At 39.8% G+C, this 136327-nt stretch overlaps 5 protein-coding genes across 6 annotated transcripts; 2 read left to right on the top strand and 3 right to left on the bottom strand.

Annotated features, from left to right (window-relative positions):
• The first annotated feature begins 17736 nt into the window (after positions 1–17736).
• On the top strand, positions 17737–27515 carry LOC135118610 (calcium-independent phospholipase A2-gamma-like). Its single transcript, XM_064041058.1, has 7 exons — positions 17737–17949; positions 18502–18716; positions 19654–19940; positions 23908–24045; positions 25041–25130; positions 25295–26268; positions 26348–27515. Exons 2-7 carry the CDS (start codon positions 18596–18598, stop codon positions 26463–26465), a joined length of 1728 nt encoding a protein of 575 aa, XP_063897128.1. The 5' UTR covers positions 17737–17949; positions 18502–18595; the 3' UTR covers positions 26466–27515.
• A 474-nt stretch (positions 27516–27989) lies between these two features.
• LOC135118613 (uncharacterized) lies at positions 27990–34971 on the top strand. The gene is made up of 3 exons (XM_064041062.1): positions 27990–28229; positions 33200–33282; positions 34769–34971. The coding sequence occupies exons 1-3, from the start codon at positions 28200–28202 to the stop codon at positions 34884–34886; spliced, it is 231 nt and encodes a 76-aa protein (XP_063897132.1). The 5' UTR covers positions 27990–28199; the 3' UTR covers positions 34887–34971.
• A 1168-nt stretch (positions 34972–36139) lies between these two features.
• Positions 36140–37179, bottom strand: LOC135118612 (U6 snRNA-associated Sm-like protein LSm6). The gene is made up of 2 exons (XM_064041061.1): positions 36957–37179; positions 36140–36353 (listed from the first exon to the last, which is right to left on the bottom strand). The coding sequence occupies exons 1-2, from the start codon at positions 37045–37047 to the stop codon at positions 36205–36207; spliced, it is 240 nt and encodes a 79-aa protein (XP_063897131.1). The 5' UTR covers positions 37048–37179; the 3' UTR covers positions 36140–36204.
• A 2282-nt stretch (positions 37180–39461) lies between these two features.
• On the bottom strand, positions 39462–40759 carry LOC110382333 (GATA zinc finger domain-containing protein 1). Its single transcript, XM_021342933.3, has 2 exons — positions 40018–40759; positions 39462–39676 (listed from the first exon to the last, which is right to left on the bottom strand). The coding sequence occupies exons 1-2, from the start codon at positions 40610–40612 to the stop codon at positions 39510–39512; spliced, it is 762 nt and encodes a 253-aa protein (XP_021198608.1). The 5' UTR covers positions 40613–40759; the 3' UTR covers positions 39462–39509.
• A 1252-nt stretch (positions 40760–42011) lies between these two features.
• Positions 42012–116422, bottom strand: LOC110382331 (protein Wnt-2). Of its 2 annotated transcripts, none has more exons than XM_064041059.1 (7): positions 116180–116422; positions 73862–74176; positions 55309–55437; positions 53471–53568; positions 46993–47270; positions 44141–44322; positions 42012–43545 (listed from the first exon to the last, which is right to left on the bottom strand). In XM_064041059.1, exons 2-7 carry the CDS (start codon positions 73969–73971, stop codon positions 43251–43253), a joined length of 1092 nt encoding a protein of 363 aa, XP_063897129.1. In that variant the 5' UTR covers positions 73972–74176; positions 116180–116422; the 3' UTR covers positions 42012–43250. The 2 variants fall into 2 exon arrangements, with proteins under 2 accessions (XP_063897129.1, XP_063897130.1); XM_064041060.1 differs by having other exon boundaries at positions 42013–43545; positions 47002–47270.
• Between the last annotated feature and the right edge of the window lie 19905 nt (positions 116423–136327).

Genomic DNA, 136327 nt, shown 5'->3' on the forward strand with positions numbered 1-136327 from the left:
GTACGAACTTGCGGTTTCTTTCGTTGACGTTCTGCCATCCTTCTGTAGCCCCCTACCCCTTCCCCATTGGCCACAACACATGTGGTCTTGATCCTAATTCCTGTCCCAGATTCACATAGAGAAGTCGGAGGGAAGAACGGCGAGCCCTCACACGCTCCTGAGAGACGTTTTGATCCGGAGATATTGAAGTCCAAAACCTGGCAGCCATTTTGACGGCCATCTTGTTTTTATAAACACGTCATCTCCGGAACCAGAAGTCGCAGAGCGTTGCGGTTTCTTTGCTGACCTTCCCCAGTAGTCTCCATCCCCCACTACCTTTCGAAAATAATTAAACATAAAATTTTGGTACCATTAAAAATATTTATAGAGACAGTATACCACCACATAGTAAGACAGTTTTTCTGGATTTCGCGACACCCGGAAGCTTATAAATTGACTTTTGTGCTGATGGTCCGCCATCTGATAAACTAATTCTAGGATAACTTGGCAACCGTTGGTCGTAGAAAGACGCAGTTTCCGGCACTTGACTATGCCTGTGGTGTTCTTTACTTTAATTAAGTAAGTGTCTCTACAGTGTATTATAAATAGAGCCATATTCTATATTGTAGCGTCGTCTCTTGATGCTTATATTTATTTTTCTTTTCCTGTTTTTTGACCCAGGCAGTGTTTTGCTTATTCAGGACGCCGTACACCGTGTTTTTTGACCGGTGCACTTAGAGTAAATTGATACTGTAAGGCATCGTTCACACCAAACGTATTGTCGGCCGCTGACTGTGAGCGCGCGTTACGCAGTTTATTGCTTTTCCATATATTGAAATTGTTCACACCGAACCGACTATACGCTGTTACGTCGTCTGTTGTAGCTGACTCTCAGTAGCCGATTATTTTACTACGACTATGCACGGCGGACGCGGATTGGCTACGGACGCAGTTGCCGAATAGCGCCGCCCGCCGCGTACGCACCGCCGCTCCGCCGCGTCCGCACCGCCGCGCAGTGATGCTACGAGCAACTTCAAATACTGAGCTCTTTTATGTGTAGAATAGTCGGCCGCTCAGCGTACGCATCTAGTGTGAACCTACACGAGCGTATTCTTTTGTTCACACATGTAGCGCATCGTACGCTATAGCCTATTGTCGGCTTGGTGAGTACGCGTACTGCAGATTGAGTCGACGTTCACACTGAGGCCGACTGTGAGTATACTCACAGTCAGCGGCGGACAATACGTTTGGTGTGAACAATCCCTAAGTCCAAGGGACTTATAACCTTTACTAATTAAGACTTTTATTATTTATACACATTATTTACATTCAACGCAGTAGACTGAGACAAACCTTTTAGAAATGTCTCTACAGTCAGGACACCCGCCAAAAGCCCGCAACAACCCCCAAACCTCCACAATGGACACAGAGAAGGCTGGACCTTCCACACAAAACGGACACAAGCTCCAACGTGAGGCGTAGTATTGAGAATGGGAAGCGGTGACAGACACACACTCACAACAACTATGTCCCTCACAAACACACCCTCATTCACCGAAAGCGACAGACAAATTGCTGGTACCGGTGTCGCCAAGAAAAACAAAACAGAAAATTCCACCACCTTCTGTTAAAAGAGCTTGGTGATGCTTCTGGTGACTTTTCCGGAACGTCACCGGTTTCAAGACAGGCACCTGCTAACAACACCAACCGAGTATCTCAAGCACGAAGCTGGCTCCAGAAAGTCAAATACTGCGTTGGCGAATCTCGCAATCTAAGGACAGACCTTAAGGCTGGGATTATTGCGGGAGTGGATAACCTGTATCAACTTGTTAAGGATGCCACGGCAGAGGCAACGGCAGCAGCAAAGACAGGAACAGCAACAGCCAAACCGAAGGTACCTGAAACAAAAGAAATGGGTGTTAATACAATAGAAGTAGAAAGGGATATAGAGTCAGGGACGGTGAAAGTAGACCAGATGCAAGAAAATATTGAAGGCAAAGAATTAATAAAATTGATTAAAGAACAAAGTGAAAAAATTGACATTACATTTAGGGAAATGGAAAAGATAAAAGACAAACTTTCAGACATTCCTAAGGCCCTCCCCAGGACCACAACCATTAGCGAAAAACTCCCACACACACGGAGCGCATTGCACTCAATTGTCGTGGCATCGAAAGACGGAAATGAAACCGGAGACGAAGTTCTGGACCGGGTGAGGAAAGCCGTCGATGCAAAGGAAGGATGGGTTAAGGTAGAGCGAGTGAGGAAGGCAAAAGATAGGAAGATCATAATGGGCTTCGAAACAACAGAAGATAGAAGCAAAATTAAGGAAAGACTAGAAAAAGAAGGAATCAACCTTGCAGTCGAGGAAGTGAAGAATAGGGACCCGTTATTGATTCTAAAAGACGTACTCCTGATACACACTGACGAGGAAGTATTAAAAGCGGTTAAAAATCAAAATCGGGAGATTTTCCATGACCTCGGTAGTGAGGATCAGAGGATGAATATTAGATACCGAAGGAGGACGCGCAACCCACATTTGACTCACATTGTACTCAGTGTGTCCCCTACAATTTGGAGGAGAGCCTGATGCAGAGAAGATCCGAATAGACCTCCAGAGAGTGCGTGGAAGACCAGACGCCGTTGGTACAGTGTACCCGGTGTCTAGGATATGGCCACGGTAAACGCCTATGTAAAGAGCCAGAAGACCTTTGTAGCCATTGCGGTGGACCGCACTTGAGAGCAAAATGTGCCGACTGGCTTGCAGCTGAGCAGCCTTCGTGTCGAAACTGCCAGAGGGCCAAGTTGGACGTGGTCAACCACAACGCATTCAGTGTTGAGTGCCCTGTCCGTAAAAAATGGGATAACTTAGCGAGATCCACTGTAGCGTACTGCTAAGGTGGCCCCAGTTGAAAATACAGACAAAGGTAATCAGTATAGCGCAATACAGGCCAACTTGCAAAGATGTCGTCAAGCAACAGAGGAACTCGTGATGGAAGCAACAAAACGCAGAATTGCTTTTGCAATGCTCCAAGAACCCTACACAGGATCCTCAAAGAAGCTGAAGTGTTTTCGAGGTACACGAACTATACAGTGCGAAAAGAGCACAGATAAGACCAATAAGTCTGCCATTATGCTGTTTGATAGCGATATTGATGTGACCCAATGCCCAACGCTAACAACAGAAAATATTGTAGTAGCACGACTTAAAACGAAGGCTTGGGAAATCACTGCTATCTCAGCGTACCTCGAAGGAGATGGAAACATAGAGGCCGACATTGAGCATATCCACAACATTATCAACTCAGTAGGAGGGAAGCGCGCGATACTGGGTGGAGACGTTAACGCCTGGAACATCTGGTGGGGAAGCAGGGAAACAAACCAAAGAGGTAAAGAGTTAGGAGGTGCACTAGACCAAATGGGACTTCATATCCTGAATATCGGAATCGAACCAACATTCGACTACCACAGAGGAGGCAGACGGTTTGCAAGCTGCGTAGACATAACAGTCTGCACTGAAGACATGTTGACCAAGATAGTCAAATGGAGACTTGACGGAGATGTTACGATTTCTGACCACAAGGCAATTCTGTTCGAAGTGAAACTCAAAAAGTCAGTAGGAATAGAAATAAAAAGAACAACTAGGAAGTATAATACAAGAAAAGCTAACTGGGCTGAGTTCCGCCAAGAACTCAACCAGTTATGGACAAATAAGGGCTTAAATGAAGAAGAAATACACAAAGTAAAAACACAGGAAAATCTAGACCGGATAATAGAGGAATACACGAATGCAATCGAAGAAGCAAGTGAAAAACATATCCCAAAAATTAAAGATAAGAACCGAGCAGAGTTGCCTTGGTGGACAGAGGAATTAACAACAAAGAAACAGGAAGTCAAGAGACATAAAAGACGACTGAAAAATGCAGCACCAGTGCGCCGGGATGCAGTCCTACAAAAATACCTCTCTGTTAAAGAAGAATACCAACACCTCATGAACAACACAATAACTGACAGCTGGAAGACCTTCTGCCAAAAGCAGGACAGAGAAAGTATGTGGGAAGGAATTTATAGGGTAATAGGCCGCACAACATCAAGGCAGGAAGATATTCCATTGGTCCTGAACGACAAAGTTCTGGAAGGAGAAAAATCTGCCAAGGCATTGGCAGAAACCTTCTATCCGGAAGATGAAGCTCAAGAAGACAGTGCAGCCCATAAGATGACTAGAGAAAAAGCAAACCGTGTGAATGAGGGTGAAGATGTTGAATCATCCGATCCCCCATTCACGTTAGAAGAACTCAAATGGGCTGCAGACAGCTTCAATCCAAAAAAAGCTCCCGGGAAGGATGGACTCACAGCGGAAATATGCAGAATAGCTATTGCTAGTACCCCGGAGCTATTCTTGGCTCTCTTAAATAAGTGCTTGAGTCTCTCCCACTTCCCCACAATATGGAAGGAGGCAGTCGTGGTAATCCTGCGTAAACCAGGTAAGGAGGACTACACCCAACCTAAATCATACCGACCGATTGGCCTTTTGCCGGTGCTAGGAAAGGTTTGGGAGAAAATGCTGATAAGAAGAGTTAGGTGGCACACACTAGCGGAAGCGAATCAAAACAATATGGGTTTACACCACAGCGCGGCACCGAGGACTCCTCTATGATCTCGTGAGGCACATTAGACACAAGCTGTCACAAAAAAATTGGTTGTTGTTGTATCGTGGATATAGAGGGGGCCTTTGATAGCGCTTGGTGGCCGGCAATTCGATGCAGACTTGCGGATACAAAATGCCCAAAGAACATCCGAAAGGTCTTCGACAGCTACTTAACACATCGTAAAGTCCAAGTAAGATACGCAGGGTCAATGTTCGAGAAGGCAAAAAGGATGCGTCCAGGGTTCTATAGGGGTCCCACCTTCTGGAACTTGCTGTTGATCCTCTGTTGAATAGTCTGAAGAGAGAGGAGACTATTGTCAGGCGTTTGCAGATGATATCGTTTTGGTCTTCCGGCGAAACAGCACTTGAAATCCAGAGACAGGCAAACTCGGCACTGAGTCATGTCCAGGAGGGGGTGGAGCTAAATTCGCACCTCATAAAACCAAAGCGATGCTCATTACAAAGAAGCTTAAGCACGACACGCCACCCTGAGCATGGGGTGTGGAGATTGCCATGTCAAAGGACATTAAAATACTAGGGCTGACAATAGATAATAAACTGACGTTCAACGAGCATGTATCAAAGCCGCAAAAGAACATTTATAAACAGTTAGCGAGGGCAGCTAAAGTAGAATGGGGAATCTCGCCGGAGATAACCAAAACGATATATGTATCAGTGATAGAGCCCATAATTATGTACGCTGCAAGTGCTTGGCACCGGCGGCGGACAAAGTAATGACCCAAAAATACCTTAACGAAGTCCAAAGAGGGTTCGCACAAAAATCGTAAAGCACAGGACCACGTCCTTAAACTCTGCCCTTATACTCCGGACTGCTTCCACTGGATATGAGGATCAGAGAAGCAGCCTCTTTGAAATAAAGAAAGGTCATTCCCGAAGAGTAATAGGGATAGGACGTCGAGACACCGGTACCCTACACCACAACACCTCACCCACACACACAAAACACCATCGAATTCGGCCAAATTGAAACGATGCAGAACTGGCTCAATTGGAAGACAATGGTTACGCACTTCACAGATGGAAGCAAAATAGAAGGGAAGGTAGGTGCGGCACTATCCGTATGGAGAGGTGGCGCTGAAATCAAGACCCACAAGTACAAACTTGAACAGTTCTGCACCGTGTTTCAGGCCGAGTTACTAGCTTCCAAGCATCTGAAATTAGCCGAAGTCATAAGTCTGGAAATTTTTCACAATTTATAGTGACTCCAGATCTGCTTTGAAGCGGTCACTCGAGGCGTTTCTTCCATCCTCTGGGTAGAAACCAGGACAAACATTCAAGCGTCAAAGCGTGGGAAAACCATGCTTTGGATTAAGGCCCACGCAGGAATGGAGGGAAACGAGCGAGCAGATAGCTTAGCAAAAGAGGCAGCACTATATAAAAGACCAAACCAGACTACGACCGATGTCCCATTTCATTTGTTGTCAAATTCGAGAGGAAACGCTCGGCGAGTGGGACACGCAGTGTGGACAACTGGGTCAACCACTAAAGTGTTCCTACCAAGTGCTAGACAAGCGTATCATACCGTAAGGAAGATAAAATTAGAACCGTTGCTAGTGCAAGTTGACGGGCCACGGCGGATTCTCTGATACCTGAACCGGTTCAAGTAAGGAGAGTCCGGAGTGCCCTGCGGCACAGGAGACTCTGAAAGCGTAATGCACGTTCTGACAGATTGTCAAATCTACGCAAAAGAACGCGATCTGGAACAGGAAATCGAATATAAAATAACAGAAAATATGGCTGAAATTTTATCAAATAAAGAGTACGTAGCACATTTATAAAATACTGCATAGCTATAACAAAGATTGTAAATAAAATAATAAGACCCGATAAAATTGTATAACTATGTTATATAGTAAGTATATAATCTATAGTTTACAAAATATAATGTTGAGGAAATCATTGTATAAAATATAGGTATAGGTAGTATTATAAAGATGAAGCAAGTCGATTTCAAAATATAGCCATTAAATATACAGATAGTACCAAAAGTTGGATAAGGAAATTAGGGTTGTAAGTCGCTAGAGATAATAAATGGTAATGGAAAACCAATTATTGCACTGTTAATATAGAATAAGTGTATGAGAAATAAATGAAACAATGTAACCATAGCATAATAGAAAATAAATAGCAAGTAATGTAAAAGCAAATGTAACAATAAGTAATGTTAACTTTATGATTGTATTAATAAAGGCACTGGTCTATATTCGCCAGTGGAAAATCCGTAATGCCCTGTGATGGCGGGTGCATCCAATAAAACCAACCTAACCTAACCTTTTTCTCAACCTCATGGATCTCCTCCGCCTGGGAGAGGCGGAGGGTGTGCCGGACTCTACCGGCTAAACCCCCTGTGTCCTTCCAGTGGGCGCGGGGCCGCGGGAATCCAAATTCTTCCGCAGCCCCGCACTGGTGCTGCTGGCCCGCCTTGCGGGCTCGCCCGCACGGTGTTAAACTCCCCGTGCAACGCCTCAGAGGCGCGCGTCGACACCCGCGCGCGCCTCCGCCTCGGGTCCGCTGGAATAGGGGCGGGACTTCCCAAGTCCTTCGCCCTGGACCCGTTCATGGGGGCGGAAGAGGGCGTTGTCGCCCTCCTCCGGCGCCCGGAGCGCCTGCTGCGGGCGGGATCGGCAGTTGAAATCTCCCTCTCCCGTTCCGCAGCTTCCTTCTGCGACATCACGTCCTCGCAGAAGGACACCACTGCGTCCCACGACTCTGCGCTGCCGACCATCTTCCGTACCACGGCCGGCAGCGACAGATCGCCTCCTACTTCATTTGTGAGGACACGGCGCTGCTCCTCCCAAGCAACACACTGAACGAACGTGTGTTGCGCCGTGTCCTCCCCGCCATGGACGCAGTGGTGGCACCGAGCGTCCGGCTCCGCCTATGCGACACAGGTACTTGCCGAAGCAGCCGTGCCCCGACAGCACCTGCGTCACCCTGAACGACAGGGAGCCGTGCCTTCTCCCGAGCCAGTCGTCGAGCACTGGCCGGATCGCCTCGACGGTGGCGAGGCCGGCGGTAGGGCGCAGAAGCCTCTGCCGCCATTCCGCCACCAAGACCTGACGGAGTCTGCTCGGCGCTGCGCTATCTGCCGCTGCACCGGCCTCGAGTCCCGTGCCCGCTCTTCCTCGCGCCACCGATACAGCGACGCGAGTACTTTAGCCTCTAGGTCCCAGGGCGGGATCCAGGACGCAAGCCGCCTCGTAGGAAATCGTGCGATACCCGCGGACGACTCTGACGGCCATCGCCCTCTGCGGTCTGCGCAGAATGGCTAGAGTGCTGGCCGCCAGGTCCATCGCCCACACAGGGGCCCCATATAGGGCCATGGACCGCACGATTCCCACGTACAACCGCCTACAGGCGGCGCTCGGGCCCCCATGTTAGAAGCAACGTTGACAGCGCGCCCGCTGCACCCATCAGCTTGGGCACCAGCCGCCGGAAGTGGGGGCCGACATCGGCTGTCGAGCACCAATCCCAGATACTTCATGGTGGACTCGACAGCTATCCGGGCTCCACCGACCACGATGTGTGATCCCGACGGCGGCAACCTAACCTAACCTTTTTTTCCTCGGGGAAATCCTCATGGACTTCCTCCGCCTGGGAGAGGCGGAGGGGTGTGCCGGACTCTTACCGGCTAAAACCCCCTGTGTCCTCCTTACCGGGGCGCGGGGCCGCGGGAATCCAAATTCTTCCGCAGCCCCGCACTGGTGCTGGCCCGCCTTGCGGGCCTCGCCTCGGGCACGGGGGTGAGGTGTTAAACTCCCCGTGCAACGCCTCAGAGCGCGCGTCGACACCCGCGCGCGCCTCCGCCTCGGGTCCGTTGAATAGGGCGGGGACTTTCCCCTCGCCCCTGGACCCGTTCATGGGGGCGGAAGAGGGCGTTGTCTGCCCTCCTCCGGCGCCCGGAGCGCCTGCTGCGGGCGGGATCGGCAGTTGAAATCTCCCTCCCGTTCCGCAGCTTCCTTCTGCGACATCACATCCTCGCAGAAGGACACCACTGCGTCCCACGACCTGCGCTGCCGACCATCTTCCGTACCACGGCCGGCAGCGACAGATCGCCTCCTACTTCATTTGTGAGGACACGGCGCTGCTCCTCCCAAGCAACACACTGAACGAACGTGTTGCGCCGTGTCCTCCCCGCCATGGACGCAGTGGTGGCACTGAGCGTCCGGCTCCTGCCTATGCGACACAGGTACTTGCCGAAGCAGCCGTGCCCCGACAGCACCTGCGTCACCCTGAACGACAGGGAGCCGTGCCTTCCCGAGCCAGTCGTCGAGCACTGGCCGGATCGCCTCGACGGTGGCGAGGCCGGCGGTAGGCGCAGAAGCCTCTGCCGCCATTCCGCCACCAAGACCTGACGGAGCTCTGCTCGGCGCTGCGCTATCTGCCGCTGCACCGGCCTCGAGTCCCGTGCCCGCTCTTCCTCGCGCCACCGATACAGCGACGCGAGTACTTTAGCCTCTAGGTCCCAGGGCGGGGATCCGGCCAGGACGCAAGCCGCCCGTAGGAAATCGTGCGATACCCGCGGACGACTCTGACGGCCATCGCCCCTGCGGTCTGCGCAGAATGGCTAGAGTGCTGGCCGCCAGGTCCATCGCCCATACAGGGCCCCATATAGGCCATGGACCGCACGATTCCCACGTACAACCGCCTACAGGCGGCGCTCGGGCCCCCCATGTTAGGAAGCAACGTTGACAGCGCGCCCGCTGCACCCATCAGCTTGGGCACCAGCCGCCGGAAGTGGGGGCCGAATTCCCATCGGCTGTCGAGCACCAATCCCAGATACTTCATGGTGGACTCGACAGCTATCCGGGCTCCACCGACCACGATGTGTGATCCCGACGGCGGCGCGCGTCGGGGGCCATGAAACACCATGGCCTCCGACTTGTTGAGGGCCACCTCCAGGCCCAGGCGCCGGATGCGGTTCACCACCTGTGACACCGCAGCCGTGGCTATCAACGCTGCTTCCCTGTGCGAGCTCCCCCGGGCAGTGACAAGCGTGTCGTCCGCATAACACGTCAAGTCGGCGCCCGACGGGAGTTCGCCTCAGCACCCAATCGTAACCGATGTTCCACAGGAGCGGCCCCAGCACCGATCCCTGTGGAACACCGCACGTCATGAGGTGCCGACCGGCACCGTCATGTCCCCGATATGTGACGCATCTACCTTCTAGGTAGGCCCCTACTGTGCGACGGAGGTAGGGAGGCACGCGGTGATATCTCAGTGCCTCCCGAATACAGCTCCAGGGCAGGTGTTGAACGCGTTGGAGATGTCTAAAGACACCGCCAACACCACCCCACCCTGGGACACCGTCTCCTCCGCCAGGGCTCTCACGCGCATTATGGCGTCTACGGTGGAGCGCCCGCGACGAAAACCAAACTGGGTCGTCCAGGTCCGGCCCTCTCTGCACAAGTGGCTGACGAGGCGATCTGCGATGACACGCTCAAAGAGTTTGCCCGCCTCGTCGAGCAGCACTATGGGCCGGTACGCGGACGGCGAGTCCGCGGGCGCCCTCCTTCCTGAGCAGGACCAGCCTCCCTCCTTCCACACACTGGGAAACTGACCCTGCTCGAGACATGCCGTGAAGAGCCCTCTCAGCTGGGGCTCTAGCTCCTTCAGAGCCAGGACGAGAGCTCGGCCAGGAACTCCGTCGGGTCCGGGCGCCGTGTTCTTAGCCCGGAGCCGCGACACGGCCGCTCTCGTCTCTGCTTGCGTCACCTCGGGGACATCGGTCTCCCTCTTCGGGAGAGTCTGTGGCCGAGGGTGAAGCCATCGTCGGGGGAACGTGTCCCGCTCGCTCAGGGAAGAGCGCCAATACGACCGCCCCTAGCAGCTGGGGCTGCATGCTCTGCACCAGTGGAGGCGCCCATGCAAACCTAACCTAACCTAACCTAACCTGGCGACAGATGTGTGCGACTAAGGTATGCCGGAGTCGAACACTTTAGAAACACATATAAGGGTTGCGTCCAAGGCTCGATTAGCGGGCCGATGCTCTGGAATGTCCTCCTGGATCCTCTCCTCAAGAGCTTGCAGGACCGCGGGGTTGTGTGCCAGGCGTTCGCCGATGACGTGGTTCTGCTGTTTGCCGGACATACTGCGCTGGAGGTGCAGCGACATGCCAATGCCGCCCTCGAATTTGTTCAGGAGTGGGGAGTCAGAAATAAACTCAAGTTTGCGCCACATAAGACCTGCGCAATGCTGCTGACCAACAAACTTAGGTATGACACCCCACCCTGCGCATGGCGCAGGGTCGACATTGGCATGTCTCGATATAAAAATCTTGGGCCTGACTATAGACGACAAGCTGACTTTTAACACCCACGTCGCCAACGTCTGTGGAAGGCCCTAAACATAGCGAAGCAGCTGCAACGAGCTGCAAAATCAGCTGGGGACTGCACCCCGATGTCATCCGTACTATATACACGGGCAGTGGAACCCGTCATCTTATACGCCGCGGCCGCATGGTCGCCCGCAGCCGAAAAGATCTGTGTCCGCAAGCTCCTCAATACCGTCCAGAGGGGCTTCGCACAAAAAATCTGCAAGTCCTACCGCACCGTCTCCCTAAACTCGGCCCTACTACTGGCCGGGTTACTACCCTTGGATCTGCGTGTAAAGGAAGCAGCCGGGCTATACGAGGCTCGCAAGGTCGACCCGGCTAGTGCTAGGAGACCGGGAGGTCGAGCGGTGGTAGGATTTGCGGAGCTGCCACATCCCGCCTTGCGTATGGCCTGACCTTCAGATGTCTAGACGACCGAAGCCTGGTAGACCAACACAACGTGCAGTCGCTCAGAATATTTACAGACGGCAGCAAGCTCCAGGGCAAAGTCGGTGCTGCGCTGTCCATATGGGACGACCAGACCGAACTGCGGAGCCAAAAATTGAGCTTGCCAGCGTACTGCACAGTCTACCAGGCTGAACTCCTGGCCATATGCAAGGCCACTAGCGAAGCCCTGAACAGCGGAGCAGAGAGCTGCGGAATATACAGTGACTCACGGGCTGCTTTGCAGACAGTGACCAATCCCGGGTCTATGCACTCCCTCGCAATCGAGGCGCGCCGAAACCTCAGCGTGGCCTTGACCCGTGGCAAAGCTGTGACCTTGTTCTGGATCAAGGCCCACGCCGGCATCGATGGCAACGAGCGCGCCGACGAGCTTGCAAAAGAAGCAGCACTTTCGAGTCGGAGGACGCCTGACTATGACCGGTGCCCGATCTCATTCGTCAAGGGGGATCTTCGAAGCGACTCTCTTGACGAATGGAACAGGAGGTATAAAACGGGCGTGACGGCCTCCGTCACGAAAGTGTTCTTCCCGGATGCGAGGGAGGCATATCGCTTGGTGCGCAAAATACAGCCGCAGGGCATCGTTACTTGCATCTTTACGGGCCATGGGGGGTTCTCCCAATACCTGCACCGCTTCAAGTGCCGGGAGAGCCCGTCATGCGTCTGCGACCCTGCGGTTGAAGAGTCTGTCCAGCACATTTTATTTGAGTGTCCAGTGTTTGGGGCTAAACGCTTCAACCTCGCCCAAAAAATAGGAAACAATGTGACGATCGGCGAAGCCTACGGGCTCGTCGCAAGCAAAAGAACAAGAGCCGAATTTATGGAATATGCGGAAGCTATATGTAGGACTGTAGTGGAAAGGAACGCATCGGACTAAATCCGAGCGTTTCCCTCCCCAAAACTATAAAAGAGACACAAATCGATAAGACATAAAATGTCTCTGATCATGTCAGAGGTACACCTGACGGCAGGTGGGTTTTAGCCGGTAAGAGTCCGGCACTCCCCTCGGGGTGTCCATGAGGATTTCCCACTCCTGCCACACAAAAAACCTAACCTAACCTAACCTAACTTTGTACAACCTAACATTGCAAACCTAACTTTGTCACAGAATGTATTCAAATGAGCAGGCAATGTCTATTGTGGAGCCTTAATTTGGGTATAAGTAGAACAGAGGATCAAATTCCTACTTAAGCCTGCACAATAGAACAAATCACTTCTGCAATGAAACCTTTAGTGGCAGAAAAGTGATAAATATATCTTTTATACAGTTCCGTTAAAAAGTCTACAATTAGAGTCTTTTTGACAAAGTTAGGTTTGACAAAAGTTAGGATTGCAATGTTAGGTTGTACAAAGTTAGGTTTGAGAAAGTTAGGTTTGCAATGTTAGGTTCGGTTAGGTTTGACAAAGTTAGGTTTGACAAAAGTTAGGATTGCAATGTTAGGTTGTACAAAGTTAGGTTTAACAAAGTTAGGTTTGAGAAAGTTAGGTTTGCAATGTTAGGTTCGGTTAGGTTTGACAAAGTTAGGTTTGACAAAAGTTAGGTTTGCAATGTTAGGTTGTACAAAGTTAGGTCGTACAAAGTTAGGTTGCACAAGTTTAGGTTACCATTTGAAAGGATCATGCCCATATTAGTATTGAGTCAAAAGTCAGCAACGCCATGCAATGCCCAAATTCCAGTTCTATGTTCGATAGCTTTATAGCCATATTTGTAAGATATCTAGATTTAATATTATATAAAGCACCGATTCAAAAGATATTGGACATTAACCATGATAACTTCCCACTGGTTTTTTATACATTTTATCGTTTGTAGACAGCATTGCTATTAGTTTTTCACTAGGAACTTCATGATCATCATGAATTCATGACTTAATTGTATGTTATTAGATAAACATGTCAGTTATTTGAATATATTGTATACAGTAAATGAATATATACATGGGCCAATGGAAGAGATTCCAGACCGTAATAAATAAAGCATGATTGAAACGATGTCATGTACTGCAATATCAACAAGAATGTCTTATTTTTTTTATTTTTTAACCGGTGCTTTTTAAGACGTCAATTAATTATCATTATAATTCTAGTTTTTATTTAATAAGGCTATCTTGTGATAGACTTTCTCTGGGCGTTACTGGGGCACAGATGGGCATGGTCCTTTGTTTTGAGGTAAGACTTCTGCATATTTTAGCATGTTATTATTTATTAAAAGTTATAATGCCTTACGTCTGTCTTTTGAAAGTTAAAGTTTTAATAAAACTTCCATTTTCATTATGATTATTGATTTGAGATAGTTGCCACTAATTTATTTAGTGCTTCCTGCTCGGGAGTTCGGAGTGTAGGAAGTTTTGTTATCTACTTTATGAAAAAAACTGTTTTTCGACCAAAACTTTAAAATTTTGCTCTATACTTAGCTATTATTATATACCATTGGATAGCTCTCGCGGAGACGCTTCTTTTGACACTACTCTTGTTTCGATATCTTTTACGAAACGTCAAAAATTGCCCCGCCCACCCACCCGGTGTGTACAGGGCAGGTAAACTTTGCCTCAAGGTCATATTGTGATTACTGCATTTTGAATGAAATTTGTTTCGAAATGGCTTGTAGTTGACTGCCCAAACATCTTTTGTTCTAACAAAACCCTCATAGTCGTACCAGGGAGTGTCACTGTGAGTGTTTTGCTATTAACTTTTCGATATGTCACCCGACAAACAGTAAATGTTAGTTTTATGAAAGAAGTTGTTCAACAGTAGACATTTATAAATAATAATTTTTATTTTATACTAGTGTAAGACTAATTGGATGCTTTTCCCTTTTCAAAAATATAGCAAAATAAACCATTTGTTCCTTCTCCACAAAAAAAAATATATTTAGGTTCTTGTTTCCTAATTTTCAAATAAATGAATCTTCCGTAGTATTGTATGCTTGTTACTCAATCAATTGACTGCCTTGTTGGTAGGGCTGCCATCTCGAATTTCGCCAAACCCGGACAAAGATTTAAAAACCCGGACATTTGACGTAAATCGCATTTTTTCCCCGGACGGGTCCGAAAATAATATTAAAAAAAAGACCTTTAATTTTCTTTTTTTTTTAATTTCACTCAATGTGTAATTTTAGCCATAAACAATTACAAAACCGTACGATTATCTGTCTAGCTGGTCCATTGCATTAATATGAAAATATTCGTTCATTCATATGTATTCTTTCAAATTCGGTACCCATTCTCGTTTTAAAAATTCACCCTTGAGTCGTCTATATTAATGTTTCTTTCTATCAGAAATAGAACAGTTTTTTCTACTTCAGGACTCGATGAATCTACTGAAATGTGTTTCAACATCATCCAATCGAAGTGGTTGATTGAACTCGCGAGGGTGTGGAGACGAAGGGCAGTCTGTTGTTATTTTATCGTGTTACTCTTACACCGAATGAAGTTAGCGTTTTGTATAATAATGCCGATAAATACGTAAATACAGTAAGGTGCTTTTTTACATGAAAAGTGTCCGCCTCTTGAAAACCCGCCCGGACGTCCCCCGGACGGGGTCAAAACGAGGACAAATCCGGGGAAACCCGGACGGATGGCAGCCCTACTTGTTGGTCTAGTGGTCGCAAGCGCGGCTGCTGTGCTCGAGGGCCGAAATCGCTTTGTGGGTTTTCTTAAACTTTCACAAAGCAGCCCGTAGTCTTGAAGTTGGTGATTGATTCACCCGTGCATCGGAGAGCACGTAAATGTAGGTCCTGCGACTGATCTCTCTCTGGTCGTGTCGGACTGCCGTCCCATCGGGATAAGAGAGTAAAGGAATAGTGAGTGCACTTGTGTCTGCGCAAATGCTCGTGCACTCCTGCACAGATGGCTAATCTCCTTAAAAATGAGAACAGCCACCGTGGCCGCTCTCGAGTCTTTTCCTATCTATGTTAGGGTCGGCTTTCAGCCTAACCGGATTCAGCTGAGTGCCAATATTTTACAAGGAGCTACAGCTTATCTAACCTCCTTAACCGAGTTACCCGGCCAAACTGATACCCCTTGGTTAGACTGGCGTCTCGACGAACGACTGCCAAGGATGTTCAATGGCAGCCGGGACCATTTCGTGCCATCTGAAACAAAGTCATTGGCGTCCAAAATATACTTAAAAGTTGTATTGGTACTTGCCTGACCTGTAATCGAACCCACGCACTCATACTTGAGAGGTTGGCTCTTTACCCACTAGGCCACCACGACTTTTTGACGATGCGGCGCTAGTGTCATACTATGGTTATATTTTCATTTAATGTATATATATGTTACAGCCAAAGTAATAAGTCCGCATATTATACATATTATCTAGCTATTATTTATAATATCTACTCAATTTGGATAAAGTGATAATTGACACAGAATTAATCACATTAACTAGCAACTTTATATAATATCTCCATAGACTTAGATAATGTAATAAAACAAGTAGGTAAAGATTATTATTTCATGTTAACTAACTAAAGTGCCTGGTAGCTGACCTTAATATAATTCGAAAAAGGCTAGTTAGCAGAGTGCACCCCATAATAGTAGCGAAAAGTCGCCTCTTTGAAGTGTGGCTCGGGCCACTGTACGGACGGCCCGGAGTGTGCCCTGCCCGGGAAGGGCACCGCCTTGTCCTCGTCGAGGCAGTCGGCAGCGGCGACCTCTCGCGCCCGGCCCTGGTTCAAGCCAAGGTCCGGTGCGAGAGGTACTGGGATGCCATCGTCTCCTTCTGTGTAGTCGAGAGACGACTCCCAGCCACCGTAGACGTGGGCCTGTGCGATGAGTTCGGGTGCCTTATTGGCCTTCCGTCTCCTGGGAGACACGGACCCGTCTCGGCGGTGCGCGTTGTTCAACGCGTGGGTTTAAGCCACTAACAGACCTCACGCTGCACGCTCTCTGAGTCCCTCACGCTGCTCTCTCACAGTGGGAGGAATCATTTGACGATTTATCATAAAAAGAGTCGATAATAACTTGAGCCGTTTCTAAGAATTAGTAAGTAGTCAGACGATTATACCATATTTATTACTTTGGCTAACTTTGACCAGCTATTATGAATTAGATCCAGATAAAGTGATTAATCTATCACACTGTCTAGTCAATTTGGGTATTATATACAATGACCAGTCGTTATGTATAATATATATTTAATCACTTTGGCTGTAACATATATATATATATTCAAATAACTGACATGTTTATCTGATAACATACAAATAAATCATAAATTCATGATGATCATGAAGTTCCTAGTGAAAAACTAATAGCAATACTGTCTATAAACGATAAAATGTATAAAAACCAGTAGGAAGTTATCATGTTTAATGTCCAATATCTTTTGAATCAGTGCAAATCTAGATATCAAAACAAAGGACCATGCCCATCTGTGCCCCAGTAACGCCAAGAGAAACTCTATCACAAGATAGCCTTATTAAATAAAAACTAGAATTATAATGATAATTTGAAGTCTTAAAAAGCACCGGTTAAAAAATAAAAAAAAATAAGACATTCTTGTTGATATTGCAGTACATGACATCGTTTCAATCATACTTTATTTATTACGGTCTGGAATCTCTTCCATTGGCCCATGTATATATTCATTTACTGTATACAATATATTCAAATAACTGACATGTTTATCTAATAACATACAATTAAGTCATGAATTCATGATGATCATGAAGTTCCTAGTGAAAAACTAATAGCAATGCTGTCTATAAACGATAAAATGTATAAAAACCAGTAGGAAGTTATCATGTTTAATGTCCAATATCTTTTGAATCAGTGCAAATCTAGATATCTTACAAATATGGCTATAAAGCTATCGTATGACATAGAACTGGAATTTGGGCATTGCATGGCGTTGCTGACTTTTGACTCCACACTAATATGGGCATGATCCTTTACAGATTCGCGCCCCAGGTACCTATCCAAGTTCAAAAGCTTGCTGAGTACACCTGCCTATTGCACGCAAGCAATTTTCTTCGTTAGGTAAGTAAATACATGATTCATTTTCTAAGTTAAAAAGTTGTCTAGTCTAGAGGAATATGAGGAAAAATCTTATCAGATTTATATTCATAAATAGTGTAGCCTTGTCTTAGGGTTAATAATTTTATTTTTGAAGTATTCATTGTTTTGACACGGAAATTCTTGGACCGGTTACAAAACGCGATCATACGATGTTTGTTTACATCAGTTTACGATGCAAAAATGTGCCTCGTCTCGCCTCTCGCTGAGTGGGTCGCGTGAGAGGTGTGGCGGCCGCGGCGAATAGCAGCGCTCGAGTCGAGCGCGCCGCCCGCGCCAACGTCGCACCACACAGACCCAGGCGCGTAATTACTAATCTAAACAATGTCAAAACATGTTTTGATATTACACTGCTATATAATTCAGAGCACTGTTTACGAGAGCGCAGTATACAGGGAAGTCAGTCACTCACGAGTACTCTGCAACGATAATTGAATTGATAAACTTTAGTGGAACTGTGTTTTGGACAGATCTACGTTACGAAAACATTTGTGTAAAACTCTGAGGTAAAACTATTAATAAAACAGGAAGACTAGTGAAAGTGATAGTGAACATAGTGATCGTACCACCTCGCACCGTGTTGCGGAGTTTATTTTTGTCTACGTTTCGTTTGGGCCAATATTTTATACTGTTTTCAAAAATACTGTGAGTTCACTTCGTAAATATTATTCAGGTAGAACAGTCTGACACTAATTTATACAATTAAGTGCGTCATATTTACTTGAAGAACAGTAATAGCCAAAAATTTAAAAATAATAATTTGAAAAGTTTATCTTTTCATCCCATTTTGTTCCGTGTAACGAAACGGTTTGCGATTTGTTTTGATTTGCTGATGTTGGTAGCGCTTAGATCGTCTGATTTTACGTCATGTTAACCTGTCATTGATTTATTTATATTTATTTGCGAATTTTACTCAAAACGTACGGGTTTAGCACGAATTGTATAATTTATCTTGCTGTCGCGCGGCGCTAAAATACGAAAACTGCAAGAAAAAACATATCGAACAGTGGCATTCCTTTTTGAGTAACAAGACTAATACAAAGGATTGTTTGTGTCAGACATTGGTGTGGAACATATTTATAAAGTGCAGTGGAGAGTGCGCGAGACTTCTAGAAGGCGCCAGTGCTCGTGTGTAGTGTGGTGAGAGGGAAGATGTCGTCGCTGGGCGGGCAGTGGCGCGTGATCCGGCACTACCTGTCGCTCAGCAACCTCAACGCGGAGGTGGAGAAGCTGGTGCAGAAGCTGAAGCCCGCCACGCCGGACCAGTGGGACAGTACGTACCTCACACACACACTCACGCACAACGCCCGCGTCAGGTTCACGTCAGGACGTTGACACACTGACACATATCATTAAACAGATGATATTAGACTCTTTGCAAGAAAACGGGCACCTGTCTTGGTTTTAACAACTTTCTGTATAGATATTTCAAAAGGTTTTAATGACTGGAATATGTTTCTAGCATTAAAAGGGTAGAAAAGCATATTTCTAGCTTCCAAATTAGTATTAATGGTGAATTTCTTGGAAAGTTATTAAACCTTGTGTAAATTCTGTCTGACTGAGACTAATTCCTGGTTGAAAGTTTAAAAAAAATGCAAAGTTAGCGATAAATGACTCAGTGGGTCATTTTATGATGGGTAAAAACACAACTAAATAAAATAGGAGTGTTAAATAACAGGGTTAAACCACTCTCGTAGCAATTCTCATACATTTTACATATTCCAGTCATCAAAACCTTTTAAAACATAAAGCGGTCACAAGCAACACTCATAAAGAGCCTATGTTTTAGCAAAAGAGTTTAGATAAACCTTATATACTAGTGGCCCGTCCTCACTTCGCTTCCGTAACAGAGTTATATTATAGCTGATTTATAACATCCCATCAGACACCTCTAAAATTATTAGTGTATCTCTTCTATATTATGCATGTTTTATACCCATAAACCTTACTCTTGAAACAGCTTATTAAAAAAACTGCATGAAAATTGGTTGCATAGTATCGAAGATTTAAGCATATAAAGGGATAAAGGGACAGAAAAAGCGACTTTGTCTTATTCTATGTAGTGATATGTTCTCAATCGGTGAACTTATGTTAAATAATTTTAATGAAGCTGGCTATTGCGGCCATAAACTTCTGAGAATTCAGAGCTAGATATGAAATAGTGGCAAGTGATAGTAATGTATTCTCAATTGTGATTCCATCTGTTACAGATCTAATACAGAAGTTTGAGAAGGCAGTGTCGGCGCGGCTGTCCGGGCAGGTGGCCGCGGGCGCGGACACTGACAAGACAGAAGCAGATGCCAAACCCAACAATGCTGCTGCTGAGGACACTAACAGTAAGGCTGTAAAGCCGGCGAGCGAGCCCAAGCCCAGGGAGTCGACCGGCAGCGAGCTCAGCGTGGAGGGGCTGCTGCAGGGCCTGCGCCTCAAGAAGGACACGCAGCTCGGCAAGATCTCGCAGCCCACCTGGAAGGAGCAGAAGAGTTCAGTCTCTAAGGTCAGCCATGACACTACTACGTAAACTATCAATCTAGTCAGTAACAGTGTAAAGTGTAGAGGATGTAAGAGAGAGCTGTTTGAGTTTCCCCTGTTTCTAGGAAATGTTTACATCGTTTTGGTAACAAACCAGTCACCTGCGTGCGTATTAGTGAGCGCACAAATACGCCGGTAAGTGCATTAGACATGATCACGCGCATAAGGCGGGTTCCGCGCTGTGCGGCTGCTGATGTGCAGTGATAGCGCGGTGACAGCGCTGTGATAGTGCTGTGATAGCGCGACATTAACTAGCGACAACATGCATGGCGCCGGGATGATATGCCATACACTGCATGTACACTGCCGCAGCCCAGATAGGGACAGGAGGTTAAGACATGTTTCTGTTTCTATATATGATCAGCTGTTATCTATGAGGCACAGAATCAGCGAAGTGATTTGACGATATGTATGTAACGCACGTCGCACTATGGAGCCGAGGTTATCTCATTCACTTGTATAAATAGAGCAGAGAAATGGCGGCGTGCGTCACCATGTGTCATCAGCCGCGATCTCTTCCCGCACCACCGAGCTGGGAATATAATAAAAACTGGCATCCGCACACAGCTTCATCCGTGTCTACTTCCTGCTCCTGCGTAAGAAGTAGCCTATAAGGATTATTATTATGTTACATATGTAAGCTATCTAGACACACGGCAGTGTGTCCGCCAAGTTCGAGCAAAAAAAGCGACACACCGGCCGTGGGTTATATTACACGAACCATTTCGGGCCAAATTCGACCCCCCTGTAACTCAAAATCTATTCTATTTACGCATATCAAATTTCTAGTATCTGTTGAGACCCCCTCACTTATCTAAAATACAAAATTTCATTAATATACCTATTGTAGGTCTTGAGATATTGACGTCAGAAAATCGCTATTTTTACTATACACTCACTGACTGACTGACTGACTGACTGACTGACTGACTGACTGACTGACTCACTCATCAAAAACCTAGACCACTTCCAATGGTCGTATTGACTTGAAATTTGGCATGGAGGTAGGTCTTTATGTCAAGGTAAAGGGAAAAATCTGAAAATGGCCAAGTGTGAGTCGGTTTCAAAATAATGAAGGTGTTTTATACCCGGTGTAAATTTATACCCCTAAGGAACTAATGGTCGTATTGACTTGAAATTTGGCATGGAGGTAGGTCTTTATGTCAAGGTAAAGGGAAAAATCTGAAAATGGCCAAGTGTGAGTCGGTTTCAAAATAACGAAGGTGTTTTATACCCGGTGTAAATTTATACCCCTAAGGAACTAAAACGAACTAAATTTATTTATATTTATATAATATATCTTCGAATGGTACAAAGGTTTGTATTTAGTCAAAGTAAAGTAAAAATCTGAAAACGGCCAAGTATGAATCACTTTCGAAAATAACGAATGTGTAACTTTGATCCACGAACATAATATATGATAACATGTCATGTCAGTCAGTTGGTAAATCTAGTCCATTTAGTAAATCTAGATCATTTCTTTGTAAGAAACATAGTGCATATTAAAAAATCTAAAAAATAGTATAAATGAGACATTTCTTTAACTAACTTCATCATAAGAAAAAAATAAAATAAACAACCTTACAAAAATAAATGAAATCCCACCCAAAACAAAAATGTGAAAGACTGCCAAGTTCGATAATATGGGAATGCTTCGCCTATAAAAGAAGTGAGATCTGAATAAGTAAGACATACCTCAGTTAAAATAGTTACTTTTAATGATGATTACTTGGCAAGTTTTAATAGAAAATTAAATACTTGATTCATTGCGTTTAGTAGGTTTATAACAAGGTGTATGAAAACTTGCCAAGTAACATCATTAAAAAGTAACTATTTTTAACTGAGGTATGTGTATGGAAGAGTTATGCCCGATTCGTCATTTTAGTGATTTGGCATCCATAAAAAACGTGTCCCAGTTGGTCATTCAATAAAATATTTTATTTTGCTTAGTCCCAATTGGTCATCCGTACTTTATTTTGTAAAAAGTACTGTCAACAACATAAGCTTTACAATATTGTAATATGTTTTTTTTTTTATTTATTTTGGTTATGTTTTTTCCGAATATGGCAAGACGCTATTAATAAAATCGCGATTTCAACGGCGTCACACAACGCACGGCCAAAACCAAAATACCAGGATCGCATAAATCAGATGAGTAATATACCAATCAACGAGTGTCCATGGAACTGCCCACCGTGTACTAGGACCGCATAACTTACAGGAGTATAGCAGTCAAGAGTGTCAGGATTTTACGTTTTTTTTCCTAATTGTAGATAAACATACCAATTTACACCATCATTCATCATTTTTATGTATACAATCTCTTTGCAGTTATAGGCCCCTGGTACTTTTGTTACCGGCACAAAGTCACATTTTCGGGTTTATAAAATGCCCAAGTTGTCTTCACCTGTGTTTTAATGTAAATTTTATTATTTTTATATGAGAGCTATACCTTTACCTACATCGAAGTTTTTCATTTAAAATTTCTTCTAACACTTTTATTTCTGACGGTACTCTGATACGTGAAATTTTATGCGGGGGACGAATCGGAACTCAAAATTTAAATATTAAATTATTTATTTTGCTCGAATGACCAATTGGGACTTGGTGTATGGAAAAAATAGTTGGTGACCAATCGGTACTAATGACAAATTGGGAATAACTCGTATGGAACTTGGTACTTATTCAGATCTCACTTCTTTTATAGGCGAAGCATTCCCATATTATCGAACTTGGCAGTCTTTCACATTTTTGTTTTGGGTGGTATGTATAACTGCCAAGATTCATCAAAATCCATTCTGTATTTTTGCGCTAAAGAGTTAGCTAATCATCATACATATGTACAAATCTTACAAGGCTTTTGCCTAAGTAGTCAATAATAGTAAGAATGTAATTGTATTTTAGGCGCTCATTGATTGTTGGCTTTCAATTATGAGAAGGAATCAAAACATGTTTGTTGATTAGTGCGAGAGCTATGTGCGGCATGTTGTTGTTAGTGAGTCAGAGAGTGCACTATGTGCGTGTTGTTATTGTAGGCAGCCGCGACGCTCGCTAGCGAGTACACCCACCAGCTGAGCGTCGCAGGAGGCCTGGCTGCTTGTATCACGCAATAAACAACATTATCTCTTTATCAATGCCATCGCATACGGAGATAAAGTCTGAACGAATTTGCGACGCATTTGGGAAAAGCCTTGAGGTGTTGTGCTGTAATCATTTAGTGAATAATATCATATCTTGAGGAAATGATTTGCTAAACTTTTACGATGTCACTCGACGCGGCTTAGTGTTTCTTTATCAATGAATGAATAAATATGATAAACAGACCCCCAGGCCTGTCCTCAACAGGTCAGGTACAAATTCTTTCATTGGGTTAATCTGTAATATTAATAATAGCATTGCTATAAGTATGGAGAGAGACAATAAGAATAGAAGTGATGTGTGTGTGCTGGCGCCGCGCCACTGATGATGTTCCAAGTGTGCGTTAAGTTGGTAGCGCGGCTGTGCTTACATAACCATATCTATCGTACTGATGTTACGCTGTCAACGCTGTGGGCTGATACACATGCTAGGTGCACCTGCACCGGTTTGTTATTCAATCGATACCTCTCTGGTGGAAGATAGAAACGAGCTATCATCTGTTTAGCCTTTTCCCAACTACTTTGGAGTCGGCTTCCAGTCTAACCGGATGCAGCTGAGCACGAGTGAAAACATGGAGGGACTGCCTATCTGACTTCCATAATACAGTTGCCCTGGCAACTCAATGCCCCTTGGCAAGACAATTATCAGTTTTTCTAGCTTCTAATGTGACTGCCAAAGATGTTCAATTGACAGCTGAGATTCAGCAGTTTATCAAGCTTTCCAAAACACGGAAGAAGTCGTTATGACAAGATTAGGAGGTAGAATATAACTGATGTGTTGCATGTGTTGTGCAGTCGTCGATAGCGTCTCGCACGGCGTACGTGATCGGCGCGGTGTCGGCGGCCGCCTCGCGCGACAGCGTGCTGCGCCGCGCCGAGCGACTCGTCGAGCACCTGCACGAGTTCCCCGAGGCACGGGACTACGCCATCAAGGTGAGCACTGTTGCCATCACATGCATGTTTCATTCATACGCTTCAACTTCAGTGACCACATATAATTGCTTAAATAAAGGACAACTCCTCAAGTCATTGAATGTTCGATGTCTTGAATGAACGTCATTTAGTAGTCGTTGAATTTGCTACAGCCTAGTTTAAAATATTTATTTTAAAGTAACCTTCAGCGGCGTAATAATAAGTAAATCCATGCTATTACGCTATTTACAAAAAACATGCTTAAAAGAAAACTGTTGGGTTCAATCTACGTTCGGCCTAGTCATTCATAAAATAGCAAATTCAACCGAATGACTGCGACACATAAACTTCAGGCTTCATATCTGCTCAACTTATATAATGAATTGATGACGCTCGTCACAGTGACGTCAGCACAGTATCTCAGTTGTAACAAACATTGCAGATAGAGCGCATGTGTCCGACTCATTACACCATATGCTTATAGATATATGCGACCTTCGCCGTGCGATACACTCACACAACACAGAGTCACCATACAACACACTACAGAAGGACTACTAGAACAATAAACAATAACTAGAATAATGTCCAACTGCTACAGTACAGCGCGGCGATTGTCGACTTGACCTACTGGTCATCCATCACGTGTGTGGTGGCATCATTTGGCACTACATACCTTGCGAAATGCTTTTGGCGGACGCGGTGCGCGGGGCACGAGCGCAAAATATAGACGCGGAAGCATTTCGCAAAACTTATTTATTACATCGACTAAAATATACATAGATAATGTAGTAGTTAAATATTATTTAACAATCGTATAGGTGCATGCAGTGTTTACATCTGGACATTGAATTTGGGCTAGGTCATTCATCTGATAGATGCACCCGAATGTTTGTAAATAACACAGCGTTTATTGAGCCCCGCAGCGATACAATGTCCGCGTGTACAAACAGTGTGTGTACACCGCGGCGGTTGTGTCGCTGTGCCGTGCTGGACTGACGGTGTGTGTGTCGCAGGAGGGCGCGGTGCGGGCGCTGCTGCGCGTGCAGGACAGCCTCGACCACGCCGAGCCGCTCGCCAAGGAGATCGACGGCGTCGTCAATGAGGTACGTGGCTATGTCATCATCATCTGCCTATCAACCTTTACAAGGAGCGACTGCCTATCTGACCTCCGCAACCCAGTTATATCACCTTCATACTTGAGAGGGTGGTGGTTCGTTTTCCTTTATTCCAGCACGACACACGAGTGTATGTGTCTGTGTGTGGGCAGGCGCTGGCGCTGGTGGGGTACTGCGGGCCGCCGCGCGGGCCGGGCGCCAACATCCTGGCGCTGGACGGCGGCGGCATCCGCGGCATCATCGCCATCGAGATGCTGCGCCACCTGGAGCGGCTGTCGGGGCGCCGCGTCACCGAGCTGTTCGACTACGTGGCGGGCGTCAGCACCGGCGCCATCATCGCCGCCGTGCTGTGTGGCGGCGCGGGCACGCTGGACTCCGCGCGGCACATGTACTACACGCTGTCGCAGGACATGTTCGGCAACACGTCGCTGCTGGGCGGCGGCGCGCGGCTCGTGTGGACGCACGCCTACTACGACACGCAGGCGTGGGAGCGGCTGCTGCAGGACAACCTGCGCGACGTCACGCTCACGCACTGCAACCGCAGCCACGCGCCCAAGCTCGCCATCGTGTCGTGCGTCGTGAACCGCGGCTCGCGCCTGGCGCCCTTCCTGTTCCGCAGCTACGAGGTGGGCTGGCGGCGCCGCAGCGTGTTCCCGGGCACGTCGCGGGCGCCGCTGTGGGCGGCCGTGCGGGCGTCGGCCGCCGCGCCCACCTACTTCGACGAGTTCCGGCACGACGGGCTGCTGCACCAGGACGGCGGCATCCTCGTCAACAACCCGGCGGCCGTCGCCGTGCACGAGGCGCGCCTGCTGTTCGGCGCCGCGGCAGTCGCGCGGGGGTCCCTCGTGTCGCTGGGCACGGGGCGGGCGCTGTCCGCACACACCGACTACCGGCGCCTCACTAGCGCCCTCGCCGACCGGCAGCAGCCCACCAGCTGGCGCGACAAGTTCAACAAGATCCTGGACTCGGCGACCGACACGGAGGGCGTGCACCTGGTGATGAACGACCTGTTCCCCGCCGGCGGGTACTTCCGCTTCAACCCGCCGCTCATGCAGGACTGCGCCATGGACGAGATCGACAAGGCCAAGCTCGACAACCTCGTCGTCGACACGCATGCATACATCAGGTACGTCACACACACATACACTGCAGCTAGCTGTCACAGACACATGTGCAGGTATATAACTCTCTGTGTGTATGTGCAGACGCAACCAGCACAAGTTCGAGCAGGCGGCGGCGCAGCTGTGCCGGCGGCGCGGGCTGCTGCAGCGCGTGACGGACGCCGCCAAGCGACAGGCCATCCTCGCCGGCATCGCAGACTGACTCACACACACACTGCCGCACTAGTTACTTTACCGACTAATATTGGTCACTTAATTTGACTAAAACTTAACAAAAGGTGGAATAGACTCGTGATCTCTTTGTACAGACGACAGCATATCACAAAAGTTGAAGGCAAGTGTTCGATTGGTAAAATTTTGCAGATTCGAGTAGGTTGTCCTGCTGACGTCTGTACACTTCGTAGTTTATGAGAAAAACCACCAATGTCGTGTCCAATATGTTTTTAAAAGACAGATGTCGGGAACCAACATGCGTATTGAGAGACAAAGTGCTGTACTTACTTTTTATTATAAAAAAGTTTATTAGCACGTAATTTTATACTTTTGATAGATTTCTAAACAAATATAAAATCGGACGAAAAACAAAGTGCTACAAATTGATAATTAGCGTCGGATTTAGTTTTAGTTAGATATGAGTCGTGTGATGTTCTACAAGAGCGCCGCGACTCGAAACGCTGATATTATTAGGTGTAATAGTTGACTGTATTGTAAATACTTTGCCTTCAGCGAGTGTCGGCGCCCGACGCGACGCGGCGAACACTCGCTGATGTTCCGTACCTTAGCGCGATGTTCAGCGTGAGCTTAGAGCTACATATTTGTTTTGTAAAGGTCTGTGTAAAGTTTCACTATTGTTATTGATTTATTATCGGTGCATTTTATAATTTATAATTAATGTTAATGAATGTGATATATATATTGTACTGTTAAGCATCACCGTAGTAGCGACATGTGACGACGGTCATCATACAATCTAGTCATTTCATTAGTTACTACAAGTTTAGTTTGAATGTCACGACTCTCGGCTCACGTCTAATAACTTTACCCCTCTGAAGTGAGCCCGTGAAGCAGTGTGAAGTTATCGCGTCTCGCATGAACAGTATTGCCCACTACTAGTAAGTGGGCAACTTCAGAGGCGTCAAGTTGTTTGAGGCGAGCTGCGGCGACGTGACAGTCGCACTCCACTAGTGGCGATATGTTTATAGTTTAATGTTAAATCAGCAAATGTGATAATAAATTATTATTTAATTCTGAATTTCGTTTTACTCATTTCCGAATTCTGCATAACCACATAGTTTTGAAGGGGTTGTCAAAAGTGGTTTGATTACCTGATGTCAGAAAACTTATGACATTTTTTGTGTTCTACTTTGTGGCATTTTTTTGTAACAATGAAATGCAAACGTGTGGGTAAGGTAAGGTAAATGAATGAAGACGTGAAATCAGCAATTAAGTAATTGCTCATTATTCTAACAATCCTTGAGTCATAACAACTGTTATACAACTGGCCATCGGCGCACACACACGCACACAGTGTTCGTATGTAACGGTACGAGGCGCTACACTGGAACACTTTCACTTACGTTGGAGCATCGAACACCGCTGTTCTAGTGCAGGACGATTACCGTCTTCTTGATGGCCGAGCCTGCAACTAACTTACTGCTCATTTACTTAATATCACTACATGTGGATTAAAGGTCTTTAGCTTTGATTCATGAAGATAGGATCCGTGCAGTGCGTCAGGTATCGCGGGCTGGGAGTGAGGGGAGGAGGGGGGGCACGTAGTTAACATTCACGGCGTGCTTTCCCTCCGGCGGGCCCGCCAGTGCCAGTGCTGCCTCACCCGCCGAGCCACGCGCACGTACATAAGCTTGCACTACTTTCACTTTAGGAAAGCAGTTCGCGACGACGACTCGAGTGTTGTGATCAGTGTCCCGGGAACATGCAGTGCTACACATACCTGCTGGCGATGGTGAGTGAACCTCTGCAGCTGCAGTCTACCTACTGCACTGCACTGTAACGTTACGTGTAACGCGTATGTTGTGTAAGTGAGTTGTGAAACTGCGCCGTGTCAGGGGTGACATACTCATCTATGTAACCCAGGGTCACTCATTATAGCGTAAGATTTTGGGTTTGATGTGTACCTAAAACCATGAATATTTATAACTAGCTTTACAACATTCTGCAACTATAGAAATCTCGCCTTCCCATAAATGAAAACGAGGCCTAGTGATATCCGTGAACAGGCCCGCCGCTAGCTGTTTGTTCGCCCGCGTGCAAAACCGATTATGCCGCCCTACGACTACATATTATACTGGGTTTTGTCAAAAAATATATAAGGGGTCCGGACCCCCCCGCCCATTCATATCCATCTTACTTTTCCAACAGAAAAAAATATGTACATGCACCGCTCTGATTGTAAAAAACGCACTTCCTTTTAGATGCATCAATATTGCAATAGGTACATAATATATATTACACATAACTTTTTATTTACTTGAAATGCTCTAAGTCTTAGAGTAACCTAAGAAGTCATGGATTAGCCCATTAGCAGACTAAGCAATAGGGTAATGTCCAGGGTCGAAATAATGAAATAATATTTAGTCCGCTTTTTAGATAATCAAAAAATATCGGATACGTATTTTTTCTTATTTTAATCAAACATAAAATGACAAAGACACAACGCTTCAAAAATTAGGAGTGGGGGGCAGTTACGTCACAGAGTCCTGAAAATTGTAGCAATTTGTGACGTCACACTCAACTTTAATACGCTATATCTTAATAAGTTCTGATCCAATTTAAAAAAGAAAAAATACGTATCGCTTAATTTTGGACAATCTACAAGCCGGACTAATTATTATTTTTTAGGAAACTATAATATATAATAATATATACTACTAATCATTATATATATAAATAATATATATAAATATAAATATAATATATATATACTACTAATCATTATACCCAAGTGGCCCCCATGTATTGAAAGATTGTGATTAATGGGTAGGTACCAACATAATGTATATCAAAGTGATTAGAACAGATTATGGGTAACTTAAAGTAACGAACTTAAATATCTATAGCAATGTTTAATTTCAGTAAAATATGTTATTAATGGTTTTTGGTGGGTTTCCCGTTGAAAAAGTCAACGCATGAGACATATTTCATATGTAAGGAAGCGCGAGCGAAGCGAGCGCGAAATTTTTTTAGTCTAAGGACACAAAACAAATAAAAACCACTGTAAATTAACAAAGCAAAGTCAAAAAGTAAGATATACACAGAAATGAAGTGCAAATGTACATGAAGCCGCGAGCGAAGCGAGCGCGATTTTTTCCTTAGAGTTTTCATGAAGTAAACATATCATAAAAAGCCAAAGTGAACAAAAAGCTATAACGGACGTGAGCGAAAAATGATTTTTCAGAATTGAATGCCTCAACAATTAAACAAAGATAAATTGCGATCAGTGCCGGTTTTTACTCTACCAGCGCCCTGGGCGAGATTTCTACGGCGCCCTCCAACTGCAATTGAAACCCATACGAAAAGCAGAGACGCATATAGGGTCATTTCGCCTGTTGGCGACCATTTAGTGCAGTTGGCAAGTTTGACGGCGATAATAAAAATGCTCCAGCACTCATTTCCATGTCAAATTTGTGTAATGTATTCCTTATATACTCTATTTTAAGATTAACTTTCAGTTGTATTAGAAATATCTTACGTTTTCTATTTAAATCGATAAACCTCAAAATTAGGCGTTTTACCCAGTTTGCGTCCACAAAATCCAATTCGCGTCCACCCATGGTCCAGTTCGCGTCCAGTAGCTTAGAAAAGGAATATAGGGGTGATTTTTTTAAGAATTAATAAAGAAAGATTGTATTAGATCAATTTCTTTATTTAACAATAAACTTAATTATTAAAAGTCAACATTATCATCATTTAAAATTCACTTTAAAAAATAAAAATAATTCTTCTCAACATTGGTTTAAGTAACTTAAAATAAGATTAAACAGTAATTTTTTTTATTAAGATATATACGTGGTTATAATTAAATTATAATTTAAATATTTAATTATAATTTAATTATAACCACGTATATATATATATACATATCTTAATAAAAAAATTGAAAAATTATAATTTAATTAGAACCACGTATATATCTTCATAAAAAAAATATAATTTAATTATAACCACGTATATATCTTAATAAAAAAAATGTACTGTTTAATCTTAATATATTAAGTAATTTCATTTAAGATAAGTTCATCGGATACAGGAAAAAAGAAGGAAAAGACAACATACACAGAAGAAGATTTAAAGAAAGCATTAAATGATATTCGAGAGAAGAATAAATCGATAAAAAAAATATTCAAAGAATATGCCTTGTCTGATAATTTATTGACTCAACAATTCTTTTAGTTGTATGTTTAGACAAAATTGTTATATTGTTTTGTTAATTTAATATGGCCAAAAACTTACTATAATCAACGCGGGTCTTTGACTGTGATTTTAGGGTAAAATTAACAGAACTGATTATTGTTTATTTTTCAAGTTGCAAAATTAATTGCCTAATTTTAAGTTACTTAAACCAATGTTGAGAAAAAATATTTTTATTTTTTAAAAGTGAATTTTAAATGATGATAATGTTGATTTTTAATTTAAAATAACAAAAAAATTAAAAAATTTACTGTTTAATCTCAATATATTAAACAGTACCCATGTTTTAATTATTTTTTATAAGCAAGTATTTAACGAAAGCAGTGGACGCAATTTGGTTTATTAGTATAGAGGATAGTTTTAGTTCGCGTCCATTGTGGACGCAAAGTGGAAGTTTTGTAAAATTCGATGTAGTAATTCGCGTCCACCTTATTTTATTCGTTAAATATAAAAAACATTACCAAATTCATAAAAAACATTATACCTTTATTCATCATTAAACTGTAGAAATAGCTATCTATCCTAAAATTCACATAAAACAATATAAAACTTACCATCAAAAACGCCGCTGCACACTAATTTTTATCTAAAATTCAACGTGTTTGCGCTTTCTTGTTGAAGAGCCTAGACTAATTATTTTTTCTAAAAGGATTGTTTGGACGCACAGAACTTTTGTCTATCTGTGCGTGCCTCTATACATTAACGTATTAGCGGTAATGATCTTTCGTTTGATTGGTGTGTTAATTATCTTGTTTTCGAAGTTTTTTTAAAGGAGATCGGCAAAATGGACGCGAACTGGGCGATGGTCGCGAACAGGCGAAATGACCCTAGATACCGATTGCGCGAGCGAAGCGAGCGCGAATATTTTTTTTATAGTTAACAAGTCGAAGCAAAAATTACGTAAAATGTAGCCCAATCGTACATAAGTTTATTGCTGGTTGATGAATGCAAAAACACTGGAACATGTCTTCTGATTGCGCGAGCGAAGCGAGCGCGAAATTTTTGTTATATTTTAGAACTCAAAACAAAAATTACTTAAAATTTTGCCCAAACGTACATAACTCTTTGTTGATGATGGCGCCTATGTATTAAAATTTTGGGACTTAAAGTATGTAAATAAGAAAGTTCATGGAAACTAGAAGTTACTTTCTTATTAATAAAATAACTTAAAAACGACGCTCCCTTTTTGCTAGGGTAGACTAAAAAATTCTTGAAAAATAAAAACAACTGTAAAGTGAAGCAAGCCCGAAAATGTTTGAGTTTTGGATCACTAAAAGTCCTAAACATATATAATAAAAAGCGACTGTGAAGTGAAGAAGCCGCGAGCGAAGGGAGCGCGAATTTTTTTGAGTATTGGGACATTAAAAGTAGTGTTTCTTCGAGAATTTCTCTTTAACGCGGAATTAAACACAAATTCGCTTCGGCGCCCCTGAGCCCGCGGCGCCCGGGTTATTCGCGCACGCTGCACCATAGGTTAAGATGGCCCTGATGCTATCCATTCATTTGGGTACAGTTCTTGTAAGTTGCAATCTTTGATGAAATTTAAAACAAAAATAGGAGTAACATTCTGATCAAGGATTGGTTGGGGGCGCCTGCGGCGCCCCTTATATCCGGCGCCATGGGCCGTAGCCCAACCGCGCCCTACCCTAAAATCGCTACTGATAGCGATATCTGACATGGAGGCGCGAGCGCAGCGAGCGCGAATTTTTTTTGGGGATGCAAAGGATGAACCCGTTAAAATTGATAGGGGACGACCAAAGCGAGGGCGGCTTTTTCTGAAATTTTATTGCTAATCTACTCATCTATTTTTAGTAAAAATATTTTTATTACGTAATTATGGTTTAATTTTGCCGTATGGGTTAATTTTGCCGCCCCCTAAATAGTGCCGCCCAGGGCATTTGCCTCCCTGCTCTCTCCCCCCACGCTACGCTAATGGTTGATCTTAAATCTTTTTTAATAATTTTTAATTTTGAAAATGATCATCAGATGTAGGAACTGAAACCGGCAGTGTAAGTTATATTCTTAGCGCTATTGCTGTGTTCGGAAATATTGAAATCAAATAATTGGTAAAAAGATATTGTATTTTTTTAATATTACGTGATAGGTCGCTCGATTTGCCGCCCCCTAGGACGTGCCGCCCGCGTGCGGTGCACGCGCTGCACGCCCGCTTACGGCGGGCCTGTCCGTGAAGCTGACAGTGAGGTATAAACGCCCGCATCCTACAGACACAACAAGCGAGCTCGTCTGACTACCTGCTCACCTCATTACTGAGAGCTAGAGGTCACTGACCTTGTTTTACTTTCCTCCAACGAGCTTATAATATTGACCGCCCCGTTAAACCAAAGTCCGTGACAGCTCCTAGTAAATATTAGGATTCGAATTAGATCAGCTTGTTTAGACTATTTAATTAGGAGTTTGACTTTAATGTAGGGCTATATGGGTAGCTCTCCTACCCATGAGGTTTGTTGTAGACAACAACATAAGTATTCTGTGTGCACATTACAGTTGGCGGCGCTGCTGAGCGTGCTGACGGCGACACGCGCCACCATCCCGCAGCCGCGCGCGCCCAACTTCCAGTACTTCGAGAGGTGAGCGCTACTCCTTGCCACGCGCCTAATAACGCTGCTATGCTAACATACATACTACTCTCACTAGCCAGACAGTTCAGAGGGACAGTTTTGTTTAAGTATAGGGTCAAAGTTCTATAACATTTTGGCGGGTCCACACGATACCAACTTCACACAGACTCATAGAATCTCCAGACAGCCTTCAAATTAAAGTCTGTATCGTGTGGACCCACCATAAGGCTATAGCTATACGCACGTCAACCCGCTCTTCCCTGACCAAAAAACTTCAACCTCATACTCCCTATCGAATATACATACATACCTACCTAGTGTCTGCTTGTTAGACATAAGAGGGTCCTATTCTGGATGTAAATAAAACCCGGGAACTTGATTTTACGTGTGTATACTTGCAAAAACTTGAAAATACATGGAGCTGACGTGAACAGCATAAAGGTGACGGTGAATGAATATAATAAAAAATAATTTGTAACGTAGGTATCTCCATAAAAAATGTACGTCATTTCTTGACGCCTAGAACGATGAACCGTGACCCGTTGAGATGCGCGTTGCTATGAAAAAATGTATTGGCGCTTCAGGCCGCGCCATGCTCCCCCCTTTGAAAGGCTTCTCTTTCAATAGAGATCTCTTCTTCTGGACCAGGAAGGGGACACAAGCGTACCAAAGCTCGTCGAAGGCAGTTGGTTGAAGTCCTCACATCTGCCACTCGTATTACCCCATCGGGATCCGGAAACAATTTCGTGACTCTTCCTAGTCTCCAACACAGCGGCGGCAAGTTTTCTTCCTTGATCAGGACTAAGTCATCCACTTTGAGTTGTGGCGTATCCTTTAACCATTTGTCTTCTCTGTAATTCATTTATGTATTCATTTTGAGAACGCCGCCAAAAGTGCTGTCTAATTTGTTCTAATCTCTGAAACCGCTTCAGCTTGTTGGGGTCCACCTCTTCTATTTGCGGATACGGAAACGTAGTTAGCGCTCTCCCTATGAGAAAGTGTCCAGGAGAGAGGGGAAGGAAGTCATTGGGATTTGAAGTCATGGGACATAAGGGCCGGCTATTTAATATTGCTTCCACTTGCGCAAATAATGTCTGCAATTCTTCAAAGGTCAGGTGAAGATTGCCTATAACGCGTTTGACGTGGTGTTTTGCGGATTTGATGCCTGATTCCCAAATGCCGCCGAAATGAGGGGAGTAAGCAGGGATGAAATGAAATTTTATACCCTCTTGTGCAGCGAAGTCGGAAAACTAGTATGGTATGGGTAAACAATGAATGTTCAGCTTATGTGGCATTGATATGATAAATAAAAAAAACCGACATAGTCGATTTGATTTGCACATAGGTACAACACACACACATTAGAAACGAGTGAGAAAATTAAAGACCACCAGCGGTAGTATGAGACTGTCCCACGTACCTGCAATAGTTCGCAGGCTGCTGTCGATGGTTGTGCGTATTGCTAGATATTGATCGACTTGGTGTTGTGTTGCAGGCCGAACTACCGCTACCCGTACTACGACGAGCAGGGCCGCGGCAAGCTGCTGTACGGCTACGGCGGGCCCGAGCTCTACCAGTACAAGTCCTACTCGCCGCTCGAGGGCATCTACTAGCGCTCGTACATAGTCGCGTTATATTAGTGTTCATCTTTGTATAAAGTATTTCTATGTAGGTCATTAAATTGTTAAGTTTATACAAGTACTGTTTTCATGAGGCTGCCCTGTACCACCTTCATCGTAAAACGTATAAACGAGGCGCACAAGTGTTTTGTACGTAGGTATTCCGTGCTTATGCTATCATAATTTCAGAAACTACCTACTGATCCGATTAGAAAAAAATATTTCCGTGTTATCTAGCTAGCCCATTTATTGGGGAGGGGCTATGGGGTAATTTTATCAATTTGCTTGAAGTAGTTTTTGCCTGACGCGGATGAATTCACACCCGCTGGCAGAAGCTAGCTTGAAATAAAATCTATTGCCTGACTTTATTGGCTGCTGGATTTAAAGAAAGCGCATATATCAGGATCACCTAGTAGTTTATCTTATCAGGCTAATAAGTTTGGTCTAGGATATATAACAAGAACTAGTTTAACCCAGGCAAAATTAGTCAGTCTTGAAATCGTGTTTGTCCGGTAACATTATATCGAATCGCACATACCTAAGAGATGAGCATGACGTCAGAACATCACAAGTTGACAAGTGTGAGTATCCTTGAGTTGGCTAGTTGATCAAACACACCGCAGTACTGCCGCGTCCAGTGCTAATACATAATATTATCAAGTGCGGTGGAGCTGAGCTCAGTGCAGCTCGCGTACTGTCGGTGGCAGCATGCGCGTGTGGCTGGCGGCGCTGTGTGCGTGGGGCGTGTGTGTGTGCGTGTGGACAGCCCCCGCGTGGTCGAGCTTCTGGGCGCCGCTGTGGGACCGGCGCCTGCTCAACTACCGCGTGGACGCCGCCTTCGAGCCGCAAGCAGCCCGCGCCGCGAGGGAACACTACGCGGCGCAGCACGGCTACAGAGGAGAAACGCTCATAGCTGATCTGGGCAACGGGAAGCCTCCCCCAGACATGCCCATGGATGTGAAGGCAAGTTACTTGCACTAAACCCTTGTGCAAACAACCTTCTTAAATAATATGATACCTCTAAACTAAATAAATGAGAAATGTTACAATGTATACAAAGTTAATTTACATGTATACTCATTCCACAGATGTATGGTGATGTGAAGTTTTACTACACATGAGGAAGGAGCAATATGGTCATATTGATACAGATAAGTTTAAGTTTGTAACACAAAGTTGCAGTGTGGAGGTTTAATTATCAAGATATGTTTAAGGTTTTATTGAAATAATATGATATAAATAAAGAATAGAGATTACAAAACATTTATTATATCCTTATTGCTATGATATCACAGTATGTAATGTGCGGTGGCTATATCCGGCGCTTCTGTGTGCTGATGTAGAGCACGTTGTTGCCGCGGATGAACGCGTCTCCGTACTTGTTCTTGAGCTGTCCGTTCACATACTCCTCCGTCTGCTCCAGTGCAATGTTCATGTAGCCGTCCAGGCACGCCAACACTCCTGCAAGTCAAACATTTGTACTCAAAGTTAATAGGCATGGTGACCAGGTTAAAAATAGTGTGAAACAAAAGTTATTACAACAAAACTTCATCTTCGTTGTTTGTCAGAGAAAATGAAAATACAAACTAATTCTAGATAACCTAAGTAAGTTTTCCATGTCAATTTTTGAAAGTGGAATATATTGACCAGGCTGTAGCTGCCTATATTTACTTGCGTTACACCTAAGACGACCCATTGATCCATTTATGAGTTCCTGAACAGGTTTGGTTGGTACTTTACAGATCTATTCCGATCCCTCGCAGTTGCAGTACATACATAGTAAATAATGTTTAGCCTCTTACTTTGTCCTCAGTACAGAAAAGGTTCGTAGTTTTCAACATTTCGCAAGGATAACCACCTCACCGGCAATCCGCGTCACATATACAACAATAAAGCTAACCTATAAATAACACTGTTTACATATTGTTCGCGGTTATGTCACTGAGTAGTTTCCTCGTATTTGTGTAGCACTAATAAAGGTAAATGCGTTTAACTTGTGTGAAGGTAATGACGGGAGCTCAAGGTGAAGTATAACTTGTTAGTAAATAAACGAGCTAGGCTAACCTCTGTAGTCGACGCCGCTGTTTAGCTTCACCACCACCGGCCGCCCGTGGATCTGCTGGATGAACGACGATAGAGCTTCTTTCCGACTCATTGTTTTTGATCAATATTCAGCTTTTTAAGTATTATAGATACTTTTAACGTCCAATAAAATCTAGAAGTAGACAATCTCTATTCCAATTACATAGACTTGGTTGACGGTACTCACGAAGTTATGAATGACAGTCGGTCGGTTGACATGTTGACATTGACAGACACTGACATGACAGCCTGAAGATATTTACCACAGAGTACTCAATCCAGGATATACAGGCAACGTATTCTATGTAGTCTAGAAACAGGTATTTATAAAATCTACAAAAGGATGATGGGTAAAATTGGCCGGTATATCCAATAAAAACGATTCGCATATCAAATGATAGCTTGTACCCTAAGCTTCATTTTTTATTATGGACAAAACATTGTGAGCCACCGGAGAACGAAGATATGACACCTGATAGCATAGGACAGCCCATGGACTTGAACCACTTCATTGCGTATGGGAGGGATGTTTAAGTGCATTATTATTGTCAATAATTGTCAGAACGAGTCACAGAAGGTGTCTGTGCCCATATTTTCCAAGTTTATTAAAAAAAAAAAGATTATTTAGCAGGTAGTATTTACAACGTATGGTGTACGTATTCCGCCGTTCTGGTGAGTCTAAACGGCATAACCAATGAAAATCATTTGCATATTAAATGATAGCTTATACCCTAAGCTTCATTTTTTATTATGGGCAAAATATTGTAAACCGCCGGAGAACGAAGTTTAGATACTTGATAGCATAGCACAGCCAATGGACTTGAACCATTTCATTGCGTATGGGAGGGATGTTTAAGTGCATTATATTATTGTCCATATTAGTCAGGACGAGTCACAGAAGGTGTCTGTGCCCATATTTTCCAAGTTCATTGAAAAAAAAAAGATTATTTAGCAGGTAGTATTTACAACGTATGGTGTACGTATTTCACCGTTCCAGTGAATCTAACCGGTATAACCAATGAAAACCATTTGCACATCAAATGATAGCTTATACCCTAAACTTCAATTTTTGTTATGGTTAGAATATTGTTAACCACTGGGGAAAAAAGATATCAGTCCTGTAAGCCTACGACTGACTATGGAATTAAACCACTTTGGCACGTATGGTATACTAGCTTCTGGTAGCGGTTTCACCCGCATCCCGTGGGAACTACTTCCCGTACCGGGATAAAAAGTCTTCTTATTATAAATAACGCAGCTTTTCCACCACTGAAAGATTTTCAAATCAGTTCAGTCAAGTTCGTAGCCTATTTAATGCAAATACTTATCGTGAGTACTTGCACAGACATCATCTAATACATCTTGCTTCGAAATATAATCCTGTGGAATTGGAGGTGTGCTGGCATCAATCTATCATCACCAATGACTGTCGACTGTCCTGGGTAACAAGCCTGATGTGCTATATGATGAGAACTCTGTGAAAGCTGACAAACAACTTAAATAATTATATTACACTGATAAAACCCCTCATGTATCCTTGCGGACCTGACCGCCCGGTTGGTTACTATTTGTGTATCACTAGATAGCATAAAACAAAGTCGCTTTTTCAGTCCTTACATCCCTATGTCCATTTGCAACCTTAACTCTTCCAAACTATGCAACGGATTTTGATGCGGTTTTTTAATATATATTCAAAGATAGAGTGATTGAAGAGGAAGGTTTGTATGTGTAATAACATCCGTTAAATAGTGAGGAAATACTGTTTTCCCGTGCGTAGCTGGGGTGGGTCGCTACTTTTCTAATAATTCGACAACCCAGGGCCAACTATCCTGGTGCCGCAGAACCAGGAAATGCTATCTCCAATAATAGAAATAAGTTTTGTTAATTTTTAAGTTTTGTTTTGCTATTAAAACAATTATGCCTAGTTGAGACCGATTTTTATTGATAGTCTACCCTAGGCTTATTTAAATAAGTGATAAGTTGACTAAAATACATCATACAATGAATTTTTCTATTTTAGATTTTATTTTCACAAAAAAAATGGGTGCATAAAGTATAACTCTTTTGTGCCCGACTGTACTTATTTCCGGTCGATTCTTGACATGAACTGTTTTATTTCAGTAACTGTAGGGTATAAGCAATAGTCTAATATACATAAGAACTTTATTGGTTATCAGGCCAGGGTTCATACAAAATTGCCCATCATCCTTTTTATTATTTTTAACATCATTTTAGTGTACATGTGATTGCCGGTGTTAGTTTGTATCTGTCTTGTTCTTCATTCCTACTTTTTTGGTTGTGACTATGATTAAAATTTTTGAAAAATTTAAATCGTTATCTATTTATTAGATAGTTAGGTAGTCCCAACTGAAAATCAATTGTCTCACGTATATATCTGAGCTTAAAAATACAATGGGTTAAAATTATGTTTCGTTTCAAATTGTGATAATATCATGCTTATTAATAAAATAAAGTTTTTACAAGAAATAGGTAATATAAAATAAGTTTATTTGTAAAATGATGCAATAAGTAAGTCTATGTCTTCTCCTTAGGCTCGAGGGATGTCCATATAAAGCCGGTGTAGTTGTTAACTTCGTTGTCTGTGAGAGGGTACGGTGTGTTGCTGGCTTTGTAGTAGTCGGACGGGGCGTGCATCACAAACTCCATCACCTCTAGCTTGCGAGGGAGCTCCTCCTCGGGGCCTGGAAGGCACATGTCAACCACTCATTACAAATTATGCTTTGTATTTATTCTCTTGTCTTCAATCACCCTGGCTGACTAGCCCCTTTAAGATATCACTTATCTACTACTCAATACCTATATTCATCAAACTCAAACTCAAAATCATTTATTCTAACTTGCCTGCATAACATTACTTTTTTAACATCAAAGTTTACAAAACACAGCTCCCAGATCACCCCCAATTACTACTTCCTACATGATTTTGCAGGAAAGAAGTGGTGCAACTAACACCTCAGCAACAATGTATGCATGTAGGTTATCGTCATTTATAATAGTCTCTATAGAATAATGGAACAGTTACCTATGATGTAAGTAGCAGGGTCGAAGCACTGCTCGGGCGGGGGACTGGCCTTGGTGGGCAGAAGCCAGGTGACGACGGCACTCTTCTCGCAGTACTGGTCGGTGAGGAAGCCGCGGATCTGCGCGTAGTACGTGCCGCCGTCCACGTCCGTCATGGACACGATGTCGCCCACCTGCATGTAGCTGCCGTTGTAGAAGATGGAGTCGCTCGTCACCACCGTCGCCGTCGCCGTCGGCGCCTTCAGCGGCTGCCGCTTGAAGATGCTGCGGCGGCCGCGGCCGCGCGTGCCCGGCGCCTTGGCGGGCGCGGGCGCCGGCGTCTTCGCCTTGTAGCGCGTGGAGCGCGTGCTCTTCCTGGTGCCTTTGCCGGTAGCCTTAGCCGGCGTCGTTTCTCCCTCGCTCCGGCCGTTCTTGCTGTCTGTGTCGTCTTTGTCATCCTTCTTGTCGTCGGGCTCCGGCTTCACGTTGGCGTCGGACTTCGCTTCCTTGCTCGCTGCATTCGAGAGATGGCATTCGTTGCATATTTGTCCGTTTTCAGCAGAGCGCCACAGTAATGAATCGTTGCTGCTACACTGTACACATGTAGGTTTTGGCATTGTGCTTCTTGTATATCCCGAAATTATAATTTATTTAGCAAACACTTGCTACACTCGATAATAAACACAAACAAACAAACATTTCAAGTTTTCAACCAAATACAGCCAGCGACCGATGACATTGACAAGTGACACTGAGTGAGACTGACAATGTCAAAGGTTTTTTAATTCTCGGTGAGTTATATCTATAAGGGCTGATTTTTCAATCGCCAGATAACTTCTATCTGAGGAATATTTTTAACGTTTTGACAGCTTTTGTATGGAAAATGTGTCAAGCCGCCATATTTATTCCTCAGATAGAAGTTAACTGATGATTGAAAAATCAGCCCTAAATTAATTAAAACAAAAATATTGTTATTCATTTACCTGCATTATAAAGCGATCACTATAATCATTTATCGTAGATACAGAATATTATAATATGATGTTTTGTAAAACTTCGAAGTAGCGCTATCTAGCGAGAAGTAGCGGTGTTAGTATCATTTGCGCTTATTGACAAAAGATGGAGCTGTGTGACTGAAAGTCTGACTGTGGATATTATTGTAGGTATTCAAACTTCTATATATAAATTCCTAACAGATATCACTTGTGCCAACTTTTTGACTTTTTGAATTTTAATGGGTTGTGACTAATATTTGCATTTTTTCCAATAAATCGTTTCACAGTGCTCTAAGAAACAAAAAAATATCTGATTCAACAATGTCTTTTTCAAGGATGTTATAGAAAAATTGCCCTTTATGTTATACCTACATTATACATAGATACTTTTGAAAAAACGTGACCAGTAAAAAACTACCCCTTTAAAGAAAATGGAACTAAAAAAAGCATGGTATCCGCCTAAAAAAGCTATTTGCTAGTTAGCACCTTTGTCTACTTACCTTTTTTTTTAACGACGACGAAATCATCAATTGACCCCTCCCGCTGTGGGTTAGCAGCGATGAGGGAGACGACGCCTCAGACTCTTATTGACTAAAAACCGTCGTGTTCCGTCGTAGGCCTTTTATGTACCAGGGCCGCGGTAACTCTTTCGAACAATCCCGCAGCCCCGGCAGGATCTACTTAATTACCTCTTCAGTTGCGACATTTCTTAGGTGCCTTAGAGACCTACTTACATCAAGGTGAGTTTTGTTTAAAACATAATAAATTAGAGTAGGTAGGTACATAGGGAATGCCTAAAGAAGAACAAGGGACTACAGCCACTACAGAGGAGAATATAAAATGAATTTCCGATACAAAATATACTTATCGTAGTCGTATTTCTTGCATTTAAGTTTTTTACTTTTTATTTTCGGATCTTCTATCTATACAATAGCAAAAATGAAACCAGTATTCAAATTGTGAATTATTTATTTGTAATATTATTCATCGTAATTTTTATTTTGTTTGTTACGACTTACGACCCAAGAAGAGAGCGTCATCCCAATTATAAGTTTGTGACAATAGCCGGTGGTATGACGCAAAACACAACAGCGCGGTGTAGCGGCTTGCGGACTGCGGACACACAACACAACTTTTAACGAGCGGCACAACTCGCACAATACTTATTGTGTAACTTGCGTATCATATAGAAATGTTAGGAGCAGTATCAAGTAGCAACACACATCTACGACGTGGTAGCTACTCGTTCGGAACAAGGGAAGCCGCTATCTGGAGAGCAAGGAGGGAGTGATATAAAGGGGTAGTAAATGAGTGACACAGGTTGGTGGTAAAGTTTATTCGCCGAGTCGCAGTGAGTGAATAAGTTAAGTTACGTCTATCGGAATGTTCTTACACACAGACGTACACACGGTACGTCGTACTACTTACAGCTAACACGTATTAAAGCCGTCGGTACTTAGTCACAGTAAATGCACATCAACTTCTCGCTGACAACCATTCATTACAGCACGGGATTTACCAATAATGCGAATAATAATATTAGCCTACAATCATTTCAGCGCTATACAACTGCATCAGCTTGCGACAGTAGGTATACAATTATACATACATAAATGTAGTGAACCAATTAACGCAAGGGCTACATTCAGCCAGAACACTTGATGACGCCATGAAATAATGTCTAATATAAACCACGATCTCTAAACACCTTTGTAGACTAGGCTACGTCAATTTTCAATATTCGAAGATTTGATACAATTTGTACAATTTAGGTCGTTCTGTATATTCGTTCGATTCGTGCCATCTGGGTAGCTCTGTGTACATACGAAAGTGGTTGAGAGCGCCTGGACGTTTTTGTAGGAAACCTAGCTTTATTCATATTTCTGGTAAATTACGTGATGCCTTCAATAGGTACATTTCACTTACAATTAAATTTAATATTTACAATGTTACATTAAAGCGACTGGAGTTAGTAACTATTCGGTAAGTACGTGAGTGAGTCCTTTACACGCGGTTACAGAGGGAGTGGAGGAGAGGGGTCACAGGAGACTTCTCCTGGCATCACAGTATGCAGGGACATACAAAAAATTTGTCTGAATTTAGTAAATTAAATGCTACAGGAGTATGACAATGTATCGGTGGTTATAAATAAAAATGTTACATGAAATTGTCGATCTGTTACAAATGAATTATAAATATTAGCAAGTAGAGGCAAGTTAGATCGGAGCACACATGAACTGTTCTGATTGGCACGGTGACGTCACTTGCAGACGTGCGTGTCGGCGCGCGCGACGCACGTGTCGCAGGTGACGCGGCAGCACCAGTGGAAGCGGCAGCGGCACTTGGTCTCCAGCACGCGGCGCTGCGTGTTGTAGCCGCGCCCGCAGCACAGCGACTCGCAGCCGTCCTCGCCGCGCGACGTCACGTTGCACAGCCGCGCGTGCGTGCCCGCCGAGCCCGCCGCGTCGTCGCGCTCGCAGTACGACGGCGACGCCTGCAGGTACACCAGCTCCGACTTGCGCGGCGCCCGCACCACGCCCGCGCTCTGCTTGTGCCTGCAACAACCGCGTGCTGAACTGAGCTGAACTGTGCACGAGGTGGTGGTGGTCGCGCGGACGCACGAGCCTCGCTCGCTCGTAGCGCTCGCGCAGGGCGGCGGCGGCGGCACAGTGTATATACAGAGCTGCATGTTACCTCCTGACGAGCACGAGGTGGTGGTGGTCGCGCGGACGCACGAGCCTCGCTCGCTCGTAGCGCTCGCGCAGGGCGGCGGCGGCGGCACAGTGTATATACAGAGCTGCATGTTACCTCCTGACGAGCACGAGGTGGTGGTGGTCGCGCGGACGCACGAGCCTCGCTCGCTCGTAGCGCTCGCGCAGGGCGGCGGCGGCGGCACAGTGTATATACAGAGCTGCATGTTACCTCCTGACGAGCACGAGGTGGTGGTGGTCGCGCGGACGCACGAGCCTCGCTCGCTCGTAGCGCTCGCGCAGGGCGGCGGCGGCGGCACAGTGTATATACAGAGCTGCATGTTACCTCCTGACGAGCACGAGGTGGTGGTGGTCGCGCGGACGCACGAGCCTCGCTCGCTCGTAGCGCTCGCGCAGGGCGGCGGCGGCGGCACAGTGTATATACAGAGCTGCATGTTACCTCCTGACGAGCACGAGGTGGTGGTGGTCGCGCGGACGCACGAGCCTCGCTCGCTCGTAGCGCTCGCGCAGGGCGGCGGCGGCGGCGCGGAAGGGCGGCAGTGCTCGCCAGCACGTGCGCATGGCGCAGGAGCCCGACACGCCGTGGCACTTGCACTCGCGCCGGACCAGCTCCTTCACCACCTGCACACCAATCACCACCACGATAGCGTTTCATTGTTTATTAGTTTACAGCTACATAATGTGGTGTGTGGAATCGAGTCCAAGCTGCGTTTCCACTAGGCAACAATTAACGCGCAACATGTTAGCTAGCCACGTCACGTGCTGTTGTGCAGCATTGCCGTAGGTGCATATTGAGCATGACGTGTCGCGCTCCAAATGTTGTCTAGTGGATGCACGCTTAGTCTGAACGTGATCTTAGACATGATGGCTATACGATACGATTTGTATACAAATCGTATAAAAATGTAATGAAATGACAATAATGTGAAGTGTGACAGAATGAGCACGAGAGGCCAAGTGTGACTGAACCTGCGGCGACGGCGGGACACGAGATGTGCTGTACATTGCATCTTATCGTTCATTCATCGACAAGATTGTTTTATAAGATTCAATACTATCGTAAAGTATTTTGCAATAATCCGTAATTTGCGAGTAATTGATGGGCAGTTCAGTAAACATTCCCTGAGAGTCGACAGCGCAGGGCCGCACTCGACGTCGGCGTCGCTCGTGAAGCGTGTCGCAAGCGTGCCAAAAACTATTGATACACACAATGTAACGGCTTTCCTGATTATATCTCGGGTGTTGGTTTACGTAGTTTATTCAGCTTGATGGACAATATATTACGTAATTTACGACACGTCGAACCAGATATATGTGGCACTAAACACGCGGAGGCACCTACTGACAAAATTGACTTCGTACCTACGTGATGTCGTGATGCCGCTATTATTGAAACAGGAACAATACATTCACATCAAAGTGATGAAATTAATTTGAATACTGATAGATTGAACAGAGAGAAAATCAGTCAACTCCAGAATAGTTAATATTATGGCAATCGTTGATAGATGTAAATGAAAACAACATAATTCCCAGTTAAAGTGAAACTCGGTGTGAAGTGGTCGCGGGGCCCGGGGCGCGGAAGCCCGGGGGCCCGGGCTGGTGCAACGTTTCCCACAGTCGACTTTAATGAATAACTAGACGAAGCTTCCAGATCATCTGTTATTTGCACAAATTCAATAACCATAAACGTTGAACACGCATTACTTTAATAGTCCAACGTGCATTAACTGCGGTCGCACATTATTTAGATGAGTACTCGTCTCACTGCGACGATTACCGAAAGAGAAACAAAACATTTAGAGTGGAGTGGGCGCTATTGTCGTAAACACGCTAATAGTAGTACTCCCGTAATCACATGTTCGTACCTCGCTACACAAGTACAGTCGCGTGGGACATGCCAGTGACGGACAGCTGCGTGCGAGCAGCGAAAACCATTCAAATAAAATCACCGGAGACGGAGATATAGAAAGATGTATATGATGACTTAATAAAAAAATGACATTTTGGTGTAAATTATCAAGCATTGCTCATGGTATGTTCTTGACATTTTTAAGTCGGTTTTTGAGTTTTAGTATTCTGGACCATAGAGCCAATTGTTATTTTTTGAGGATACTGTTGTTTTGCACAAATATTGCGTGTTGACAGGATACACGTAGAGTGGCGCATGCGCGTGGGTGCCGGCGGCGCTGGACACCCGGTCATTTCGCACAATACGTAATGGTGGGCGCACATTAGCCGCACAGCTACAGATGCGGTAATGAGCGGTGTTCGGCGCCGGCGGCCACGCGGACCGGACGACGCGGCGCGGGTGCTTCTTTTACCTACTCTTAATTAGATGGACAGATAAACTGACTACTTTGCGTGCAATAATGTGAGCTTGCATTCGACATGGACACTTGCATAGTCCACATAATTTGTAACCATGTTCAGCTACAATAATGACCACATAATGTATCGTGTAGCTCTCTATGACTCGTAATTGTAGTAGTCTAAACGAAGTAAAGTTTGCATTAGTTTTTAAATACTAGTTTTTTTTCTGCGGTTTCACCCGCGTCCCCGTACAAAATTATAACCTATGTATGTTCAGCAGTAATTTGAGCGGTATTAAAAGATGAGCCTGAATTTTTTATATAAAAAAGATTAATATGCAAAGTCGGGTTCACTCGCAACTGTCAATATATGTATAAGCGTTCCGTCCCTTGCAATTAACTACTGAAGTTAATGCGAGTACAAGCGCGGGGCGGTGTCGACTGACTGCTGAATTTTTCACAGTTGTCCCCCACTCCGATCTCGGACCGATCACTTGCTATCATTATAATGTTTACTGTGATGTGTACTTTCACATGCCGGCTGCAGCCAGTTCGTTAACGCCGTCAGTCCGGCCCTGGCCTTGCCACTGCAATCAGTGTCCGCCTGATATTGTTACTTACTACATGTGCAGTGTAGTAAGTCTGACACCAGTCTAACTAAGGGATATTGGGTTGCCCGGGTAACTGGGTTGAGGAGGTCACATAGGGCAGTCGCTCCTTGTAATACACTGGTACACAGCTACATCAGGTAAGACTGAAAGCCGACCCCAACATCGTCAACATAGCCAACATTGTAGTAGTAGATGAGATATCATCATCTTCCGCGCCTTTTGATTGTCCTATGCCGATCCTATTTGCCGTGCAGCGATTATCCAGATAGCATTGTAGTGTGTGAGAGTTTTAAGCAAGAGAGCGTGCGGTTACAGCAAGACAGCAGAGCAGAGAGTGCGGCAGTGTGTGGGTGAGAGGGTGCGAGTACCTCGCTCACCTTCCTGCCGACGCGGTTGTTGTGCAGGTTCATGAGCGCGCGCGCGTCGCGCTCCAGCTCGCGCGCGTCCAGGAAGCGCCGCGCCAGCCGCGCGCCGTACGCGCCCTCGCCGCAGCCGCCCCACTCGAACTGCTCGCCCGCCGCCGCGCCGCGCCGCCGCCCGGCCGTGCACTGGCAGGCGGGCAGGTCGCCGCGAGCGCACGCCGCGCTCAGCGCGTGCGTCACGCCGGCCGAAGTGATCGCGTACGTGAACGCCGCCTCCTTCGTCGCTGCGAACATCACACAACACATAGCTATTATTTACGAGAAGAGCAGACAAAGGTTTTACAAAGAATATTAATAAAAGTGCAGAACCTAACACTCAAAATTACAAAATTTGTGCATGAAGTACATCCCTGTACATCAGTCGCGGGTGTCCGTCAACAGATTGAGCAAATGCATCGAGAGCTCGACACGACGCGCGAGTGTGACGCCGCATTTTATTAGCGAACTGTCGGAGTGCCCGGGGTCAGGAATCATCCATATTTGCATAATACTACTTAAATTCACCTAACGTGAGAATTTCTTAGAACTCATTTACCGTTAAATGCTGAGGTGCGTGCTCAATGTTTCAGAAAGGATAATCCGTATTTTATTGGCATATTTCTCAGGATCGTATACATTGAGTAAACAAATTGCCGGAGCCAGATAGGAAATTGCGTTAGCAAATGTTTTATGTTCTCATCAATGTCCCTGGGAAGAGCAATGAAATAAATCTTTCCACGAGTAAGTAATAACTGTGTTAGACTTGGCTGGCACAAGACAACCTACAACTGTTGTTACTTGATTGATTGTTCTATTGTGAGGTCTGTGCCTAAATGTTTGATGGCATTGACGTGGTTTTTGGCAATGGGTGACAGGCCGCTATGACGAAGAGAGTTCAATTTACGATTTACGACTTGTAAATACAAGTAGTAGTTACTTTCTAGTAGCAAGACAAATGCGGTTACAGAAATGTTCCATTTCTTTCCGTCGTTGACTTTTCCCGAGTGTTGCAGGCGAGTGAGAAGCGTGTCGTGTCGTGACAGGCGTCCGTCAGACGTGTCAGCGTCAGCCGCTAACTTATGCTGAAGTGTGACACGCAGCAAATGCACTGATAACTACTGAATACTAATCGAGCTGTTTCAGTGCATACATTACAACAGGCGCGAGATATCACAGAGTGGACTGCACAAAAAACCTAATTTACTTTATTGCGCAAAGCTCGTTCGAAAGAATTACTAGCAGGACTACATAGAGACGTGGGTTTCGCGTCAGTTGTATCGTGGGAGATAATTACTCAGCAGTCGCAGCGGGCCGACTGAACCCGTTTCCTATACATTGACATTAACAAATAATCATGCCAACTGACAGACTGGGATTTTGAAATGTTCAGTAATTGCTAACAGGACCACGCTGTGCTGTATTCTTCCTTTGCAATAATCTTTGGTCAGTGGATCTTCTTTTATAGATGTTTGATTGTTATATTGTTTGTTGTGTTGATTGTGATTATTTAAATCCCAACTGTACATAGTGTGTATTCCAACGTTAATGTATAGCTCGTATGATATCGAGCACTCGCGCTCTGTCGCCGTGTGTGCGGGTGCCGGTGCTATCGAGTCGCCCCGTCACGACATGCACTTACATGATACCTCCAACACCTCGCCACTGTCCTGCCACTCAACTAGTTGTTCTATCTTCATGCACGGTTCACACTCGGGCCATGACCTTATTAATGTTACATTTCTACTGGCCGTATTGTGCCATTTGCTCTGATTTTGAAGAGTCTGTCTCATCAGCTGTATTGAATATTTCCTGGTATACAGAGCAGGTATCTCTGATTGGGACTCCGTCTCTTTGATACTTGATGTGGGGTGAGCGTGTGATTGTGAGTGGCAGTGGTGTTCATAGCACTGGTGTGATTGCGGGGCAGGCAGGCGACGCCGGGGGGCAGATAATAGCCGCCGAGGTAAATGCACAGATGGACACACACAACGTGCAATCATTCAGTGTTTAGACGAGTCGTAATGTTGCGTCTGTCGCAATTACACGGGACATGATGACTGACCATTTTTACACAGAGGAAGCTATTTGCTGAGCGCTGTGCATTTTCAATTGAAGTTTCAATCAAATGAAACTGACCCATTATGTCGTGTTCAACGCTAGCATTAACTTGCTGATCTATAATTACTTCTAGACTGACGTTTTTAAGCCTTTGAGGTAGAAATAAATACATTTGGCAATTTCGACAGATCCCTATTTACACGCTTTTTATTTCGTTAATGGTCCGTGCAGAAATCATCTTTTGAAAGCACCCAGCAGCATTGGTGATCTCTTAACAAAACATGGCGCCATCATAATGTTCGCGTAACATCGTCCATCACGCGGTCACACCGATGTGTCAAACGATATATTGTCTGTGGTCACTCTCCCGGGCCACTCGCGGCCACTCGCGGCCAGTGCGGCGTCACCGTCGTATATTATCTGTACAGCGGCTGCCGCGGACGCACATTACGTATGACAGCTTGAAATTATGGCCTTTGTAATTTATGCCTTCAAATAGTTCAATTTTAAAACTATTTTCGCATGAAATATTGTGAAATTATAACTAACATTTTCGGTAGGAAGTAAATTATGACATTAATTAGTGTGACAGAATTAACTTAGGCCCAGAATATGACCATTTCTTGTATGGAGTCATGGGGTGCCTGAATCTTTAGGATACCCTTGAAGCTTCCATCGTTTGTTATCTTTTCATTTCCTTTGAGCTAACTTCAACAAGTGCAGCTTTATCTATTATATTTATGTATTTTATTTTAGTATGTAGATAAAGTCTCTGATTAGATTGGCAATAATCTTATTATCTTTAGAAACAGTAAAAAGCAGCCGATGAACATCTGAACATCAATGTAGTGTACAACTGTGGTGGACACTGACATAGTGTCACATGTCACAGGTCCTCGCTTACCTGATTTTATGTAGCGTAGTAGTGGCGCATTATAACAATCAAACTAGTATGATCAGATGCGCCCGCGCTGCTCTACACACACTGTGTCACGGATAACGTTGCCATTTAGACATCACGACACGACCAGATAGTAAAATTCGATATAAATTGCTCGATAGTAATACATACAAGCTGCCCTGACTGTTAGTGCGTTGTTGGGCATGAAATCATATTTTGCTATATGCCAGTTTCAAAGAGCTCGTAGAATCCATGAGCGAGTCCTAATCACAACGGTGATTAAGAAGAATAAGAGTATTAAATAGAATCGTTCAGTCTTTCCAATTTTCGTCTTCAGTAAGTATAATTGGGCGCCAATTGTTAGCTGAGGTTATCCCAGTACGTCTGTACACTATAAATATGGTGTTTATCCTGACGGGTCATTTAGAAGGTTGCTAATTGGCGCCGAGGTGCGACGGTAAAGTTCGTCCCACGCGACGCGCACGACACGACACAGTATCTGCCGCGCGGCGCCCGCACGACTCCGGCATGTATAAATCTCCCCGCCGTGGGTGTGATACGAACCGACCGACAATTGACACTTTTATTTGACTTTGGATAATTTTCTGTTACTCTTATTGGTTTCTTTGGTCGCTCAGACTGATTCATGTTTTGTTTTGCGGTTGCAGCTTTCGTCGCTTACACGCCTTAATTACGATCCTGGGAGTTCACACCAACTCCACCATTGACATGATATTTATTTCCTTTTTGCAAATCACAATGAATATATTTTATGAGATTTTCCCCAAAAGCGGATACATCGATATTCTGGATACGTCGACGATAACCGCTTCATGTGAGTTCAGTTCAATGTTACTTTATAATGGTTATTGCTAAAGTTTTAATGATACAGTAGAGGGCTGCACAACGATTCTTTAGTTTATATATTCTAGTGTAGATATTTCAGTAATGTAAGTGCTGTGGTACAATAATGTTGGAGCCAGGTTTCACAAGTCGTCATTTATTAACGCAAGTGACGCTACAATATTCCTCTCTGTTGAATGAATAACACGCCGCGTCTACATCGAAGCTTTGTCTAAATGTCTTCAGAGAATAGTTTCTGCGCCTTCTTTTCTTATTTGGTCGTTGCGTCAGTTTCGCTGGCATTTCATCATGTTCTGTGCATCTCGTCTATGTGTATATTTATTTCAATTTCATACATCTGTGTGTATTTATTTAATTCGAGTTGTACAGAGTGTAAGTAGGTGAGTGAAAGGCTGACACGTGACGGCTACTCCGAGCCTGTCCTCCACTGATGGATTAGTGAAACATCATGTTATTAATATTAAATCTGTTATTAATATACAATGATTTGGGTGCGTCTGTCGTAAATAACTCAAGAATCAATGTTTATGCGTTTACGTTGTAAACTAATTTATTATATCCAATTAACGTAGCGATATTACTATAACGACTATTACAAATTAATCCTTGTTTTTGTAATAAAACACGAATGATCCGTGTGTCTGTTGATTTAATAAGTTCCAGTAGTTATGGTTTATAATCCACACATTGTTAAGTAATAAAATCAATTAATTTTCCGGACGGAGTCGCAGCACTCATTAGCATATTTCGCTCTAAATCTATTCATTGGTTATCTCACGTTTGGACATTTAAATGGCAATATTTCAAGATACGGATCGCGTTTTCGAAATAAATATGATTGTTTGATGGCGGCCAATTACTGCATTAATATTCACGAAACGGTCGTTATTCTTGTAGTTGTACCTACCGCCGGCACCGTCGCCGCGTCGCGCCAGACGCGGCCGCAGACAGAAACATAATAACTATCACAGCAGAATGTAGACAATATATTGTGTAATGTATGTACAAGCTATACGGGGTCATTATCGATGGGTAACGAGGAGGTTTGTCCCCTGACACCAGTGACACTCGTGCATATCTGACAGACGTCGTGCCGCATCGCCGCAGTGGGCGTCGCTCTGCACGACGCCGCTGCGGGCGACGCGCGCGATATCGCCTTGTTTCATTTACACGACACATTCGCTGGATGAATATCATCATGTTTTTAGTAGCTAGAACCACACACGTGGACAGAACATTCCTAAGGTGAAAAAGGAAAAGTTTTGTTCTTTAATCAATAGCGCCGAATAAGAGTTTCAATTTGGACCATGTCTAGTTTTAGTTTAATAATTACCTACGTTGATTTGAGTGTTGTATGTTACTAATGTAGGTAATTCGGAGAACGTGGGTTTTTTTTTTATTAACGTGCTGATTTATAACTCTGCTTCTGGTACAATAATAATTTGACAAATTAAAAACGAATACAATAATAATATCGTCCACATATCGTATCATGTGCATTAGCATCTGTATCATGTTATTGCTGGAAGCTTTATTTATTTATGTAAGTTCACGGGAAGCTATTAATCAGTGCTAATATTTGCGAAGATTACGAGATAATGCAGCGGGTATAATAGTTAATAGCATAATGGTATGTAATCCGGCGTCGATCGGCGATCATTAATCTAACAGTTTAATAGTATTGCTGTATCTAGCAGATCATTAGTTCGACACGCTCGCTGTGCGCGGCAGATACCCGACACGACAAACATTGCACTATCTATTGTTTGTGGTCACCACGGATTTGATAGATTTCGATGATAAATTGTGTCTATGATTTTGTAATCCGATAATAATTTCTAGTTTATGAGCGACATTATAGGCCAACACTGACAACTTCAAACATTGTTAAGTAAACTATGACATTGTTCATTTTAACACCTAGGCAGTTGTTGCTATTTTAGCACACGAAGCGTAACGAGTACTGATTGCGTACAATGCCTATCTAAATTGTAACTTCGGACGCCAATTGATGGGAGCAATAATAAACTTTTTGTCTGACTCAAACACCCCCATATTCCGCTTACAAATCGAAAAGGACTTTAGAGATTAGCTACTTATGACTACTACGTTTGTACTGATTATTCAAGATTCAAACCAATCGAACTGCACACAAACAAAATACACGCGCTTTTATAAGAGAAGTTAGCAGGTCGGCTACTGCCAAATAATAAAATAGCGTCGATGACATCACCGATGTGCTTTTGTTTCTGTCGGGTAATGCTCAGCTATCGACAGAACTGGTTCGCGCTACATCTGAGCCGTTTACTATCTGCTCTCAAATAATCATAAACTTACCGACTTTACAGAAGTGGTGACGCGACTGCACGGGTGGTCTCGATGTTGATTGCTTATGTATAAACTTAATTATTTATGTAACGATTTCAGCTTGAACCGTGCATTAGCGATAAGTTATGTGAATGATAGAACTTGTCTTAAGGATAAGGGTATGTTGGGGCTGCGGAACCGTGGGCCTGGTACACAGAGGGCTGCAGAAGGACAATGGTGGGTTAGAGTCTGCCACTCCCCACTCGTACTGTACTGTAGAGTAATAAGTAAGACTAATGTATGTTAGTTGCTCACCGATGGGCATGACGTGTCCGAAGTGCTGCGAGTCGCCGACGCCGGAGCAGTTCCAGCGGCGCCCCGCCAGCTGCGCGCGGCACTCCGCGTACGCCATCCTGTCACATGCAAACACTTATATTCACAACATTATAAATATCACTACCGACCAGCCCCGGGTTCGCAAGAGATAACAGTATTTCCCCACTACAAAAAAAATCGTATCAAAATCGGTTGCACAGCTTGAAAGATTGAAGCGTACAAAGGGACACTGGGAAATACTTAGGGATACAGGGACTGAAAAAGCGACTTTGTTTTATACTATGTAAAGGATTGAGCTCAATTCTTCTCCGTACCACTACGTGTGAGAGAAGGCCTGTGCCCAGCAGTGGGACGATAAAAAGGCTGTAACAGTAACAGTGATAGGCAACATTATAAAAATACTCAATACTTAATACATTCAATGCGGTTTAAGCTTGGCTGAGAAATTCATGTCGCGCAGAAAAACCGAGCGGCAAAGCAGCCAGTATGAAAGCGCTGTTAGAGTTTCATGTAAGAGAAATTGAACTTTAAGGTTAATTTCCCAAACTGTTGGATGATAAAGTACAGCTGCATGTCAATAGTGACCTACATCCCACAAACCCAATAGATTTGCCTACTGTTTGTAATTCGGAATTCCACATCAAACGTATGTTTGCATAAGTATTAGATGCGGCTATTGTCATGCACCTGTCAAGTAATCGGTAATGTGTTGAGCTTTCATCACACATACAAACGAAATGAATGCGTTATAGTGACAGTGGAACGTAGTGTCAACCAATAATAAAAACAGCTATGGCTTTCAATATCCTGTGGTTACCAGTCATAATGCGACTACAATAGTCATTCACTGTCCTTGATTCTCTGTCTACCTACTATTTGTATTTGTTCTTTTCATATTGATATTTTGTATTTTCTCTCTGGTGTAGCTCTCTGTGTGACGAGGGTATAAGGATGGTCAGTGACGTCACGATGTCCAGTTACCAGTCGATAATTGATGACTACCGGCTACTGAGGTTATATTAACGGTGTTCCAACCGAGATACGAATTAACGATATGCCATACTTGTAGACACGATCGAAGGATATGTATAAATGTATGTTTTGGTCTGTGTCGTGAGGGGAACCGTGTAATATGGACTTTACAAAAAAAAATCTCCAGCAGGCGAGAGCTCGCAGAAAGGATATTTTCCAGCGAATATTTACTAGCCGCAGATTAAATTCCGACTAATCGGATAAGTGGCCAATAAATCGTTAATCGGTTTATCGATAGGTGTAATCTTTACGCCACTCAAGGAATATTACGGGGCGCTTATATCCGCCTTCTACTTTATTTAACGATTTCTTAGCATTATTCATTAACACTAGTTTTGCTTCATGGTGGGTTTTTATTCCAAGTGGAACATAAACAAGCTTTTATATATTTGTATGCGCCGTTATCATATACCAAACCCTAAAAAGGCATTTAATTGTTAACTCATCTAAAGTATTGATCCTAGAGGAACTCCTAGTTTATAAATATCGTTTACTATGTATTTCATAGTTAAAGAGTAATTTTAATTTATTTACCCTTTAATTAAAGGGTCGTATGACTATCAACTCAAGTGTTAATTCAATTCTTTTATTACAATTTCTAAGCAATATCACGCACATAACAGTGTAAAGAGCTGACGTGAAATCCATAAACAAAGACTTTTCGTTGTATGGGTTTATAAAATATATGTAGCGGTTTCTTTCGGCTTCATCTGCTTCCCAAAAGAGAAGATAACCCCTTTTAATTTGAGTATTTGTTAGTGAAGTGATATGGTCGCTGTCCTCACCTGAGTCCCTCCCCGATGGCGGCGACGGCGGCGGGCGCCTGCCGGCACAGCGCGCGCTGCCGCTCCGTGAGGCCGGGCGCGCGCGCGCACACCAGCGCCGCGCCCAGCGACCCGCCGCACGCAGACACTCTGCCGACACACATCTTGATGTTATTACAAACTCAAAAACGTTTATACAAAGTAGGCTGAACAATTAGCACCTTTCAAGCGGCAAAAACAAAAGACAGCCACCAAAACGCCCGCCCACCCTTCAATACTTTTTATGTCTTTGCTGGGAAAAAGAAGTGGTGTAACTTACTCCCCAGTAACAGACATATAAAAAGGGCTTCAGAAGGAAGCTTAAACCTGAGTTCTGAGGAGTAGAGACTGACCCTCCGATTGAGTTGGGTCTGTGATTTCTCCTCTGAATTATGACCACCCCTTTTCTATCATTGAAGTACTTACCCGCTGCAGATGCAACGAGGACTCAAAGACCTCAGTCTTTGAGTCCTCGTTGCATCTGCAACTCTATCTGTGTCTCAACACATAGCAAACAAGACGACTTAAAATAATTCCAAACCATTCATTATATATAGACGTTCAAAGGTTTTGCCGTTATAACATACCATTACACCAAAATGGATTGACCTATGGAAACCTGTCGGACACTCCATTCAAACGAGTGTCATTCATATCATTAGTGATTACATTCCGCAACAATTGCCAGCACATGACGCGTCTGTGGCGAGCGCATCTCCACGCAGCTGGACAATAGCAGGGCGACGGCGCGTGGTTCCGCGCACTCGGCGCGAGTACCCGCGACAAACAACGCGCTTCCTGCGACACGCGTCATGTGAGCGTGACATTAGCTCATCTGTTCGCGTATTGTCTGGCGTTCGATACGGTACTCGCTTGTTGCAATTCATTCAGGGTTATCACGGGTTCATGGCAGGTCAGGGATTTGACTTTCAGTTTCATGTAGGTACATGGTGAAGAATAGGTTAGTGATAATGATACTGCAAAACATTTTTCACAATTAGCAGTTTTATAGATTACGTTAATGATGGTTGTGAAAGCTCATACGAAGACTGTTTAAAAAAATCTGATATAGAAATGACTGTTATAACAAGCGTGGACAGTACCAGATGCTGAGGTGGGACACATATTTCATTGAATTATCAAGTTCTAAATCCATCTGCACTCTAAACAGACGTCAAATTAACTCGAAGCTCATAACTGGACGCGGCGCGGTACTGTGTCAGCCAAGTTCGTATCATAAACACGGCTAATATTCACAGGTTGCTGTCAAACAGTATAATTAATACGGGAACTGTTAATTGCATCGCTGTCACCGAAACATTTCACTTTCAAGGCAATCACAAAATTAACAAGTTTTCTAACAGTAGTCGCCACAGTATTTGTGCTTGTGATTAATAAGGCATTGTTGTTCGCAGACCGCGTGGGCGCCTCCCGGGAGCTAGCCGCCGCGCCGATGTCGCGTCCTAGCGATAATTGCACCGCGTATTACCGACCACGTATTAATGAACCGACGACCTGCCGTGACACCACGCACGGGAAATGCATCTCTATTGCACAAAAATACGGATTTTAATAGTGTGCGTGTGCAGTTCATTAGTGTATCACCGATGTGGGGTGTACGCAGCCGTCCGCTGTGGGAAAGCAACATTGATTGGCAGACACTGAGTGAAATCGAGAATAAATAAATGATTGCTAATGAAACGTCGTGCCACTGCCACAGCCTAAATGAATGCAGCTGACCAACGTGGGCGTTCTCTTGCACGAGCGATGGGAGGAGCTAATGATAATGATGTAGAGGCAAACGTTTACACAATTGGACATGATAGACTGAAGATATTCAGTTACTTTTAAAGATTAGTATTTTTGTGTGGACAAGACACCACGTATCGTGGTTACTCAGAGTGCCTCTGTACTGTAAGCACCTGTTGAGTCTACTGTGATGTACCACTATACTACTATACCACTATACTGCGTGTAAACATTCAGACTGTGGCCAGTCTGTCGTATGTGCGCAATAATTATGTCTGTGACTGACTGAATGTGGTTCGTTTTCCGTATTAGGTCTAATTAGAACTTATGTCTACTGGAAAATATTTTAATTAGCAGACACTGATTGAGTAGAGTTTATTTTTAGCCGGTTTGATGGACATGTGTTTTAGAGTGTAATTAGAAAATTCACACTGGAAATATCAACCATTTTGCTTTTTTAAAAAGGATTATAAAGTGTCTTGCGGTGGCATTGGATTGAGGACCACTGGAATACTTTATTTGAAACATTTCATCCGATGATAACAGTAGAATGTAATAAACAACGCCCGGGGATGTATCGACTGTCGGCAGCTGACGCACTGATCAACTGGACGTTAAGCTATCCGCTGCCTCATTAGTAACATACTTCATCACGATGTTATTGACTTTTACATCAATAAAGACAAAATTACGAACCGTTTCATTAGCATATAAATTCGAGGCAGTCATTAGGGGGCGTCTACACGGTGCAAGTAGCTTGCGCATGTTGAGGCACATGCGCAGGTTACATGCATTTTAAAAACGTGCGGATCTAGCGACTTGCGCATGTACCAAAGCAAATACCCACCCGCGTGCTTTTGTCCAGTTGACTTGATTCAGCTACATGCACCGTGTAGACGCGCCCTAACGTAGCTGTGTCTTGGTCGTGCGAGTGGTGGCGGTAAGTGAGCGTGGCGTATCTCGTGGGAGGGCTAGGCCGAGCGTGAGGGTTGATTCTCAATTACAATATTAATGTCTTGTTCACGTTCTGTCTGCTTATAAGGAGCATGGAGGGATATCAACTTGTTCCAGTGATCATGTCGTACGCCATTATTATTTTGTAATATAACGTTTGATATACATATTTGCATTACCTATGCTTCTAAAACAATGTCAGCTAGTTTCAGCGAGATGGAGCGGCTACAAAATGTATTCGTTTATTTTTGGACACACAGACACGCGGAACTCTAATATAAAATCCAAACATAGTTTGAATACAAACCTGCAATAATAAATGATCATTTGACAGTATGTAATAATTTATATTGGTCGTTAATCTGTTGACACATGAATCTGAATAAATATTTGCTTTATTAATTTCAGCGTTGGTAATAAATTACGTAAATAACTTAAGTAGACATTAAATAGTCCATTATCTTATCTAATTAATTATGTCAGTTTTGTGATTTATTAAAAATGGACGATTGAATGCAAGTCCGTAATTTTTTAGGTATTTTATAACACAAACACACCGATAATTTGAATTTTTACAAACCAGTATTTCAAATGTCATAGATACGTATTTGATGGTCAAAATTCATTGCTAGTTGATTGCTCTACATCGGCTGCAGATGATATGCTTTGCTTTGGTACAGCATCAAGCAGTTCTCTTCTACTTAATGAATATATTTTACAATCGCATGTTGAAGCGAAGTGTTTCATCATCATTACCACTCGGAACTATATTAGCGAGTGACGTATCGATATGAAGATAAACAGCACCAGTCACTACAACTCAGTGTTCGGTATCGACACAAAAATCGCGCGACTGACCGACAGGAAACATAACTCGCGACAATCGCACGACTAATCGCAACACCCGGTGAAAACCATGCCTCGTGTAATATGACACCGCGAGTACTACATCGCTACAAATTACCTATTCAGTATTTGGGGCAATTTGCAATTTGGTTCCTGATGAAAATATCTCATGCAGCCTTTTTGCGAAGGATTGTCGTTGTGGAAAAACAGAATAGATTTCATATTATGTAATGGTTATCATAGGGAATTCTTTAACACTGATGGATCTAGGTTCTGACAGAATTACAATCAAGCTTTGAAGTAAACATACGCCTCCAAGATTGAATGACGAACATATTTATAAAGCTTACAGAATCAGCCCACCAGTGGTTGCGTAGAACAATATCCTTTAATGATATTGTGAACAGCATGAGTTACATTATCGGAATCTCGCACACAATATATCACGAGTGTCCTAATGAGTGGCTAATGTCTGTTGTATGGTAATCAGCGCTCGGTTGCCGGTGCTCCGCGGCGGTAACTCAGCGGGCCTACTGTCTCGCGGCAGGCGCCGGCTGTACTCACATACAATACTGATGAACTACAGAAATACCACTACACTTATGACATTTTATAAATGAGTGTAGGTAAGTCAGATCATTCCTTGGAGACTTTCAGTCCTGGTGGCCACGCGTTACGTAAAGCTGGAATAATTCTAGCAGTACCTAGTGGTGCAGAACAGTTTTATCACTGTTTTCCTTGAGGTTCTCCCGTCCTTTATGAACACATGCATCAATTGTTGTGAAAAATATAGACCTATGTTGTGCCAATCTCATGGACTGCAGACATTGTGATCATAGTACATTTATTTGGCAGCTTGCTTTCTGTACAAATCTAATTGTTCGGTTGTCCCTAACTGGAGAGAAATATTGCAGATTGCCAATCTGAGTTGGTGAAGTAGTTCTCGCGTTATCTGTGCAATTATACTATTGCTATCAGACGCTGGTACTTCTGCAGGGTGCGCGCGGAATGTGTCCGACTGCCGCCCACGCCTCGCTGATAACAGTTATCTATGAGCTTTGTAATTAGCGCCCAGCCACCTAATTGATGGCAGCATGGTGCCAGTACATTGAAACGCACTCGCTACCCTCTGTGTGCACCGAACAGGATAGCCAGTGGGCCACTCAGACTGTCAGGTGTTGCAGAACTAGAACACTGCCTAGAACGGCAACAACGGGTCTTAAGAATGTAGTGTGCAACTCACAAACACATCACACGCGGGGTGAAAAATGATGGATTTTTAGGGTAGCACAAGACAATGCAGGTGTTTGTCAATAAACTAGTACAGCAGTAAGCCTGGTCCAACGTCACCGCCGGTGGGCGCCATTAATTGTAACATTCGCTGCAGTCACACCGCACTCGCTTCGACACCATAGTGCAGGAACCTGCTACGTAAATCCTTAGTATATCTTTGTAAAGGTTATCTATGTACGTTTTATACATTCAATGGCGAAATGCAACTATTAAAAAAGTTTTGAAAAAAAACCTATGATGCTGCAAAAGTTTCCTATGACATGTAAGACTTTCCTTATGAACTGTACCAGATTTATTCATACTATTTCTTTGTTTTAATTTTAATGTCATTCGCAACATCCGAGTTTGAAAGGTGAGACAATCCTCAAAATAAAACTCAATTTCGGTTTCAGGCTCTGGACCTACCTGGCTGTCCAATATATCATAAGCTTGCCATTATCTAGTGCTGTGTGTACTTGTGTACTGTATGTACTGTGTTGTGCACTTGTGTACAGGTGGTACAAGCTCGTTAGTGGCGCCTTTGTTGGTTTTCACTCGACAATCGCCGGGTGGGGCCGACACCTCATATATTTAAGTGCTTTCCATCAAACTCAGGACTTGCGCCCTAGTGGAACGCTGCTTGGAAATCGATCGGACATTATAACAAAGGGTCTTTAAAAGAAATACTTATCTAGATTAAGCAGACGGGTTTTATGTGTCAATTTTCAAACTTTTATGGAAATATTTTTTATCCGTCTATCTCAGGCTGCAGGGCAGGGCAAGCAAGCTGCTTGCGGCTACGTGCAACATCCACACCAGTCACCGCCAGTAAGAGCCAATCCTTTAATGCAGGTCAACTCATACTGTTTCAGGCTTCTATGATGCTCATTCTATTATACGCAGTTTCCCTGTGCCCGCTACGGCCCTTCGAAGACTAAATACCCATTAAGGGTTCCCGCACCGACACGCATCTATTCCCGTTAAAAATGACCTTATAATCGTTTAAATGAATATAAGTTATCTTCCGTAATCTGCTTGTTAATGGTATGATGTTTATCCAGTAATTTGTTCCCCATAAACTCGGCTAGATTACGTTCCGTGTCAATTAGTTCCGCGGTGTAAGAACGTGCTCGTGTACCTTCGGCTGCGGTCGGCTACTGTCGGCTGTGACGTCAAAGGCTATCTTATTAACATTTACATAATTTGACGGTAGTCGGCAACATGTAAACCTGACTTATTGTATTGCTTATGAGCTTATTAATTTAATAGACTTTCTCATGGTCATTTGGAAACTATTGTAATGTCATAATTGGGAATTAACTGTGCTTGTGAATACCATTGACATGGTATAAAGTAATATAACAGTACTCGTCGATAGAATGATGTAGACTCCAAAAAACCCAGATTCAGACTGTTTGCCGACGATCCGCAGAGTGGTGCTAAATATGAAACTGTTTACGTGACCCATAGGCTGGTCTTTATTTTATCAACAAGGCAATGCAGCCAGGCTATTGGGTGCAGTCCCGGTTGGCAGCAATCAGGATTTTTTTGACACTATACTTTTGGATTTATTATGTAAACATCTAGTCAAGTTTATAATGTACATAAATCATTAAGACAAAAGCCACAAATGTATTCCCTTCGCTAGAAGTAGAGCGTGTCGGCCACGCGACACCGCCGGTAACGCGACCGCCGACGGACGGTAGCGCGTAGCACAGTTTCGGAGATCAAGTTACGCACGTATTAGATTCCAACTAGTTACCTCTTTACTTTTATGTGCGCCTGGTACTTCTGAGACAATGGTGTGACCATTAATGTTACAATCCTGGTAGAGTCTGATCGAACTACCGACCGATTCTATTATGTACCCAGGTGAGATTGACAAGCCGGGGTTAATCTATAGATGGGCGGTTCTTGTTTTAATCATCTAAAGACAGTTTTATAGAGTACCCAATCATGTTCCTATCTTAAATTCCAATGAAATATTTGTGTCTGAATACCTCAATTTAATTTAATCCCAATAGCGGTCGGTCCTGGATATCAGAGCTCCAATCATAGTTACGACTGTGTCCGTGTAATAATGATGTCGTCCTCATATTGTAAGCTATCGGAATGTTAAGCTCTCACTGAGGCGGCCCACCCTGGCATCTGGAAAATGCCTGTACCGAGATAGTTGTACGGTAGAGTCAAGCCAAGTTCTCGAAATCATTATTAATGCTTTTCAAATAATGTGATTTATAATTACGGCTGTAGATTAGTTAAATGCTTAAATAAATAGAACATACCATTAAAAACCAAAATTACACATTATTGATAGTTCTGAAAATTATTTTTGAAATAAAAGTAGGCACGTAAAAACTTTGTAGCTAGAAATAAGTCTTGCCACACAACACAACCTGAACTTGGCCGTATTTACATCAACAGAGATAGTTATTGAAACATTACGTAAGTTGGTCACGGTACTCACGGTGACATAGGAGGGTCATCGATATATTATCATTAGAGCGATATATTTCTCCTAATCGTGTGTTTAACATGCCGCCAGTGATGTATGGGCGCGGACCGGCCTCGTCTCGTGGCCGTCTCCACAGTTTCAATGTTTACGAAAAACAAAAATTAAGAAAGAGACCACGAGTTTATGAATTTATTAATTTTCCCGCGCACCGAATATGACATAGGTATATAGATTAAGTCAATTTTATCTTCCTACTGTCTATAGATTATACAATTTTGAGGAATCTCTTACTAATACGATTATTGAGGTTAGTGCTCAGCCTAACATCAGTTAAACAGTATAATCAATATGTAGTGTAGCGCGCCAGTTGTGTAACCTCCGCCTTACACTATTATTTACGAGCGCCAGTGTTAGTGTAGTTTCTCTGATTTACTAATGATTTACACAATAAATGTAATTTATTTCAACTTAAATGGTTTCATTAGAACTTTCTCCTGTTGGATTACGTTGAACTATTACAAAGTACAGCTGCATAAATTAATCTATTCCGTTTATTTGTAAGTTATAGCCCGAGGCGCTTCGAGAAATAAACATTTACCTTCAGTAGTTTATCTCTCGTATAAAAGTGGCGATGACAAGTCTGTGGCCATAAACTAACCTAAGGACTATAGAAATAAATATACAGCAACATTACTTGACCCGGGAATCAAATTCACCGCAATCAGAGCAAAAACTAATTGCTACTGTTTATAATGTGACCTTACGTATAACAAAGAGGACGAATATCAACACAACGGCTTTTTTGTCCAAAACATGTGTATCTATGTCACACGGGAGACCATAATTATAATGAGTGTAACATCAGTCAGCTACAACGTATTGAGTTTCACTAGTTTTGGTACAGTAATCCGTGCGAGTGGGGCTGAACCTACTGATGCGTCTTTGTACCGTAGTAGTTATACTAATGGCGTTTTTCATATGATTTTGAGTTTAAGAACGAATTGCAGAGGCCATTCTGATTAATATCCTAGTTACCTATTTCAAAGTCGATCAACCGTAAAACCACTTAAGTATAGCACAAATCATTACGCTCGACTGAGTACTAAGTGGCTTCCGATATGATTTAGTCATAACCATTGAGGTCGCGATGACATGTCACATTCATAACGCACTTCAATTGCATCAATTTGATTAGTAGACAATAGTCTTGTTAATGGGACCCACCTCTTAGTGGCGGAGTCGCGATTGTCAACTGTTGGGCGCGACGGGTGACCGCACGAGTATTGTACGCCGAGGAAGTCATACAGTGTGTCTGTCTGTATGTCTGTATGTTTGTATGTCTGTGTGTTTGTTTAGCATTGTTGCGCTATTGTTCTACGGGGCGCTGGACAAAGCCAGACGACAAGGTCGCCAGACTGAATACTCGGGGTACTCTCCGTAACGGCTATTAGTCATTCAATATTAGATGGATTAAAGTCATGTATTATGTTTATGTATAAGTTGTGTATTATGGTGTTGGAAACTGAGCCTGCATAGCCAGGGAAATATTAAGATGAAGAAGAACAAATAGAGGAGAATTAGACAGCATCTTTCTAAATAGCATTAATATCAAGGAATTACGATCCCCCTAGGATACAGGAGCAGGGATGCAATTTGCAGTAACTTGTGAGACAAAGTGTTGCTCAGCGGGCGAGCGGAGCCGCGTGCAGAGCTAGTTAATGTGACAGACAAACAGTCAGCGAGAATAAAGCACAGCGCGTCTATAAACAGCAGTGTTTACGGACACATTACGGCAATATAATCGATATGATTACAAACATAATTTAATCGTTATTGTTGCAATGGCGCACACTAACGGTTATTGTGGAGGTGTCGCGGTAACTTATGTCGCGGGAGATGAGCTCTGACACTGACGGCAAGACGAGCCATCAACTACGAATATTATGTGACTATGTTGTACCGGGAGCGAGCACTGTGACGAGCCGAGCGAATTTCTTAACAATTCAACTTTGGCCAATGTCAGCTCTTGTGTATGGAAATATACTTCATGAACATTGTGTCCTAGAAGTACAACAGAGCTATGCCAAATATTTCAGAAAATAGGTACCTTAATCGGTTATAGGCCTCACACGAGATTACAATAACAGCTTAGTGCCCTTCCGTGGGTAGGCCAAATTGTAACATTTGTTTCGGAAACCTATTTACCGTCTAATTGCGAAATATGTATTTTCTTGGCAACAATTTGTGCATCGTGTAAACCCGCTCCCGCGTCCTCCCGCCTTGTATCCGCACCACGTCTATTGAGCGCTAATGCAGTAATCGCATTAAACACATAAACACATAATGATAATGACAGGTTAGAGGCGCCATTACTTACGCGTTATTGTGCGGCGTTATATGCAGGATATAGCGGGTGAGGCTGCGGACACGGACGCGCACAGCGGGGATTATTACTATTGTTGAACAGCGGGGCAAGGACATGAATTAATTTATAGTACCTAACCTAACATATTACATTTATGTGTGATGAGCACTAAATGATATTGTTGGTAACGTTTTCACAAGTTTTTTACAAGTGGAAATTGGTATTGGGTTTTTAGGCAGAATTTAGTGTGACTTTATTTTCAGTGCTGACAGCGATAGGTAGATGTACAGTGGAGCTACATTCTGAAGAAAATTAAGAAAAGCTTAAGAAATATAAAATTTTGCTTCTTTGTGGAAATAAGCGCAGTATATACTCAACCTTTTGGAAAGTGAAAAGGTACACAACTCGAGGTAAGTTTTACATAAGCTGTAGAACTCCTGCGTTGATCCGCTCACAGCGAGATCTAATGCGATTGCTAGTTAGTAAGCAGTCGTTGTGGTAACTATTTAGTGTGTTATGTGACCACACACGCAGATAGCGGAGAGACCTTTTAAAGAAAAGCTAGGCAACTACTGCAAGTACCTATCTATGGAGTTAGAGGGTAGAAAAGAGTCTTCTCCATAAGACCCACTCCTCGGAAAAGTACATTTAGCTGTTGACGTTTCGTAAAAATCCGTAATAAGTCTATATGAATTAAAAATCTTTGATTTTGATCCATTATAAAGGTGATGAAAGGTGGCTATTTGAGTTATATTTTGAAAGAGTAGTTTTGATTTTTCAACAGATCTTAAAGATTGATGAGTACTTAGTAGTAGCAAGCACAAGCATGCCAGCTATCCAGTCCACTCGGAAGCATAGAACACAGATGAATTGTCTCGTAGTGTAATATGAACGAGGCTGTCTGCACGCGAGTGTACGCATGTGTCAGCGAGAGCACCTGTCGCCCGCGCCGTTTGGCATACAGTGTACTTCTGCTAAGTGGACTATCAATACTCAGTTAATTAGGGTTGGCACACGGAGGAATGAAATGTAGCGGAGATGCCATAATGCAGGTCAGGCGCCTCAAATACGTACGGTGAGCATAACCAAAATGATAAATTACGAGTAAACTAACGGTGTATTGGGGTTCTTTGAGTGAGACATCTGTAATCTGTTTACGATTTTCGGTATTACGAAAAAAAGGAAAAATGGTCGGGTTAAAAAAAGGCGTGTAAGGGCGGAGACAGTACCTAACGTTCTTCGTCCCCCGAACACCCACATTTTTGCCCGCTACTTTCTTACATTTTCCGCGATGGCACCTCCACTAATCATTTTGTTCTCCATGGGTTGGCAGGACCCGTGGCGCCATCTCCTTTATCTGAGCACGCTGGTCATCAGTTACGAGGCGTTGTATTTCAAGCATTTCGATAAAACAAGTTAACATGTCACTTAAATAACGATCATACTTTAAGCCGCCATATTGAGCGTTTAATTAAGTTTTACAGCGGATTGTGAGGTTTATTGAGAGAGCTGTAGTGTTACACTCACGGGCGGCGTGTAAGGGACAGCGGCGTACACTCGGCGACAAAATAAAAGGAGCACAGAGGTGTGGAGGACAGCCCTCGCGATAAGTAACGCGCTGTAATCTCGTAATTAATGTCTTCATAAGCAGTAATCACACACACACACACCGACGCGCTGTTACCTACACGGCTACACCTGATAGTGTTTGTTATTCATTGAAATTTCCTACGAATTTCCTTTTACTAACATTGTTTTTGTATTTTTTATTTTATTTAAAAGACTTTGACTTTTGATATTTTTTTTAACGGCTTTCTTCTCTAGCAATTGTTCTTTCAATAAAATTGTAATACCTTTTATTGCAGTAAATAAAGATCCTTACTCACCCACAGTTTTGAATGTGAGACAATAATGACACTAGGTATATCGTTTCGTTACAGCCTCTGTATTGCCTCGCTTGATACTAGCAGACTAGGAACAAACCATCAATTTGATAAGTGCGCCATTATCTACAGTAATACGCCGGGAGCGACTAGTATAGGTACTATCGGTTATACTCTTGTTCGTATAACTTTTGTATATATATGATATGTAGGTACTCTGTCATAGGGGAGGTCATAGGCAGGGTGTTATACTCATACTTAATATCTGCATCAGACTAGATTTACACCGTATTAACTCTACTAATTACAATAAAACTATGTATGAAATTCATAGACAGAAAAAGACAAAAAAGGATTTGAAAGAGTCATTAACAAACGACTCTACATTAGGTGCTAAAGAAAACACTTATGATAGTTAAGTAATGTAATATGTTACAGCTAATAGACTCATTGTGTTTGTAATAACATAGTTGTACATGAAAGCTCCCGCGACGGTACTCGGTAAGTTAATAGAGAATGAGCGGCGACCGAGTACCGACATTGTACACGCGATAAACTTTAGTAAACTACCTCATCACACGCGCCCTGTAACATTTCACACTATGTTAGTATTGCGCTACACTGATAGCGACGCGATACCTTACTATTTCAAAGCTAGTATTTATTTCAAAATGACACACAGAAAAAAAAACAGCTTTAAAATTGATTCAGATTGACATCCCGAAGTATTGGAATTAGTTATTATCTTTCTAACACGAATGTATGCATATAGAGAAGTATTAAAATAAACAATGTGTACCTACTCAAATGTACGACATGTGACATTAGCTAATGATTTACATCTGTTGTTGCTGTTTGTGTCTGACGTTTAGCGCTTATTGCTCAGTATTTCAGCTGTAAAGTGTTAGAAAGGCCTCAACGGGGCGTTTCGTCTGAGCAATGTTGCACAAATGTTTTCTCTTCAGATAAATCTGACATTATTTACAATTAGCTCAAGTATTTATTGTTACATGCAGACATTGTATGTACTTACTTGGTCTTCATGGTAGAATACACTCGGGATATGTTTATTTATTACTAATACCAATAATTTATTAGACAATTGTGGTTTCAGTGAGAAATAAAATGAACGATGCATTGTTAAAGAACTTGTGGCAAGATTTTAAAAGAGGTTGTACTTGTTTCACAAACGTTAGTTATTATATAAGTACGTTACTAAGTGAGTCAGTCACTTATGTACTTATTGTGCTTAACTGACGCATTTATTCTGCTTAGATTAGCATTCGAAGTTACATTGTAAGGTGTTGAAGTGGAACATTTGTGTAGCGTGGCGTAGCTGGCAGTGTAGCATGGTCCTTAGCTAAGGCTCGGACAGAGGGTCAGTGGATGTGATTGTAACAAAAGGATTATTTCAGAAACGAGGCGTAAACACTTGAATGTCGTCAATGCGGTTTTTACTACATTGGATATTGTACGAGAAATTACAAGGACCAATAAAATGTTTCCGTTTAGTTCAATTTAGTAATGCTTTTACGAGTGTATGTTGCACAAAATGTGACTCTCATAGCCCTGTTACCGGATTTTATCGGTTTGTCACAAATTAGTGAACAAATGACGACGTGGATTATTACTGAGTCGCCCCATATATGTATCCAATGCTCAAATCCAAGAATATTGGTCCAATTAAACTCTTAAATTCTCGACGAAGTCTTTCCCCAGTATTATGTAATCTCTATTAAATAAATTATAGTCTCCATTAGACCAGTGATTCATTAGGAAGAGATAATATCACAAATCACATCGAAACGTAATGTAATAATGAAAAGCAAAAAAAACTTAATTGTATCATTGTTAAAAAGTATTATATAGTTGGTGTAGGTGCAGCCTGGTGCTGTGATAGTATCGGACCACTCGCACAGTGGGCACAATCCGCACACTCGGGACAAAGGGATCGCAGTTCTGTGCGGATGCGAGGTGTTTTTATTGCATCCTTATTATTATCGCCTCAAATATAATAACAGTGCACGACGCCATTACATTTATCGTAAGAGGAAAAACAGTACGTAATAAACATAAACTTTAAAGACGGCACAGTTGTGGTAAATATGTTACAAAAAGACAAATAATAGTTATTTGTTATACAAGAGTGCAAAGTTGCTTTTTAACCGCGGGCTCAATTTTGATGACCGAGCAAGCGAAGGATTCTAAAATTGAAACACGAGCGTAGCGAGTGTTTCAATAATTAGAATCCTGAGCGATAGCGAGGGAATCAAAAGAGCACAAGGTGAAAAATCTTTGCACTCGAGTGCAACACGTAACTTTTCATCCCACTTCATCGAGGAAATTACTAAATGCAAAAAAACAAAATGGCGCGCACATATGAGTATCAAATTAAAAAGAAGTACCTATTAAAGTTCATTTATTTGGAAACTCGGTTTAAAAATGAAACGAGGTTAAAAATCTGTGGAAAAACAATAATAAAAATTACTTAATTAATTGAATAATTATTTTAAGGACCATTTTATTTGTTTAATATGTATTTGTTTGAAAAGTCTTGTCACAAATGGAGTATTGCACACGATGTTCTAAATTCAAATCACTTTGCCGCTCTAGAGGATAAAAACGGCTTTTGCGCTCAGATATCAATTGGTAAAACTACTCTTTCCGAGATGGTGGGATGAAAAAGATATTTCTGTATAAATAAATGATGTTGGTGAACAATTTGTTAAGATGGGATGTTGTAGTATCGACAGTGGCGGATTAAGAGTATCCGAGGCCCTAAGCACAGAGCCTGTGTAGACCCCCTATTACTTAAATGGAAATAGAAGGTTGAAGAAATTGGCCGAGCGAAGCGAGCGTGATGCACACGTAGTTTCAAATGCGCGAGCGAAGCGAGCGCGAAATTTTTTTCGGACTCGTACGGAGGTAAAATTTATCCCAAACGTACTTAATTTTTTGTTTGTTGACAAATGCAAAAACGAAGGCACATAGTTTCTGAATACGCGAGCGAAGCGAGCGCGAAATTTTAATTATTTTTATTATAGACTCAGAACCAAAATTACGTACAATGTAGCCCAAACGTACTTAACTTTTAATTTGTTGACAAATGTAAAAACGAGGACATATAGTTTTTGAAAACGCGAGTGAAGCGAGCGGGAAATCTTGATTATGTTTTAAGACTCAGAACTAAAATTTCGTAAAAGGGCTACTTTTCAAACCTTCATTTCTTTCTGTTGGACAAGTAAGATGGATAACGTAAGATCGATAACAACGTCCGCGGACTTAACCGGTGGTCCGCGGACCACTTGGCATGCCTCCAGGCACCACCAGCCAACCACCACCAGGACCACTGATCTAAAGCATCCAAAAATTTCGGATATGTTTGTTATATTGCACTCGTAGTTACAGCGTGAGCTTCCCAACGACTGTACGATAGCGACTTCGGAACGCTATCGTTGCCTATTAATTCTTTGCCCAACGATGAGCAGAAGCCGAAAAAAAATTGTATAACAACTGCACAATTGAAAAAAAAAAATCACTGCGATCCTACAACAATCAACAGCACTGCGACCAATCAAGTTTAGAGGCGGGGGTGTATGAAGGGTCACTCCCGAACTGCTCGCGCCTTGTGATTTCGGATATATTGTGGATGAATCTCGATAAAATGTAGGTATAAAATGAAACGCCAGCAGAGGATGGAGGCCCCTGGAGAACAGGGGCCCCAAGCACGTGCTTGTTGTGCTTATAGGGTTAATCCGCCACTGAGTATCGACGTGTTCTAGGAAGGACGTAGATTTATAGACGTGGTGGTGAGCTAATGGCGTCGTTATCTGTCGCGATTTGACCGGCGGCCGGCTGGGCTGACTGGAGGCCCCGTCGCGGTGGACGACGACAGTTTTTTGTTCCTCATAGAAATTGCCTGGGATTTCTTTTTATTTTAGCCTTTAACTTTTGAAAAAACTATTTGCCTATTGTTAAAAGCTTGACAAATAAACCAGTTAAGATCATAGATTTTCATCAAATTATTAACTTATGTAAATGGCAATTCCCAAAATGTAAGAAACATATTTCTTTATAGTCGTATCGTTTATTGCATTCCATAATTTAAATTCATAAGGTGAAAAATGTATGGACCATGATGGTTACAGCTAATCAGTATTTAGAAGAGAGGAAAGCATTTTATGTAAGACATCAAAAAAAGATCTTCACACAACAGACGTTTCAAGTAAGTACAATTGTTGTCGGAATGCAACTAATCGTTCGGCGCCATCGTTTTCATTTAAAGCCAATACAATTAATTTACCGTTGTTGCTATAAAAAGTCTATTATGTGAGTGAATGCATTGTTAACACACGCGCTAACAAGGTTACGTAAGACGTCTATCTGTAGCCGAACACGCACTCACACATACATACATACACACACAGTCTGCTGACCAGTGCCGAGCGCGGCGACCCACTGTGCGGGTAAACTCGATACAGGGGGAGATACCACTTCTAATAAAGTGAAATCACTTACAAATATCAGCAGTCATATTATTTTATGGATATGACCTTTACGAGTAGTATGTGTGTCGATGGCTACAGACCAACGTCAGCGACAACACGCCCCGGCTGAAGCCTACACGTCGGCACGTTAACGCGATAGTTACACGAAAAGGCGTAACGGACTCGTGGGCGAATGGGCGGGGCTGCTCAATCCCAAATCGGAAATGATCGACTGTCATAATCATATTCCCTAACACTGAATTTTATATTCTACTCCAATAGAGTAGAGTCTAGTTTTATTTGCACGAGGAAGTCGAAGGCAATTTCATAGTGCCCTTATGTGGTTAGTTAAAGGATCGGCAGTAAGGTAATGATGGGTTTCGCCATCAGCGTCGGGTTACATCACTGCTATGATCTTTGTGGAGCTGTTAACGTTCTCAGAGTTAACAGATTGGACAAATGTCTAGCAATAGCTCACAAACACAAATGTCTAAAGACGACAGCTCGCGTGTTGCATTCCTGCAGGCTAGGAGCACATGTGCACGCTATACTTAGCCTGCGTAGCGTGGTGTGTCATTAGGGAGATGGCAGCCATGGCAATCATATCCGAAGGGCTGTTCACATAAAATTATGGTAATTTGATGAGAATCGTTGTGAATCAGACACGGAACGATGCATCGAGCGCCGTGCAGGTACTCGCACGAAAAACTTTTAACAAGCACCCATTACTGAGTACAAAAACATCATAATTGGCTGTTCCCGGCTCTCTCACAACGCACAAGTTTGGGCGAACGCACACGCTCACGTTGACTTAGTCAAAAAACGTTGATGTTGACAAATACATATTCACGTCAATGTGCAGACCTGATAGCTCTGATTATGTTTGTTTTTTGTCAGTTTTTGTGAACGTGGAATTGGTTCGGTCCACAATTTGCGGATTTATTATCCGTAATTACAGGGTTCGGTGGTATTGTTGGTACTGCCTTTGTGAAACCGTTCCTTTTTATATTTTTTCGATCAATCTCTTGTCGATGGCTTATTAAGAGTTTGATGTATGGTTCAAATAATTTGGGGTTTATTCATAAACCGTGAATTCCGATGAGCGAGGTTATTTGGTAGCGTGATTACTGACAGTTAGGGAGCTGAGAGATTAAAGGCAATTTGCCGTAACTACTGTTTTGATAACTTTGATAAGTGGCCGAATACATTAGCATACGATTTGAATGATTAATATGTTTATTTTGATAATGTGGCTCCGCTCAATTGCGGTGGCAACGAGATATGTAAGTCTGCGAGCTACTAAAACAAGTTTCACGGCTAAATTGATTCGTAATGAGGGTTCTAGACTTTTATTTAATCGCCGAGACATAAGTTTGTATAATATTCGATAGGCTTCGCAGATATTCTGGGCAATTTATTCCACTAAGAAATACAGTTTCTTTCTGAGTTGTATTTTGCACGCTATTGACATTGTGGGCACTAATAGAGCGCGACATAAGTGTCAGTGTGTCAGGACACGCGACACTGGTGTCACACACGCGTGTTACTGAAGGCACGCCGGCGACCGGTCGGACGGGTCCGGCGGCTGTGCGGAAACAATCTGCTATTAAAGAAGCAACAGTTATTTATATCACTTCAGTTTTATTCGGTCGTTAACTTCGCTCTGCACTGTCCATGCCTTATTATTCATTACTCATTTATTGGAGAAATTATATAGACTTCTTGTCTTGGTATTCACTGGATACCTTTTGTGAATAATTCTTAAGAGTTTTCTTAAGGTTTTTTCTTATCTGGGGTATAATTACAATGATCCATTTGGGAATATACATAGATCACAAGGGCGTGTAAATCTGTGCGTCAGTTCATTGAACATCGACTCTTGTCTAGTCTAGTCCAGGCCGCCGTTGTCTCGCGTCTAAACATAGACTGCGTAAGCTTTAGACACGCATTAACATTTACCATACCTACTGCGTTTGAGTGCAATTTCGGTGATTCTATTAGCGAACTAAATGCGTCCGAGTTATTTACTTCAGTAGTTAATACTGAGCTAAGAATATCGCCATTTTAACGAGCTTTTGCGAGAACGCAAGCATTTCCTCTTTAGAGCAGTAAGTAGTAGTTCGTATTTAGTGAGTCTGGTATAAGAATGCCTGAACACACAGTATGAGGAAAATATTTCATAATGAATATATGTTGCGGAATGTAACGAGCTTGTCTGCGGCTAGTCGCGTTTAGTTTCGGAGAAGAATGCGAGCCAGTCGCAGTAGGTAAAGAGGTCGTGGGAACTAGTATACCACACGCAGGGTATTCAGTAGATTTAGGCTATAAACTAAAGTGCGACGCCACCGCAGGTTTGCAAATCATGAAACACAAACATCGGATTCTGTAGAATTTAAGTACATAGTATAAATATATATCTACATGAAGATTACGCGTAGGTAAGATATTGTACTTAAAGTTTTCTTTAATTCTGTGAATAATGTTTATATTCTATAATGATTTACATGTAATTAGCTTAGCTTACCTGACACAGTGCAGCAGTGCGAGCAGCAGCAGGAGTGGCCCTGGTCGCGTGTGAGCGCGGGGGGGGCGCGCGCGTACCACTGTGCGAGCGCCGCGCACGCATTCCAACATGTTTCACATCCTAATTATTTTTGCCATTTTTATCTTTTGCAACACATTTTGACAGAGAGCGTTGTGTCCGGCTCCGCGTTAGTTACGACCACTGGGCTTCACAGTTAATGGCACATTGTTGCTCCGAGCAGTTTGTTTCCACTACATTGTTTTGATTTATAAATTTTGCGCAATGTGCAGTCGGCGTCCGGTTTCGTAATGTTATCTGGAAAAATAAAAATATTGTTAATAGTTTAGGTATGCACCGTTTATAGACATAGTTATTGTGTGTCGGAGTCGATGACCTCATAGAATATCACAACTTTCATAATATTATAATTTGACAATAATCATACAAATGAGGATACGATAGTTTTATTAGTCAATAAATTAAAATATCAGAGGATAGAGAATGCAGTTTCCCAAAATTTAAAAAGATCTGCAGTGACCTGTATTCATGATCTTTAATAATGAATTTTCTTAATCCTTTCTTAGGAAATGGGTTTCGAGATCATTCGTTTTCTAGCAATCACGGATGTCATAGCAGCGGTTCTGAGATTTGTGATGATTCAGGATAATTCGCTGAAGTAATTTGGTGCGCGTATCATTAGTAGATCTGTCAAGCGTGAGACGCGCCTTGCATAACAAGCAGATATAATATAAATACATAAATTCTTAAATCATAGTATTTCTTGTTCATTATCCTTACAACAGTTAAAGTCTACGTAAACTGGCAGATTTTGGCTTATAACGCACACCTACAACGTTAGTTATAATCAGGCACTTTCCCATTATACCGAATTAGGGAGCGTGAGAGATGAGTTTCTTTCACTTATTAACTATATTTGGCTTTGCTACTAAGCGGAATGGTTTGATATTGAACTAAAGGATGTTTGATAAAGTTTTATATGACATGGAGTTTCTTGCCGGCTCTTCTCCATGAGACCAACTTTTTGGAGCCGTGCAACTAGTGTGACGTTTCATAAGAGCTTGCAAAGGCCTATTCAAAATGAAAACATTTGACTTTGACATCTCATTCCCCTCTTCGGCACTACGCACTACTGATATTGACTCGCTCCTATTGATTTCTGACACTTACGCGAATGTTAGACATCTTAATAAAACTACTTTATTTATGACTCCTTGGTCACGGGCAGACTCGGGACATGGTCTGTTCGTGAGCATGGATACTGTAAAAGATCCGAAAGGACGGAATTAAATATTTAATATTAATATAACCGCGATAAAATCGTAAAGGTATCTAGTTTTATTTAAGTAACTCGCTCCTATCACCTCCTCATTAGTTTACCTGTATACCTATATACAGCGATGATCGTCCTAATTCTCCACTTCTAAACAAACAGCCTACATATTATAGTCCCCAGCTGTGTGCAAGTCGTGAGCGTGGCAGTGCGTGCGCGCATCACTTAGCGCCGACACTTGCGCAACCGACGACCATTCATGATCGTCTCGTGTGCTTCACGGGGATACACTAATGTCGTGTATTATCTACATATGTAATGAGTTCTGATTACAATGATATGTTTGACCCTACACACAAGTGAAGTACTGAAGCGTACAGTTGTGATTAAAGATCCTGCTTTTATATAGGTACAAAGATAATGAACAAAAATGCCGAAGGATCTGGGTCAGAAATGCCAAGTATAGGAATTGATGTCGATTTAAATTCACCAAAATTATGAATTTTATCTCTTAGAAGAACCTTCTGGTAACCCTATTCATTGAAAAATTAACTGCTAGAAATATGGTCTACAAATGATACTAAAGAAATTAGGGTGTCGTCCTTCTACAGCAGTCAGTATTCAATAATATTGGCAGTTTTAATACTAAGGCGTACAATGGTATTCGCGTATTGTGGACTACTTGTATGTGGAGCGTTGCTGAACGCATTATATTCGCTGCGGGGCGTGCCGGGGCAATATTCCTGTACCGTGTCATCATGTGCTATAAATTAGTGGGACGACCCGAATTTCCTCAACATATTTATTCATGTTGAGATTAGATAGGCATATAAAAGCCAGAAATATTACTAGGTCTGTTTGAATTTGCGATCAATATGGAACCACGATAACCAATCAAACGAAATCGCCGCTGGTTTCTCTGTTACTTGAGATGATACAAAGTTCCATTTCATACAGGTAATTTGTAGGTGGTATAATTCTGGATGAAAATTATACTAACTTGTAATTGACTGCCAACATCCTATACCTATTATTGTAACTTAAGTTTGAAATAATTATAATGTTGAATTTAATGTCGTGTCAGTAGCAAAGTAAAGTTTTCTCACAACGAATATTACGTGCAGCTGTAAGACGCTGGTCAAGGGCACATGCAAATACTTCAGATACATAATATTAATAACGAAGTATGAGTCGCACAGCACATAAATCACAGTAATTAATATACGCTATGTTCTAACACATTAATACAATACGCCTGGGCGAGGCGCGAGGCGTGGACAATATATTGTACGATCATATTGATCAGTCCCACTAATGACATTCAGATAGATAGTAGGAGATACAAATCAGTAGTTATCTGAGCATAAGAAGTTATTTTTAAGCTGAAGAGTTTGTTTGTTTGAATCTCAGAAACTACGCGATTGTTTTGGAAAATTCTTTTAGTGTTTACTGGTGTGTGGGTAATTGCCCAATATTGGTGTTATTTTATCCTACAGTGTGCATCACGGGTTTTTCTTCCTTTCTTTCTAAATTGATGCTTAACGTTTAGCATGGGTTGTTGTTGTAATAATTTCCTGAATACATTTTTTTACGAGTTGCTTGGAACTTCTGCATGTACATATTCACACAATGTAAATACTTAAGTATGTAAAATTATGTATGAAATAAGATACTAAATAAATAAATTATAATAATATAATTTATCCACCGGTGAGTAACAAATGTAGTGCTGACAGGTGGCGTGTCTCTCGCCGCCATCAATCACACACTCTATTACTTTATCATTCGGCTTCTGTTGTCTATGTGTGGCAATCACTGCAAATGCAATACTATACCTTAACACAACACCATACAGTTCAATATCAACTGCACGTGACGCGTGAAGGTAAAGTGATTATGTTACAATTTGTTCGCGAGTGTGGAGTCATTAATATGATATTGTATTCTATTGTAATTCTAATTATTATTATTGTATTTTTTTTAATCCATTGTAATTATCATGTAATCAGTTTTTAATATTGTACATATTATATTTACCACAATATTTATACAAGCGGTGTTAACCTATAATTAATTGTTACACAAGTGTAGGATAACATACATCTTGTGCTGTTAATGTTAATGTGTAAACAGTTGTTGGTTAACCTCAAATAAATAAATAAATAAATAAATAAATAAATAAATATGTAATTACTGCATTTGACATAATACATTAATGCAAAACAGTGGCAGTGTTGCAACGCTCACGTATCGCAGAACATTAATCAACAACTACATAAACACGTGTTTTTCATTAACATTTATATTTTACCAGTTTTCCGTGAATGGGCACATAAAGTTATACATTATCTACATGTAAATGACTTTGTTTGTCAGCGAGCCTCCGTCGGTAAATTAGTGAATTATCAGTCGCTAAGAAGTCGCACTTGCTTACATACACAAGTGTCAATGTCGATTATTATCTCAATTAATTTACGTTTTACATCCCAGCTACTTATATTATTTATTATCAGACTTTCTAATTACTTACAAATTATATGTTAAGCTGTATTTACTATCAGTAAAATCCATTAATTATTAATTTTAATTTAAGTAACATCGTCTAATGCATATTATCGTAAACAGCGCGCGTGCACGGCGGTAACTGGGAAATATTTAATTAATACCGTTTAGCAGTTTATATACAGCTTATAACCCGACCCGGCAGGCGCCTGAGACTTACTGCAGATGATACTGGTATACTTATCTAAATATATAAAACTCAAAGGTGACTGACTTACTGACTGACTGACTGACATAGTGATCTATCAACGCACAGCTGAAACCACTGGACGGATCGGGCTGAAATTTGGCATGCAGGTAGATGTTATGACGTAGGAATCCGCTAAGAAAGGATTTTGATCAATTCTACCCCCAAGGGGATAAAATAGGGGATGAAAGTTTGTATGAAACTTTGTCAATTTTAAACCGATCGGACTGAGACTTTGCATGCATAAAGCTTCTATGGCGTAGGCAACTCTTAAGAAAGGATTTTGATAAATCCCATCCCTAAGGGGATAAAATAGGGGATGAAAGTTTGTATACATCTTCTTAGATTTTATGAAGAAGTCCTGAGAATTTTATGATGACGTTCGCTTAAATACGATTTTGATTAATTCAACCCCCATTCAACCCCCACGGGTGATAAAATAAGGGATGATGAAGGATGTAAAATGTATTAGTTTAAACCTATCAGTACGTAATGGAACGAACAAAATAATGTTTAGTTTGGAATAAGAGCAGGGGTGATGATGATGATAAATGACCACACATACATATACCTAAACACAATACACCTACGGGATAAATAGTATTTTGACAATTCTATATTGCCCACGCAGACGAAGTCGCGGGCAACAGCTAGTTTAATTATATACTTATATCAAGATTACAAATGTAACGCAACTCGAGAAATTACAAATCAAATTAAACTCTTCCGTAAAAGGTCAGGCTAAGCTATGATTAGCACCAAAGTCAATCATTGCTTGTACATCAACTTAGCTGCATTTTCCGCAAGCTTTAGGTAAGTGATTAAATCTTGAGCTGATTGCGTGATCAAAAATCTTTGACAAATAATAGTACTAAGCTTCACAACACAAATTATTTGAGTCCACTGTTTGCATATTTGATATATGAAAGAAATTACTGTCAGTGTACCGACGTTGATGTCTATACTATGAGCAGAACGATAAAGAAAAGCGATTTTTCTCTCAACTCTAGTACTTTGTGGCGTTCCGTTGCGAATGTGTGACAAAAAGTATAAATAAATATTGAAAATAAATGCACTAAACCTTTAATAAATATTGAGTATGAAAATATATAATACGGCCAATAATGTATTAAGGGTGCGTCTAGAACAAACAAAAAAAGAAATAGGGTTAGTACAAGAACATTATTTTAACATTGTTTCCCTATCAAAATATTTCAATGTTTACAGACGCCAGCATTCTTTGTTGCTCTGTTTAAAAAACCACCATACTTTTGATGTGTTATGGTGTATTACAAGAACGTATGTATATCCTATCTAAGACGAATTTCCACGCTTCAAAGATGCATGCCAAATTGCGATATGCAGCATAACGCGCGACTCGCGTGTCGCGCGACACTGCGACACTCGTGTCCAACGTATCGTGCGGTAACAACCATAATCGCAGCTCAGTACCAGGAGCACATAACTTGTGAGACAGTTATTGATACTAAACTGTGAGCTTCAAGGAGTTACATATTTTTTCCTTAGCTAACTAGAAGCTCAGGTAGATTGGATTACAAAATCATAGAACGAACTAAAATGATTCTAGAATGAGGTATTAAAAAAAAAAAACAAAATAAAAGCTTTAAAACTATTACTACTGTATTTAATAAAACTTTGGGCATGTCTCTACAATCTGACATACAGTAGGTACCAACTTACCAAGGTATAAGAAATTGACGATTCGCAAAATGCTAAACCATTTTCCTTTACACCTCTCGCTATCTTTATAGCACAAATTATCTTTTAGCGAATAATAAACTAATAGTTTATATGACCATGCAGTACTGCATAATGGGAAATACGTGTGACACACACACACATGTTTTGTGTTATCTGTAACACGCGACATCTGAGATTGTAAACGCCTTATTTTGTTTATTTTTGAGGATTGCCATTGAATGGTAAGGTTCTGTACAGTTAAATGATTTTCTACCACATTTCCAATGGAAGAAAATATACAAAATGTAAGGTATGTCTAACGTTTTATAAGTCTGTGAAAATCTAGTGTAATTCACGATGGACATTGTAAGTTTTCAAAGTCAGGCAAAAAAGATAGCTACATATATGAGGACCACACACGACTGCCATACATTGCTTTGTGACACGATGATATTCCACGTTAAGCTGACCCCCTCGCGAGTCTGCGCGCCTGGTGCCTCGCGTTATTACTCATTACGTGCGCGCGACACGAGAACGCTATTAACTGGCCGGCTTTATGTCAACCGTGTCTGTACATACTCCTTAATTATAAGGAATATGTGCTCGCCTCACTTTTATGAAAGCCTGGTATCTTGTCTGCTGTGTTGTGTTAAAACAATACGCGTAAAAATAACAAAAAATACAAACAAACAATACAGGGTTTTCCCTTCGAAAATATAATTATTTTACGAATTTTTGGTTGCTGATATACCCGAAGGATGGTTATATTTGTTTAAAATATGACTTGTTCCGTAGAAACTGGGTTTGAGCATTAAACGCAATGATTAACAACACCTGGACGTTGACGGAGTCATGAAAGCTACTCGTTAGCTTACAGGCAGTAATATAATCGAACCAGTTGTAAATACTTTTAATTGCGAGAGAAACTGCCCGCGAACAGCTTCCGCGGCGAGGCCAACTGTGGCGGTAATGAACTGACACGCAGGTGACGTCACGGTATACACCACTACAACAAGCTGAACTACATATTTTCAGTATCCAGGTACTACATACTTAAGGCTCATTTTCACCGACAACATATGCGTTTGCTTTACTTAACGCGACTGTTTAATTTAAAATTCAACTTAAACATTGACGTAAACAGTTGTTTTAAGAAAACAGGCGTTTATGTTGTCAGTGAACACGGGTCTAAAAGGAGGAAATTAAGTACAATGATTTAAATAAATTACAGTTACCGTTGGACTCCCAATAAGAGTCTTAAAAAGTTAATAAAATACTTTACACAATACGATAAATTAAGCTATAACTTACGAAAATATCGACATCTTAATCGAATGACAGCGAGTTGTCAAAATTGACGCGTATCGATATTAAAAACGCTCGTTAAATGAAGTTTATTTAAAGTGCGAGTCCTTCGTCTCTCGGAAGCAGAGAGCGTTATGAATGGGGCCGGGCGCTATAAGTTATCCGCTATCCGCAACTTAACAATATTATATTATGATCACGCCTCGTATATTTGCGGATCTGTCCGACTCGGAGATTTCAATTAACCGCTGCACTTTCCAACCAACATACAACTTACTTTATACTCCAAGTGCTGTTTAACTGTCGATAGATTTGGTTATCGATAAAAAAGTTTGGAAGTTTTTAGGAAGATCAAGATTCATATTTAAAACTATGTGCTGTTGTGATTGTGATTAATTTAGTTGTTTTAAAAACCATTTTTTTGACATCATCACTTCTCCTGAGAGTGATAAACTTTGTAATGAATTTTTAAGTTACTGACCACAAATCAGTGGGCTGAAAAATATAATACGATCTAAAATTAATAAAAAAAAGTGTAGAATATCGATAAAGTATCCGATGCCTACCAGTAGCATCACTAGCTGTCTCGTATATTAACGACTTATTTAATTTGTTACTTCATTTACTTATAAAGAGCTTTATAATTTAATCAGCAGAAGGTGTGACAGTCAGATTATCTGAGAGTTGACCTCTGACGCTCATCTCATTACGATCTGTGATCAATTTGATGATTATTGTCGCGTCGAGTCATTTATAAGCGATACTCCATCAGATAAGCCGCGCTTTCTTACTGTTTATACCTTAATTAAATGATCATCATAAACTGTGTTCAAGTGAAATGGTGAAATACACCACTTCGAGTGCGTAATCGATTTCTCTTCCTACAATTTTGAACTTTATTAAGCAGGAATTTTAGAAATTTTACTTTAGTCTTTACATAAGACAAATATTAACAGTTGTTACAAAATATCACTCGCCAGCGGCTACAAAACTATTTAATGTCACATAAAAAATATGGCGTGGACCCAAACTTCATTGGAAAAATTAACAAACATACGGTAAGAATGTTGGTGGCATCCCACCGTGGGCCATTATCATGAATCAAGCGATGTATGGAAATAACTAATACAGGCATAGCCGCGGGCCGCGCTAGTGCACCGGGAACGTTCGGTTACGAGACTCTCGTTAACGATACTTAACGAGTGAATGTAGGAACAAATGAGGTGTTTATGACCCTACTGATATATCCCACGATCCATGAATATTTTAAGGTTTTTAATTTTCCGGTAATGAAAATGTAAGACGATGTTAGGGTCCCCAAAAATCAAGGCGTAGGTCGTTTTGTTTTCGTTGGTGAAAGTCTTTTGAAAGTTGATGTGCAATTTTTAATGACAAATATGTTTGGCTTAATGTGTTAAGACATTGTTCAGTTTGTAATAATATTTTAGATCAGAGTAGCATATTCAAATGTTTCGTTTTAATAGAATCGATAAGTCATTAGTAGACAGAGATAAATCAGTTCGGAATCCGTATAATGTGTATGATAACTGTCGGCTCGATCATTATGGATATGAGTAGCGGCGCGGTGGGCGGTGCGCTTATGTCTACTTCATATTGATACAATACGACTAGCCAAGGAAACTATGGGTTAGTTTATCGATTAACATATTGGTTTATTTATTTACATTGATCTATTATTGGATCTATGTCTTGATTTTAATACTAAGATTTCATTACACCATCATGCACAGGACACACTAACTAAGGGCTTTATAAACTTGTAATATTCTATCTGTTTTTTTGCTTGCATACATACCTATACATAAAATATTCGGAACGGCCTTACATCTTCAGCTACCAGGCGCTCAGACATTGTAAGAAGTGAACCAGATCTATCAATGGACAATGAGTAGTGAATGTAGCTCGCTGTGTCACCTGCAGTATATCTGGCTGAGCGCAGTATTAATAGCACGCTCTGTGATGTTTATGATGCCCTGGTAACAGCTGACTTACTGCCCGTGTCGAGTCATAGAAAGTGTTGTTATTGGAACAAGTGTTCATTAAAACTAAAGAAGGAAGTTCTGAATGCGTTATTTTTATCACTAAATACTCACAACATAAAAAATACACACTAAATACAGCAATTTGTCGAAATATTAACTGCAATCTGCTGAGATTCAAGCTATATTTCCATATTACTCCTCTTCCAAGATTTTCCGGATTTAGGTTTCGTTTATTGTCGAATGGGAAATTAGCCAGTGATAAAACGAGTTTAACATCATTTGCATTTCCCCTGTTTTATGACTGCTAATAAGCAGCAATAAACCCCTGCTGAATCGTACTCAAACAGATGAGTGTGACTCCCCCACAACGTGCAGACAGACAAACAAACAAGCAGTGGTAATTACCCGCGAACAGTTCTCATGGGACGATCTATTCTCCCGCACGTAGGTAACTATTACAATATTTGTCGAGTTGTACCGATCTGTAGTTGTAGAACTGGAGGAATAGGGCTGTTCTTAATTGTTGGTTCGCATCGGATAATAGAATTAAACGATTTTATTTCAGCTGATGGGTAGCTATTAACATTGTTGCTCATTTTCACCGACAACATAGGCCATTTTCCTTATAGCTAAACACTGAAAATTGTAGGTCGTAAAAGTTCACATGAAACATTTCAAGAAAAACGGACATTTATTTTGTCAGGAATTGGATTCTTTAAACTTTCATGTTAACAAATATTAACAACATTGTGAATCATAAATAGAGCAGTTTAGAAGATTTTTTGAATAGGGCCCTGGAACTGTTATTTTCATTTTTATATCGATACATACATACAACTATATCGATATACTAAAGCGTATCGTGTTTGCCATCCCTAGTGGCGAGGTTGTACGCCGCGACAGGTCTGTCTGTGTGTTTGATTGCACTTTACGACTCATTATGCTCCGATCAGCCGTCATACTTTCTCTTTTCATTATTTACTATTCATATTACTTTAAGCTTCGTTATTAAACGCTATAAACTGATGAATATTAACTAAGTAATTATGAAGTATGTGAGGATGGTAGCAGGTGACACACTGTAGTTTCAGACCATTTTCGTGAGATGTACTCGTCAATTTATAATGACATCAGACTTTTGCTACATTGAGAATTTTAGGTACGTTTTAGGTAGACGTCCTCTTTTTCAAAAAAAATATACGTTATCTTACTTTTATCGGAAGAAATCTTTACATAACATTCTGTTCGCGTTATAATTTGAGCAGGCAACAAGTTAACTGAATTGGAAGATATTTATAGCTGTCAGTATTTGCGTTATATTTGTGTGAACTACAATAGAATATTCTGCATCGCGGGCTGCGAGCAGTGAGTCACTCAACAATTAGCTACATCTTAATCTACACATGACACAACTAGCAATCATGAATAAACTGCAAAAAACTGTTAAGGCGTAGGTACATAGACGGGTCCAATCTACTTTCAGACCCGCCTTGATAGTTTTGTTAAAATATTACGAATTTTCGAAAACCTAATTCTTTTTGAATTAGGTTCTTACATCTTTGTTGGTCGCAAGAGTTGTGCATTATACATTAAAATTTATTAATGTACCTACCTACATACCTACATACTATGTTTTAGTAACCTATAGTACAGGCCTTAACTTCTTTGATGTATTTCATTTATATGTACCATACCTCGATCTTGTATAAACATCCTATAAAGTAGAACCGTGTAGACAGGCCTTAACGCCATTTATCGGCATTGGTAATTCACGGAACAATTGCGGCGGCTCAAGGAGATTAACCGTTTAGCGGATTATCCGCGGCTCAATTGTGGCTATTCGTGGCTACAATTAATTGTTTCTTCCGTCCATTCACTTCATTCACTCGATTCACTCGAGCTGTGAATGGCTGAGAGATAGCGCCGCGCCGACTCAACTAACGTGTTTTGTTTTATGTCGCCCTGGTACCTGGACGCCACTTACATCCATGTATGGTTCTCAAGAATTTTATTAATTCATTTGTTAAAGAGGCCGATCTACGTATAAAGGTTGTGCTGATAAATTATAAGCATTTTTTTTGCAATTTTGCAAAGAAATCTTTCACTCGTTTTATATCGCTATATATGATCCCACCCAAAACAAAAATGTGAAAGGCTGCCAAGTTCGATAATATGGGAATGCTTCACCTATAAAAGAAGTGAGATCTGAATAAGTACCAAGTTCCATACACATACCTCAGTTAAAAATAGTTACTTTTTAGTGATGTTACTTGGCAAGTTTTCACACACCTTGTTATAAACCTACTAAACGCAATGAATCAAGTATTTAATTTTATATTAAAACTTGCCAAGTAACATAATTAACTACTACCTCCATGCCAAATTTCAAGTCAATACGACCATTGGAAGTGGTCTAGGTTTTTGATGAGTGAGTCAGTCAGTGAGTGTATAGTAAAAATAGCGATTTTCTGACGTCAATATCTCAAGACCTACAATAGGTACATTCATGAAATTTTGTATTTTAGATAAGTGAGGGGGTCTCAACAGATACTATAAATTTGATATGCGTAAATAAAATAGATTTTGAGTTATAGGGGGGTCGAATTTGGCCCGAAATGGTTCGTGTAATATAACCCACGGCCGGTGTATCGCTTTTTTTGCTCGAACTTGGCGGACACACTGCCGTGTGTCTAGATACAACTTATAAACCGGAACAAAGCAAAGCTGTACGTATACTGACTAGGCAGAAATAGGCATAGACTTTATTTACTTCCTCAGCAAAGTTCCTTCATCTTGACATTCGCTTTGACTTTGACTCGTAAGTATAACAATGGGTTTATGTTACATAATCTATTTTCAGAAACGTATCCATGGTTACCGATCGAGTATAGTTGACTCATAGCGATGACCTTCTATCTTATAATAGTAGTTCCAATTTAAACATTTTGTTAGATTTCATAATTAGTTTTAAGTAATTTCAGTGGAAATTAACCGTGTAGAGGTTTAGTTGATAACAGAGAAGGGAAACTCGGTACATCTACAGCTAAATAAATATCGTAAACAAGTAATGTAACGATGGATCTACTAAGAAATAGCAATTATTGCCGGAGTATTGAACTGTGTGGAATTCCTTCGCGTTGAGTGACAAAGCGGTGTGTCGAATGTCATTCAGTGATCTATGGAGCGAAGACGCGTAGTTGGCTTGTTACAGGTCAATTCGCCAATCTGTCGGTGCATGAAGTTTTCAGTTCGATAAACAAGTTAGTGTTATAGTTTTTTCATATTTTTTTTCGGTAGCAGTTTGCACACAATTTCCTTAACACATGGTTAGTAGTAGTTTAGTGTTAAAAGATGGTTAAAAGCTGGATAAATCAATGCAGCCATCGAATTACATATCACTTTCGTTGTATTATGTAAGTCTACTGATTAAACTGTTGAAATAGAGATGTCTTGCTAAACACAGTAATTACCCTTGACGCGTAATTATGCAGCGTCTACCGGGCCGCTGTAATGTAGACATCAGCGCGAGCCCACACTGGCAGTGCCCAGGCTTGTTCCGTTCTACTACAAACCCATTGCTTTCTCTAAGCAAAGTTTTCATACATTTCTTCCAGTTGGGTCCAAAATGTTGTAGAACAAAATTAATAAATTAAAATGCACTGGCTTCAAAGAAATTTTGCGTATCGTCAGCAAAATATCAAAATTACGTCTCTGTATTTAAAAACTATTGGAGCTCGGAGGATGGGTTTTATTATTTATAAATAATTGTTCATTTCGCTTTGAATCCATTGGGTAGGAATAAGTGGAGCAGTTGGGAACAAGCCGTGCCCGCTCGGCGGAGCTACCGGCGACGTGTAGGCGATTAATTTATACCCCGATGCGTGAGTTACTGCGCTCAAACCGACGCTCATTAGCGTTTATAACTTAGTTATATAACTAGTGCTGTATGCTGTTGTAAATCTGAACTCGATCCCTTGTTGTAAATCGCGATACTTGCTTGATGCTTCCCATTTGTTAGTCATGTAGGTACTTGTACCTGTGATTTGTTACCCTAGTACAGTATAGTCGATGACTCCTAAAGACCAGATGCCATCATCGTCATCAAGTAAAAAATCTTTAATGTCGCCAGATAAATACATTCATCTGAGTAATCGTAAGAACTGCTGGGAAAAGTATTTTCACGGCTTCATTAGTCGTGGCTTCAGATTTTTTGGAAATCGGTTGACGCAATGTTTTATCTATTCTTCATTTATCAAAGAAGTCGTTGCTTCAATTTCTTTAAGCCAGTATCTTCACGTTTTAGAGGTATATTTCCATGGCATCACGTCATTGGGTCCAGGTGTGCGATATAGTAAATCCGTGTCGGTTCCGGCGCGTTTTACCGCCGGCTGTTATGGCTTACCGCCGGATCGTAACCGACCCGTGCCGATCACTTCGCTGTGACTCACGCTGGCATGGACTGTCCGGTGACGTGACATATGACGATCATCACAGCGTTGTTAGTGAAGATTACATATTGCTTTATTGAACCAGGAAGACAATGTACGTTTTTTAGGTAAATACGTTTTGGAACCTACATTGGTACTGATAATATAACATGAAAAATGCGTCCGTCACATTCAGTGAGTAAAAAGAGGATTTTCATTTGACATGTTTTATTTTCATGATAAAACATGGTAAAATAGATTTGACCTAACATTTGGTCTAATATTCAACCCAGCACGAGTATAAACACAAGTGCATTGTAACGGCATAGAGCGAAACGAGGGCTCATTTCGTAGAACAAGTACCGACATTAAGGCAGTCCTATTTGTTCGAACAACAGGGCTGCGATTACCATAGTGCCCCATACATTAGCCGTACATTATATCTACTAGCTAGGTATAGTTCCCGCGCACTCACGCCGGCGAAAGTTTGTCAAACAAATAGAACATTAACATTTGGAGCGGGTTGCTGAATAACTCTATACGGATATGCTGCCCTGGTACACGGACGCGAAAATGTTTCAGTGTCTTATGATAAAATACTGCTTCATAGAAAGAAACATCTTCAGTATTTTCCTGAATTAACTAAAACAAAATATTTACATTGCCAAACACACAAATGTACACACAATACATATATACAAACTTAAACTACTTATCTTTATACCATTTTCCTTAATTATCATCCATATTTTATTTTTAAGTTTCTTTCTCAAAGTAGGTAAGTACATATGTAGCTATTCTGATTTAAATTGCCTTCTTGTAATGCCAATAAATAAAATAAATAATTCAGTTGTGTTCCTATCAAATAAAGGTCCAACAATTCTGTGGTAAATAAAAAATGCAACCACAAATATTTTCAGTATTCGCACAATGAAAGCGTTCAGCCGCACTTTCCACGCGTGCTATATTTGCATCGCTTTCCTGACACAGTCCCGAAGCGTGCGCGTGAGTGACCCAATGAGTTTACTGCGCTCACACGAAGCGCGTTACCGCAGACAATACTACACTATTGCTTTTGTTTACAATACATTGCGGATCTTAACTTTTATGATTTGCCTCTCCTTAGTCTAGAGGACTAAAAGTTGATTATGAATAAAAATAATTTGAGCGTTTTTCGCCGATCACCACTTCTGATATTGGCTGTTTGAAGGATTGAAGCGGATTTTATGTGAAATTGTTCATCGTTGAAAATACAGTCTTAAGAGATTTAGTAGACGGGGTAGGCCCCGGAAGAGGTGGAGTGACGATCTGGACACCTACAACCCTGACTGGTGGGAGCACTCTAAGAATCGAAAGGTGTAGAGACGAAATGGGGAGGCCTTTGCCCAGCAGTGGGACAATAAGGGCTGAGAAAAAAAAGAGAAAGAGAATTAGTCGTACTGAAAAATTCTCCTTTTCTACTATCTTTTTATCGAGTTTAAAAGAAGAGTTATGTTCCCATTGTATACTTCTTACCACCAGGGTCTATCATAAATCATAGTTTATCAGAGAGAGTTGGCATCTGTCACCACTAATTCTACTTACCTTTGTGGAAAATTGAAAACCACGATAATAATGTTCATTCCGTTGCACGCGTTGGCAAAACTACAAGGCGTACATAAAACGTTAGTTCCTGGTTGTAAAACCTTATTTATTTTCTCTTTCCCAATAATTATTGTACAAAGCCGACTGCATCACTGGGTTGGTCCCGATATAGTAAGAATATTCGCAGACCTCAATTTGCATAAATCATCCCTCAAACCGGATTCTTGGTATAAAATAAACTAAAAACCCTTGCACAAAATGAGGACCAATAAAATTAAGGGTCATTAAAACTACACATCTGAACTAAAATTATCGGTCGCTTAACGCCAAAACAGGAAAACATATGATAGAAAAACAGTCATCGATTATCATAAATCGATACCCTATCTATCATCATCCTCCTACTCTTATCCCAATTTGACCCTATGTTGATAATTGTCCAAATTATTCTAGGAACAGCTGAACAGTCACCCACATTGGCGCGTGTGTTCTCAGTAAGGCGATTAGTGCTCTCGATACAACAGGCGTATCCAACGCGATCAGACGGTCAGACGGACAGATTATATTAGTTGGTATGTCCCTGACTGCAGGTTAACCTTGATCTATGTTCCCCTCTGTCTTAGATATGTTTCATCTCCTATAGAGAGGATTTACGTGCGTGAAACACGGAATATAAATATGTCTTAAAAGAGCACAATCAAAGGAAATGCCTTATTTACATTGAGTACCCATCATATTATTTTAAATGATATATGCGCGCAACATTGCACACCCAATCAACTCTTTCAAAGTTTCAAATGTCAGACGACAATAAAATTTTATTGTAGAGAAGTCCTACTGATAGTTGGAATACGGTTATTGAAGTGGCACCATACCTTCATACATACATAATTTAAACTTGAACAATATATTGGTCTGTATCCTTCACCCCGCACCCATTCGGCCAACCTTTCAAATCAGTCTGAAATCTAGCCACGTTTGATTTATGTGTAGAGCAGGTAAAGACTTAGAGTTGCCGAAAGTCTAGACTAGCTTCCTATGTGATTAGCGAGCGCCGCCGGGAGCGCTGCCTGTATGCGAGCGAGTAATTACCGGCGCGGGGATCACAAGGGTGCAAGATGTAAGCGATTAGCGGGGAGGGAAGTGTTAGATGTAGTGTTAATTACTTTATGAAAAATAACAAACAAACTGAAGAATCCCCTTAAACAGTCCATCAGTTACGTTGCGTGTACTTTTCGCAACCGCGTTATATTGCGGGTGTAATCTTAGATAGATACAAATCTGATATGGAAGAGATGTTTTTGGAATTTATAAACATTGAAGTGAAGCGATATTCAGCTGTACGCTACCGTTTGTGACTTAAACCACAACTAAATTAACTCAGAATTCATAGGATATCAGGACACGAACATAAATCAAACAAAAACTGACAACCAGTGCATTCAGCTAACCCTCACGAGCCGCTGTTTTTGTGGCCACACCGCGTTTTTGTGGCTCCACACATAATGCAGAACTTATTGCTCGAACACGTTGATTGCTTTGAATATATTCATCGCGATCGTGAATTAATGCAATTTTAATAATTTGATATTTATTGTAATAGTCGGCTTCGCTAATAAAGTAATGTGAGTTGTGTGGAGTGTCGTGTTTACATAATTTATGATTATCGCACATTTTACATTGTAGGTTTTATTGTGGGACATTATGATTTGAATTTACACGTAAATATTATCAGTGGTTGGTTCATAAGTCTGTCGTTATTAGTCACATAATCATTAATGTCGCGCTTACTTTGTCTGAGTGGTTTACTTAGCGCCAGCCGACTGACAAACTATGAAATATATTCGGAATGGGAGGTGAGGCTAATTTTGTACTTACGATGGGCTTTAAAAATGTATTTACGAATAGGTTTTAGGTAACTTCAAACTAAGAAAAGCTGTTGATATCACCGCAATCGTATCATATTGGCATCCCCTCAAATTCTCAAAGAGGAGTAGCGATTTGACTTACCTCTGTTAGTGAGTCTGCACTATAATATTTCCTATGTAGTTGGCTAATTACCATAAATGTTTAAATGGATAATTATTTTGGTTCACAGAATCGTCATTGTTTTATTTCATTAGCGTTTTATTTCTGAAGTCACGCGACATTAGCAAATACTTACTAACCGTTTGTTGTTTAATTATAAAAGATTCCGCCCGCGGCTTCGCCCGCGTGGAATTCGGTTATATTGCGGTATAAATCACAACTATAAGAAAATCATCAAAAGACCCCTCCCGCTGTGGGTTAGCAGCGGTGAGGGAGTGTCAGACTCTTACTGACTAAAATTGTCGTGTTCCGTCCTAGGCCTTTTATATACCAGGGCCGCGGTAACTCTTTCGAACAACCCGCAGCCCCGGCTGGCCCTGGCCCTACTGGGCCCTACTGATTTCAAAACACCTTAAGAAGACTAATTCCCGGCGAACCTTAACACCGCGATACAGAAAAGCACAACGCCATCTATCGAGCTATCGGGAAGCTCGCGATTGAACAATGAGCTACAGGTTAAAGCTCGAGATATCATTGCACTTCTTACGTATCTTAAAAAAAACAACGTCACCACGTTTTAAAAAGCTATCATTCCACTTCTTACGTATTTTAAAAACACATCGTTACCACGTTTTAAAAACACCCAGCGCCATCTATCGCATACCTCAAGAACTAAATAACTTAACTAATACGTATACCAATTAGTAATTCGTTGAATTATAGTTATTTCAGGATAAGTAGATGTAAAAAAAAACAGTTAAGACGATAAAACCAATTGTACGTCATCCCTCGGGAATTCCTCATTTTCGAGGATTCACTATCGTATCATTTTTTAAACGACACACAGCGCCATCTACAATCCATCCATCAAGCAAACAATATTTTTGTTTTCCCTCGGGAATATTTATTTTTTTCGGGATAAAAAGTACCCTATTATTTAATCCGGACTTCTAACTTTACGTCTGCAAAATTTCAAAGCAATCGGTTCAGTAGTTACGGCGTGAAAGCGGAACAAACAAACAAACAAACAAACTCACTTTCCGATTTATAATATTAGTAAGGATAAGGATTTAATATCTTGTACATATGCATATTATCTAGCTACATATAGAGTTGATGTGCAAACGCCGTCGCCATATAAAGACATCTCTATTTATATCGCTGCAGTTATTAAATTGCGCAAAAACTAACAAACTGGACGCGAGTCTGAGGAAAATATTGGTGAGACAGCCAAGTTCTACAATATTTTGATTTTGAAATGTAGAAGATACAGTCAATTAATTTTATTATTTAATTTCCATCATCAATTATATGAATTTGGTTGTTTCAAATTGCATCTGATGTAGGTTAATCCTGTGTTACAAAACACCACAAATTAATGCAAGACTTACTATATTCTTTAAAACAGCTACTAACCCTATTGATATTTCATAGGCCATGCGCTTTTACGGGTTACTTAGATGCGATTATCGATATCTTAAACATATGTAAGTACAATGCGAGAAATAGTTCACTCAGCAATAAGGTTTTATTCATAAGAATAATGTTTATTCGATTAATTCAAGGTATGAAACACGGACATCCTCCTAACATTCTACGTAAAATCCTATTATAATATCAATTGACGCAATATTCGTCGAACTTGGCGGTGCACTTCCGTGCCCCCGGGACCAGTTCTAGATACAAGTGCATGATACACGACAGTTTGTTTGATTTATTACAGCTTCATCTCGATTCGTTGAAAAACATGAAATGTCAGTTTATATCGAGCGCGCCATGCGACATCGACGAAGCTACACTCGTTATTATATTTATATGCATACATGATAATGATATATTATATCTGCATATAGTGATAGTAATTAAAGTAACAAGCATTTAAAATTAGTTTAGGTCAAGGAAATGAAATGTTGATTTCATTCAGAGCTGACGTACTCGCTTTTGACAGCAAATCTATGTATTTATGTACCTCTATGGTATATGTCATTTCTTTATAAGATTGCAATTCAGTTACATTGTGAAAATGATTTTGTCATAATTTTCTAAGTCTATTTAAACCTAACTTTAATATTAATTATAATCGTGCTAATGTAATCATGTAGCATGAGCATTATTAATGATATTATGTCCTATCAAGCTTTTGCGAAACCAGAAGTTTTGTAACCCTGTTATTAATACCAATATGAATTCTGTCAAGTTGATACTAAGATATGGAACCAAACTTGAGCAAAACTCATCTGTATTGCATATCACGTTGTTTCGTTACAAGTAGATATTATCTCACTATTCTATCACTAGAGATATCAGTAATTGACCCAGTAATTATCAGTGTTTATTATAGTGATTAGGTGAGCACATCTTTATATCCTAGCCTGCGTTTTGTAACGTAGTTGTCATATTAAGTGGTCTCAGGATATTGCTATAAGTTGCTAAACGTCTGAGCTTGGGCAAAGCTGTTGATAGCTTTGAGGAGTGATAAGGATTGTTTGTATGTGCGTGTGTTGTTTACTACTACTATGTACATACATGTATGGTTCAAGAACCAATAACTTAATATTATATTAAACTGAAGAATTAGACGTCTGGTTTGCTTGAATGCGCTAAACTCAGGAATTACTGGACCGATTAAAAACGTTTTTTAAACTGCTAGATAGCTAATTTTTTGAGGAGACTACATACTACTTTGACTACAGACGGAGTGGTCCAATTGCCTAAGCCGGAGGTTCTAAGCAGCTGGTTGACGCTTCCGTGACCAAAAGGCTGGTTAATATTTTCGACGTAGAATAAGCATCGTCCATCAACGTAGAAATGGTGCCAAAAAAAATGATCACACTTAACCACTGCCTATCGAAGTAGTCTCTAAAAATAATCTCCAAAAAAAACATTCGCGCTAGACTTATCTAAACTTAATCCATCAGAGTTAACAGTTGAATCAACAATTCTATTTTGATGGTGAATCACCTTGACCTTCTATACAAAGGTGATTGAGCTCTGTCTCAACTGATAGTTTTTGCACATCTTAGTAACGGGATCAGCGCGATGGCATGACCTGGCAGAAACAATCGCCTCAGTGCCTAGGCCTCTGTTTATTTTATCGTATACCTGCTAAATTGAATTTGAATAAAATTGGTTACCTATTTGTTTGAAATTTTATGTGGTTTGTTTGAAATGTACGTGCTTTTGTAGTGAGATGTGTCATAAATACGTATAAATATTTTGAGAATATAATAATTACATTACAAAATGTAGATCGTGTCAAGAGTAAGCATGTCAAGAATAATCTCTAAAGATAGCGCTGTCTTCATAGAAAATGTGTTTTTTTTTATTTGCGCGTCATAAGACGTCCTGTATATTACAAGCCTCAGTCATAAGAAACCTATATTTAAACCCACAAACTACAATTAAGTTTTTTCTCTAATAGACATCAAGATATCAAATACAAATTAGTGCTCTGTTACCGAGCCGTACGCAAGAGGTATCAATAAAGCTGTCTGAACTAGAAATATATTCGTTGAAATGAAAAAAAAAAACAATAATTACAAGTCTATGGTTCCTAGAAAAAATGGGCATCTTTATAGATCTGTCAGGTGTTCAAATTAGTCAGTTGTTATAATGAATAAAGTCTGGCTGCGAGAAGTGCGGGTCTAACGAGCTCTCGTAAAACTAATAAATAAATTATTGATGTTCGCCAACTTGGCTCGAGCACTATTATTACACGTTTTTAGAAGCGCGTGTATTTGCATTTATTATTAGAGGCAAATTGGTCTTTTTGTGATAAAAAAGAAGATGGATAATCTTATCTACTAATTCGTTAACAAAAAAGCAACCTGATAGATTTATAACTTAAGTTTCATGATTCAAAACTATGAATCCCATACTATAGAATACAAGCGGGAATTACTAATCCCAATACTGGAAGTTTGATCATAGACCGTCATTAATTAGTTGATAAACAACACATAATTAACTAACAACCACGTCCTTAACTTAAGCTCTTCAGTAACCATAGGTTTTAAATTTAAAACAAGTCAGTTTGGCACTAATCGAACAGCTCTGAAGTGGCAATAAAACTGATATTGCAAAGTACAAGGCATGTATACGAACATAAAACTCAAAGGTTGTCATTGTTATGCAAGGCGGCAAATTGGACAGCGCCGACATTTAGCGCCTTGTAATTGATCGTAAAGTTAACGCGGAGATGAGAAGGATCCAACTAATCTCTTCGTGGAAATACGTAATTGACGTATCAGTAGTGTGACGGTGATTTCGTAAATAACTTATCACTCTGAAGTTACAAAGACGATTGCGCAATAGTGTTATGTTCTTACACTTTGATCGTTACCCAGTCAGCAGCTGGATATCCCTTGCGAATACTGCACCTGATTTGTAGACCTCTAACTACCTTATAGATTAGTAAACGACAGCCGCTATCGGCACAAATCTCTACGTAAAAAACTGCTAGGTAAGTCTTCGTCTTCAGTAGGTTGAATGCTCTAAGGTTCACTTTAGGCTACCGAATAAATAGCACGCTACTAAACAGCCTCTCCCCACATTCCAGGCGTGAGAACTCAATAGCTACCGTAACCTCTTCCATAGCTAATAAACTTGTTGTTTATGTTTCTTCTCACACGTCACTTCAATTACCAAACGTCAACACCCGACCTGTCACCGAGCTGTCATGTTGACAGATGTCACGAGTTTCAATTGTTATGTATTGTGATTGGAGATGTTACTGTATTGTACGGTCACCGTTAGCGCGAAAATATTAGGTATAGTGTTAAATACTTTGATACGAGACGTGAGTAGCGTAGTTAGGCTGTCTATAAAACAGCGATTTTGCTATTTCTAGGATAGTATACCTATCTTATATTACTCATCGTTAGCTCGTTGGTTTGTTCGGTTTTCAAGTTACCTTAAAATTTTGATAGCGGAACTTCTCATGGAAATGTCATTAAGGATACAAGCTTTTGAAATAGAAGGCCTCAAAGATAGTCTCCCGTACCATAAATATTATCTAACAAATGGTTCAGCAAGCCGCACGAGTATGTAATGCATTAAATAGCGCAATATTTCTAACATATCGCGAATACGCATCACAGCCTGCGTCTGCGATTGAAGCTGAACTATAGCGCAGTGGCTGATGCCATCAGAATGTAGGACTGATGGTCCTGCCCCAGAGGAATGGATGGCGACTATTTATCATATTGAACTGCTTCGAAGGCATTAGATATTTAACTATATTTTCTACATAGAATAGTGTAATCATTAATTTCAAGTTCGAATATTGGATAAGGTATTTACCTCAAGTTGGCAACAAACTCCATAAATAAACCACTTGACGGCTTAAATACAGAAAAAAGCACTACGTCTTATTTAAGATTTTCAAATAATGGCTATGACAACAGTAACTGTCAAAAATAATTATACACGTGAAATAAAGTGAGTATGTAACCGGCCTAAATAATTCGATTGGATTATGACAGTGTATCGAGTCGATGATTTGTTTATGACGTACTTTGATATTATTTACGAGCGAGTCGGCCGGCTGTCAGCTCCGACGGTCACTTCATTACAAAAAATAACATTTATGGCCACCATTAAATATATAATTTGATTCGGATGCCATGTTCGTTGTAAGGAGCGGAACATCGTTGGTTTTCAACTCAATATGTTTTAGTTTATAGCGCCTAACAAGCCTACACGAATACAACTCGTCATAGATCACATTCATATTATTTTAATATAGTAAATTATAATTGACAGGCTTGGCTGCTTAGCATGCGGGCGTGGGTTCGGTTCCTAGGTCGGACATAAGTGTAATTGGGTTACACTATCACGAATTTCTCAACAACACTCTCCACGGACGCAATTTCACAAACATCAATTTGATACGAAGTCAAATTGATGTTTGTGAAATTGCGTCCTTTTTAGTTCTCGTAAATATAAACACTTCGCATTCTAAATACATATGTTTCTTTTATTTACGACTTAATTAGAGTTATGGAATACAGTGGATACATATTTTCAACCATAGGTTGACGGATCGACAAAGAGGTCTCTTGGTATCGTTAATGCTTATTTTTTTTTTTTGACAGAAATATGAACCCCATGAATTTCCTAGATACAGAGCATCATATATCGATAAGTACATTCCTCATTAATAAAGCTCGTAAGTATATATCGATGCGCGAGAGCACGCACTCGCAATATTTCCGCGCTATCTCACGCACGGCTCGTAAAGGGCACGCGCCGTGGAGCATGTGACGACTAGGGCATGCAATTTCGGTAAAACAAAAATTACCGGTAAAAATTCGGTAATAAAAATATTTTTACCGGTAAACCGGTAAAACGGTAATTTTTGTAATTTTTAAAAAATGTGATATTATAACAATAAAATTGGGTAGTCTTAAAGCAAAAACTAAATAAATATGCAAAGTATGAGGTGGTAAACGTTTTTGTGACGTGGGCCGTAACAAAAAAAACATGTCAGTACCATCCGTACGCGATGTCACCGACAAAATGCAAGAGAAACGGCTGCGATGGTACGGACATGTAAAAAGGAGTGATACCTGAGGACATCGGCAGTGTGAATGTGATACTCAATCTCAATATACCCGGTCAAAGGTCGTAATGAATGACATTAAAATCTGCGAACTCGAAGAGGAAGATGTCTATTCAGGAGGATAGAGCAAAGTGGAAGAAGGAAGATACGGAAAGCCGACCCCGTCACAAGACGGGATAAACGCTAAGAATAACCGTAAAAAAATATATTTTTCATTGAAGTGAAAGCCCTTTTTTATGGTAAATCATCAAATGACAGACTCCTTCTGTCTAAAACCCATGTTTTTTAGTAGGCGTTTTATGGACCAGGGTCGCGGTAACTCTTTCGAACAATCCCGCGGTCCCGGCAGGCCTTGGCCCGTGGAACAACGAGCGCCGCTGACACGGGTCTGTTGTCTATGCAGACGGTGGAACGATGAGCCACCCGAACTCACCGCCCACAGACCGACGCCTACGGTGGCCGGGAGTCGTCTCTCGACCCTTGGCGCCCGTGGTGTATTCCTGGTCCACTACAGCGGCTGGGATGAGAGGTGGTACTCGCAGTCGCTCCGCCGTCTCCTTCTCGAGCATGACTGCTTCGCAGAAGGAGGCGACGGCTTAACATTCCCTCTAGCTCCGGACCATAGCTTGAACCAGGGAAGGACGCGAAAGGTCGCCGCTGCCTATTGCCTCGACGACAACACGGCGATACCCTTCCCAGGCAGTGCACACCTGGACTGTGTACTCCACCGTGTCCTCAGAGCTGTCCGCATGGTGGTGAAGTAAAAGCCCTTGCTCAGTAAGGTCATAGATTAGGTAAAATAAGCATTAGCTACATTTGTACCTAGTATGAGCTGACAGCTATGAGGAAAAACAGAATAACCGAATGAATACAATTTGTTTAGATTTTATAAATTATGATGAGAAAGAAGATTTGTATCTAACCTAGAGATAGTTAAGGACACAAAAGTTTACTTTCCTAAAAAACAGCAACTTTAACACTCTTACAATACGTAATGTATGCAACATTACATTATATTCAGGCTACATAACAAAGATTTGACGTTAAATGAACAATTGCTATATTTTATCAGAAAAATGTAAAAACCGGTAAATTACCGGTTTCGTATAATTTTTACCGGTAATTTTAAACTCGCAAAAATGGGCGATTTACCGGTAAAAACAAAACCGGTTAACCGGTATTGCATGCCCTAGTGACGACAGAGATCGCATATCGTAGCATATCACATGTGTAATGTAGAAAAAAAATGCTAACTTCCGAATTGAGATAAGACCATCCCTCTTTTGGTAAGTCGGTTAAAATGCATTCTTCATGCAAGCATACTGATGATATACATTTTTATGATTATGGCTAATAAACAGAGCCCTTGTCGAGGCCATGGTATATGCAAAAATGTTTTTTGTCTTGTACATTGGAAAACTTTAAAACAATAGTCGTGATTTAATTAATTAATTCCTTGAACATGTAATTAATATTACACCAACTTTGGAGTTCTCTACGGTACTTTCGTTGGAAAGTTCATTCTCCATCGGCTATCTAATCTTGTAAGGTGAGTAGCGGAGGCTTCGACGCACATAAATAGTAACTCTAGTGTTATCTACACAAGGTCAACGTCCCAGTTCCACAATAATTATGTAGCAGATAATGCGGTGTTACCCTCCGAGCTATCTCGCTAAGTTATTGCTTGCCGAATAACTCCGCGTCTATTGGCACTACGAGTGGCCCGCTTTCCCCACATAAACACCTACCGTGATTTGATTGAAACAACTCAAGTGCGTGTTGAACACGATTAACTGGGAACTCGTAATCACTCACAACTGTCGTAAATAAGCTTTGTGTACAGTTCCCAGTTGTATCGACACCAGTCCCCAGTTCTATCAGTTTAAATCATGTTTTTACGAGTCGTTCGCCCAGTTGCGAACAGATTATTATTGATCTAGTTTCTTGTAATGTCTGTCTTTAGGGAAATGTTATTCAGAGATGTAGTGCAAATCCTCATTTCATTTGTATTTACACCATCCTATTCCGGGATCATGACCGATCTCTAGGAAATACAAACTGTTACAATTCTATTGAATGTTCTCATTAATTTGCCTTGCAAGTCTCCTTAGTACTTACCTCCGAGCTTTTGAATTAATTTAATCAGGAAACACAGTTTTTATCGGCATTTCTTCAATGAGATGGTTGCAGACAATCAGCTTGTTAACATGTATCTTGAACATTACAAGCGGAATGTGGGTGTAGCTACTATAAACTATAATACATCAGGTAGCTACACTTGTAAAGCTTTAGGAAGACATGAAGTTATGTTCTTTGCGTAATGTGAGATTTCACCTGTATACCGTGACACGTGGGTGCATTTACAAACATTTCATCAATCTCTCTAATATGGCCAAATTACATGATACGAGAGACTAATGCTCGCTGGACGTGTTTGTTTGGCAATGTGCGCGGATTATCGGCTTGTTCCCACCTGCTCCACAAATTCCTTCCCAACGGGTCCGAAGCGAAAAAAGCGATTCTTTAAAAATTATAAAATAATTCCCCCTGGCTCCAAGGTTTTAAGGATTTATACGTAATTTTGATGTTCTCCTGACGATAAAAACAATTTTTTGGAGCCATGTTGAAGGAATTCGAAGGTATATTTTAATTGATTTATTTTGTTCTACAAAATTTTGGACCCAAGTTGAAAAAAAATATGAAAACTTTACTAATAGAAAACAATGATTTGGAGTAAATGGGAACAATCCGGAGTATCGGCAGCCGATCATAATATTGTGGGATTACATGTAATCGGATTATCCGTGCTCACCTCTATCTTAGGATTACACACATATCGCCATGTTGGAACTTAATCGATTGATTCATTGACTTAATTCGCAATACTTGAGGGATTAGTGACGAACTTATTAATTTTACGGTCGTTAGAATAAAATCTGGCTAATTGATTATTATGTTCGGCGATTATGACATTGTTGGAGACGAAAATAACTTTATGAATTCATCATCTTCATTCTATGAATTGAGTGTGGAAAAGCCCGTTATGGCAAAATAGTTTAGAGACAGAAATGATCAGCTTTGGATCTGCTATTGTATAAAACCAACGATCACTCTATCTGTTAAAAAATTGCATGGAAATCAGTTGCGTAGTTTTGAAGATTAAGCTTAAAAAGGGACACAAAAAGTGACTTTGTTTTATACTATAACAGTAGTGATGTACATATTGTTCTAAACTAGCTCTGTGTGTGGTAGTATATTGATCGGTATATTAAACATAAGTCTATATATTATGTGTGCATGTGTCATTTTATAGCCAATAGTAGAATGTAGCGTGGGTTCCGTCACTCCTCACCGAAGATATGATGGACGGTAATGACCACGTGATGCGCCCACGCATAGACATACATGTCATATGGAGAGAGAGAATAGAGGGAGTAATTGGGTTAATAGTTATTGCGAAAAAGTTGAGGAAATGTTGGATTTTAAACGACTTCCCAAAAAAGAAGAGGTCCGAAATTCGAAAGTCTTTTCGGTAAATATTTCAGAAAAATAATGTTATAAGTTAAAGCAAGCTAAGTTTTAAATAAATACACTGTTCAGAAGCAATAATTTTATGTATCTTGCAATCCATAAACGTTATTTTTATCCTCAACACCTCCATTAAGTAAACTGTGATTATACAAAATTACATCTTCAACAAATAAAATAAATGACTATTTTAGAACAATGTCAAAGATGTCATAAAAGTTAAAAATGTAGTGAATCCCTTAGTCTGGCACAATACTGATGGTATCTAATCCGTCAGTTGGTCGAGCACGTCGGTAATGAGAGACTGCGCCTAGTTGTTATTCTGTGGTCATCCCACTTGCAACATCGCAATTCAGTTTGTACATCATATTTTTGGATGTTTTTGGAATTAACTGGACTGGTTGGACAGTGGGTCATTTAATATGATGTATTGTTGTTTGTCTGGCGGAAACAAGATCTTTTGCTGAACTTACTTTTAGGTAATATTTGAATACCCAGGTTTCTTAACATTTCAAATTGAGGGTTTTCACACTGAGTCTACTTTTTGAGTAAATGTATCATCGTAATAAACAAACAACTTTTCATTTTTTTTTGTTTTTCAACAGTATAAACATATCTACAGTATGAAATAATAAGATAGTCCGTAGTAACAGGAATCTATATAACACGTTAACTCCCACTCAAACAAACATAAGTTTTAATTAGCCGCCAATCAAGCGATGCTCGTAAACTATACAATGTAACATCGACGCTATGTTTGGTAAGTTTGGGGACGTTACCAAATCGGCAGTTTACTGTGGTTTTACTGCCAATTAGATGAAACATACATGACACAGAGTAAGGAAATACAGTATATAGACAAGCAAAAACAATGATAGATATTATATATTGACAAGCAACTGGTGTATTACACGAATGTATAGGGAATTCTTAACGATAAACTCAAGAACTTAGGAATGGATTTGCATGTGTTGTTCATCAATAGATAGAGTAACTCATGAGGAAGCATAAAACTGTCATATCACGGTACCGTAAAACCTACTTTTTGATTGAACATTATGAAACTAACAGCTTTATCTACGCTGCAACATAAAACCCACAAATTAATCAAATTAAATTCAAACGACTTCTCCGTCATTTTCCTACATTCAGATTGTCATTGGAATAGCTCATTAATATAGTAATATTTTAATTAATATAGCATAACGTTCTGCCCACTGGTCGCGAGCGACGGGTGGTCCGCCATTGTACAACATGACCTTAAGATTCATACATTCTTAATCAATTACGATTGCAATAAATATACCGTTTCCTCTTTAAAATGAAGATATCACTATATTTTACAATCTAATGTTTAGTTTGATGGACGCGTGTTGTATTAATAAGCCGTTAGCTAGAAGACAGGTTTCGTTATGATTTGTGATTGTGTGTCAAATCGCGGTTTTGCCAATCGATGTCAAATCAATTTCGTTTTTGAACATTTTTAATTGCCTTATTGGAAATTCAGGCAAATGATACACGTGTTACAATATCATATCTTGCATCGGAAAACAAATCTCGTAGATGTGATGAAAATATTGAAGTGGTGCATAAGTAAGATAATTTATGTGACTCAAAGTCTAACTATCATCATACCGGTTAGACTTTAAGAAGACTACAAAATAGATAGGAAAACTTTAGGTAGAGGAGGCTAGTGTTTGAAGTGATTGGACAACCCAAACGTCCAAATATGTGTAGTTAGGTTATTAAAATATTTTACAAGGCACCAACTCCACATGACTTCCTGCGAATAGAGGTTTTTACCGTAACTGTGATTAATCAATTAATTAGCAAATGCTAATTAGTTAATTAAAAGATTTCCTAAAGTAAATAATGAATAACTTTATGCTCCTGATCTGTAACAGTTTTATGATTTATCGCAAAATTCCTAAAAAGCTGTTATTTCTCAAAGAACGGGTTTTTCCTAGGCAGAGCTAAAAAATATAATGAGCCAGATTTGGAATGTCGCTAATGAATTGATTCGCTTAGTTTTGCTAACGAACTTGTTTTACTCATAACACAGTTATTTTAAAACAATCTCAAAATTTTGTCTAATCAAAAAAATAGGACGTCGAACTACAATCATAACAATTTTGAACAGTGTGTAAAATTCGTCAGATTTAGGTACATAAAGGCAAGAGACTAATATTAAAAAAAAAACTGAATCTTTTTAGATGAAATCTAGTAGTAAGCAGATGAGTAGTACCTTGGACGCGTACACGGGCTTTTTAAAAGGGCACGTACAATAGTTTCTTTGGAAAATTTTTGCATATTTACCTTTTACATAAAAAATATATGATTTCCATAAATACAACCTCATATTCCCTTTTTTGACAACTAAATAAATAAATATTTTTGAAGTATTGTTGTACTGCAATTATCTAGTCTATGTGAGTCAGGCGCGTCTGGGTCGCGTCACTAGGCGCGTGCCCCGGCGCCGCTTCCGCAAACATTCGCGAACAAATTGATAGTTTCCGCGAATTACATAAATACTGCACGATACATGCGCTGATCGCTTTATTGCTGTCCTGGTTTGATTCCCCCCAGTGCATTTAGTAGAACTTTTCAGCTAATAGGAATTACTCTAAGTATTAATTATTGTCGATGGCTAATGACATAATGAGCTAGCTGGGTTTACGTTAGCAAATAAAATTTATTTTTAATGTAGTACTAAAACCATTTTCCGGTAATTTTAAAGTTCTGAGAAAACCTTAACCAACCATATACGAGTATTTATGATGAATAATGTTGATGGCCAAGAATAACTAAGTAATTCCATTTATTTTTTAACTAGCTTCTGCCCGCGACTTCGTACGCGGATGAAGTCCCTTATGCCAGCGACTACGGGGTCAGCAAAATCAAAGATCTGAACCGTCTGATATTGAATTTTAAGGGCCCGTTGACTTGAAAACAACGGAATACGCATAGCCATTAGAAACATTCCATATATTTAATTTTTGTACTTCAACGGCAAAAGCACAGCAGACTAAACAAAACGCTGAGAACTGAACCGCAAAAGACGTGACCATAGGGATAAAAGTAGTGATTCTAATTAGTCCGCATTTAAGTTGTGTGTGGCAAACATATTACACGTATTAATACGTTAAAAAACATTAAATGATACTGAGATGACAAAGTCGTGATGACTTAGTGGAAGTCGTGGTGGTTTAGTGGGTAGAGAACCAATCTCTCAAGTATGCGCGTACGTCTTTGATTCCAGGTCTGGCAAGTACCTGCCAATGCAACTTTTCTAAGTTCGTATGTACTTTCTACGTATATTTTGGATACCAATGACCGTTATTTGGAGGGAATGTTAAACTGTAGCTAGTTTGTACTAAGCAGTGACTTAACACAAAATTCAAGCGTGTTATATCTTCGTTATTATTTGTTTGTGAGAAGGAGAAAAGAAAAAATACGTGTCCATTATTTTAGGATTATCTAAAAGACGGACTAATTACTTTTTTGATTCACCATACCACCTATTTCATAACATTCATTTCTATACATTTCAAGTGTAGTATTGCTCTTGAAGTTCCACATCAGGTGTTCCAGATCTTTGATGTAGGTATATACGTCAATAGAGAGTGCTTATCAGGTTGAACCACTTTTGCTAAAACGTCATATCTTTATATGCTATAGTCTAGCTGAGCTCCTGGCGTTCCACATCAGGTGTTTTACATCTTCAATTTTTATAAGTCAACATAGAGTGCTTATCAGATTGAACAACTTTTGCTAAAACGTCACACCTCTATATGCTGTAGTCTAGCTGGGCCCCTGGAGTTCCACATCAGGTGTTTTAGATCTTCAATTTGTACCTATAAGTCAATAGAAAGTGCTTATCAAATTGAACAACTTTTGCTAAAACGTCATACCTGTATATGGTACAGAGAAGCTGGGCTCTTGGGGTTCCACATCAGGTGTTCCGGATCTTAAAATTTATTATCTCAACTGAAAATGCTCATCATATGAAACAATTTTTGCCATGGCATCATTTTTGTATCTTTTATAGTTTTCTTGGTCTGTTGGTGTTCTGCATCAGGTCTTCAAGTTTCGAAGATAAATTATAGCCTATATGTTGACCAGGCTTAATACTGATACAACAAAGAAAAAATCATTGAAATCCGTTTAGTAGTTCCGAAGATTAGCGTGTACAAACAAACAGACATACAGACATACAGACATACAGACAGAATTTTTTTTTTGGATTTGTGCTCCATTACTGTTTCTAAACCCCACCCAATTATTATTTTTTAAATATATTCAATGTACAGACACAGTTTTTTTACAGATTTATTATATGTATAGATTAACAGGTATATTAGCACACTCATAAAGTGTTATTATCTCATCAGGCGTCCTGCCATTCAGCTAATAAGCCGTGAAATGATCCTTCGAGCTGTGAGAGACCGATTGTTCTTCCGAAGCGATTTCATTCATAATGACTTTGTATATCTGCGTAACATTGGCAATTATGTCTCGAGGACGATGGGATTATGCCTGTTGCATCAGATATAACTAAGTTTGATTTCAGTGCAATTTGTGCAATATTGAAGAAGGGCGTTACTTGCACTAATGGTAAGAATGACATAGTGAATTTAATCCATTGAGGACAAACTTTTTTAATATAATAGAGACGCTGAGTTTGTGTATCTTAACGGACAACCGTGACTCATACTTTAATTTTGATGAAGGCTGCCTGTAGGAGTCTGTCATTCAATCGATGCTATAATAATTTCAAATATTCCTGTAATAGTTCGATAGATTTAAATTCATAGATTACAAAGACTTTCTTAATATTTCACTTTGCTCTGTCATTTTAAATCAAATGTAAGAACAGTCTTTATCAATTCGCGAATTATCGACTCGAAAGACTTACAGTTATAGTTTCCGAGAGAAACGCTCGATACTCAGTTAATCGATACTGTAAATCGATCATCGTATCAATAATGGACGTTATCGAGTGGAACCTTATCGAGCACTTTGTGTCCTGACTGAACGGCCGAGATTTACACAAATTGAATCGTTTGGGCATGCGACAATATATATTAGTATCGGTTGATTATCGCGTCGGAATAGAAAGCGGGATCGATTTACGGCCGGTATCGATACCGCGCTAATTGTAATGGCTCGCTCGTTACCGTTGTCACGCTGACAGCGAGACCAGGCTCATGATCAATGATTGTAAGTTCAATAACAAGGACATGATGCCAATAAGCAATGAAAGTTCATAACGGTGGTAATCTATAATTTCTAATGATCGCCCAGGAGGCATAGTAATGTTACTGTGAACAAATATGACAATATTCAGAGCAGGCTATCAATACCATAACCAATTTATATGGTGCGTGCTTTAACTAATGATATTAGGCCAAGTTGATTTTAGTGCTTCGGTACAATATCTAGTGTTTTTGGACCATACATTGCTATCCCTATATTGGCCAATATTGTGCTAGTAACAAAATCTGGACCACTACATACACTTCTTCTATATTGCCCTCTGCCTCGTATTTGTCTCCCCACTTTGCTGTCAATTCACCCACAGTCCAACACCATTGATTAAAGAGTAAAGTGATATTTTTCCCAATCTGGCACATAACTAGAGCTTGATATCAGGTGCGTCCGTCTCCGCAGTCAGGTCTGTGCTGAACTGCACAGATTAGCGTGCACTATCCGACATGCTTTATCTGTGCACTTTGTCGCCTTGTGAAATACCCAGGAATGAGCCAGAAGGATTATGTCGAACAATAATGGGAAGTTAATGACTGCTTCATAACCAGTTCTTTCCATTTTTGCCTATCCCGTGCCAATTCATGAAGTCCCTTGTAAGTTAAAACTTTCAGCTTCTCTTTTTGATTTATATAGCTACCTATACTTTGACCGACCGCCATACCTTCCCCTTCTTGCCTCCCACAATGATTTTAATGTACCTACTTGTCGTGACAAATAATATTGGGTATAAAAAATTGGTAGATTACTTTCGCCTTTTTATGTACCCGAAACAAAGTCTTATAACTATTTCTGTCTGCGGGTTCACATTGTATGTATATAGTGGTACTTCTGTAGTTTACTGCCTGGTGGGTGAGATTTAGTGCAGCGTTAAGATTGATTTAGATCATAATGTATTGTGTCTCACGATGTTATAGTGACACCTAGTTAGTGATACCTTCGCGTCGTCGTCGTGAATTAGTGGTGTTGTGAAGATAGTGAAGAGCAGGGCTATTTGTTTCTTTCGCATTTATTAGTATTGATAAGTAGTTTCTTTAAATCTTTGGGTTTGGGTCTAACTTTATAGGTTTTTTTCTCTGCCATTGCAAGTAAAAAAGTTTGTGTGTGAGTGATATAAATGCTCCGATAGACTTGCTTATTCCCGTGGCCTTTCAGTATAATTGTGAACTGTCATAATATCACTTGATCTTTGGTTGCCACAGTATTTAGTAACAGCAGAATTAACGACAGCACTTTGTTCATCAAAATACTTGTCACCTGCAACTAATTGTGCCGTAGTTTATAATTATTCATGTCTTTATCTCGTAGCAGCTGTCACAAGAAAACGCTTGTAATTGAACAATATTATAACGCTGAGAGTACCCAGTGTGCACTGGAAACTTTTAGTCAGCTGATAGTTTGTTTGAGCTCATAAATCAGTATGAAGATGAATGATAGTACAAATATCACAAAGATCTTTTATTTAGCTGGTATCAGACCAACTGAAAACTTTTATTGGAATCGAGATTTTTTTAAATATTTTTTTTTTGGCAAACACGTGGTCAACTGTCGGCCGACTATTTAGTCTGCAGTTTACGGGACCGCTAATACATTTGTGTGTCAATAAAGTGGCAGTACGTTTGTCACTGGTATCCAGTAAATACTATTTGGCAATCACAGAGAATTTATATGAATGATAGAAACGTGTGCTATTGGACATAAACTAACTTGTGTACCGTGGGTTAGTGCATGTCAAAGGGTTAAGTATTTATTTTAGTGGCGTGTCGGCTCACGGTAATTGACAAACGGAAATATTAGCTGGCGGGCTGACAAGAGTATTTGTCACACCCAAAGATGAAGCAACGCTATATTTTATTGCCTGCAAAACGAAATAATAAATACGTCATTAAAAATATTACGTGTCTATTAAAATTGGCAATATTATGCGAATTCCAGGAAACTATAAAATGGTCTTAAAATAGTACATTATTCTGAGGAAATTTAATTATTTTTTGGTGAAAGTTCAAAGTGATCGCATGATCAGCTACACCTACTAAGGGAAAATCAAATTGTGAAAATATTAGTAGCTCAATATCGCAGAGCATTATTAGTGTGATATCTCCATAATATAGTAGCTGTATATTTGGATAAAGTCCTCGAATTATACAAAATAAACAGACCAGTGTGTACTCGTTAATTGATCGAGAAGTTTGGCGTGTTGTGTGTTATTAATTACGCGTGTAGGTATTTACACACCGCGTGTTTATTTATGCAGTAATTTAAAGTTTATGTAGTTTTAATTGTAGGTGGAGTAAATAGTGTAGCTTTTAATTTCGCTTTTTATTGCTAAAACTATTTTATAACATGCGGGTTGTAAATTAATTATACTAGAATGCAAATGTTAATTAATGGAAATAAATTCAAGATCTTTATTATATTAGTGGGAGGTTATCTATGAGTTTTAGATTTTATTTAAAACAAGAGATAAATAAATAAAAGCTACTGCAACATAGTTTAGTTGTGACATCATGTACCTTAAATATAGGTAAGTGCAAAAATATATCGTTTCAAAAGTAGTGGACGGAAACTAGTTCTTATTTTTCTCAACAGTCGGCTAAAAAGAAAGTAGGAAGTGGTCTAATCAGTGTGTTATCTAAATTGCATTGAGTAGTGAGGGGAAATGCTACAAATCACCGAGTTTCTATATTGACTGCAGCATTGAAGCTCAGTTGTCGATCGAGTTCTCACTTGTTAAGGAAACATTCGGTAAATATATTCTTCCTGTGTCAGGGGTTAACAACATTACTCCACACTAGATTCATACATCAAAATTCAATGACTGCTAGACATTTGTTTTGAATATAAGTAGGTACGTTATAAAATATGCATTTGCGATGCAGAAAGCCAATCAGAAATTTTATCCAATTAAAGTAACCCGTCTTGTCTTAAAATATCAGCTAAATGTTAAAACAATCAATTTTACAAGAAAGGCGCCCTAAGGTTCAAAACCTCTGTTTTTTATAGACGCGGCGTGTTGTGACAAGCTCAAGTAATTAATTATTCGGTACATTAGCTCTCGCCGGTGCCGTGTATTAACTAATATCTACGTGTCACCCTATCTGTCGGGTCTACAGATAACATAGTTTTTGTAGTCGGAGGTGACAGCCGCGGGTGACAGGCGCGGGTGACACGCGGCTTGAGAGAGATGTCGATGTGTTTTGACTACGGCTGATAGGAAAAAAAGGCTTGAACATATGTTTGTTTGTCGGATAGATAGTGTCCGGCAAGTCGGTGATTTGTTGCAGGATGAAGTTGTGCGGGTTAAGGTGAGAACTAAAAGACAACACATGTTAAGTAGAAATAAAAGTTTTCAATAGTGGGCTGTTGATATCATAATGTTTTTTTGAAGTTTTTTGACTCAAGGAACCACATACGCCTGTCTTACAAATAATTGTTTCAAAATTGATCGGTAGGATAATATCGTCTGGGGAACATGATTCCGAGTGCATACAAGATTGTGATGATGTTAACGAATGAAAGATTTTGAACGCATCCATGATACTTTCCCAGTTTAAGGTTTTTTTATAGTAAGCAAAATTATTAATCAAGAAACTACATAAGCTTGTTTAAGTTACTCCACCTATTATAATCCAATTAAACAAATTACTTTACGTATAATATGAACATTAATTAAATATCCCCTTCAAGACATATTCCCACGTAGAATCTAATCTAGCATTAGACATGATATCCATCAATTATACTCACCTCTCACAAATGTAATCACTGATCTGTCGATCTAGGCTTACAGGCACACACATGTAATATATCTAGACTGTATCTAGGCAGAATATACAATATATTATACTATATATAGGCGAAGATATATATAATGTAGAGTATATCTAGATGGTGCACACATCGCATCCATTAATAATGAACATCTAGGACACATTGAGACATGGAATCTGTTACTGCGGTCTAACGGATGAAGCCAGGGAATATCATTAGTTTGAGTTATTGAACATAAATAATTTGCCATGGATTAAATAACTTTTATTGGGACTCACCAAGCAATAACTTCTAGCTAAGCCTTTAAGGGTTTTTCGATAAATGGGATATTCAAAAAAAAATCAGTTCTTTATTCCTGGGATTACCATATTCGAGAGAGATTAACAAACAATTATTGGTTTAGGTTTTAGCCACCTCTTACATACAATAAAGAGTTTTTTCAAAGGTATAAATCTCGAAGCTTATTAAACACCTTAGCAGTTGCATCCAGTTTTGGTCACGCTACACGAACAACTTGTACCTATGTAGTCTGGTTTCATTTCCACTTTTTACCAACCGCGGCCGACATCAAAGAGAGTGTTATGTTTTTGCATGTACAACATGAACTAACGTTAAGATAATACTTAATCGGTGCTAACGGGTAAATCAGTAAGTTCTCACGAATTAATAGTGTTATCTTAGAAATGTTCTTAGTTAATAAATATAACTGTTGACGTGTAGCGGCGGATACGGCGTGTCGTCGGCGTCACGCTTCCACTACATACATATTAATTTGTTACATTAATTGCGTATGCGATAGTTCAAGTTTATCCAGTTGTTAATTATAAATTAATAGGCAGGTTTTTAGGGTTATCAAATAAGACCCTAGAATTTAAAATGAAATAGTAATTTGGAAAATATACATATTATACTTTCTTGTTTGAAGTAATTTAAGACTTTCTCGATTAATAAAGTCTTTTTTGCTATGAGGAAAAAACATATTATAATCATTTTACGCCACAATCGCTTTACCCCAATTTATGTTTTAGATATCCATATGAAAAGTAAGATAGAGCCATATTTTTCCGTAGCATGAAAAAAACATCTTTCAACCCCGAGGTTTTAAGGAATTACATACCTACCAGATTTTAGGGTTTTATTGAAAACTTTTCATTCATCAGTATCAATCCCAGGAATTTATTAACATTATCTGATATCTGAAGGTGATGAATATCGCTATCTCTAGGTAATTTACGATCTATAAACAGATGCAAATGTTTTACAAGAGAAACATAAATAACGTGTATCTGCTACATTTATTCCGCCATTAAATATTAATTAACAATATCTGAACCGTCTCGAACATACAACATTTTGCATAGATAACACACTATTACAATACTAACTGTATTTGTTACGATTTTATTCGTTTCACATTATATAAACAGAATTAATTGATTATTATTCATTTTGTATGTAAACTTGTGATTTCTCACGTTTTTAAGAAGGCGTTAAGATAATGATTTTGAACTGAGATGAATAGATTAAATTAACAGGATTCCTGTGTTAGCAATCACTTAGGTATGTTAACTTGAAGTTACACTCATTATTTTCTCCAGCAAGAATCAAATCCCATAAAATAAAACTAACATATTATTTAGAGTATAGAGAAAATAAATTATCACAATAAAAATTATAATCAATTGTGTTTCACCAATAAAAGTGAATTTACATTCCATCTAAAACAATATTTACTCGAACATCATAAGGCGATTTATCTTCCATTGTTTTCACAACCAAAGTACCAGTAACCCGACCTTAAGTCTGTAGTTGCTATTACATCGCACGAGAACCGAATCCCACATAAATATCCCTTCGTCTTGTAAACCACTGGGGCACAAGATAGCTGTGGAGAGAAACGCGATACGCGAGTCGCGGGTTCGAACCCGGCTGACACATAAATAGAATTAGCGAGTTGGTCACGACTTCACTCGATAGTGTATCGAGGCACGGGATCGAGTGCAGCCGCGGTGCAAGCTAGGCTAGATTATCATATTCTGTGGGAATGTATTACAATGAGGAATATTTAGTTACAAAATATTAACAATACCATAGCTTTGTTCTTCTTTTGTGAAGATACTCTAGGAATCAATGCATTATAATACGTCCGGGCTACGGGCTGCTTTGTGAAAGTTTATAAAACCTACAAAGCGATTTCAGCCCGACCCGGGAATCGAACCCGAGACCACAGTCATAGCAGACGCGCTCGCGACCACTAGACTAGCTGGGCAGGTCATTAGCATACTTAACGAATATGTATGTACCGGATACTTGTAGTATATATTTAGCTGGTAAGCTAATTGAAACAAATAATCAAAGGTTGTATGTCACGGAAAACACTTGCAATATCAGGAAAATACTAATTGATTAGCAATAATAATTTTAGCTTGATCATTTTATTGTAAGTACAAATAGAATTACTAACATAGTTCTTAAGTTATTATCTTTCATGTATTACTAACACTATGTGGACCGAAAACAAGTCTGAAATAAATATTTATATTGAAATTGAAATAAAACCCGCGTCAGTTTGAATAACATGTTCATTATCATATGGATTGGGGAAAAGCTTTCCAAAATCGCTGAATATAACGATTCGGTTTATGTAACAATATTAAGAAAAGAAATGTCGAAGCGATTTAATTGCGGCGCGGAATGTGGCGTGCATGTTAATGAGTTATTCCCAATTTGTCATTAGTACCGATTGGTCACCAACTATTTTTTCCATACACCAAATCCCGATTGGTCATTCGAGCAAAATAAATAATTTAATATTTAAATTTTGAGTTCCGATTCGTCACCCGCATAAAATTTCACGTATCAGAGTACCGTCAGAAATAAAAGTGTTAGAAGAAATTTTAAATGAAAAACTTCGATATAGGTAAAGGTTTTAATAGCTCTCATATAAATATAATAAAATTTACATTAAAACACAGGTGAAGACAACATGGGCATTTTATAAACCCGAAAATGTGACTCGATACTTTTTGTACCGGTAACAAAAGTACCAGGGGCCCATAACTAGCAAAGAGATTGTATACATAAAAATATTCATAAATATAAAATTTAATTAACAAAAATAATTTGAATGTAGTCTGCAGTTGTGTTGTACATACTGCAATTTTTCTTTTAAATTGGTCCTTGTTCGGTTAAACAGAACGTTTCAGTTCAATTATCTTCTTAAACTTCTTGTTCTTACTATCCATACACTTCTTCCTCCGAGCCTTTTTCCCAAACTGTGTTGGGGTCGGCTTCCAGTCTAACTGGATGTAGCTGAGTACCAGTGCTTTACTATCCATACACAATTGAGAAAGTATATTTATTTTTTTAATTATGTATACCTATGTGCTTAAGTTTTGGTCATAAGTCACATACACTTCCAGGGCACTCAATAACCAACTAATAATGCATTTACACCACATGTTTTTTTGATAAAACCGATAATAGTATAATAAATAGTTACTTACACAAAACAATAGAAACCGGACCATACTTTGCCCCTTCTATATATTGTCTCTTTCTAGAAAATAAGTTATACCGGGATTTTCAAAAAATTGGTTCACATACATAAAATACAATTCATCGACATGGTGTAAATTGGTATGTTTATCTACAATTAGGCAAAAAACGTAAAATCCTGACACTCTTGACTGCTATACTCCTGTAAGTTATGCGGTCCTAGTACACGGTGGGCAGTTCCATGGACACTCGTTGATTGGTATAATACTCATCTGATTTATGCGATCCTGGTATTTTGGTTTTGGCCGTGCGGTGTGTGACGCCGTTGAAATCGCGATTTTATTAATAGCGTCTTGCCATAATCGGAAAAACATAACCAACATAAATAAAAAATACATATTACAATATTGTAAAGCTTATCTTGTTGACAGACAGACAGACAAAATAAAGTACGGATGACCAATTGGGACTAAGCAAAATAAAATATTTTATTGAATGACAAACTGGGACACGTTTTTTTCGGATGCCAAATCACTAAAATGACGAATTGGGCATAACTCATGTTAATGAAGTTACTACCGACATTTGCATATACAATACATTATACTATATAGTAAATGAATATCCGCGACTATCCCCTTTCATTTCACATTTAAAACGAGTGCACCGAAATTGCATCAATTATAATATAATGCGTACAAGATTTTGTTGCATAAGAGCCTGCAAAGAAGAATAAAAAATTAAAACATTTGACTTTACTAAACATGATCAGGAGTTGGATAAACTGATGTTTTGTGTCAGAGTTTACTCTGATATTAAACATATCTTAGACATGTCAATAATCTATAACGATTTATGTACACAGTAAACACATGAAAGAAGTAGAAGTAACATAAAATAGTACAAAGGTACTGCTTAATTCTAATGAAATCTCTTACAGCAGAAATAATTATACAAAAAGTAAGATCAAGCAAGTATAATGTGCATCAGAGTGATAATGTGTTAGCTGAGAGCATATCGAGTGTGACAGCGCGTTGATGCTGTTTGCTCATCACCGCTCGCGCAATACTTCGGTTGCGATACTACAAGTTTACTAACCGCTCAGTATTATTGACGATATAAATGTTACTGTCGAGATGTATCTTATCGGTTGCTTTTGTAATTCCAGTACATATACCTATTTGATGAAAATTATTAGAGGCAAAATTATATTTGCTATCCCAAAAAGAGTAGACACAGTAACCTAACTGTTTTTTAAGTAATCCTACAACGTGCAACAAAGAAACGATTTACTCAATCCAAGTTTAAAACCCACGGCTCAAGTCTGCTAGACTACTGAGTAACAACTAAACCAACGAGTCAGTCTATTAATATTTTTCCTCGAGACACACAGATTATTTTATGACACAAATCAAGTCAGAGCCAGTATTAGAAACACTTAGTAAATTATCGCCATCGACAGCCGCAATAAGTCAACTACAACTTAAACTTAGATTACTTTAAACAACTAATATTTACTTCCCACGAAATAGCAACTCGTCTGAGTGAACTCGATCACTCGGTTACGATATAATCGAATAATTTCTAATCGATACAAATGCGAGTGTTGGCAATAGAGAGTCGCATACGCAAAGGCGTAATGTGACGGAATTAACATTTAATATCTACGAGCTGCGGCAGTAATGATTTATGTCGAGCACTCGAGCACTCGAGCATTGGGCAATACCGAGAATGTCTTATTTAGTATTGTGGCTGCTACAGAGATCGTATTGTTATGAGATCGCGTCGATAACATTCAGATGTTGGATTTGTTCGAGTTTCCGAGCGATGTAATCGAATAGAAGTTATCGTAGATAGTCAATTGTTTATCGCTTACTATTCTGTATATGGACAAATTGTCCGTTATTTATTGGAGATGTAAACGTTATTTTTTAGTTTAAGTTATTATTTTTTTCTATCATAGGTTATAGTTTTGCCTATTGCTTTAATAATTTAGGATAATTTTTTACGTTTATCGGAAGCCAAATAAAGCCTTGTTATGAGTTTAGTTGCTAATAAGACCCCGTGCCTAATAACCCTAATTGCTATTAATTGGAATAGTTAGTGTAATTTAGTTACCTATAATTTTAAGTTTGATTTCACGACACTTGTAGCAACTAAACTAAAACTAAACTTATGTAGATAGGTATACATTGAAAACTAATCAAGTTTAAGTTTGACACATTTCATTAAAAAAATATGACAGGCTTTAATTTTGTATTTACGTAGGTTTGGACAAGTTCAACCATGATTCAACCAGTATTTAAGTACAATTAAAATAAGGATAAAAAGAAAAAACTCTACAATTAGTGAGAAGAACAAACTTATTTCATGTTGATTAATAAAAGTTACTTTTTATACTTTTTAACGGTACTTAGATGATGTAAGGATGATACAGGTTTGCATCTAGTGTAAAGGTCATCAATCCAATGCTAATTTTAGTCATCCCACTTAAAATAACAATAATTTGTAACATCATAAAATTATTTATTCTACATACCTACCTATTAATAATGTGTTACTATAATAACTTTAAATAAGAAAAATATTAAAAGTGAAAAACTTACGAAAATTAACTCCTGAATATTTTCAGCTTCAACAAACCAAACTTTCAGTAAATAATTCTTAAACTTTTTATAAAAAAATACTCAGAAAATCCCGAACTTTCAACAACTATTGTACAATTAAAAAAACTGTTAGTCAGTTCTTAAATTCACATCACAGTTCACACACGATTCGATGTCTCGATGTATCGAGAGGAGCGAGTATCGAGTACTCGGTGCACGTCCGTCGTGCGCGCGGCCGCAGCATCCACTGACGGACATCGAACACTGGACCAACATTACTCTAGGACAACACTGCTCCGAAACTATCACATACATTATCACACATACATTACTGCTTTTCTTCATACTTTAAAGTTTTACGTATATAGTGGGGCGGCAATGGATGTTGACTGAGGAAAAATTAACGTATTTTTTTCATTTTGTTGATATGCTGTCTTGTAAGTATTACGCTTTTATTAAAGCCATGTGTAAGACACGAAAGCTTGTGCGTTTAGTTTTTGCTGCGGAAACTGTGCGGTGCTCGTTGTGTGAAACATTTTAACGAACGAGTTAGTGGTGCAGTTAGCACCCATGTGTTATAATGTCTAACTGACTGTCATTGACGAGTTTATGGAAAATCGAAAGTATACATAGTGTGTAAGTATAGTTGTATTCTAAACATTTTTAGTGGTGACGGTAAATAACGACTTCGCAGAAATTATATTTCTATTAATATCTTTAAGAATTTTGTATTGTTTTATCATAGAGTTGCTTTATGGTCTAATTAAATATTTTCAATTTTAATTGTTTTAGCTGGGAAAGTTCAAGTACCTTTTGTATAGATTGTTTTTATTAGCTGTAAGTTATCCATCTGTCCGAAATAAATAAATATCAAATTTAGGTTTTTCATTTAACAATTAACAATCTGACTAACAACTATTCAATGTTCCTTCCGCAGTAATAGCCTTAACAAGGATATATCAGAAAACCACAACAATATCACCATTGAAGTAAACAAGGTGTTTCCATCACAATATTGATCGATAAAATTATCGCCTCGCGGTAAAACAATACATGAGGAAGTGCATTACCTACTGACAAACAAACATGAGTTGGTATATAGTATGTCTCGTCAGTTAATTTTAAACATGTCTATTTATATCGAAGCTTATCATAGAAATCTCGAAACAAGGAACTTTTAAAACGAAAATCATTAGCATTTTGAATTTAGTTTGAAATATAGAATTTCAGATTTTCATTGACTGCAGATAAAAGAAACGATGGATGGATAGTCTGAAAGTCGACATGGCTAGAAAGAATTTTACTTGTAACATGACGGCAGACAGAAGAGTATGGAAGAAGAAAACATGCTTCGCCGACCGAAAATAGAAATTGGGATAAGGGTAGGAAGATGATAATAATAATGATCGATAGCGAAAAACCACCTCGATTACACGAAGTTAAAAAATTAAGTCACGATACATGAAATAGATCACGTCAAAATGATTACACGATCATTCTGTTACAACACTTTAAAAAAAAAAAAAATCACTTGGTTGTCATATAAATGATGGAAATAATAAAGAGATTTATCAATAAACGTAATGTGCAACAGACAGTCATAAACTGTAGTGTGTGATGACGCTGAATGCAACTCTATAGAGATTCGTTACAGTCATGGACGTCAGGGTGCAATACTAATTATGTATGTTAATAATGGAACATTTGCAGTTAATGTAGATGGGAAGTGATTTATTTTTAGAGTTTATTGCTGATTTTATAGATGTTTGTATAAGTAGGTGTTTCTTTTAGAAATAAGTATAGTTATGAAATATATTTTATTAAAACTGCTATCTAAATTTGCTAACTGTGACTTTAAAGTAACAACAATTTAAAGTAGCATAACAAAAGACCTAATTATCTTTGAATTAACTATCCAAGTGACCACTAATTAATAACCTTTTAATTTAATTCTAAGTACTGTACAAATATGAGACATATTATAATGTTTGTCCTATGGGAACAATACTTGAATACTTGAATGTTGTTTTTACAGTTGTTTTAAAAAAACTAATGATTTTTTTTGTCTGTGTGAATCGAAGTATTGTATGTATGCTATGTAAGCTAGAATTCTCGGTTCAGGATTAGAGACAATTTTTTCCCACCACGTGTGTTATCATTGAATCAAAGCTTTATTCCTAACTATATATAACAAGCTCTGTGTGTGGTCGCAATGGGCAAGTTTTTGCTTCGTTAGCGTCTAGCGAGCGACGTCGCGGCGCATTCCTAGCGAACTGGCTTCCATCACATAACTTCAGCTAAGAATTTACTAGCTTTTGGCGGACGATATTTTTTACAGAGTTTTTTTTTTGGATTTATTAATTTGATGTTGGAAATTGACATATTTTACTAACCGGTTCTACCTTTGGTTAAATTCTGTGACTATGCAGTAGAATGAAGTCCCAATTAATTTTATTTTTTCAATAATGTCCATGCTAATCATTTAAACTATATCGATATAATACGCAGAAGTTCTCTTAACATTTGTTAAACATACATTAAGACAGAATAACTTTTGTTTATACTTATTAAAGTGTAAAGCACCTTCTTACAAAACAATGTTATTAGTTTTGTAAGAATGTTATGTCTTTTATTAGTTAACCACCACTGTATCCAAGAGCATAACTTAACTTATGTAAAGAACAACCATAATACACGATCTATGGCTGCTGGTAGATTTAATGTACCCAGAGTCACCAACTACTTTGGTGACAGAACATTAAAAAAGAGAATACCTTATCTATTGAATAGTCTGCCGGCAGACATAAGGAGTGAAACTAATATAAAAAGATTCAAGCGTAAATTAAAATTATATTATTTAGATATTATTTAAGTTTTATATTTGTAATTGCAAGTTCTTTGTCATTATCTGTATAGTATTTAGTTATAAGCAAATTTAATTGTTCTTAAAGATACTCACTGACCCCACAGTCAAACCATTACAACGGTTTTGTGGGGCTTAGCATATAAGATGGCTACCTTTGTGATATAAGATAAATAAATAAAAATAAAATAAATAAAAAAAATAAAATGTTCAACACTCGTTAAGCAAATAAGACCCCTTGACATTTGTTAGGCGAGCGCGTTGATGTCTTTTGTTCGGCGCCTCGATCGCACTTAGTGCTCACTTAGCTATGACTTAGTGCGGACCCGCTCACTTAGCGATATTGTGTTGTTATTCATATTACACGCGTTATGATATTGCGTGGAGTTCTTAAAGCATCTATTATTAGAATTGAGTATAACTATACTATTTATCTATACCGGTATAATAAAGATTTTTGTTTCTTTGTTGTAGTAAACTAGCTGTTTTCTCGCGGTTTCACCCGCGTCCCGTGGGATTCAGTGCCCATACCGGGACAAAATATAGCTGATGTTACTTGGGAAGAGTGTTGCTTTCGAACAGAGAAATAATTTTTCAAATCGGTTTAGTAGTTTCGGAGCTTTTAGGGTACAAACAATGTTTTTTCTTTATAATAAATATTGAGTATAGATGAGAGGCTTGTGGCTGAGACAATATGTGTGCTGTAAGAAATGAGGAAACGCAAAGGATTCAACTAGTTTTTCTATTTATAAAGTTGCATTTTAAAATAATACATAAATTGATATGCAGTGATAAATATCCTTTTTGACAATGATAATAACAGTCCACAATAACGTGCGAACAGTTTGAATAAATTACTAATTATCATTAAAGTCAATAAATAACGATTTTCTATTATCCAGCTTATTGGACGGCGCACTTAATGCTTATTCAATAAATTATTATGATTATGAGTGTGTGCTACAAGTCGCATTTACTTAATATTAGCATGTGAATGATATTTCCTTATGTCTGTGTAATAGGAGTTTATTTTATGACCTTACTGTACTCACATGTTAGGACATTATATTTCCCTTAACGAACAGGATCATAAAGTACTTCACCTCAATTTAAAGTCCAGTTATATTTTAATCTTTAATTTACAAGATTACTGGGCTGATTTTAATGCATCCGGGGCTATATTTAAAATAATTTGCCACATTCGGGATTATAACCCAAAACCTATTGCCTGCCATTAATTTCATACCACATAATAATTATTCAATAATATTTAAAATTAATATACCCTCAAATATAAACAGCATTGATTTTATTTAATACCTCTATAACAGGAAAAATAGGACTACAAGTTTGTTTTGTTTTAGCATGAGCTTTCCTTTGGAACAACTCAGTATGAAACTGATCAAATTGGATCAAGACATTTGTTAAGGGTAATACCACATTCGGATAACCCAATACATATTCAAAACATGTACTGTGCTGAAATCTAGCCTAATGTAGTCAATGGTCATGACCTTTACTGGGAGCCTGCCTGTAACTCGGCCTAGGCAGTAACTCAGCCTGTACTACTGCCCGCAGTGCTGGCCTGCCTGGGCGCGAACTCGGCGCGAATCTAATCAGCTACACGCGCTGTAATTACTGTTTATATCGCTAACGGGAGCTGAAGGTATATGATATTTATACAATCACTATGTGTTCACTTTAGCTTTAATATTAATCTCCGGAATTAATATTAAACTTATATGTTACATGGAACATGGTCAGTCGATCAACCACTACGTCTTTGTGACTTGGTTTAAACTGTCATGTTTATTTATTGTAAAGATGTAAGCAGTTGATTAGACTAGAAAAAGAATTAATAGAAAGCAAAGGTTCTTAAGAAATCTAGACTAGATGTATATACAGGGTTACTGGTAAGTAGACCGCATCCTTTCATGAGGTGATAGTATAGGTCAATACGGACAAATTTGACCCTGGGATACACTGGGCAAAAGTTAACCCGTTTCAAGATAATCGAATTTCAAGATCAGTCGTCTAGGTACACGTATAAATTTTCATTATTAGTCAAAGTCTCGTTTTAGTGGATTTTGGATAGAAGATGAATTATTTCATAATAACAAACCATAAAACTGTACAAATCACAGAGGAAATTATAGCGAACAGCAATTACTTTTTAGTAGATATTTTCTCAAAATATTACTCTTCATTTTTGTGCAGAATACTTAAAAACATCTACATTTATCTAGCTATCCAAAAGCCACAAAACACAAAAATCCGCAAAACGAGACTTTTAACTAGTAATAAAAACGTATACGTGTACCTAGACGACTTGTAAAGAAAAGATCTTAAAATTCGATTATCTTGAAACGGGTTAACTTTTGCCCAGTGTATCCCAGGGTCAAATTTGTCCGTATTGACCTACACTATCACCTCCCGAAAGGATGCGGTCTACTTACCAGTAACCCTGTATATAGAGATGTAGATAATAGGTGTGTAGGCTAGATGTAGATAGACTATGTAAAAAAGGAAAAGATCATGCTGTTTTGATAAAAAGTTGAAATACATTACTCCACTTTACCAGAGTTGACAATCAATAAATCGACTTCGGTATTGTCATATTTATTTCAAAAGCTACGGTTAAAGTTCATATTAAAAAAAATCGGAAAACTCCCAACATATCCTAGCACACACATGTAAAGTACCGTTAGCACACACAGCGGGATACATTTCAGCCGGAGACCGCAGCTTTCTAGTACCGACAGCAACACAAGCTTTGTCACCATCTTGCTATGTTAATAGTTGCAGGCAAAGTATTGGATATTGCCTTGTAAGGAGGGTACTTTAATAACATTGTCTTTTGCAATTATTGGTTTTGTTTCTTGTTGTTCGATTAGTGAGGTGAATTGGCACTCGCCTTATGCATTTTGCTATTGATGGATGATAGTACTCTTTTTATATAGACATGGCACAAGCGTTGACAAACGTTTTCTTAAGATGTGAATTATGTCTTCGGTCTTCAGTACCTAAAATCATGAATATTATCGAAATAAATAATAAAATCTGCTGTATTTTTTTGCTGTAAGATACGTCCTAGAATTACATTTTTACTCTCTTTCAGTACTAATGACTATACCCTACTCTCAAAAACAACACGAAGTATTATTTAAGTAAAGTAAAACATACATCACCTACTTAACGCTCTGACTGTATCTAATACTAATTCCAATAACAAAATGTCCAATAACATAGAATGTAACTGAACACTCCCCCTGACGCCCCCCCTCACCCCACCCCGCCCCACCCGCAGTAGTTAGCTTAATAGGTGTGCACATAAACTATCATTAAGGCAGTTAATGCTTCATTAAGGGGAGTACACACGCTCCAAGGTTAAGGAAGTTAAGCAGAGTGTACACGAGCGCTTGTCGCGACAATTTATATCGTATCGTATCATTTGCATGGAATTGGCTGAGAGCTTCCCAAGAATTCGAATTTCAGAGTCAGTTATATTATTTCATGCTTTATCGCACCTAATTGCTAATCGGAGTGGACTAAATCCCGCCCTTGAAATAATTCCTATCTTGAGGCTGATTTTTCAATCGCCAGATAACTTTGAACTGATGAATGTTTGATGTTTTGTCAGCTATTGAACAGAAAATATGCCATACTGTCATGTTTATTTCTCAGACCAAAGTTAACTGCTGATTGAACAGTAACCCCAAATAAAAGTAAAATCAACCGATGTAATAAGATAGGTACAGCCCTAGATATTATCGTATTACCGTGATATCAAGCTGGGTACACACTGTTCTGACAAATGCTGACAAATAGAGCGCGCGTGACCACACGGCTGAATGATCTATGAGCCCAAGCTACTATTAATGTATTGTTTGAAAGATATACTGTTTTATACATATAAATATGAATATGTACTGCAGTAAAGTGAGGAATTTAATTAAATTAATTACTTACGTTTCCTTCTCTAATTAAAGTTAGTATTCTGATTTTGTTGTGGATTGGAAACAATAGAGAGAATTCCTAGAAACAATTAAATACTCGTAAAAACTATATCATTTTAATGATATCGAAATGACTTTAGAAAAACAAAAAAAAAAATACCAACACATAGCTTATTAAGAACCTTATTACGTCTGATATTCCGAGAGCTATCAACACCCGCCCGAGGCGAACTCAAATAAACTATTTCCTATACATTTAAATAATTTACGGCATAAATAAAGTGTTCCCACGCGCTTGCCATCAAGTGTAGTATAATGAGGGCTAATTGACATCACTGAGACTAGCGCGCCCCGCGGCGTCGCTCGCCTCGCGTCATCTGCGTGTCGGCACGTATGTCTGTCTGTATGTATGTCTGTCTGTCTGTCTGTATGTTTGTACACGCGATTGTTTGTGCTATAATGATATGTGTGTGCTTTGTTCGACAGCTAATTTTTAGTATGAGATTTTTGACACGGAACATGCAATATTTAATGATGTCTGAATTAAAAAAAAGGGAATTATTATGAATCTGTATTATTAGGAAGTGATGTTGTTCTGTTGTCCGAGTAGTCTTTGATATAAATAATGGGTATTATTATAAAAAAATAAAAAACTTTTGAATAAATATATTTACAGTTTCAAATTCTTAATTGCAAATGCACTGTTTTATATACATCCTTCATACATACATTATTAAAAGGTTTTATTTAGCTCACCCCGTTTGTTTTTTTTAAACCTTCTTCTTCCTAAGGACAGAAGGATACATACCCATCGGGGATAGCGATCCTTAATACCTTCCCATAAATTACAATGCACAAGCCTTATAAAGACTTCCAAATATGGCTTTAAAAACATCTACAAAACCGTTTATCTTAGCAAAAGTACTACCATATCGTGCTCGGTGACGGATGGGGTGTGAACAAAAGATAAAGACTCCTCTACTTATACAAACAAAAACAATACATCCTCTCTATCAACACTTTATTTTTTATAACAAACATATTCAAACTTCCCTTATAAACGCTAAAAGGACATAAAACACATTATTTTCACCGCGACTTAAGCCCTTTCTATACTACCGATATATTTATTTGTTTTAAAAGGCACATGTTATAAGAATGCGTTTCACAAAAAAGTGTCCCTTTCGAGTGAGACAATAGTTATCGAGAAGTAAACGTTTGTCCCAATTAGTTAGTTAACTAATCGCCTGACGTCAATACGGTAGATTGTCATTGTTAGCACGGATACAGAATAGGGCTGTGCTTTAAAAAACGCAATGGTTCTTCACATTTTCAAGTTTTATTTTGAAATTAATATTCATTTATTTATTTTACTTTTAAATAACATATCTATACATCTATACATATAATAAATCTGTAAAAAAACTGTGTCTGTACATTGAATATATTAAAAAAATAATAATTGGGTGGGGTTTAGAAACAGTAATGGAGCACAAATCCAAAAAAAAAATTCTGTCTGTTTGTCTGTATGTCTGTATGTCTATGTCTGTATGTCTGTTTGTTTGTACACGCTAATCTTCCGAACTACTGAACGGATTTCAATGATTTTTTCTTTGTTGTGTCAGTATTAAGCCTGGTCAACATATAGGCTATAATTTATCTTCGAAACTTGAAGACCTGATGCAGAACACCAACAGACCAACAAAACTATAAGAGATACAAAAATGGTGCCATGGCAAAATTGTTTCATGTGATGAGCATTTTCAGCTGAGATAATAAATTTGAAGATCTGGAACACCTGATGTGGAACCCCAAGAGCCCAGCTTCTCTGTACCATATACATGAATGACGTTTTAGCAAAAGTTGTTCAATTTGATAAGCACTTTCTATTGACTTATACAAATTGAAGATCTAAAACACCTGATGTGGAACTCCAAGGGCCCAGCTAGACTATAGCATATAGAGGTATAACGTTTTAGCAAAAGTTGTTCAATCTGATAAGCACTCTCTGTTGACTTATACAAATTGAAGATGTAAAACACCTGATGTGGAACTCCAGGAGCCCAGCTAGACTATAGCATATGAAGATATGACGTTTTAGCAAAAGTGGTTCAATCTGATAAGCACTCTCTATTGACGTATAAACAGATCAGACAGGTCAGACTTACTGGTTTCTGACAACCCATAACGACTGCCAAGAATGTTCAATGACAGCCGGAACCTACAGTTTAACATTCCCTCCAAATAACGGTCATTGGTATCCAAAATATACATAGAAAGTACATACGAACTTAGAAAAGTTGTATTGGTAGGTACTTGCCAGACCTGGAATCAAAGACGTACAATCATACTTGAGAGATTGGTTCTCTACCCACTAAACCACCACGACTTCCACTAAGTCATCACGACTTTGTCATCTCAGTAACATTTAATGTTTTTACACGCTTTTTATTAGCTTCACCTGTATGTTTGTTTGTAACCGACTTCTTTGGGCGCGATTTTGACCCACTTGAAACGGCCAGATTTCGTTCAAACTTTGTAGATTTATTGAGGACCGATGACAATACACTAATTTGATAAAATTATTTCATTTTTAACCGACTTCCCAAAAAGGAGGAGGTTACACATACACATCGATTACTCCGAGGTTTATAGACCGATTTACGTGATTCTTTTTTTGTTCGACTCGGAATAGCTGACAGTTGGTCCCATAGTCATCAGGTTAGGATCTGATCATGGAAACCCTGAGAAATCGAGGGCAACCTTCAAAAGTTGTAGGCATACATAGGGTAAAAACTTGACACTCAGGTGTACGCCTAAAAGCACTATTCAACTGTGAAGATTTGGAGCTGACCTGATGATGGAGACCAGAGAGGGTCGAGGGAACTCGACAACTGAATATGTAAACTACCTCGTGTTTGGGCTTAAATTATTTGTATTAACAAGACCTTTGCAACAGTGAAGGTTTGGAGCTGACCTGATGATGGAGACCAGAGAAAGTCGAGGGACCTCGACAACTGAATATGTAAACTACCTCGTGTTTGGGCTTCAATTATTCGTATTGACAAGACCTATGCAACAGTGAAAGTTTGGAGCTGACCTGATGATGGAGACCAGAGAAAGTCGAGGGAACTCGACAACTGAATATGTAAAATACCTCGTGTTTGGGCTTATTTTATTTGTATTGATGAGAACTTTCCACTTATATGGATAGTGACAACTATTCGTATCACTGAAAAGCTGTAAATAAAAACTTTTTTACAAAAAAATTAAACCGACTTCCCAAAACACTAAAAAGCAAAAAGAAACTAATTTTAGGTGCATCGGCCTAGAAGTCGGTGGCAAAATTAACTCAGTAACATCCATTAGACACCGACTTCTAGGCTTTTCAATTTGCAAAATATGATTTTTGTTAATTTATATAATTTTCATCTACAGTCGATAAGGTAAGAAAATTAGTTAAAATTTTCTAGAATTTTTCTCTACAGTCGATAAGGCAGGACTCGATGTTAATTTTTATTTACAATAATTATCTTTAGCCGTTTTCTCTAATATTGACAAATTTTAATTTTAGAGAATTTTAATTCTACAAAACAAATAATAGTTTTAAAACAAACTAAAAAGTAGAAAATAAATAATAGTTTAAAAAAAACTAATATTGACAAATTTTAGAGAATTTTAATTCTACAAAACAAATAATAGTTTTAAAACAAACTAAAAAGTAGAAAATAAATAATAGTTTAAAAAAAACTAAAAAACACGCTTTTTATAGAAAAACGAACTAAAAAATAGAAAATAAATTTTAATGAATTTAAATTAAGAAAACAGTGTTAAAAATTTCAATGAATATAAATTAATAATAGTGTGAATATAAAAAAAATATTTAAAAAAAGCGTGGGGTGCTTTTTAAGAAATGAAAATCACTGTACTCATATCTGTCAATAAAATACTCGTATTTATAACTATTGACACCATGCACCCCACGCTTTTTTAAAATATTTTTTTTTATATTCACACTATTATTAATTTATATTCATTGAAATTTTTAACACTGTTTTCTTAATTTAAATTCATTAAAATTTATTTTCTATTTTTTAGTTCGTTTTTCTATAAAAAGCGTGTTTTTTAGTTTTTTTTTTTTACGTAATAATACGTGTAATATTTTTGCCACACACAACTTAAATGCGGACTAATTAGAATCACTACTTTTATCCCTATGGTCACGTCTATTGCGGTTCAGTTCTCAGCGTTTTGTTTAGTCTGCTGTGCTTTTGCCGTTGAAGTACAAAAAATAAAAATATGGAACGTTTCTAATGGCTATGCGTATTCCGTTGATTACAAGTCAACGGGCCCTTAAAATTCAATATCAGATGATTCAGATCTTTGATTTTGCTGACCCCGTAGTCGCTGGCATAAGGGACAGGATCCGCGTACGAAGTCGCGGGCAGAAGCTAGTTATTTAAATAAATAAAATTATGCAATTGTCTTAAGTAAGACATTACCATGATAATTAATGTTTGCTAATTTGTGCATGAATTTGATCATGACTTTTTATTCGCATTTAAATGTATGTAAATAATACCTACTGTCTGGTGAGCTACTTTATTTTTACTATTACGGTAGTCAAATTCAACTTAGTATTAATAAAAGCCTTTTATTACTATTTATTTATCGTTTTACGACGTAAATCTGAAGGATTACACCTACTAAACACATGACTATTAATGAATGGCTGATATTATAAAAGTTTCAAATGTCAAGCTAGTTAATATTTATGGAGGAGCGAAATGTTAAAGATTTAATTGTTAAGAAGTAATATTATTCATTTGTGCGAAGTTTAGAGTGGTTGTAAATCTCGGGAGGTTTTACGAAGTGTTCGTATTTGGTACAATTAGCAATGTTAATGCGCTGCGTAAGGAGGAACGTGTTCACTCGCTGCTGGTTTTGGAGACGTGTAATAACCAGTTACTGATTATATTTGTTTTTGTAAACAGCCTCTCAACTGTATTTTTGGACGTGGTTGAGATGAAATGTGGACGACATAAATTGTAACAGATTCATTTTAACGTGAAATGGTCTTCAATTTATATTTGTGATTTAACTAGATCTATCTGAATGAGTTTTATGTCACCTGTTTTATGCTGACAATCAAGATAAACAATTTCACAATTGTTAACTTATCAAGGGGTCACAACTGAGGTCTCGGCATTTCCTAATTTTGAAATACCTACCAAATAATATACAGCCTGCATCAAACACAATATGCACTTCAAAATAATTACATTCAATACAGCGCTGAATATAATCGTAATTCAACACTGTACTGAAATAACTCAATCGGCTACTGTACAGTGTATACCGTATATTAATAATTTCGTCACATTGCGGTGCGGTTTGCGGAACCCTAATATGGTGGCGTACTATTGTCACAAGGAGCCTTGCGAGGTAGGTAGGGCTGTCAGGTATGAAGTTTGCTAAGGAAAAAAAACTTTAGATGAAAAACTGCTTACTCTCTCTTGGTCATCTCAAATATTTACAACACGTTCTAAATACAATGAAAAAGCCGAAGTTATCTTATTGAAGAATCTATTTACAAAGAATAATGTTGAAGATTATTTTAATTGCTTCTATCTAAATGGGTGTAAAGAATCCAAAACAAAGCGTTAACAATCGAATCGAGTTTTCTGTAAAAAATGCGAAGTAATATGTTACTTGACATATCTGAAATGTCAAAGCGACAGGCACCACCTTCTCACCAACTATTACAAAATAACCACACCATAAAACGAACTATCAATATTAATATTTCCAGTCGCCAGCCCTGCCGTCCGGTAGCGATCCGTCAGCGAGTTTATAGCTTCAGATACGATAGTGACGGGTTTAGTGTTCTCGTCTCGACGCGGACTCGTTACCCAGAGGTGACGCTTTTTATTACACTCATTATGCTTTTTTGTTTTCGGGTAAGGGTGAGAGTATGCTGTTGAAGAGGTCGCGGATTTGAGTATTTTAGTCGACAATGAACATATCAACCACATACCTATACTCACTCGCACAATGAAAGAAAAATGGAGAACTGAGGTCAACCGCCAATTTATTAAGGTGTATAATGTTGCAAATGATACAGTATGATAAAAATTCTCCGCCAGATAATTTTCACTTAAAATATCATAAACTACACAGATATTAAAAAAAAAACAACGTTAGGTAAGGTTTTTTACCATCTCACTATTATTCCCAATTATTTATGTTAAGCTTGCAATTCGTATTCATATCTGAACAATTCCCACAACAATTGCATACTTGCACAGATTCAAATTCAGTTGTATTTAAATCAGCCTAAGACGGACATTAGACAAGTCAATCTGCGCCTAAACGCAGGCAATTTACTGAGACGCGACTAGTCGCACGTTTGTCACCGTCCGACTAAAAAGGTTAATCGCATTAGTCGAGGTCGCACCTCTATGGCTCAAGCTTTTGGTAATGACAGTTGAGAGGTGAATGACCTTTTGACATTGATTGATCGGTAGACGTGAGACGTTCAGCTGATTTCGAACGGTGAAGGTGTTTCTAATGATGGAATTAGCGATTGCATAATGTTGAGGGTTTCATTGCACTGCTCCAGCGACTTACTCACAAAAATTCAAAGTAAGAAGTTGTATCATACAAAAATCGTAACGCATCGGTTTAGATATCTATAAATCAGCACAGGACAATGCATTGCTTACCATTTTAGAGATCTTCATAATCGAGTCTGCAAAGAATGAGTTGTCAGTTTCTAAGCATTCGTTTGGAGTTTCAATGTGAAGTTAGTTTGTTAAAAGGTCCTATAATAAGGCTTACTCACAAGTAACGCAGTTTTACCCATACTTCGTTAAAACGAGCAACTACGTATTACTAGTTATTGATCAAATATAATAAGCTACCCGCTTTCCGCTACGCTTATGAGCTGGCCGCTACCTTACACCGTGGTGTGATGCAACTAACATATGATGTGCCAAATTGTCATTATTTACCTGTCACCCGAGCGCTACCGACTGGGTACATTTACATATAACACTAGCTTATTACCTGGCTTTGCTTACTTCGTGAAAGTATACAAACTACACGTTATTTCTTGTAAAAAAAAGCCAAGAGTGTGAGCATAAATAGGCACCTATATTATACTAGAAAAAAAAACTACAAGAAGAAAATCAAGAAAGAAAATTGACACAAATACGGTAAAAGTACAAAACAAAAGAAGGAGTGTTTAGACTAGAACAAAAGGAGGATTCGCATTAAATAGATAAAGTGCGAAGCAGTTGTGGCATAAATTGTTATTTGTCATAAATAATTAAATTAACACGAACCTCAACACGTATAAACAAACAGACAGTTTATGATATAATAAAATTATACCATAATTATGTGAAATGTTAATTCACATGTTCACACTATCGGATTACATCGGAATAGTAATGAATGAGCCAGTTTTATATATTTATTGCGGCAAACCACAGATAAACATTTAAATAGTAAAATCTCTTAATAGTCATGAGAAAATGTATCGAGATGAACTTGATGAGTTCAATGTTACGGTATGTGCAATAATGAGCAGATTTATTAATTGACCAGATTTTAGGTGACAGCGAAAAATGTGTTTCACACGTACTAATTTCAAGATTTGAATGTATTTTCTTAGTAGTTCCTCATAATGTTAAGGAAATGATCAGTTACTCAGCGACTGGTGATTTACAGATTCACACAACCTTATTTAATTGAATTCACTCATGCTTTGATGCGACGCTCGACTGTTCAAATATAGATTGAAGTTTACATTTCAAATAGAGTTATAGCTAATTTATAGAAAGACATGCATTTCAGGGAAAATGTTTTTTTTTCTGACCTAAAGTATGAACTAAATATGTAAAAGCAATGGCAGTTACCAACCAGTCCAATTTTCGATCATCAACCCTTCACTATTCTCCCAAACATCTACGTATAACAATACTTATGTTATGTCCAATGTGAACGTGATTCCATTAACTTTAACACTACAACAATTTGTCGTTAGTTCTCATTGAACCGCTTTAGTCCACAAGTCCAGTATTACCGCACCTTCACGCAGGACACAATGGAAGCTATAAATTATAGCCTTATTTAATTAGCTCCGGGCGACGGTCTGACTTATTATATTAGTTAACCGAGACTATATTATGATGCAAATGTGCATGATCCAGCCAGCATTAATGTTGTGTTATTTATTCACTAAGTTGGATAACAAGACAAATAATTATTGTTTTAACAAGAGCAGGGAAAGTTTACAAATAAATTATTTTCGAAAACATTTCCTTATCAGCTGCTCAATTATAGCTTTGAATATTATAGGTGTACCTATCAGTATTTTATTCTCCATACCTACATTATATAGTGTTCTTGATGGGCTTTAAATTAGCAATTAATCACATCCTAGTTATTACATTTCAAGAAAAGAAAGTACGTAAACTCAAACCAATATATTAAGAGAAGCAAGTCATCGAAACACTTTTAATTGCAAAGCCCATTGACTCTTCATAACTGCATACTCGCACAGCCCTTGCTTCACTAGGCATTTTGCTAGTCGTAGTAAAGCAGTGACCGGCGCTAGGCGTAGTAAACTGATTCACGCTAGGCGCAGTGAAACTGGCTCACTTCTCACACTTTCGCTGTCGACGTATTGTCGTCTATAGGGCGTAAGGTATGAAGTATGACGAGCTTACACGAAGGGAATGCGTTTAAATTACATGTTTTAATAGTTGTGTGTATGTCTGTTTGTCGGTAAAGACAAGAGTATTGAAGTTTAGCATCCTGGTGTTACTAGTTTTTATAGATTATTGTGATGTCTACTGGTCTCAAACCACTGACGTGTAGTGTGTCTCAGTGTCCATTGGAGATGTCATAACATTGGTATACGGTAGTGATAGGATGAAAATATTAAAATAATGCCTCTTGCGAAGTGACAAATATTTTAACTTCTTTTCTTAGAAGTAGGAACTATTTGTACTTCATCTTGTTACAGCCTTTTTTATCGTCCCACTACTGGGCGCAGGCCTCCTCTCACACGGAGAAGGATTAAGCATTAATCTACTTAGTAATTCATCTTATAAAAGGAAAAATTGTTTCATGAAAAATTGCTTTATTATTAACTTTTCCAAGAACATTTTTGAGGCTTTTTTATCGACTCAGAAAGAATTAAACTATTTGATTGATTACATACAATCATACTGTATCCAAAAGTTTGTCTGCATCCAGTACTATGCGCCTGCGCAAGTGTAAGGCAATCGGATTACGTGTGACGTCATCACATTGTCACCTCACCTGTCTTATTAAGATATATCTCGATAAGATTCCTACCACACGACCACGACTTGTGGGATCTTATTGGGTTACGCTAAGATGCTGGAAATTGAATTAATAAGGTGTTACAATGATTTTCTTCTGTTTGTTAAAGTTGGGGTAGGTGGTTTTTTATATCTCTCCTAAATTAATCATAACATGTAGTTGATTTGGGATTGCAACTTTGACGGAAACTTGCTATTAGGCATTCCCTTGCTTGCATACCTATATATTCTGTCTTTGGTCACTTGGTAACAACCATAGTCCAAGAATTACTTAATCCACTCTAATATATTGAAAGCGTATCATAACAGTTGGGCAGTGAATTGGTTCCGACAGTATTACACTATTGAATGGATCGCCCACCGGCTGAGGAAACAGACGCCTCCGCTTAATACACCTGCTTCAATGGAACTTTGTTAGCACAAGATAAGGGGTGGTATATGTCTAAATGGGTAAAAGGCTGATGATGATGATGATAGCAGGGTGTTTAGCTGTTAGGCTTAATTGAGGGTCCCAATTTTTCTTTTCATTGGTTTATGTAATGTGCTTTTGTGTTTGAAAAGCACCTAGTGCAATGTCGTGAGGAATTATTTAGAAAATTGCATAATACACTATGGTACGCATGTTCACACTACACATGTATTGTCATATTTAAACAAAACGCGTGATGTTGCCTATTTATATTTTTTAAATTGAATTAAAAATTACCAATATTTCCTCAGAACTGGGAACCATATTACTTAATCAGGACAGTTCCACAACTGTGCTAAAGAAAATCGAATGTGATCCAATAAACAAGAAACACTTAACGTTCCAATAAGTTAAGTCGAGTGAACGACAAACTGGCGAACATAATGCCGTGAGTTATTCACCGCTGCTCACATAAATCTAACATTATGTTACAAAGCCGAGAAATATTCACAATAACGCGACAACTACGATATATCTCTCTTCAATGCAAATATAGGGGAAAACGAAACTGTTCTGCAATCATAAATATTTGAGTGTCGCTATTGAGCGCGGCCTCGCTCAACATTATACACAATTACAGTCGTCATTTATCAAGAGTTATCACCACTGGAATAATAACCGGTGAGCGAGAATCAATTACGGGGGCGTGAAATTTGCGTGTAGTGTGGTGCCGCACCTCCGGTTTGAACAGTTTTTATTGGCGGATTTTTACGCGGGAACGATTGATGAATCAATCCACACTAGGGTATGTTTATTGTACATAAAGAATCGCTTCCGTTTTATATGGAGTTGAAGACAAGTTTAAGTAGGTTTTACTAATAATAAGGCAACCAAAATGCTCTTAATATTCGCTAAACAGTTTCAGCAATATTACATGGGAAGAACAATTACCTACATGCTATCAAACCTTTTACTTTCGCCTCAGCCTCTCCCACTAGTAAACTCTCACCCTATGTAAATGTAATGCACTTTCTAAGTATGTAATCATTTATCAAAGACCTGGAACTAGCTGATGATGACAAATGGCCCGCGATTCAGGGCCGTGTAGCGATCGGTCACGATCGGCTGTAATCGGCCATCTTTGGGCGCTGTCGGGTGTCTTCGGCACAGCTCGTGAGTTTTGTAGTTGTTAGTGCTAATGATTACAGGATGTAGTGTGAGTTATGTGCTTAGGTTTTGTTCTATATAGACTTGTTGTGGTTATATTGAAAATAATAGAAAGGGAAAGGGGTTTGAAAGGGACTAACACTGCTTATCAAATATGTATAGCCAAAATGATGGGCAACAAGATTTTCCGTCATGAAACTGGTCGTTACATTATCGCACTTTTTTATACACAACGTTTTTTTCAGCTTAATTCGTTGCGACGGCGACGGGCCATTTGATAACATTAAAACAATAAGCAACAAATCACAATAAAACCTATTACACATGACCCCCACGTAAACCAACATCCAGAGCCCATAACTTACCGCATCACGCCGTAAATCAACCACAAATAGTCTCCCATACCTCCCCTCTTAGACCCCCTCTCTTCACAATCTCATCGATGACATGTTTATGATCCCGGCTCGGCCTTCATAATGGACACACTTTGTCACAAAAAAAGGGTAACGTTTACCCAGAAAGGTGTAGGAAACGTAATAAAAAGGATTCGGTTTAATATGTGTATTTTATTGTAATTGCTGTTTAATGATGTGAATGGGAGCGAGCGATTAACCATTGACAAATTGTAAAGGTCAGATATTTTTGGAGTTTGTGAATCTGATAAGCCCATGGAGGACAAACAAGCCCTTTAATTTGTTAACAGTTCAGGACCGTATAACCTTAAAATTACATAGCAGATAATATGCTAAAGGAGAATTGACTATGTAGCAAATAAATGTCTGATCATGTTGTCTTCACCTGGTCCCAGCAAGGAGGGAAACCCAAGAAATGTTGGCTGGATAACATCTTAGCTTAATGTCATTAAATATGAAATGCTTGCCAAAATATTCAAGATGACTATGGAACGAGAAACGCGCTCAGATGAAAGGTACCTAATTGTAGAAAAAACTTTATTGAGTAAAGCCTGTCATCAAGTTCCAGTTATCTCGGCCGTTAACATCAAAGTCGGTACTTTAACGTTTAATATCCAACAACTGGTCACGAGTAGATACAGTTGTTATTTACGAGTTCACGAGAGTAACGCTCGATGCTCTCAACATTCGGGTTAAGGATAACCGGGTTTAATGATGATTGGTTATCGGATCGGGTACGCTTTGATGTTAACTGAAGATGCAAATCTGAGGTTACTTTCGATATATTCAATACTTTCTGTTTCCTGCGGGTAAGCCCGCGTCCCGTGGAAGCTTTTTGCAGTATTCGGATAAAATATTGCATTTATCACAAGGGAGTAGTGAAGCTATTCAAAACCAGTGAAATAATTTTTAATCGGTCAATTAGATTCGTAGCTTTCAGTGCACAAACTTTTCTCTTATAAGTATGAAAACTTTTGTAATTCCAAAGTTATATTAAGTTATAAATATTGGAAACAAAAAGTTTTAACCGTCGCAAAGTCTATAATTTCACTGAAACAAAACTTCTTAGGTTACCATTAAAAGTCCTAGTTGTGTTCATTATAGAACACGACAAAGAGATAATAATTTAAACTTGCTTGCATAAAACTGTAGACAAACTAACAAAACTAACTACATTGAAACATGGCATTGTTCTCGTCATATTCGTTTATTTGTCGCCAGTGTGCCTCGCGGGGTTTGAGCTGAAATATCGTGGCGCCTGATTATACTGACATCATGTGTATTCGATATATTATTAAATTGCTGTGTAAGTCAAATACCACCTTTTTCTGATTATTTTCTGCATACACTTGACTATGCAGGAAATTAATTGGTACTTAATCAGATCAAAAGCGGTGCCTTACACTATTTTACATGGAATGATTGTTTAGGTAACCATAATTACTTGTAGCGCATGAAGAAATAAGAGTAGTATATTTTCTTTATTCACCAGTTTTAAGTAACCAGAACTTATTTATAGGTTACCAGAAGTTTTTCGGACTGCAACCTATGCTTTTATATTAAACGAATTGATTCATAACCATACTCCAAGCATCCAATAACTTCCTTATCCATTGAACCCCGAGCCACGAGCCACGCCTCCGACTCAAAGAAAGCTTCAATAAGAACTTATTTACCGTCAAGTAAAGAGTTGTGAGTAATATTATCTGGCGTCCATTCATTAGGATCAGGTAATGGAGGTGTAATTATAAGACGTCCCGGCATCGTGCGGTCCCGGTAAGTTTGTATGGACCATTGTTATGTGGGGTGTGTTTGCAATGTCACTAGTCATCCGGGAAAATAGTCGGAATAACTTGTCGATTTTTCTTGATATTTTCAAGCATATAACAATTATTAATTGAAGAAGAAATGTCAGAAGTGATTAATGTTAACACAATACTAGAATGAAAATGGATGTGACAAAATAATGGGATTATGACTAGTT

The sequence above is a fragment of the Helicoverpa armigera genome, chromosome 24 (genome assembly GCF_030705265.1).
Source record: "Helicoverpa armigera isolate CAAS_96S chromosome 24, ASM3070526v1, whole genome shotgun sequence".
NCBI classification, from domain to species: Eukaryota; Metazoa; Arthropoda; class Insecta; order Lepidoptera; family Noctuidae; genus Helicoverpa; species Helicoverpa armigera.

Coding starts and splice junctions, on each gene's coding strand:
- LOC135118610 (XM_064041058.1), top strand. CDS start 18,596: ATGTCGTCGCTGGGCGGGCAGTGGCGCGTGATCCGGCACTACCTGTCG. Junction 19,941..23,907: donor AGAAGAGTTCAGTCTCTAAG/GTCAGCCATGAC, acceptor TGTGTTGTGCAG/TCGTCGATAGCGTCTCGCAC. Junction 26,269..26,347: donor GACACGCATGCATACATCAG/GTACGTCACACA, acceptor GTGTATGTGCAG/ACGCAACCAGCACAAGTTCG.
- LOC135118613 (XM_064041062.1), top strand. CDS start 28,200: ATGCAGTGCTACACATACCTGCTGGCGATG. Junction 28,230..33,199: donor ACACATACCTGCTGGCGATG/GTGAGTGAACCT, acceptor TGCACATTACAG/TTGGCGGCGCTGCTGAGCGT. Junction 33,283..34,768: donor AACTTCCAGTACTTCGAGAG/GTGAGCGCTACT, acceptor GTTGTGTTGCAG/GCCGAACTACCGCTACCCGT.
- LOC135118612 (XM_064041061.1), bottom strand. CDS start 37,047: ATGAGTCGGAAAGAAGCTCTATCGTCGTTCATCCAGCAGATCCACGGG. Junction 36,354..36,956: donor CAGCGGCGTCGACTACAGAG/GTTAGCCTAGCT, acceptor TTTGACTTGCAG/GAGTGTTGGCGTGCCTGGAC.
- LOC110382333 (XM_021342933.3), bottom strand. CDS start 40,612: ATGCCAAAACCTACATGTGTACAGTGTAGCAGCAACGATTCATTACTG. Junction 39,677..40,017: donor CCCTGCTACTTACATCATAG/GTAACTGTTCCA, acceptor TGTGCCTTCCAG/GCCCCGAGGAGGAGCTCCCT.
- LOC110382331 (XM_064041059.1), bottom strand. CDS start 73,971: ATGTTGGAATGCGTGCGCGGCGCTCGCACAGTGGTACGCGCGCGCCCC. Junction 55,438..73,861: donor GCACTGCTGCACTGTGTCAG/GTAAGCTAAGCT, acceptor GTGTGTCGGCAG/AGTGTCTGCGTGCGGCGGGT. Junction 44,323..46,992: donor TCGGCAGGAAGGTGAGCGAG/GTACTCGCACCC, acceptor ATTGGTGTGCAG/GTGGTGAAGGAGCTGGTCCG.